Below are 137,531 nucleotides of genomic sequence, written 5' to 3'. Positions count from 1 at the left end.
ACTTTTGAGTATATACTATCGTAGGATACACCGTTAGTCAAAAGTTTCTACACCATCATTTCATAAAAGGTTCCAACTGCAAAGACCACCTCGGAATTGAGTTTGTGCTAATAATTATATATATATATATATATAGCAACAATAAATCTTGTTCTGAACATGCTGAAGGAAAATATAACGCATCTGAGTTGAAGTCCATTCATTGGTGGTTCGGGGATCTCTGGAGAGACCAAAAAGCAGAGCCTCCAAAGCCGGGATGAGTCCATTCTCGGCCTTTAAAGGTTTGTGTTGGAGCTATTTAATTTGACATTTGTATTTAGGTTTAATTGTAAAGTAATATTGATTATTTATTGATTATTTAGGTTATATTTTGATATGTTAGTTGTTTCTCATGATAATTGTAGTTTAGTTTAATACATTTAGTTTTAGGGGGTAACACTGGGCACCTGTGGTTATATGTAGAGGTGGGTAGGCACAGGACCAGCATGCACCAGGGTGGTCAATGTTTTTTTTTTACCACAGCTTAGAGAGGAAGCGTCAACATTTTGTTTGTTCTTTTTTGTTGGTTTAAGAAATAAATGAATCAGAATAATAACAGGCGGAAATGGACATTACTTTTCTTTTGCCTGCGTCAACACCGAAACCCACGGTGCATCAGTGGCGGTTTGATTTATAGTTTTGTTTGAAGTTGAAGGACAAATGGCCACTACAGTTTGTGTATAGTTAGTGCTCTGCGTATGAATTGAAACGGGTACACCAAGCTGGACACTTTGGGTTGTCAAAACTCGTTTTGTAGTAACTAGGTTACAACGCTTTTGTCAGCTTACTCATGCAATGTGGCGCATATGAAAGTCGTGTGTGTGTTCATGCTTTGCCTTATAATTTTCCATCCAGCTCTAAGATGATGCCGTCGCATGTTCACGTTCATATGGTTCTCCATCAGTTTCATCCATTTCCTTATTTGTTAGTGATGCCGACGGGTCAACTAAACGTTTCAGTCAAATGGCGTGCGCGCGCAAATCAATGCAGCAACGCACATGTAGCGTTGTCTGCTTCTGGTTTTAACTTTAAGAGCAATATTTCTATATCACGAATGCAATTATGCAACTAATATTACAAATGTATGTTTGGAATTGGTTGCCCTCATTCCTCAGAATGATTATCAATGGCGGACATTTACTGAGACAGGTGTCACGCTTTTGTGTCCAATAACGGATGACGGCACAACGCTGCCCTGGTGACGTCTCCCTCAGCGTGGAAATTATACATTGCACATCGACGGTGTTTACCACAGCACTGCCGTAACACACACATGCACTCTGGGGATTATCAGGACAATTTTAACAACGCGCTTCAAAGTTGATTGTTGAACTCGTAAACATCGGTTAACAATGCCATCGCCCCAGGGATGGATTAACCAACGGGCCTACCGGGCCCAGTCCCAGGGGCCCATGAGCTCAGGGGGCCCCTAGGCCTGAGCCTCTGCGCGTGACGTCGCTGTTATTAACATTGTATTGATATGAATATGATGATATGACACGATGCGCCGTAGCCGGTATATGCTGGGCTTAAGTCATTCATGTCAGTAACAGGGCCCCAATAGTCCTACTGAGGGATGGATTACCGAACGAGCCTACCGGCACCAGGGGCCCATGAGCTCAGGTGTTCAGCTCCGGTATCGTTGTTCCATACGGACTGTTTTGTTAGCGATGTTTTTAAAAAAAGTGTAATTATTATTATTTTTTATTATTATTTTTTTTACGTCAATGTTTTTTTTTTTTTTTGCGGGGGCCTTGACATGTCCAGGCCCAGGGGCCCGTGGTTTCTTAATCCGTCCATGCATCGCCCCCTCCAGACTGCTCAGGATGTTCTGATCTATGGAGACGCGCTGAACATGAAATAAGCGGGTGGACCTGTAAACAGCTGGTGACGTAAAGCACCCCCCACCACACACACACACACACACACACGCACCGGAAGGGACCTTGTAATCAACAGTTGTCACTCACCATGTGATTCTGTATTCAGCAACAGTGTTCTCGTTCTGCAGGACACACTTCAGGGAGATGCGGTGTGTGTCTCTCTCTCACACACACACTCACACACACACACACACACACAGGGGTGTTTTATGGCCATACCGTGCATGTTTTTTAAAGACACACATGGAGACAGTGGGGCCTCTGTGACATTTCACCTGCTGAACCATACGTGCTGTGTGAGGCCGGCATGACACTCTCACTGCTGGGCCCCAGTTTACTGCACTTCTTACCAACGGTAACGCCCACCGTGATGAATTCTACACTTTTTCTTTCTCCAATGTTTTCAACATTTTACTGATGTGAAAGCAAACGAGGATTAGCAGGGACATGTACTTCAACATAGTGTGGAGAGATAAGTTATTCCTAACACCTCCAGGGAGGTTTTGTTTGGGGTTTTTCTGTCTGAGAGTCGGCAGCATTAATCAATCAGAATCGGCTTTATTGACCATGTATGAGTACGCATGCGAGAAACTTGACTAAGGATTTACCTGGCTCTCAATTTACATAAACACAAATAAAAAATAAATTTAAAAAAACAAGGATAAGAAAGTAGAACTAACATGTAAATATAAATGTATCTACAAAAGCATGTGTATGTATGTACATATATATATATGTAGATACATATGTATATGTATATATCCATATGTATATATATATGTATATATGTAAACGTATACATATATATATGCATATATGAATATGTGTATATATATACATACACATATATATGTGTATGCATATGTGTATATGTATACATATGTATGTATATGTATATATATATGTATATGTGTATATATATGTATGTATATGTGTATATGTATATATACATTCAATTCAATTCAATTCAGTTTATTTGTATAGCCCAATTTCACAAATTACAAATTTGTCTCGGAGTGCTTTACAATCTGTACACATAGACATCCCTGCCCCAAAACCTCACATCGGACCAGGAAAAACTCCCAAATAACCCTTCAGGGGAAAAAGGAAGAAACCTGGAGGAGAGCAACAGAGGAGGATCCTCTCCTAGGATGGACAGATGCAATAGATGTAATGTGTACAGAAGGACAGATTTAGAGTTAAAATACATTCAATGAATATGACAGAGTGTATGAATAGTTCATAGTAGGCATATTCCACGATGGAGACCTCCACGATCCATCAGGCAGATGGCGGTGGGGAGGAGGAGGGCGGAGTCTCAACAGGACAGTGGCGTAGTCATGAGCAGGAATTACGACCCAGACGATCCATCAGGCAGATAGATCTATGCCGTCTCATAGGGTCCGATGACCCCATGAGACGAAAGTCAAAAGGACTTCCGGGAGAAAGCAGAGTTAGTAACGTGTGATTGAGAGATGAAAATTCATCCTTAAGGAGAGAAAAAGAGGAGATAGGTACTCAGTGCATCCTAAAACGTCCCCGGCAGCTATAAGCCTATAGCAGCATATCAAGGGCTGGACCAGGGCAAACCTGATTCAGCCCTAACTATAAGCTCTGTCAAAGAGGAAGGTCTTAAGTCTACTCTTAACGAGGTGACTGTGTCTGCCTCCCGGACTGAAATTGGAAGCTGGTTCCATAAAAGAGGAGCTTGATAACTAAAGGCTCTGGCTCCCATTCTACTTTTTAAGACTCTAGGAACTACAAGTAGTCCCGCATTTAGTGAGCGTAGCTCTAGTGGGGCAATATGGTACGACAAGCTCCTTAAGATATGATGGAGCATCACCAATCAAGGCTTTGTAGGTTAAGAGAAGAATTTTAAAAGTGATTCTTGATTTTACTGGGAGCCAGTGCAGAGCAGCTAGTGCAGGAGTGATGTGATCTCTTTTCTTAGTTTTAGTGAGAACACGAGCTGCAGCATTCTGGATCAACTGAGGGACCTAAGAGATTTATTAGAGCAGCCTGCTAATAAGGAGTTGCAGTAATCCAGTCTCAAGTAACGAACGTGAACCAAATTTTCTGCATCTTTTTGAGACAAGATGTGCCTGATTTTTGAAATATTACAGAGATGAAAGAATGCAGTCCTTGAGATTTGCTTTACGTGGGAGTTAAAGGACAAGTCCCGATCAAAGATAACGCCAAGATTCTTTACAGTGGTGTTGGATGCCAGGGCAATGCCGTCTACAGAATCCACATCACCAGATAATTGATCTCTGAGGTGCTCAGGGCCGATTAAAATTACTTCGGTTTTGTCTGAGTTTAACATCAAGAAGTTGCAGGTCATCCATGTTTTTATGTCTTTAAGACATGCTTGAATTTTACAGAGTTGGTTGCTCTCCTCTGGTTTTATCGATAAATATAGTTGAGTGTCATCTGCATAACAATGAAAGTTTATGGAGTGTTTCCTGATAATATTGCCCAAAGGAAGCATGTATAAGGTAAATAAAATTGGTCCAAGCACAGAACCTTGTGGAACTCCGTGATTAACGTTGGTGGTTATCGAGGCGTCATCGTTTACAAATACAAACTGAGATCGATCTGATAAATAGGATTTAAACCAAATTAGTGCCGTGCCTGAAATGCCAATCGACTGCTCCAGTCTCTGTAACAGGATGTCATGGTCAATGGTGTCGAATGCAGCACTAAGGTCTAACAAGACCAGGACAGAGAGGAGTCCTTTATCTGCTGCCATTAAGAGGTCATTTGTAATTTTCACCAGTGCCGTCTCGGTGCTGTGGTGTTTTCTAAATCCTGATTGAAATTTCTCAAATAAACTATTATGATGTAGAAAGTCGCACAACTGATTTGCGACCACTTTCTCAAGGATCTTGGAGAGGAAGTGAGGTTAGAGATCGGTCTGTAGTTAGCCAATACCTCTGGATCCAGAGTGGGCTTCTTCAGGAGAGGTTTAATAACAGCCACCTTGAAGGAGTGTGGTACGTGGCCTGTTAGCAGAGACACATTGATAATATCTAATAGAGAGCCGCCAATTAAAGGCAAAACGTCTTTAAGCAGCCTCGTCGGGATGGGGTCCAAGAGACAGGTAGACGTGTTCGAAGTAGAAACCGTTGAAAATAATTGGTCACGGTTGATAGGAGAAAATCCCTCCAAATATACACCAGGGCATACAGCGGTTTCCAAGGCCATTCCACTTGACAGATTGGCACTGGTTATGGGCAAGAGATTATTAATCTTGTCCCTAATAGTTAAAATCTTTTCATTAAAGAAGTTCATAAAGTCATTACCACTAAGGTTTATAGGAATGCTCGGCTCCACAGAGCTGTGACTCTCTGTCAGCCTGGCTACAGTGCTGAAGAGAAACCTGGGGTTGTATTTATTCTTTTCTATTATTGATGAGTAATAGGCTGCTCTGGCATTACGGAGGGCCTTCTTATATGTTTTAAGACTATCTCGCCAAACTAAGCGGGATTCTTCGAGATTAGTTGAACGCCATATGTTCAAGCTTTCGTGACGCTTGCTTCAGTTTGCGGGTCTGAGGGTTATACCAGGAGCAAACCTCCTCTTCCTCACTGTCTTCTTCTTCAGAGGGCTATCGAGTCCAGTGTCATTCTCAGAGAGCCTATGGCACTGTCAACAAGATGATCAATCTGGGACGGACTAAAGTTAGACCAGGAGTCCTCTGTTATATTGAGACGTGGTATCGAATCAAATACAGAAGGAATCGCTTTAAATTTAGCTACAGCACTATCAGTTAGACATCTAGTGTAGAAACTTTTGACTAACGGAGTACACTCCGTAGTATAAATTCAAAAGTTATGAGGTTGTGGTCTGACAGAAGAGGATTCTGTGGGAAGACGTTCAAATGCTCAATGTCAACGCCATAAGTAAGAACAAGATCAAGCGTGTGGCCAAAGCTGTGAGTGGGTTTCTGTACTCTGACAGAAGCCAATCGAGTCCAACAAGGAGATGAATGCAGCACTAAGGCAATCATTATCAACATCCACATGGATATTAAAATCTCCAACAATAATAACTTTATCGGTTTTAAGAACCAAACTTGATATAAATTCTGAGAATTCAGATATAAACTCTGAATATGGACCTGGTGGCGTACAGAATCACAAATTGAATTGGCTGTAGTGTTTTCCAGGTTGGATGTGAAAGACTAAGAACAAGGCTTTCAAATGAGGTGTAGTGTAATTTTGGTTGAGGATTAATTAATAGGCTCGATTCAAAGATGGCTGCTACTCCACCTCCTCGACCGGTGCCTCGAGGAATGTGAGTATTAATATGACTTGGAGGAGTCGATTCATTCAGGCAGACATATTCTTCATGGCTCAGCCAGGTTTCAGTTAGGCAACATAAATCAATGTGATTATCTGATATTAAATCATTCAGTAACACAGCTTTAGATGACAGAGATCGAATATTTAGGAGACCACATTTAATAGACCTATTTTGTTGCACTGCTGAAATAATTGTGTTAACTTGTATAAGGTTATTGTGTACGACTCCTCTTCTGCTTACTTTTGATTTATTTAATTGAAGTGGCCGTGGGACAGACACAGTCTCTACTCTAAAGTCAAGGGTGGGTAACTGCTCGAATGGAAGAGCAGAGAAGGGTGTTAAACTACAACTCTGCTCCCGGTTCCTGATCTGAACCCTGGGTTGTCATAGATTAAGTCCGGTGATCAACTTGGTCATATTCGCAGAAATGAGACGCGCTCCGTCCAACGTGGGATGAATGCCGTCTCTCCTCATCAGATCAGGTTTTCCCCAGAAAGTCTTCCAGTTGTATATACATATTCGTACATATATATACATGTGTATATATATATATATTCGTACATCTATATACAGGACTGTCTCAGAAAATTAGAATATTGTGATAAAGTTCTTTCTTTTCTGTAATGCAATTTAAAAAACAAAAATGTCATGCATTCTGGATTCATTACAAATCAACTGAAATATTGCAAGCCTTTTATTCTTTTAATATTGCTGATTATGGCTTACAGCTTAAGAAAACTCTAAAATCCTATCTCATAAAATTTTAATATTTCCTCAGACCAAGTTAAAAAAAAGATTTATAACAGCTGAGTGTTTGTCAAGGCTCAGGAAACCCTTGCAGGTGTTTCGAGTTAATTAGACAATTCAAGTGATTTGTTTAATACCCTACTAGTATACTTTTTCATGATATTCTAATATTTAGAGATAGGATATTTGAGTTTTCTTAAGCTGTAAGCCATAATCAGCAATATTAAAGAATAAAAGGCTTGCAATATTAGTTGATTTGTAATGAATCAGATACATTATGTTTTTGAATTGCATTACAGAAAATAAAGAACTTCATCACAATATTCTAATTTTCTGAGACAGTCCTGTATATATACATGTGTATATATATATATTCATATACAGGACTGTCTCAGAAAATTAGAATATTGTGATAAAGTTCTTTATTTTCTGTAATGCAATTAAAAAAACAAAAATGTCATGCATTCTGGATTCATTACAAATCAACTGAAATATTGCAAGCCTTTATTCTTTAATATTGCTGATTATGGCTTACAGCTTAAGAAAACTCTAAAATCCTATCTCATAAAATTTTAATATTTCCTCAGACCAAGTAAAAAAAAAGATTTATAACAGCTGAGTGTTTGTCAAGGCTCAGGAAACCCTTGCAGGTGTTTCGAGTTAATTAGACAATTCAAGTGATTTGTTTAATACCCTACTAGTATACTTTTTCATGATATTCTATTCATACATTGTGTCACATTCATTGAATGTGTTTATATAACTCTGTAGCGCTTCATTCCGTACACATGACATCTCTTGCTTCTGTCCATCTGGGGAGGGGGATCCTCCTCTGTTGCTCTCCTGAAGGTTTCTTCCCTTTTTTCCCTGTGAAAGGTTTATTTTTTATTTTTTGGGAGTTTTTCATCAACAGATGTGAGGTCAAAGGTCAGGGATGTCGTATGTGTACAGATTGTAAAGCCCTCTGAGGCACATTTGTGATAGTGGGCTCTATAAAATAAACTGATTTGAATTGCAATTGCTTTGTGTTATGACAATAGCTCAACGTATGACCTTACGTTTTGGAATCGTAATTTGAGAGATTTTATCAAGAACAAAGCAACTGAATGGAAATGGAAATGGCAGCGACGACATTGTTCGAGCATGTTCTACAAAACAAATAGGACATTCAGGATAAATGGATGAATGGGTACTCCGGCTCACACTTCACTGTGTGCGCTGCCATGTTGCTGTAACGTCAGCTGCGTTTATCTCGGTAACTTGGAATTCCACCTTGAATGACTATTGCTGTGTTGGAGTTTTTTTTGTTATCCATAACAAGCCTAGTGGCTTGACCGCTCCACCTTTAACACGTAGGGGCTTATGGCGGTGTTGGTGGGGCTCTGGGTTGCTGTAGCTACTGTATGAAGCTTAGTTTATCCCCATTGTAGTCAGGCCACATGGAGAGAGCCACAAAATGACGTTGTCACAGCTTGCCCGTTGTGCGTGAAGGCTCGCGAACCTTTCAATTATTGTAAGAGGTTGCTCGCTGTGCTCTGAGCCGGGCCCTCTTTCTCGACAGCTTCCGGCTAACAGGGCTCTCAAGTTTTGAAGACAGGCAAGAGTGACATATCCATCATCACCCCCAGAACGAAACTTTAAATATCAGTCGCGCGCAATTCCAGGATGCTTTATTTTCATTGGTTGCTGGATTAAATCTTACCCAGATACAACAGATACGGTTTTTTCTGATTGGCTATTGCGTACCCCATTTCTTTTTTTTGATTGGCTGATAAGTGGCTCCTCACAGCAGAACTCCAGGGGAGCGCTTGATTCCTCCACGGTGAGGGCAGCGCGGCCAGCTCATGTTGGCGCGCTGCGGCACATTAAAACATTAAATAGCCGAGAGTTTTTTTTCAGCGTGATAAATACGATGTGTGGCGGGAGTGCGTGACTAAAGACCGAAATGCGTGACTGTCACGCTCAATGCGTGACACTTGAGAGCCCTGGGCTAATGTAAAGCACTTAGCAGTCAACCCCCGTACGTCCTCGCCCAAAACGGCCCCAGCCCTGTTTGACGCATCCATCTGCAGGATAAAAGGGAGAGAGAAGCTAGGTGTGTGGAGACACACCTAGCTTCCCTGTGTGTTGAGTGGAAATGAGTGGTTCCCCACAGAGGGCCTGGTTTTTGTTCACAAGCAGCAGCTTGCACTGCTCCGTCCACTGGAGCAGATCCGAGGCGCCCCTTCGGGTCAGGTCGGTCAAGGGAATAACCTGTTGGTAGTAACCAAAGGGCTCTCAAGTTTTGAAGACAGGCAAGCGTGAGATTTCCATCAGCACCCGATACAGCTGACCGTTGCGCGCCGGCATCGAGCCGAAAAGAGTTGTTGACAGGGGGGGGGGGCTAGTGACTATTTCTACTCCGAGAAAAGTTGTTGACGGGGGGGGGGGTGCTAGTGACTATTTTTTTGCTCCATCCCAATGCGCGCAGACCGGCGTCGGAGCTCTGCAGCGGAACAATCGATCGGCGTATTGAGCACCCCTGCATTCAAGCATTAAATAGTCGAGAGGTTTTTTCAGCGTGAGGAATTCGATGTGTGGCGGGAGTGCGTGAGATAAGACCGAAATGCGTGAGTCTCACGCTCAATGCGTGAGACTTGAGAGCCCTGTAACCAGCTAGCCCCAAGATCCGCCTCGCCTCTTTTTTGATTTTGGGCCTTGAGCAGGCCGTCTTATTCACTTGAGAACGCACCTGCCCACCGCCCGATCCATAGCTTCCATATCTTTCTGAACTCTCTCTCTTCTGTGTTCAGGCAACCGATAAGGCTGTGAAGGGCCACGCCTGGGCGAGTTTCAACACGGTGGTGTATGAGGTGAGTGCATCCTGGCAGTGGCAAAATGCTGATGCAACTGTGGGACAGTGTGAGATGCTCTTCACAAAGGAGTACAGCTGGGTTGGTGGAAATTGGCACCTCTGGCCCCAACTAATCTCTCTCTTTCAAGACGGTCACCAAAGAGACAGTCCGCCTCACTCCATGTTTTTAAGGTTGAGGTGGTAGATTTGTGTTGCCGCTCCCCTATCAGAGCGCACACCTCATAGTCCACTTCGCCCACTTGCTGTGTGACCACAATGGGCCGTGTTATAGGGAGGCGTTTGAAGCTGGAAGTAATACTTTATCACCCGGTGCAAATTGTCTCAGCCATTCCCCTCTGTTGTGCAGGCGTTGTTGATGTTCCTGAACCCCGAGCAAACTCTCCCGTGAACATTGCTCCAGTTTGAGGAGTTTTGAATTTCATTTTTCGACCCTCCTCTCAGTTTACTTCATCAGGTCCTGTGGCCCATGTGGTTTTCTGACAAACAGCAGCTCAAAGGGAGAAGATCCCGTGGAGGCCTGGGGTAACTCCCCAACACAGGGTCAAGCCACTTATCACAATTGCCGACGTTATTGTCTGCGAACTTACGGAACATGGAATTGCAGATCTTCAAGGCTGTCGGTTCGTGGGTGGTTACACACAAGTCCAAATTACCACGGTGCAGTCAGAATCTCTTTCGGGATTCCAACTCGGGAGATGACCTGAAGCGGTGCGTGCGCAACACTCTTCCCGGAGATATTTATGTTTGAAGTGGCACCGCTTTAAATACAGAGCGATGGTGATGAGGCCAATGCGCTTAACCCTCCTGTTACCTTAGGGTCAATTTGACCCCATTCAATGTTTAACCCTCCTGTTACCTTTATATTTACTGACATATTTTACCCTCGGGGTCAATTTGACCCCAGCAATTAAAACCTCCAGAAAATTATTTGAATTAATATTGTTTTCCAAGTTTAAGTGTGAGGTACTTTATGTTTGTTTGTTGACGACCTAAATAGCCCTTTAAATATATAAAAAAGTTGATATTTCCTATATGTTTGACACAGTGAGAAACAGCCTGGGGTCAAATTGACCCCAAAGAACACCGACATTAAACATTGAATGGGGTCAAATTGACCCTAAAGGTAACAGGAGGGTTAAATGGACCTCAATTTGCGGCACTGGGCACAACGGTGCTGTTTCGATGGCCCAGGGTGGCACACCCACGACGCACATCTCCCCGAGATTGGGGCCAATAGAATCGGGCCATTGTGTGTTTTTATGGCCATCTTTAATGCTTAATGTTGTTGTGCTGAACACACAAGCTGTCCTCTTTGTTTACCTTCATTGTCCTTTAACTCCCACGTAAAGCAAATCTCAAGGACTGCATTCTTTCATCTACGTAATATTTCAAAAATCAGGCACATCTTGTCTCAAAAAGATGCAGAAAAATTGGTTCACGCGTTCGTTACTTCGAGACTGGATTACTGCAACTCCTTATTATCAGGCTGCTCTAATAAATCTCTTAGGTCCCTCCAGTTGATCCAGAATGCTGCAGCTCGTATTCTCACTAAAACTAAGAAAAGAGATCACATCACTCCTGCACTAGCTGCTCTGCACTGGCTCCCAGTAAAATCAAGAATCACTTTTAAAATTCTTCTCTTAACGTACAAAGCCTTGATTGGTGATGCACCATCATATCTTAAGGAGCTTGTAGTACCATATTGCCCACTAGAGAGCTACGCTCACTAAATGCGGGACTACTTGTAGTTCCTAGAGTCTTAAAAAGTAGAATGGGAGCCAGAGCCTTTAGTTATCAAGCTCCTCTTCTATGGAACCAGCTTCCAATTTCAGTCCGGGAGGCAGACACAGTCACCTCGTTTAAGAGTCGACTTAAGACCTTCCTCTTTGACAGAGCTTATAGTTAGGGCTGAATCAGGTTCACCTGGTCCAGCCCCTTGATATGCTGCTATAGGCTTATAGCTGCCGGGGGACGTTTTAGGATGCACTGAGCACCTATCTCCTCTTTTTTCTCTCCTTAGGGATGAATTTTCATCTCTCAATCACACGTTACTAACTCTGCTTTCTCCCGGAGTCCTTTTGACTTCACGTCTCATGGGGTCATCGGACCCTATGAGACGGCATAGATCCTATCTGCCTGATGGATCATCGAGGTCTGGGTCGTGGAATTCCTGCTCCTGACTACGCCACTGTCCTGTTGAGACTCCACCCACTGTTGAGACTCCGCCCACTCCTCCTCCCCACCACCATCTGCCTGATGGATCGTGGAGGTCTCCATCGTGGAATATGCCTACTATGAACTATTCATACATACTCTGTCATATTCATTGAATGTATTTTAACTCTAAATCTGTCCTTCTGTACACATTACATCTATTGCATCTGTCCATCCTGGAGAAGGATCCTCCTCTGTTGCTCTCCTGAAGGTTTCTTCCCTTTTTTTCCCCCTGAAGGGTTATTTGGGAGTTTTTCCTGGTCCGATGCGAGGTTTTGGGGCAGGGATGTCTATGTGTACAGATTGTAAAGCACTCCGAGACAAATTAGTAATTTGTGAAATTGGGCTATACAAATAAACTGAATTGAATTGAATTCTTTTACGTCTTCATGCTTCCACTCTTAACTGCGGGTTTGAAGTCACATTGCTATCACTCGAGCAAATTCTGCATCTAATGTGGACTTAAGGAACGGGTCCATGAAGGGCTTCAAAATGTCTGCCACAGAGCCCTCACACAGTTTGCGGGAGCGCGCCTCAACGTCCATATGTCTGAGAGGTGGAGACGGGGACTGGGCCCTTATCTCCACCCACTTTGCCTCCAACAAAGATAATCAGCAACAGGTTCCAGCTGTACCACTCCCACACACCGCTGCCCTGCAGCTGGGCACAGACCACGCCCACTGCCACACATGCATTTCATGCTTGACTTATTTCTGTACTTCCGTACAAGGGCAATGAAGTGTAAATATGAGATATGAGTTCCCAGTTCCTCTTCAGCATGGGAGCTTGTTTTATGGCGTTTGTCCCGTAACACTTGCAGGACGTTTTGTAGAAAACTGCAACGAACAGCTCATTGAGCCTGAACGCCTCGTGCCTGCTCGCAGCTCCCGCGTCAGGTATTCACTTAATCTTTTAATAAAGAGTCAACGTTACCTTGTTTTAGAGTGGTGGCTCATGTCTGTGATACTGTGACATTCATGAACTAGAACGTGCACTCGGTAGAGCGCATACCTTCGCCGCAGCCACATGTTGGCATTAGTTGCATGCCAATTGAATATAAATTGACCGCGCTATGGTAAAAAGAAGATTTTGACCTTTTCATGACCTTGACCTTTGACCCGATCGATCCCACAATCTAATCAAATGGTCCCCGGATAATAACCAATCATCCCACCAAATGTCATGCGATTCGGTTTCATACTTTTTGAGTTATGCGAATAACACACACACACACAAATAAATAAATAAATACACAGCGATCAAAACATTACCTTCCGGAGAATGCGAAGGTAATAACAATCCAATGAACGCACTTCACAGACCACCTGTGGGGATCTGCTGAGGGCTCGACATAAGTCACTTCAAGGCCGGGATTGAAGAGCTGGGAGCTTTGATCAGTGAAAGTCTTCAGCACAGCAGACTGTGAAGGGAACCCAGCAGGAACTCTGTGGCAGCTCCATCTCGGATGAGACTTCTGGGAGCCAGATGAGACATCTGGGGTCTCTAGCAGAGAGGGGCACACCCTCCCATTTAGATCACGGTCAATCAACACTTACGGGTGCATTGACGGACTTCACGGGGCGACTGTGTCCCCCTGCTTTCTGTTTGTGCTTAGCATGTCGTCGATATTGTTCTTCGCATCCGACTCTGCTAAAGGATTTAAAGGATGTTTCTAAAACCATAAAACACTCATGAGGACGACATCTGCTTTTTAATGACTGCTGTGCTCGAACACAACAACCAACGCACAGTCACAACCACCAGCTTGGAGCTGAAGATGCAATGTGAGATGTTGTTTCTTTATTAAAAACAAACATATTGCATTCATCTCAAATGTTTGTGTTTTTTTTATTATTTCTAATAATGGTGGATTTATTTGAAGGGGCAACATTTATGTGATTTGGGGTTTCTGCTATGTTTGGAGCGAGGGTGACATTTGATAGATTGGCCGATAAATGGTCAAATGAAATATTAATGTCCTAACAAACTGTCTGTTCTATATCTAATCATGTGTTTCTGATTGATTGGAGTGGATCCATTAAAGTTGATTTGCTCGTGAGTCGTGTCAAACATGTGGGGCTTTTTTTGTAGAGGGGCCAGTTTAATTCTTGGTGTCTTGTTTTTTACATGAGAATTGAGTGATGATTGAGTCAAGAGGGTAGAGGGAGTATCATTCTGAATATAGGTGATTTATTTTAGGAAGTATTGTCATTTTAACTGCAGCTATTCTGCCCATGAGTGATAGTGATAGTTTCATCCAGCGGAGGAGGAGGAGGTCGTCAGTTATTGTCTTAAGTCGTGAAGTTGAGTGTGAACAGCTCTGACAGCCTGGGGGAAATATGTATTCCCAAATATGCGATGACAGCGGCGCAAAAAGGGAGAGGTGGTGTATGGGCTGCCCCATCCCAACTGTCACTATCTAATGGAAGAATGGATGATTTGTTCCAGTTAATGGAGTAGTTGGAGATATGAGAGAATGATTCAATAACTCTAATAGTTTCCTGACGGGTAGGGGTTTCGGGGAAGAGCAATATGTCATCTGCTTAGAAACTAATCTCGTGATGGGTATTCGTGAACGGTTCAATGAAAAGTGAGGTAGAGAGTGGGCATCCTGGCCTCTTGGCCTGTACAGTGTGAAGTTGTGTGAAGTGTTTCCATTGGTGATGACAGTGGCTGTAGGTGCAGCGTACAGGATGTTTACTCAGTGAATAAATGATTCCCCGAAGCCAAATCTTTTGAATGTGTTTGTGAGAAATTTAGTTTAAATAAAGTTTACTTTGTCAAAGGCTTTTTCTGTATCTAAGAACGTTATGATGGTTCCGGCTTGTTGTCATGATGAGTCATTTATTAAATTAAACAGTCTTAGTGGATGAGTTTTTTACCTTTTGATATAATGGAACAATCCGGACTTTCTAAGCCACAATAAACCTCTAATTCTCCACACATGATCCGCTAAAGGCATCACTCATTTAAACACATCTTCCATAACAATACCCTGGTTGTATTCCCCCATCTGGTTCAGAAGTATGACATTGGGAACAATCACTTTTTGCAATATCTGCCTCGTCCCATTATCTCCTTCACTGAGACATTTCAGCTATATAAACCTGAGCAAAACAAACCGCTGATGCTCCTCGTGGCCTTAACTATCGACAAGAAAAAAAATCCTCATGAACTGGAAATCAAGGAATAACAGTCATATCACACACTGGAGAAACTTAATGATAGAATATATTTCGATGAAAAAACTAACCTCCTCCATCATTTACAATACAACAGAACACCACTCCATCTGGTCATCGTTCACGATGTTTTTACAAACATGTCACCACCCATCCTACTTTCATTTTCTTAACAAGTAAAACACATGTACATGCACACGCACAGACATAGAAATATGCTCTCATCTTTGTAATTTCTCTCTCGTTCTCTCTGTCTCTCGCTCTTTCTCTCTCTCGCTCTCACTCTCTTGACACAAAGCAGTCTGAGAGGGTCTCCAACACTGAAATCGTGATCAAATTTTTTTTTAAAATCACATTTATTTTGTTCTATTTTATATTAGGTGCTGGATGAAAAACCTACTGGAAGATGTTTAAACCATAGAATGTACACACCTGAAAACCCTAACCTGAGCTCAGTGGATTAAAATGTAACTCAAGTGAAAGGTCAGTCAGGAAGACACTCTTTACACGCTGATACATTCATAAGAAGTCTCTTCGTCTTGCAGCAATAACTCCATCAGCTAATTGGGGGCGGGCACGATGAATGAACCGACTAATTAGAGGCGGCGCAGTTCTGTAAGCCAATCACAGCATCGTGGGCACAACTTTAAAGTATTTTCTCCTTTCTGTTGCTGTCAGTTGTCGTTTCAGCTCAAATCGATGCCAGACTCCTCCCTCCCCCCCCCCCCCCCCCCCAGGCTCCTCCAATAGGCGTTACAGAAACTCTTCTTCACCACCACCAGTGTGTCTGGACTCCAGGGAGGATTCTGCCTTCACAGACTTCAGCATCTCTACCCCGATAGCTTATCCTAATTCAGGATGGAGTCCAATCGCCAATAAGACTTTGCACTATTTCAATATGCAATTGTAAATATATTATTGTTAAACTCTAACTACCCAGCAGTGAATCGTTTTCAGCTGTTACATTTACGATGCTGCTTTGTGACTTGGTTGGAATAATCTGAAACTGTAATATGAAGAAAAAAGGAGCCCGAGTTCAAAATGAGCAGATGAAACATGTACCAGTAAACATAAACGTAATGAATATAACTGAGCAGACAAAATTACAAAAAGCTGTTGCATAACTCTGGATGGATCAGCATACATCACATCTCTCAGGACATGATGTAGACAAAACACACATGAAGAACACCTCCGTCATCTCAAGTCACTTCTGTTTATTATTGAGTCCTGAAAACCCAAAGAGGAATATCTCTGCAGGCTCCAGATTTGGAGTGTCTGCATGATGAGATTTTACAACATGACATAGAATATCTTCTGTTCTCCTAACTTTGTCACTGCAGGGAGTCAAGACACACACACACACACACACACACACACACACACACGAGGTGTGGAAGTCATCAGTCTCCTTGAGACATTGCAAGGATGGTGAACAAAAGAGGCATTGTTCTGCTCTGGGGGGGGTTATTTCATAATCAAACCCAACAGCCTCTGATCCTTTTAGTATACTTGTCTGGTTTCAGCAACAGTATCATAAAGGATTTCCTAACACATCTATAGAATTCTTTAATCTAATATCTGACATGAGGATGTTGCAGTATGGTCTACAGTTCTTCCACTCTCACTGGGTGATTGTTACCATACAGCTCCGTCCCACAGAAATACCTGACACGGCACGACCTCGTAACAAGGCATGACGCGATGGGCACGTCGTGCCGAGCTGGTCCCACAGTCCCATTAGAAAGCTCACCTCCAGTGGACCGGTCCAACACGAGAACGATGTAAAGTTATGTTGAGAAGTGACACGTTGGTGACGTTTTTCCTAAACCTAACTACGTGATTTTATTGACGCTTGTTTGACAGCAGTGTCAGCAGCGTCACGGGAAAAGAACAAAGATTTGGCTCCAGTACACTAATCAATAGATCACTTTTTATGACGTCACAACATTGAAGTTCAGCCAACAGTCAAATGGAGCAGTAAAGCTGCGAGTGATTCACAGTGCTGGAAACTCATTTATCTTGTTTTTGGCTTTGTTTAGTTTAGTCTGTGAAGCGTACTGCTACATCGCCGCAGCTTCGTCAAACAACAAGAGCAACAGTGGCATCCTGGATAAAAAGATGATAGTGGCACGGCTAGCATGTGAACGGCGCCTTATTCTTCTTAGCATCACTCCTTAACCGCCAGGGGCCGGTTTTTCAAAAGTAATCTGATCGGATTACAGGCTATCGGATTGGATCAAATCTTGAAAATGGGTTTTTCAAAAGGAAAACAGGATTCAGAAATTGGATTGGATCACGTAATCCAATCTTGTGGTTGATCCGGATCAAACCCTGAGTTTGGGTTTTTCTAAACTTTTTGGTAGGATTGGGATATTTGTATCCAAAAAATCAGGATTAAACTGATCCCAGCAGGAGGGTGGATTCATGGTGGATATCAGTAATAAAACTCGGTAACTAAAATTGGTTAGGTAAATAACACAACATTTTTATCATGCATTTTACAGTATTTATATTTTTTCATCAATTTCACTTGAATTGTTGAACAGGAAGTACATAAAGTAGGTAGGCTATGTAGGCTAGCAACCTTTCAGTACAGCAAATTATACATTATAAATATTTCGGCCCCATCAATTAATCCCCCAAACTGTCTTTGTTCATTAAACATTAATCCCAGTGGCACAATCATTAGTCATTGACTTATCAAAAATAGTGTCTAACAATTGCATCTCTTTGGTCGTCCAGTCGGGCCCTCATTCTGACAGAATGTCAGATATATCCATAATATATTTGTGAGTAAAGTATGTATTTATTTGTTCTATGTCTCAGATGAGCGGACTGCCTGTTTTGAAGAAATGGACAATAGAGGGTGATGTTTATATTGTTTATTTGCTGTTCCGTTCAGTCCTATTTTCTGTTCAAATAAAGCATATTGGAGTGATCCCACACTATTTTACCTGTTGTTCTTTATATAGCTACATTGGGATCCCATTTAGACCACAGGTAATCCAGATTTGGTAATCCTGAACAGTTTGAATCCGGAGAAGAGTAATCCAATCCCATATTGCTTTGAAAAACCAGCATAAAAATAAAATGGATTACGTGATCCTGGATTTCAGAAAAAGAGATTTACAAATCTGGATCAGTTTGAACATTCTTTGAAAAAATGGCCCCAGGAGATTAGTTTGAAAGGTTCACGAGCCACACTCTCATTTTTAAAGTATTGATAGATGAACAGAAAATGAACATGGTCAACGGTGATTAAGTAGGTTGATCCGCACACAGCCGACCTAAAATATCACAGATTAAGTGATGAACCAGGCAAGCGTGAATAAATTCTTGAACTATGAAAAATAAGCAGACGTCCCTTTTTCAGTCAAACATGTCCGTAAACTCAGAATCTTTTCATCTTTTCAATGAGACGGAATGTGATTCCTCAGATGAGTGTCATTTAGTTCATTCTTTTGACAGCAACATCTTTATCCTCACACTTGTGACTCTCTTAATAACCATCTCAAGGTAACAGATATCTGTTCCATGCAAGCTCTAACTGGAGCGATGATGTCACTTTCAAGCTACAATTACGCCTGACAGATTACCGTTTACGTTTGTGCAACCAGCATCAAACTGTTGTGCAACCAGAGAAAGCCCCCAGGGCTTATGTGCACATCAAACGTTGTGGTTTCTTTCATTACTTACAGTTTCTTCAGCAAATCCACAGCGTGTTGGAGGCTGACACACGGAAAACATTTCACACAGTTTAAAAATTGTGAATACAGGGTTAGATGTCTCAAGAAATATTCCACAGAGTATTAGGCATTTCTCAGTTAAAGAAAATTTAGAGTTCAATTCAATTGAATTCAGTTCATTTTGTATAGCCAAAAATAAAAAAATTACAAATTATCCTCGGAGGGCTTTAGAATCTGTACACATACGACATCCCTGTCCCAGGACCTCACATCGGATCAGGAAGAACTCCTCCAAAAGAGAAAAAAACATTTCACAGGGAAAAAAGGGAAGAGACCTTCAGGAGAGCAACAGAGGAGGATTCCTCTCCCCGGATGGACGGAAGCAAGAGATGTAATGTGTACAGAATGAATCATTACAGAGTTACAACACATTCAATGAGTATGAGTGAATGTTTGAATAGTCCGTAGTAGGCATGGACCGTGATCCAGACCTCCACATCAGGGCCATGGCAGGGGGCCGGCCCACCAGGCAGGAGGCATCAGACACAGTCAGGTCCAATGGACCCTATGAGACATGACGTCACAAAGGCTCCGAAGTCCAGTTAGTAACGTGCAATGGAGAGACATAAATTCATCCACAAGGAGAGAGAAGAGGAGAGAGGAGCTCAGTGTATCCTAAAACGTCCCCAGCAGCCTATAAGCCTATAGCAGCATCTCTAGGGGCTGGACCAGGTGAACCTGATTCAGCCCTATACATACATATATATATATATATATATATATATATATATATATATATCTAGACATACAGTATATATACATATACATATATCCTCCTAGAGTGGTTGGAGTGGGTGGTCAGGTCTCTGGGGCAGTTAAGTTATTTCAGGTCAAACCCGGGAGAATCTGTATATATATTGAGTTGAATAGTATTGTTGTCCTTTCCTGTTCATGGCAGTTACACAACACAACATGGAGTGTTCTCCATGACAACAGGGTCAGTCCACATAAACCTGTCCCACCTCAGGCCTCTCAGGTCCCCTAGAAATACTCTATTGTTCCCCGTACACAGGTGCATACGGACCGACAGTCGGGTTCTTACATGACTCTGTTCACTGGAATTGTTGGTTCCAAAGTAAAACCACAAATGTGTCACAGTTATTTAGACTTCACTAAAATAAAATAATATGTCATTTCCTCATTTTCTTGTTGTCTGTCCCTCCAGTGTTGGTTATACTAATATACTTTTACGATATGTACAGTATAGTAGTATTAGCACAACCTTTGTTGTTCAGTTATGATCATACACTAGCCTGTAATATCCGAAGAGGTTGTAACTGTAACCACTTATTAAAGACATGCATCTTGTCGAGAGCAAGACATCTTAACAACGACTGGCTATTTAACTATTCACTGCAGTGCACTAATGAAAGCCATGTGTTACATTGTCCACAATTATGTATGTCTTTGTTTTTTAAATATTCTTTTAATTTTATTAGATTGTTTCCAACAATTATTTCCCCTTTCTACAAAACATCCACACTTACAAACAGCAGATATCCTATCAGTCTGATATAGCTGCAGCAGAATATAACAGCAGCTCGGCGATGAAGGTAAGATGTAACAACACTAAACAGTACACGTGCTACTACTAAGCCACCACTCTCTACACTGCATGGGGAAAAGAAAGTAACAACATTATCTTTTCACTTCCTGTTATTTGGCTTGGGGAATGACAACACATAGGCAGCTGATTAAGATAGGACCTGTCTGGTGATGGTGTCCATGTCCCCACATGCATCATGAGCTTGGTGGGTCTGCAGCATTATCAGCATCCTGGTTCAGTTTCTCAGTGCAAGTTAGTAATTATTAGTAAGATTTGCAATTGTAAAGAGGCTCTTTTTAATCAAAATCTCTAGGTCTATTTTCAATTCCATTAGATCCATTGGGAAGGAGGCAGGGCCCAGGCCAAGGGCAGGATGCAGGAAGCAGGGGCAAGAAGGCAGGACCCAGGAGCAGCTTCGGACACAGCCAGGTCCGATGGACTCGATGAGGCGAGACGGCACAAAGACTCCGGGGAATAAGTAGAGTTAGTAATGTGCAAAGGAGAGACGTAAATTCCTGGGTCCTTGCCCCTGCATCCAGCCTCCTAGACCTGGCCTCCTTCCCAATGGCCCTGCCTCCTTCTCCATGCCTCCTGCCTCAATTGGTCTGGCCGCTTTCGCGATGCCTCAATGGGCAAAACTTAAAATAAATGAGGTGACTGTGGGAGCTGGTTCCTAAAAAGAGGGGCTTGATAACTGAAGGCTCTGGCTCCCATCCTATTGTTTGAGGACTCTAGGAACCACAAGTAGCCCCGCATTTAGTGAGCACAGCTCTCTGGTGGGGCAATATGGTATGACAAGCTCAGGAAGTGTTCTGGGATTAGTAGAATAACTTCCCTTTCGTCTGAGTTTAACATCATGAAGTTGCAGGTCATCCCGTTTTAGCAATAGTAGTAGCAGAAGTAGTAGTAGCAGTAGTAGCAGAAGTTGTATTAGCACTAGTAGTATTAGCAGCAGCAGTATTAGCAGTACTAGTAGGCCTGTTTGCAGAAGGCCTAGCAGTAGCAGCAGTAGCATTAGCAGTAGTAGGCCTAGTATTAGCAGTATGCTAATAGTAGCCTCGTAGCAGTAGCAGCAGTAGTATTAGCACTAGTAGTATTAGCAGCAGCAGTATTAGCAGTAGCCTACTAGGCCTATAAGCAGAAGGCCCAGCAGTAGCATTAGCAATAGTAGGCCTAGTAGCCTACTATTAGCAGTAGTATTAGCAGTATGCTAATAGTAGCCTAGTAGCAGTAGTAGTAGTAGCAGCAGCATAGCCCCATGCCAAAGATGGCTACATTGATATTGCATTTTGTTTGATTGGTTACACTTCGGCCCTTAATAAATAATAAAATACCAAATGAATCAAGTTACACTGAACTCCAGTACAAAACTGACAAACTGCATGAACATGACTTCTGACATAGAAGTCAGGCCAAACAGCAGGAACACCAATGATGAGAAACGTTACATTTAAAGACTTAAAGGCAGCAGCAATGCATCAAGGCAGCTCTTCAAAGAGATAAGCCATCACGGCTTCTCTCTACTGCCCTCTTCTGTCTGGTGTTCGGGGAAACAATTATGAACCATCGATCCATGTATGTAAATCCTGCCTTTGTTACGAATCCAGTCGGCTAGCTAAGAACGGACGCTAGCCTTAGCAGAGCTGGTTCGGGGTGCGGAGCCGAGCGTCAGTGAGACCAGGACTGCTGTGGGTATTCTATCCTGAGCGGAGGTTAAACCAGAGCACCTGAAGACTGTGCATGATTTATTCATATCAGTCCAACAGAGGGCCAAGTGTTTTTAAATAACAAGAGCATCATTCATGATATTTGTAGTGCCACCATGTTGGCTGCTGAGTAAACTCCTGGCGCACCACTCTGTCATCATGTTTACAGGAGGCCAAGGTGGGGCAGGAGGGCTAGGGCCAGGCGAGGTCAGGTATTTCCAAGAGGGGACTTTTCAGGATTAGTTAGGATCTATAATATTACAGCTGATTTTCAGCTCAGAGATCCATATTTCTGATCAGTAGCCGATTGTTTCCATACATACATGAAACCAGTGTAGTTGGCACAGTTTACATGCTACTGATTAGCAAAGGGATAACTAAAGCCAGGCGAACGCACGCATGTCTTTAGCTTGGCCTCGCCTTGGATGAAAAAGTAAGCCGCTCGGCTTCTTTGAATTTAGTGCTGCCTCTCTGAAGGGACACACACATGAATGAGATGACGACAAGCTATGTAGAAGAGGTCATAACAAAGAGATCTGTGTTTATCACCCTGGGCATGGACACCGGTCACGCAACATTATCGATGACAACATCAGTGCTTTGGTCATGTCCGCTTACAGTGACATTTATCAGAATATTCTCAAGGAACTCATGTGGTTGCAGTGATTCACACCTTTTGGACGCTGACTTTAACAAAGCAGACAACAGAGTGTGAGTTCACAGCTAACAGAACAACATGCACACCAGGACTGACAGTTTCTGTTCAAGTGAAACTATAAACAGTCAACTGGAAGGATTACACACAGGCGACAACCTCCAGTTCTGAAGAGGGAAGTCTAGCTTCATGTGTTGAAGCTCAATTATCTCTACTGACCACCAGGGGGCTACTCCTCTGGTTGTATAGAAGTCTATGCTTCATGTGTTAAAGCTATATTCTCTCTATTGACCACCAGGGGCTACTCCTCTGGTTGTATAGAGTCTATGCTTCATGTGTTAAAGCTGCATTATCTCTACTGACCACCAGGGGGCTAATCCTCTGGTTGTATAGAAGTCTATGCTTCATGTGTTAAAGCTATATTCTCTCTATTGACCACCAGGGGCTACTCCTCTGGTTGTATAGAAGTCTATGCTTCACGTGTTAAAGCTGCATTATCTCTACTGACCACCAGAGGGCTACTCCTCTGGTTGTATATACGTCTATGCTTCATGTCTTAAAGCTGTATTATCTCTACTGACTTCTTTGGTTGTTTAGAAGTCTATGATAAAATGACTCTACTTCTCTCTTGATTTATTCCCTCAATAAACTTGTGTTTATGGTCTTAATCTCTAGTTTAAATACAGCATGATGTTAATTTCATGAATGATGAATTAGTCAAACATATCATAAAGCAAGCGTATCCTTCAGGGGACTGACCTGCACTCCACTGAATGCCCTTTTCTGTTGAGTGAGAAGTCTTTTGTAAAGTTTGTATTGTCCATTGTGGAAGGTGACGACAAACACATTTGTTGGTTTAGTTGGCAGGACTTGTATAATCCTGTGCTTTTAAATTGAGTCCGTATATCCCACTCTGGTCTGGTCTGCTTCATTTCTTTAAACTGTCTCTTTAGGTCCCCCAAGTTCAGTGAAACACTGAGCAGGTCTGCCGTAACGTTAACATGACACACCTAGTGAAGCTTTGCTCAAGCTCCGAGCAGGAAGCAGCCTCTTATGTTTCTCATACCAAGCAGGAGCCTTGTTATCAGCTTCCTTCCCTCATCTGTCATCATCACTTCATCACAGGCGGCGTCTCTCCCTCTGCCCAAGTGTGCGACGCAGGACAGATTCACGAGGACTTCAGCTTATGTGTCTCAAAGAGAAGGCAGCCATGAAACAGAGTTATCATAAGAACTTTATGTAGTACCATACTGTACAGAGATTATGTACACAACACCTATTACAATATACCTTCATTATACATTCTGATAATCACACAACCTGTGACGTATACTAGGCTGGTGTACACAGATCTCCACTGGCCACTGTAGAAATGCAAATGTGCCAATTTAAGACGACACATGTATTTGGTTGGAAAGATAACGTGATTAAAACCACATGGTCTCCTCCAGTGGTGCTCAGCCTGACACTGAGGTCGACCGCCTTGCATTGTAACCGGAGCCCTCGTGTTGCGTCTGCTTTAGATCCTGCATGTGTCTGTAATCTGAGCAAGGAGATAAATCATGGACGTGTGATACATTCGGCGCAGCGCTGAGGGCTGATGTCTGGCTACAGAACTAGCATACAACCCTCTCTTGGAGACAGCGTCCGCTCCACTCATGACTTGGGGTCATTCCCTACGACTCATTATTCATAATTTCTGTCATATTCATTGAATGTGTTGTAAGCCTGTAACGCTGTTCCTTCTGCATGACATCTATTGATTCTGTCCATCCGGGAAGAGGGATCCTCCTCTGTTGCTCTCCTGAAGGTTTCTTCCCTTTTTTCCCCTGTGAAAGAGTTTTTTCAGTTTTCTTGGGAGTTATTCCTGATCCGATGTGAGGTCAAAGGTCAGGGATGTCGTATGTGTACAGATTGTAAAGCCCTCGGAGGCAAATTCGGGTTTGTATACCCCAGCTATACCAACAAAAAATAATCTAATTGAATTCTTTTATCAGTGTTTCTGAAAAGCTGAACACTTTTGGTGGTGTTTTTCCGTCAATATGGTAACATGAACTGGTATCAAACTACTAATGTACAGGGATGATGTCATCTTAATCAAGAGAAAACACACTGAAAAAGAGCTGGCTGAATTGGTAACACCTGCTGTTACTGGTGTATTTTATTAATATGAGTCAACAGAACAACCAGAGATCAGTTAGAATGTACTGAACAGTGTTTATAGCTCAACCAAATAACACATGGTTTTAATAAAGAAGACTAAAGAACTACATTAATGATCCACTATTGTCTTCTACATTATATCGAATGAGCACATCCTCGTCTTCTGCATCAAATCCACGACATCATTTCCTGTGATTCCCTCATGCATCCTGAGCCCTGTGAGCAAAAAGCTGACCGAACAAAGATGTGACAAAGATAACTACAACCCAAAGAACACGTCCTCTTCTTCTGAGGTACAGACGCACGGAGCACAAAGGGAACTCTGTGGTCACCGAAACCAGAATAAAGCTTTGCGTAAAAGTCTTTCGATGGCAAACGCTGAAAACCGCTGGTCTGTTGCATAATGACAAACAGAACACAGATGTTCCCTGGTAACAATGGGAGCTTTGGCTGTCATGCAGGTTCATGTGGCACAGATAAAGGGAGGAACACTGTGTTCCGAGTCAGTGTCACTGACATCCACCTATGTGGAACGTCAGCCTTTTCACAACAGCATCGCCCGAACTCCATCGCCAATCCATTGAAAGAGACTCGAGACTTGTACGTCAACGTCCACGAAGTTGCTACTTGCAGACGTTAAATGAAGGGACACTGACATAGACAGCAGACAGAATATACAATCGGCTTGCAGCAGCTGGAGTCAGACAAACATTCCACCACATCTTGAATACCGAATCCTGAATTCCAAGCAGTTTGAATCGGGAAATGCAGGAGCCATTAAAACCTCTGCAGTGTTGTTCTGGCGACCTTGATCTGTCACTCAGCCTCAGGGCTGCTCATGTCCGCTGTGGGATTACAGATCTTTCAGGCTTATTATTGGTACTGAGGTATGTCGTGAGGGGACATAGCCGCTGTGCACAGCTGGAGGCTCGGCCCCCCCTCCCCCCTCCCCCACGTTGCTCTGATGTCAGCGTTCGGCGGCCCCCCCCCGCTCCGAACACTGGCCGTCTGTCGGCGTGTATTCCCCCTCGGCTCGCCCTCCTCCGTACAGAGCTGCGATTCTGCACCTTGCCGACGCAGCACAACGGCTACCTTCTTTTCCTCATGCTGCTCTCCAAGCGGCCGAGCTCCTCGTAAGACCGGTAGAAGACTTCCAGCTCGCGGCTGCCCCAGCCCCTCCAGACACACAGGCACCACTCCGTGTTTTCCTTATGAAAGCCACATACAACTGTGTCCTTTGCCACGAGCGCGGCCTCCTGCAGGATCCTGAGAGGAGGAGAGAAGAGGGAAAAGGAGTGAGGGACTTAGAGAGAGATCGATCTACGAAAAGGAAAGGGAGGGAAGCGATGCGGGGAGGGCGATGAAGTTGGCGGCACATCTCTGCGCACTGTAATTAGCTATTCCGAGGAGCTAGCTGCCAATTCTAGGAAGCAGTTCCCTGGAAAGCCACCGAGGATACTGAAAGCACTGTTAGCACTGAAGTTAATATTTGCCTTAGTGCTGGTAAAGAACTAAATAAATCCTGCACCAAAATGTCTACTCCACTTTCTCCTGGAGAGAAACGCTGTCAAATGGATCCAAGAAGAATGTTCAAACTCAGTCTAATTTATGAAGGCTGTGACACAAAGCCTTCTTGGAGGCTGAATAGCTTCTGGGTGTGTCATGTATCATACAGAACAACCTTGAATTATCTTCTCGCATTGTTGTTTCATCTTCCTGAGGCGTGTCATTATCCTCTGATGTTCGCCCATGTTTTGTGATATACAGCCTGCAGGTGAGGAACAGGTGAGGCTGTGCTCTGTGAAGTCCCCGAGGTACACAATCACAGCTAACTCCGGGTTGATAATGTAACACCCGGTTCTGTTTCTCCTGTGTTTCGTGTCTCCTGTGTCTCCTCTGTGTCTTCTCTGTCTTAATTGTTTAATTCCCTGCACCTGCCCTCAGCCACTCTTGTCTCGTTACTGTCTGATGTCGTACACGTGTGTTTCCTCCCCTATATATTGTGTCAGTCTTTCCCTTGTCTGCTGTCGGATTGTCGTCTCTAGTTCCGTGTCCTTTTCCCGTCGTCCTGTCCGTGTTCCTGGTTCTGCCTGTTTGACCCTGCCTGCCCTGAACCTGGATTCTCTGCCTGCCCCTTTTGGACCTTGTTTTTTTGTAAACTGTTTTGCCTCATTAAAGAGTGCTTTTTTGTGTTATTTATATTGCGTCCAGCCTGTCACTCTGCGCCTGAGCCTCACCCCGTCACAAGAACCTGACAGATAATAGAGAGAAACTATCCAATCAGAGGGCAGGCAGCATGACGTCCCTGATGGAACAACGCACAGCCTCTATGTGACAGAAATGAAGCCCTGCAGGCCTGACCATCCTTCCCTTGACCTGAGCCATGAACCCCCCCCCCCCTCCCCCTCCATGTGTCGCCTATTTTACAGGTGCAACATGTAATAACCGCTTATTAAGGCCCCTGTTTAGGGTGGCCTGTTTATTGCCTGTTGCTAAAAGGCCAGGCCCCTCTGTGGATGCTCACACAGACGTCCTTTCTGCAAAGGACCAGCTGCTGCCTTTTTTCCCAGAAATAATTACAGACTCAGCTGAGCACCCTAAGTACATGATGAAGGATCTTTCTGAGAAGCTTTATTGAAGCTGCATCAGTATATTCATATATATAGCTCCTTGGCCAGCAATGAATGGTTTTAAAAAAATCGTCTCCTTGCAGGTGGAAGGAAAAACTGTTTCGAACCGACAAAGAGTCTTTCATGATAGAAAGACTAAATACAGAAATAAGATGACGCCGATTTAAGAGTAAATCAAAGTTGGTATATCATAAGTAGATTCATTATTTGATTTGAAATGTTATATTATGGCAGATCATTTATATTTATCATAAATAGGAGTAAAATTCATTTATCACCTGTTTAATGTGTTTTTGTTGCAGTGTACACTAATCTTAAAATGATAAACTAGCCATTCAAGGGAAATACATGTTATGAGTCAAACTTAGTTTTATGCATGTGTAATGACACATATACACACTTAGAATTAAAGCAGAGTTACCATGTGGCTGGTGTTCTGGTGGAAAGAGGCTGGCTCAAAGGGTGCAAACTGTTTTTAGATTCTATTTTTACTGACTTTATATTTTAGGGCGGCATTAACTCAAAGTAACCGCTTCTGCAGGAGAGCTGCAGCCAGTTTCTTTTTGATGCGTCTCCGACGTGTCATTAAGAATCTGCAGCAGCCAACTTGAACACGGTGAAACTGTGGCTACGACACCGAGCTGAGCCTACTCACAGTTGTGGTTTTATGTGGCTAGAATATGCTGCAAAAATATAAATAAGCAAACTTTGCACAAAATCCCACATCATGTTTGGCGGAGACTTGATAATACTTGACAGGAAGTGAGCTCACCCCAAAGAGGAACATCCAGGTGGACTGAGAACAGCAGTGACACGCCCCCTGAGTTGATCATTGTGAGACTGCATTTCAATGACGATGAGGTCACCTCCGCGCCTGCCAAACAACCACATACACATACATATAACAGGTTTACAGGGATGAAGTGGTCGGTGGTTTCTGGCCGTGACACCTGATTCAAACGGCGTTAAATAGAGACAGAGCGCAATTAAGTCCCACCCACACCAGAGAGAGAAACAAGTCCTCACTCTCCATCGCCTTTTGTATTTCATAAAGATGCCTCCTGGTCAATTTGTATATGACTTTCCTCTTTAATAGCGCTTATAGTTAGGGCTGAATCATGTTGGTCCTGGTATTTCGTACCTGGGGATCCACAGGGATCCGTTCACTGGCAGCACAGTGAAGGCTTGCAGCTGAGGCGGTGTGGGCTTCACGGTCTCTGCAGTGTCCGGATCAGACTCAGGGTTGGCGGGCGCCTGCTGGTCCTGGTCCCGGCCCGTCTCCTCCGGGTCTGGAGGCGGTGGCACACTGCTCTGGCTGGCTGATGAGGCGAGGCCTGCGGTGCTGGAACAGTCCGACGCCAGCAGCTCCAGGGAGCATTTAGATGAGATGGAGCAGTAGTCGATCTGTGAGTCCCGGTGCTGGAGGATCTGAGTGCCCGCCTCCTCGTTGTAGATCAGTGACACTTCTCCAAGAGCCCATTCCGGCTTCTCTTCTTGGTCTGTGGTCTTTTGTTCCGTGGTTGTCTCCATGGTAACCCCAGCAGGACGCTGCACAGCAAACACATCCCGAAGAGGATTGCTATCCCCGCAGCTGAAACCATGAAACGATTTTAAAACAGCCACTCAAGTCAAAACAGTTTGGTTTCAGCTCGGCCAAGAGCCCAATTCTCTCCTGCAGAGGTCAGGGTTACATGTGTCACGACTTTCAAGTCATTGTGTTACTTTCTGAAACCTGAAGTAAGAAGCCGAAGTGAACATCACAGCGTCTCAATGAGGATTGTTTCTGAACTGAGTTCACTTCCTGAACACTAATGGACACTGGAAGATTCCTCTCCATAGAAAAGTTATTAAGGAGTTGAAGATAGAGGAGAGCATCTGAAGTCATAGGAATTAATAAGCCCAACAACAGGTTTATATTATGCTAATATTGGTAGTATGTATTTATATATATATTTATATACACTACCGTTCAAAAGTTTGGGGTCATCCAGACAATTTTGTGTCTTCCATGAAAACTCACTTTTATTTATCAAATGAATTGAAAATTGAATATAAAATATCGTCAAGACATTGACAAGGTTAGAAATAATGATTCATATTTGAAGTATTAATTTTGTTCTTCAAACTTCAAGCTCAAAGGAAGGCCAGTTGTATAGTGTATATCACCACCATAACTGTTTTCAGCTGTGCTAACATAATTGCACAAGGGTTTTCTAATCAGACATTAGTCTTCTAAGGCGATGATCAAACACAATGTACCATGAGAACACTGGAGTGATAGTTGATGGAAAAGGGCCTCTATACACCTCTGGAGATATTTCATTAGAAACCAGACGTTTCCACCTAGAATAGTCATTTACCACATTAACAATGTATAGAGTGTATTTTTGATTAATGTTATCTTTATTGAAAAAACAGTGCTTTTCTTTGAAAAATAAAGACATTTCTAAGTGAAATTTTGAACGGTAGTGTACATATGTGGCAATGGGATGTGGTTAAGCGCAGCTGCAGAGTGGATTGAGCAGGGGGGGGGGGGGGGGGGGTTCAGGGAACTGTGCCGAGACGAGGTCTGATCGGCACCAGCTGATTGATCGTCAGTTGACGATCAATCAGCCCCGGCTGTAAATAATCTGTTTGTGTGTTTGTGCCTATCTCTTCCCGATAAAGAGCAGTAGGAACCGAGATGCGGGAGAGGGAGCTTTTGCGTGAGGTCTCATCCGACCGCCAGTGATATCGCGCTGTGTGAAATCAAAGGTTTTGTTAAAACATAAGAATCCGTGTTGCTGCCTCCATATTCAGTCCGTTACTCACGGGATAACAGAGAAAGCTGTTACAGTGGAGCCCAACGTGTACAGATTATTTACAGCTGGGGATTTGATACGTCCTATGTTAATAGAATTATGCATCTTATACATCTGTATGTTGATTTTCAGCATTTGTTATATGAAGTCTTGTGGGACTTTAACCCAAAATGTCCTAATTACAGGCTGAGCGCATGAACAAAGTGAGCTGACAGAGGACAGTGAGCTCGCTGCTAACCTGCAACATGCTGCCAAGAGTGCTCTTTTGCTTTTTTTTTTTAATGGTTCGGATTTCACTCTCCATATTTGAAGCTAATGTCTCAGGTCTGTATTTCTAAGTCAGACATCTATCTAACCAGTCAGACAGCGTAGGCACAGCTACGTGAGCACTTTAGGGTTAAGTGTCTTGCCAAGGAAACATGGACATGGACTCGTGGCGCCTGGGTGACCTTGCTCTACCACCGCCGGCCAGTATGTCAAGTCCTACGCCTGATGAGGACACGTTTCTGCGGCAGTCCTTTCCCATTGAAGCTCCACTCACCAGTACTTGGCGCAGAGCTGGTACGAGGCAGCATGGTAGAGCAGCAGCGTGTTGGTGTGGTCGTCCAGAGTCCAGACCGCCTCCTCTCCCCACAGACAGAAGCTGGTTGTCATGGATGCGATAGACGACGGCGGGTTGTAGGGCTCCAGCCTTCGAACTGCCTGAAGACTCAGACAGTCGATGACCAGCATGCCCGGACCATTGGAGAACCATAACTGATAAACACCACAGAGAGGGACAGAGACAAAGACAGTGAGGAGTGGAGTCTTCCCTTGATGTCCATTATGCAAAGTAACGAGGAATCTTCATCGTGACTCGTCAAACATGACATTTACGACTGATTATATGCTCACCTGGGAGCCGCTGCTGACCAGTGCCATGCTGCTGACTGGGTAGGGCTTCTGCCGGGGATCTGAGTCCTTCAGAGCAAACACCGACTTGTTGAGGGTGTGTGAACACAGGTAGGTCTCATCCTCCAGAGGAAGGTCCTCCACTAAGCTGTAGACCGCCACCAGGCCGTCAGACATCCCAGCAAACACTCTGGCCAGGCTCTTAACAGGTGAGGGACATTGACATTTGTATAATCATCTTATACGTTTCTACAATTAAAATATTCTTTATGTCCCATCGTCTCCTTGTTGTCTCAAAGTCACCATCTGTTTCCTGTACTGCTGTGACATGGACATGTCCTCTCGTACATTAAGATGTCCCAACACCTGGATTCTACCCACTACACTTCAAAAGGTACCACGGTGCAGAGCAGTTGTGAGAAGATTGGTAACAGGACAGCAGGTCAGAGGTCAGAGGGTTAGGGTTACCATAAAACAACATTTCCCACAAAGCATTGTTTGGTGACTGACAGTCATGCTGCTGGCAGTGGGTTGTTTGAGGGCAATTATGACAGGTGGCAGGTACGCTGTTATTACTGGCTGAGGACATCCTGCCTGTCAATGTCTCTATGTTTATACTTTAGAGAAGACTGACTTCAGGGAGGTGAGGTTCCATGAACATCAACATGTTCACACTGCTTGGTGATATCCGCCACTGCTGGAGAACGGCGGTGAGTTGGAAAGTAACGGAAGAGTATTTATTGTATTAATGTTCAAATTGAGTGTCCGGTTTAAGCCCTCGTTAATGACGATTGTGAGCATGAGGCCATCCACTCAGTTTGATTGTTTGTTAGAGGATTCTGCTGCCTGCTTTCTTTTCTTTCTTTCTTTGTAACGGTGCACTAAGCGACTAGTTGGAACTGTCACTTGTGGCATGCATGAAAACCTAACATTATATAATATTATAGATATTGATCTGCATGTACCAGTGAACAAGGTGCTCTGTGCTTCAAGAGAGCTTTTCTGATAGGGAAAAACAAACAAACATGAACAAAATGTCCTTGTTTAATGAACCAATTTAAGTTTTTCTGCACAAGAGATGATATTTAAGTGATACATGTATTACAGGTGAACAAAACGTGCCTTTAATCTCTCTGTGTATTGATTCCTGTGCTGCTGTGGTCTTTAAGTATTCAGTTCCCTTCAGCTTTGCAAGAAGCATCAAATACATGTTACAGGTCTGATCTGCTAAAACTGCTGTCACACAACTTGAACAGGATATGAGACCAATATGAAAGATGTACACTACCGTTCAAAAGTTTGGGGTCACTTAGAAATGTCTTTATTTTTCAAAGAAACGCACTGTTTTTTCAATAAAGATAACATTAATCAAAAATACACACTATACATTGTTAATGTGGTAAATGACTATTCTAGGTGGAAACGTCTGGTTTCTAATGAAATATCTCCATAGGTGTATAGAGGCCCATTTCCATCAACTGTCACTCCAGTGTTCTAATGGTACATTGTGTTTGCTAATCGCCTTAGAAGACTAATATCTGATTAGAAAACCCTTGTGCAATTATGTTAGCACAGCTGAAAACAGTTATGCTGGTGATATAAGCTATACAACTGGCCTTCCTTTGAGCTTGGAGTTTGAAGAACAAAATGAATACTTCAAATATTAATCATTATTTCTAACCTTGTCAATGTCTTGACTATATTTTCTATTCAATTTTCAATTCATTTGATAAATAAAAGTGAGTTTTCATGGAAGACACAAAATTGTCTGGATGACCCCAAACTTTTGAACGGTAGTGTATGTTAGCTAACGCTGAAAATACATACGTCTGAATATGTGAACAAATGATGTTTTATTCAGTTGTGCGCATATAATCGTGTCTTGATGCGTGCGTGCGTGCAGATGGGAGCTGACCTGTTCTCTTGCTGGGACAGGAAACAGGCAGGTGATGATGGCTGGACAAGAGAACTGTTTCTGGGGTTGACTGAGAGGACACATGTCCTTCAGACTGTAGATGAAAATCTCCTGCTCCTATTAAACAAATACACGCCGCAAGGTTTTACAATAAATGACAATGAGACTAATTTAATAAGACCTAAAGAGAAAAAAGAGTCCTAAAAAGTAGGATGGGATCCAGAGCCGTCAGTTATCAAGCTTGCTTCTGTCCATCCGGGGAGAAGGTTTATTTTTATTTTTTGTGGGGAGTTTCTCCTGATCCGATGTGAGGTCCTGGGACAGGGATGTCGTATGTGTACAGATTGTAAAGCCCTGAGGCTGATTTGTGATTCGAGCTATACAACACAAACTGAATTTAATTAAACTATGAATGAATGTTAGTGACTCTTGATGGGCAGGTGGCACCTTAACCCCTGTCATCAGTGTATGAATGGGTGAATGATGAAGTGGTCAGAAGACTCGAAAAGAGATATGAACATGATGAATGAGATTTAAAGTGGTGTGTACCTCAGTGGCCATCCAGAGAATGTTACCCATTTTCATCTGACAGCTGATCCTGCTGCCGGGACACAACATCCTCTTCACCTCCATCTGGCCCTTCTCCACATTCACCACACTGTAACTCCTACAAAAGAGGAACAGGAATACACATTCAATAAGAGCAAGTGACACAACATAATAATGGCATAACTGGGTTTATCATCGGCATTGAAATAGTGTCCTTCCACCAGTATATAACTCGGAATATCATGTTTGATGAATGGACAGGCAAATATGAAACATGCACTGTTTTTTTCTATATATAGTATATAAATACTGCATCAGTATAAATATTTTAATTTAATTAAAATACATTTATTTCTGATTGATATAATTGTATATAACACTGCATAACAATGAACATGTATGGAGTGTTTCCTGATAATATTGCCCAAAGGAAGCATATACTGTAAAAGGTAAATAAAATTTGTCCGAGCACAGAACCTTGTGGAACTCCGTGACTAACGTTGGGGGTCATCGAGGCTTCATCGATTACAAATTGAGATCGAGCTGATAAATAGGATTTAAACATTACATTATTACATGTCATTTAGCAGACGCTTTTATCCAAAGCGACTTACAATAAGTGCATTCAAGTAAACCAACTTAGTGCGGTGCCTGAAATGCCAATCGACTGATCCAGTCTCTGTAATAGGACGTCATGGTCAATGGTATCGAATGCAGCACTAAGGTTTAACAAGACCAGTACAGAGATGAGTCCTTTATCTGATGCCACTAGGAGGTCATTTGTAATGTTCAATAGTGCTGTCGCTGTGCTGTGGTGTTTTCTAAATCCTGAGTCTGACTGAAACTCCTCAAATAAACTAGTATGATGTCGAAAGTCACACAACTGATTTCTCAAGGATATTAAAGAGGAAGGAAAGGTATGAGATAGGTGTATAGTTAGCCAACACCTCTAGACCAATAAACACATATATATGTAGGCTTGTGAATGTCTCTCATTTCTTAATTTCATTTTCTGAAGTGGTTCTTTATCTGTTTACCACCTTTAAACGTTTAGACTGTGTCTTGTGCTGCTTTTGATGATAACTAATTATCATCTAATCTAATGCCATCTTAGAAAAAAGTGTGGTCGGAAAAAAAAGTGTGGTCGATCCTCTGATTGCAGAACAGATCTTCTACCACTGAGCCACAGTCGCACAGAAGAGTAAATAAAAGTGAGTGAACAGAAAAGCACACACTCAGGATGTGTGTGCAATGGCCTGACACATAATTGTATCTCTTCTTCTTCTCCTTCTTCACTTTATTGATAGATTGCTAAATGTCAATAGGGAGGTGTCAGGATGTGCTCCATCAGCTTTGTGTGGGTGGAAGGAGTTCATTACTATTGACAATGTGTAAATGACTGGGGGGGCTTGACCACTGCCTCCCACAGACAGTTCCCAGGGCCTGAGGTCTAGTGGAGGGCAGCGGGAGAGTCGGGGGAGGGGAGCTAACGAGGTCTTATCACAGTGAAGGGGTTAACGGCAGGAAGGGTTCGACAGGAGTCAGCAGCAGTCATTAACACCACCTGTATGAAGGGATGAAAGCTGCTTTTATTGGACAGAGATTAACCTGGAATCCTGCTGCCACACACAGAATACAATGGAGCAGTTTGTTACTGTGCTTAGGGGGTGGGAGGGGATAGTTCTGATTATCTTTGTTTTTTGTGGGAGTTAAACAACATATATCCTGTTTATAGATAACTCAAACTGCCTTTTAAAAAGAAAATCTGGCACATCTTGTTTTAAAACGAAGCAGAAAAACTACTGCATGCGTTTGTTACTTCTAGACTAAGTTGCTGCAATTCCTTATCACCAGGCATCTCTAATAAGTCTCTTAAATCTCTCCAATTGATCCAGAATGCTGCAGCCCATGTAGTAACATAAACTATGAAAAAAAAGATATTATTTCTCCTGTGTTAACACTGGCTCCCTGTAAAATCAAGAATATCATTTTAAATCCTTCTTCTCACCTACAAAGCCTTAATCGGTGAGGCACCATCATATCTTAAGAAAGGTTGTAGTACCATACTACCCCACTATAGAGCTCATAGTATCATACTACCCCACATTAGAGCTCATAGTACCATATTTCCCCACTCGAGGGTCCAAAGTACCATACTACCCTCACTTGAGAGTCCATAGTACCATAATACCCCACTACAGAGTCCATAGTACCATATTACTCCACTAGAGAGTCCATAGTACCATATTACCCTCACTTTAGAGTCCATAGTACCATACTACCCTCACTTTAGAGTCCATAGTACCATACTACCCCACTAGAGAGTTCATAGTACCATATTGCCCCACTAGAGAGTTCAAAGTACCATACTACCCTCACTAGAGAGTCCATAGTACCATATTCCTCCACTAGAGAGTTCATAGGACCATATTGCCCCACTAGAGTAGGATGCGAGCCAGAGCCTTCAGTTATCAAGCTCCTTTTTTATGGAACCAGCTTCCACTTTCAGTCCGGGAGGCAGACAGTCACCTCATTTAACAATTCAAAGAAATGTATGAAAAGAGGCAGTTTTTGTCATACATGCTAAAGAGTTAAAACAAACCTGTTGTCCTTGTCTCCGTTCCAGAAAACAGCGCTGTGTCCCTGCAGCGGGGACAGGAAGAGCTGCGAGTGGCTGTCACAGGACAATAGATACCTGAGGCACGGGAAGCTGGGCTGCTGCATCTGCCTCACACACTGCATGGCCACCGGCCTCTGCACACACACACACACACACACACACACACACACACACACACACACACACACACACACACACACACACACACACACACACACACACACACACACACACACACACACACACACACACACACACACACACACACACACACACACAAACAAGGTAACTGATATGTTATTGGACATTGGTTGTTTGACTGTTGCACTGAGACATTATGCATCATGCTTACTTATGGAGTAAGTTGATATGATTACATTTATTTTATACAAAATATGCTTCATTTAAAATTCAGAGCCTTATTGTAGCAACAACATTGAGCGATGTAAAGTACAGTGAACTAGAGTGAGTAATGTCTCCCTGAACAGAGACTGAACTCTCCCTCCGTGTGTGGTGCTGGTGCATGTGATTGCCAGCGTGTGTGCCCTTGTGGCTAGCGAGTCACACGTCGGTTAGTCGGTTACAGGCGATACCGCCGTTCCTTCTATAGGTCGGAGGTGGCTCGGAAGCGTAGCACCCACCCTTGGGTTAACACGGTGAACTCCATCAGCACCGCTCTCGTTGTTTACACTGTTCGTGCTGTTAGCGTCGTTAGCTCCTCGATGACGGATTGTTACGCTCTGAATTTTGTGTTTAGCTCTGCCAATGTATTTCTGTGATTCACTTGTTGTTATCTGCACATGCTATCTCTCTGCTGTTACGATTGTCACTTTTTTTTACCTCCTCCTCTGTTGCTCTCCTGAAGGTTTCTTCCTTTTTTTCCCCCTGAAGGGTTATTTGGGAGTTTTTCCTGGTCCGATGTGAGGTTTTGGGGCAGGGATGTCTATGTGTACAGATTGTAAAGCACTCCGAGACAAATTTGTAATTTGTGAAATTGGGCTATACAAATAAACTGAATTGAATTGAATGTCCAATTTGACACGGGCATGATCCCTCACAGTTCTAAAACTAAGTTTTTGTGATGGTGGCTGACAAGTGTGTCGGTGTGTTTGTGAATGTTTTGTCTTTGAACCACTAAGTCGGCTACCACACTGTGAGCAGCACACTGGGTTGGCCAATTAAAATAGTGTGAAGAAGCAGGTATGCTCACCTTCTCAGGCTTTGTGTCCCAGCATTCAGTCAGCAGGCTGTGGAGGCAGTAGAACTGAACCTCCTCTGGACTGCCCAGCACCGGCCGGATGCCTTTGGAGAGCTTCTTGGCGATCTGAAGCTGGTGGTGACCAAGCGCTGGCCTCCTCCCAGACAGCAGCTCATACAGCACCATACCATAGGAGAACATGTCCACCTTTAGAAGACACAAGGAACATCAGGCCCAGTTTCTGAGTTACATCTGTGGTTATCAAGACCTCCTGCAATGTTATGCAACATCAAACCAGACAGTGCTTTTGGAGCTCATTCGTCGTTTTCTCACCAAATTAGCGCATACATTTGTTTTTGTAAACACTTGAAAACCTACTAAAATAGGTGTTAGACTCATTTGAAGCTGTGAACTTTCACCGGCCTCTGTTATTAATTCCTGTTCAACTTCACAGACGCACCAGCAACATAAGCAGAGTCAATAACTAGAACACGTCTTACACTGGTCACTTCTTATCTGTTACTTAGTCATTCTCCGCCAAAACTCTCAACCCAGAGTCATTTATGACATTTTCACTTGGCATCGCACCGTAAAAGGGGCCAATAGTGAGCGTGTCCAGCCCAGTTTTATGTTTCCATCACTGCTGATCAGAGCTGTACTCATTTGTCCTGGCAATGAACACAGATATTGTAACCTTTCACTGAAGACAGAAGCCAGATGTGAGTGGGTGTCTCTGTCCAGTGGGGAAGGGACTGTATATACTCCGGTTTTTTCCCCTTGTTTACAATTGACCCCAGCAATATTTGTTAAGTGTTATTGAAAAAAGGCGACTACCACTTCTTTCACTTTTATCTAATCCTTGAAACCCATATCTGAGGACCAAAATACCCAAATAGATTCCTGTCTGAGTGGTCACAGATAATGGTTGGGGACTCAGCCCATGTGGGACTTCCCAGAATAATAACTGCAGAGCCAAACAGTTGTTCAACGCCAAAAGCACTGAACTATTTCTGTGGTGACATCATTTAGTAGTGACTCCATATATACTTACGGTCTTGGGTATGCTATGGTGTCACAGGAGCTATGGCAAACATAGCATGGCATATTCATAAAAACAAGTCCTCCTGACCACCATTTAACTAGTCTAGCACCTTCTCGCTCTTTATTATGACCACCGTTTTTATCCGGAGAAAGCTAAGGAGACTTGACCCTGTCATGCTTGTTTAAAAGTGCCTAAACCCATATTACAAAGTAAAAATTTAACTTACTAGATGAGGAACATGCATTTGACTAAATTACCTTTTTACAAACCAAGACTGTTTAGAACTCTTCCGGTCTAATTATCCTCGGATCCCAATTCTTCTGGTTCTGCCTGTTGACCCTGCCTGCCCTGAACCTGGATTCTCTGCCTGCCCCTTTTGGACCTTGTTTTTTTATAAACTGTTTTGCCTCATTAAAGAGTGCTTTTTTGTTATTACCTTCGCATTGAAAATGCCGGAAGGTTATGTTTTGATCGCCGTGTATTTATTTATTTGTATGCGTGTTATTCGCAAAACTTAAAAAGTATTGAACCGAATCGCATGAAATTTGGTGGGATGATTGTTTATTATCCGGGGACCAGTTAATTAGATTTTGGGATCGATCGGGTCAAAGGTCAAGGTCAAAGGTCATGAACAGGTCAAAATCGTTCGCAGAACTCAAAAAGTATTGAACCGAATCGAATTAAATTTGGTGGGATGATTGTTTATTATCCGGGGACCAGTTGATTAGATTTTGGGATCGATCGGGTCAAAGGTCAAGGTCAAAGGTCATGAACAGGTCAAATCTTCTTGAATCACATGGAATTTGGTGGGATGATTGGTTATTATCCGGGGACCATTTGATTAGATTTTGGGATCAATCGGGTCAAAGGTCAAGGTCAAGGTCATGGAAAGGTCATGGAAAGGTCTCACGATGGCGCGGCTGTGTCCAGTCGCCGTCGCGGCAGCTCCGCGGAGATTGTGCACTCTTTTAGTTTTTGTGTTTATTTTTAATATTTTCTTTGCCACAAACACATCGGCACTAACAACATACGACCGCAGCACACTTTTGGACATAAACTTTTGCGCAAAACAAGGGTTTTTGTCCACTTTTTCCATCGATCCAGCGTGGCCGGCAGAGATTGTACGAGCGAACCACAACAACAGTGGAGCCGCTACTACGGGGAGACGACGAAAACATCGAGGGAAACGGAGCGGAATTGAACAGACTGAGAGTTCAAGCCCACCGTCCACCTTTGCCCAGCATCCTTCTTGCTAACGTCCAGTCTCTGGAAAATAAGATGGATGATTTTAGGGCAAGGATCAGATTCCAACGGGACATGCGGGATTGTAACATCTTTTGTCTGACGGAAACTTGGCTGACCCGCTGGTGCGGATCGAGTCATATGCCCAACCGAGTCCTTCTCTGTTTTCCGTGCAGACAGAACGGAAGAGTCTGGTAAATCTAAGGGTGGAGGGGTTTGCTTCATGACAAACAACATGTGGTGTGACCCCAAGAACATTAAGACTCTTTCTCGTTCCTGCTCGCCGAACCTGGAACATCTGACGATCTCATGCCGTCCATTCTACCTTCCCCGGGAGTTCAGCTCGGTCATCACCACAGCCGTCTACATACCACCACAAGCGGACACCGACGTAGCACTATCGGACCTACATGATGTGTTATGTCGGCATCAGAACAAGTATCCCGACGCGGCTGTGGTGGTGGCTGGGACTTTAACAAGGCAAACCTAAAAAAAGTCATGCCGAACTTTCACCAGCACATTACGTGTGCTACCAGAATGGAAAGAACGTTGGACCACTGCTATACGCCATTCAAGAGAGGCTACAAGGCTGTCTCTCTCCCTCCGTTAGGGAAATCAGACCATGCCGCCATTTTTCTGCTTCCGGAGTATAAACAAAGGATCGCGCGGGAAGCGGTAGTGACGAGGAACGTAAAGCGGTGGTCTGACCAATCAGAGGCTGAGCTACAGGACGCTCTACGTATCGTCGACTGGGACATGATCCAATCCAGTTCCAGTGACGTCAGCGAGTTTGCGGAAGTAGCAATGAGCCTCATAGCAACGCTAACGGACACCATCGTCTCCACGGTAAAAGTTAGGGTCTTTCCTAACCAAAAGCCGTGGGTTGATAGATCCATCCGTGAAGCTGTGAACGCCCGTACTGCTGCCTATAACTCCGGTCTTGTATCCGGCAACATGGACGAGTACAAGGCAGCGGTCTATGGACTGAGGAGGGCGGTGAAGGAAGCCAAGAGGAAGTACCGAGACAGAGTGGAATCACAGATGGAGCAGCGCGACACCAGGCGCCTATGGCAGGGGCTACGGACTATCACAAACTACCAGAGCAGACCACGCAATGGTGAGTGCCGACGCATCCCTAGCGGACGACCTGAACTCATTTTATGCACGGTTTGAGGCTAGCAACAACAGCGCTAGCTCGCCGGCTAACAACAACACCGTTAGCGTAGCCGAGGTGAGTTCTACCGCTGGGGATGAACACACTCTCTGTGACCGAGCACAGTGTGAGGAGGGCTCTGTTGAGGGTGAACACCAGGAAAGCTGCAGGTCCAGATGGCATATCTGGGCGAGTACTGAAGACCTGTGCTAACCAGCTAGCTCCAGTGTTCACCACAATATTCAACCTCTCCTGGCTGAGTCCGTGGTCCCCGCCTGCTTCAAGAGATCCACTATTGTCCCTGTGCCCAAGAATGCTTCTCCAGCATGTATGAATGACTACCGACCGGTGGCCCTCACCTCGGTGGTCATGAAATGCTTTGAGAGGCTGATAAAGGACTACATCTGCGCCTTCCTCCCTTCCTCCATGGACCCGCTGCAGTTTGCTTATCGCCCAAACAGATCCACGGATGATGCTGTCTCCCAGGTACTGCACACCACACTCTCTCATCTGGACAGCCAGAGGGGGGGCTATGTCAGACTGCTGTTCATTGATTATAGTTCAGCTTTCAACACCATAGTCCCTCCAGACTGGCGGCAAGCTGATTGAGCTGGGACTGAACACCCCCTGTGTGCTTGGATCCTGGACTTCCTGACCGCCAGGCCACAGGTGGTCAGGGTGGGCAGACACACCTCAAATCCCTCACCCTGAACACAGGATCCCCCAGGGTTGCGTCCTCAGCCCCTACTGTACTCCCTGTACACACATGACTGTGTGGCCAGGTTCAGCTCAACACCATCATCATGTTTGTGGGTGACACAGTGGTGGTGGGCCTGTTCTCCGACAACGGCGAGAAGGCCTACCTGGAGGAAGTTGCTGATCTGTCACTCTGGTGCCAGGACAACAGCCTCATCATGAATGTCACCAAAACTAAGGAGCTGATTGTGGACTTTAGGAGGGTACAACAACAGAGGACGTACTCACCACTGGGGATTAACGGGACTACTGTGGAGAGGGTGAGCGGGTATAAATACCTGGGAGTCCACATCACCGAGGATCTGACATGGTCAACAAACACAGACACTCTGGTGAGAAAGGCAAGGCAGCGCCTCTACCACCTCAGGCAGCTGAGGAAATTTAAAGTTTCCCAGAGGATCCTTCAGTCCTTCTACTCTGGAGCTGTAGAGAGCGTCCTGACAGGAAGCATCACAGCCTGGTTTGGCAACTGCTCCGCTCAGGACAGGAAGGCTCTGCAGAGAGTAGTGCGTTCGGCTGAACGCACTATTGGAACTACACTCCCACCCTGCAGGACTTGTACACCAGGAGGTGCAGAACCAGAGCCGGCAGGATCATGAAGGATCCTCACCACCCCAACAACAGACTGTTTCAGCTGCTGCGGTCAGGCAGGCGCCTCCGTAGTCACGCTGCAAGAACAGAGAGACTGAGACGGAGTTTCTTTCCTCAGGCCATCAGGATTGTGAACTCCGACCTCACCAGGACCCCCACATAGACCCACACAACTGCCCCTCTTAGGCACACACACACACACACACACACTTACTGTAAATATTGTGTTGTTTTTTATTTGTAAATAGTGTGTACTTGTTGCCCTTGCACATTCCTGCTGAGCATTGCCACTTTCATTTCACTGCACACCCTGTGTGTGTATGTGACAAATAAAACATCTTGAATCTTGAATCTTGAATCTTTTTTTTAACCATAGCACGATACATTTTTGTCCAATTGGCATGCAACTAATGCCAAAATGTTCATAATTCAATGCCCAATCTTGTGATATGCGAAGGTATGCGCTCTACCGAGTGCCCGTTCTAGTTTATATTGCGTCCAGCCTGTCTTTCTGCGCCTGAGCCTCACCCCGTCACAAAGAACCTGACAAAATAACATCAAAACCTCACAACTGTTCCGCCATACCGGCTGTTCCTTTTCACACAGACTTCAACTCGGCTCTGTGATCACATCCGCACAACCAGATCATCACAACTCTGTCCTCTATTTCATTGAGGCGGAACGCGCTACAGTCTGTGTGAAAGGGGCTAGGAATTCTGCAGCACTGTTTCTTGATCTGAAAACTTTAAACTCACAGGAAGACTAGAAAGGTTTACACTTGGTGGTGTGTTTCGATCATTAATGTATTCATTTAACGAACAGTGTGCCATCTGTGGAGGCTCATGCTGCAGTGCCTCAGGCGAGTAGAACAGACCGTGCTGATCTATTGTCTCTGGTGTTCACAGACCTGTTCAACGCATCACTGGAGACAAGCCACGTTTCAGCCTGCTTCAAGGCCTCCACCATCATGCCCGTACCAAAAAAACAAGGAACAGAGGACTTGACAACTACTGTTGCCCTGACTTCTGTGTTGAAAGCGCCTTGTCCTGCTCCACCTCACTGACCGACCACTGTAGTTTGCCGACTGCGTTGATTTCCACTCCACCTTTAATACCATCATCCATCAATACCATGAGACCTCCTTTATGACAGGAAGCAGCGTGTGAAGGTTGCAAAACAAGTCTCAGGCTCCTGGACATAAGCATTGGTCTTCTCTAACATTTACATTCATCTTTACTATTTATGCACATATTCTTTGCACTGTTTATGATCCATTTCTGCAAAAAACTGTACAGCTCTTCCATTAAGAAATATATATATAAATATATATTTACACATTACTTTTCCAGAAAACACATTTTTATTCTAAGCAATAAAATAAATGAAAGTAGGTTTGAAGAATCGGACCCTGGTGAACATTGTAATTTATTTATTATTTTATCGATTAGAGAAAATAAGTTGTCAAACACTTTGTTTACATATTTCTAGAATAGAGCACGGTCTTCTTTTAGTATACTCCACGTTTTAGTCTTTCAGTGGTAGTGGTATTAGCCAACAAATGGCGTAGAACACTTTTCTAGTCGTGTTACTATAGATTGTCCAGATGCTCAACTGACAAACACTAACACATGTTCATTTTTCTGCCAAGACAACCACAGCTGGTAAACACGATAACAGCCATGAAGCTGCTTTTCATTTATTGTCCTATTACATGCTTTATTCCTTTCCCACTCGCTCCACCATTTGTTTACTATCCAGCCTAGTCTGCATTTTATTAGACGAGTTAAACCTCATTAAAAAGTGAAATTAATAGCCAGTTTGATTGGCTGAAGTCAGCAAATTCTATGTGAGAGGATCTGATTGGCTTATTCTCTTCACGCTGAGAGCTTATTCTACAAAGTCAGGGCCAGTAAAACAGTACGCTCTCGTAAAGCTAGCCCCCCTCGGGTGAGGAGGGGCCGAGGCCAGCAATATCAGGCCAATACGCTACTGTGTACTTAATGGAAGTCAGCAGAGAAAACACGTCCTGGCTGAATTCAAACAACTCAGGTTATCAGTCAAGTCGGCCCAGAGCAAGATCAATATCAATTGTGTATGTGCACAATAATCTGACTTTGTCCCAGGCTACTGAACAAGGACTGAGACCCTCATTAACACTATACACCAGAACATATTCTGTGAATATCTATGGCCATGGTGTATATTTTATTACATTGTTTTATATATATATATATTGTATATATATATTGTATGTATATACATATATATATATATATTGTCTCAAAAAAGTGTATATTTTATTACATTGTTTTATATACATATATTGTTAATACTTTCTTCTTTTTTTGTGTGGATATTGTATAGTTTATTCTCATTCTTATTCTTTTTTTAGTCTGCTACTGCTGTCGGGTGTTTTGCACATAAGAATTTCACAAACCGATTATACTTGTATAAAAGGGGATGTGACAATAAGAACTTGAAACTTGAAACTTGAAACTTGATTAAACTACCTAAACAATACACTACCCACACGGTTTTATCTATACAAAATACACTGAATTAAATGTATGTATATATGCATATATATATGCATGTTTGTATGTATATATATATATATATGTATGTGTATATGTATTTGTTTGTATATATGTATGTATATATATATATATGTATATATTTATGTACATATGTATGTATATATGTATGTATATATGTATGTCTGTATATACTGTATGTATGTATATATGTATGTATGTGTATGTATGTATGTATGTATATATGTATGTCTGTATATACTATATGTATGTATATATGTATATATGTATGTATGTATATATATATGTATGTATGTATGTATGTATATATGTATATATGTATGTATGTATATATGTATGTATGTATGTATGTATGTTTGTAGTATCCCTAATGTGGGTTAATTAGAGGCGGTCAGTACCTTCTCATCATACACGATGCCTGGTCGGATCTCAGGGGCTTGGTAACCTGGTGTGCCCTCCACCCCCAACGCCCCCTCGTGAAAGGTTTGTCGAGAAATGCCGTAGTCAGACAGTTTAATGTTAACTGGATCCTGCACCTGGAAAACAATACAAAAATGAATAAACAGGTAAGATAATTCAAGTCTCTGAAAACAGCAGCAACAACACAGGAAATAAGTTCAGGACTTTATTGACTTTATTGTGAAAAAGTCTGTTATGTTGATGTTCTTTCATAAATACACAAGATAAATACAGAATAGTGTCAATAATCCATAAATGTATGGCTGTATAATGGTAATCTATACACAGACCTCCAGAGACCACACCAGGATATTATCAGATTTGAGGTCGCAGAAGATGATGCTCTTCCTGTGAAGGTACGCCAGTCCTGCTGCAATCTGATAGGCTACTTTGAAAGTTAGCATGTGACCAAGTGGCATGTATCCGGAGCCTACGGCGAGAAAAACATAGAAACAGGCTTTAGGACCAACTTCAAGTGAGCAGTGACACCATGCAGAAATCTCGACGTGCCTTTGCGCTTCTCCGCCAACACAGTGTTGAGGCTGCCCAGGGGGGCCAGCTGCAGGGCGAAGCAGAGCGGATGGATGCTGATGCCCACCAGAGAGACGATGCAGGGATGCTGCAGGGAGTGCAACATGCTGGCCTCCTGGCGAAACTCAGAGAAGCTCCGACAGGCATCTGCAGACTGCAGGTGTTTCACCATGGTGTCTGAGGCCAGAAAGAAGGGAACGAGAGGGAGCACCAAAGGAATGACTTTTCAAATGTGAGACGCAGAGAATAGATCTGAGCCAGAATGGCTGCTCCAGGAGCTCATACGGCATCATGTTCACAATAAGCCTCCATGTTTTACTCCATCTGTGTCCTCCTTTTACTCTTTGGAAATGTGCAAAACGTACTTAGGTTAACTCACATTTACATTAGCTGATGAAGAACATGGGATGCACCAATGGATACCACAGTAAACACTCCAGTGTGTGAATATGAATCATTATTTGGCTGCACCTTTGAGTGGCTGAGGTCACACGATGAACAAAGGAATGCAAAGCTAATTATCAGCAGAGTACAGATTTTTTGCAAAAGAGTGATACATCTTCTCACAAGAGGCTCACAGCACGTCGTTTGTATGGGCCACATTTCCTTCGTATCATATCAATATTCCGAGCCAGGAAACTGTCTTTTCAATTTATGTAGTGTTAAAAGTGACAGTGGCCGTGTACTATTGGTTTTTATTACACAGTTAATCTAAATGCTGTTTCAGGAGCTCCCCCCCCCCCCCCCCCCCCACGAGTACCTGTCTCGCTGCTGACGGACTGCTGTCGACACTTCCTGAAGTGGAAGCGTTTGATGGCCACCGGCTGGTTCCGATATCGGGCTCTGTAGATGACGGTCCCGCTGCCTCCCTGACCAAGGATGTTATTCTCCTCCTCGGAGTACTCCAGCTGTTCCCCGTCTAAAAACAGCCTGACACACGAACACACACGCGGTCAGTGTTCCTCGTGCTCACCCCCACAGACCGACGGATCAACACACATACACGGCGACGATTAGACACGTCGGAAAGATTAATTAAGCCATAATTAATATGAAGAGAAAACGCAACGGAGAGTAAAGTTGTTTATGTAAGTATTCATCACACGTCATAGTCCCACTTCCTGCCTCAACTCTGTACGACTGCTGCCCTTCCTGCAGTGTTCTTGATCGATGGAGGGAATGTTAGCAACGTCCCAAGGGTGCTGACTTTCAGTTTGATCTCCAAAAAAAGTGGTTTAGTTCATCTGGATAAACTAGCAGTTTATCCCATATAAACTGTCAGCTTCCGCTCATTCAAATGATGCTTCTTCATCCATCAAACAAGTCCTCAGGTCCCTGAACTGAGATTAAAGTACTAGTGCCGTGCCCTCAATGGTTTGGGGCTATCCCCACTATATATGGAGAAGTAGCGTTTAACTTCTCTGTACCAGAGAACTGGAACAAACGTCCGGAAGATAGAAGACTTGTCCCGACTTTGACCGCCTCTAATCTCAGATGAAAAGCTTTTGTGTTCTCCACGGCCCATGATTTAATGTGTCATACGGCATCTAGTGTTTATTTTGAATGCATCATGTTAAGCACTTGAGCCGTCCTTGTTGTGTCTGACACATTTATTTCCTGAATTCGGTTGGAAGTACCTCAGTTAACATCCTCCAAGTTGATGCAAAACAACGTAGACAAATCTATCCGGGGAAACAGTGACTTCTTGGAATTGGGAGAGGGCCGGACTGAAATGTGTTGATAATTGCCGGAAAAACAGATGTACTTCAAAAACGTCGGTATTGTAAAGTAAAGCCAATTGGCCAAGGCTAAAATAGACTCATCTCACACTCAAGTGTGCTTATACTAGTATACAGCTGTAAAAGTGGATGATGTTAGGTGGTGGCACACGTGTTTATATCAACATCCGTCTTCCATGCTTCAAGCGCTCCAGTACAACTACACTAATATTTGGAGTGACTGTTTAACTGTTTCCATGGGTCTGTGCTACTTTAAAGAGACAGGTATTTATCATTGCGCACCACAAACACACACACACACTAAAAGTCCAGTGCGTGGCTGTGACAATCCTCCACAGACTCCTAATAAGAACACAATAACTATATATTCTCATTTTGTATTGATCAGTGTGTAAAAGAGACTGATATCTTCAGCCACAGTTCTGCTTCGCACTCAGATGAGCTTTGCCAGCACTCAATGTAGTTACATTTTACAGAAGTGGGAGTCGAGAAGCCCTGAAGCCTAAAAAGTCACAGTTAAATGTAAAAACAATGAGCTGTTACTCGCCTGTATAGACAGCTGTGTTGACATAGAAAAGGGTGAGACGTGTGTGGTGAAGCGTGTCTGACACTTGTCCATTGTAATGACTAGATCAGGTTGTTCAATGATATGATCCAGTAAGCGGTTAGAGGGTTACCGTGCAGGGAAGTCAGTCATGAACAGCTCTGGGACCAGTTCCTGGAGGGTGACGGGCTGGTCAGGGTGCTGAGGACACACGATGTGCTCCTTCTCCACCGCCGCCAGCACACAGTCCTCCATGTTAAAGTAATGCACCCCATCTCCTCCACCAGCTGTTTTCTCTTCGACTTGGCCGACCGGGCTGGCTTCGACCTCGGCCCGCTTCTGCTGGCCCAGCGAGGCACAGAGGGGACAGGGGGCGAACTGCTCGATGAGGAGACTCCCGTCACTCTCGCTGGCTGTCAACGCTACAAGGGAAGGTCACATAGACACAAGACATGTACGTCATCCGCTGTTTATTGGAGAGCTGAAGACGTTCATATATATATATATATATTTCAGAGTCGAGGCTTAAATCAAAGGGTGACCGTGCTTTTGCCGTTAGAGCCCCTCGACTTTGGAACGACCTACCGGAGGGGACAAGGCTTGCAGAATCAATAACTGCTTTTAAATCACTTCTTAAAACCCATTTTTATAGAACAGCTTTTAAGTGATCTCGTCTTTTTATGCAGAACTTTGGTTCCCCTAATTTAGTTTTTTTGGGGGGGATTTCTGTTTTTAATTTATTTGGTTTTTAATTAATTTTTTTATTTTTCATTTTATTTTAATATATACTTTTAAATGTAATATTGGTTTCTTGCTATTCCACTTGTTTTGCTTTGACTCTCTGTGAGCACTTTGTAAACATTGTTTTTAAAGGTGCTATATAAATAAAGTTATTATTATTATTATTATTATGGTACTTAAGAGTTGGGCCAGTCACAGTTTTATTTAAGATGATTAAAAATTACCTTTTGAGGTTATAATAACAGCTACATTAGTTTCATGTCCTTTATGCTTGTATTGCATTACAGAAGGCTGACACTGCAGCACGAACTGGACCTGCAGCAGTGGAGTTTATGTTTGCATCGGAGAAGCTCACTCTCTGAACATCCAGGAGAAATATGGTTAAGGTGTATGATGTATAGATGCTGATGAGGTCATGAAGGACCTCGTTGCTGCTCATCTGAAGGTTGAACTGATAATTCAATTCAATTCAGTTTATTTTTATTCACAAATTACAAATTAACTATCAGACAGTGAATAATCTGGATATGTTCAGAGCGGTCTGAGCTGTGGAAGAAGTTCTGAGCCCTGGACATGAACAAAGTCCTTTCTTAAACGTTTATCAGTAACTTCTCCAAATGAAGCACTCTTAATATTGACATAAATTAGGTCATCTACAGACCATGTATTTGAAAAGGAAAAAGGCCACGTTGAAAGTGGTTTTATCTGTGAAAGAAGAAACAGTGGTGAGCAAATACCAGTAAATGCACATAAAACAAAAATGAAAAACTAATCATGACTGCGCTGTTAACTGCATGTCAAAATAATAAGAGCAGACAATGCACAGTTGTCTCCGAAGTAAAGTTGCCATATGATCGGTTTCTGGCAAGCAATGTAGCATTTAAACTAGGGCTGTGAAACGATTACAATTTTTAATCGGGTTAATCACAGGTTTTTGTGGATTAATCATGATTAATCACATATTACCGATATTCTCGGTATATTTTGTGAGAACATAGAGATTTATGACAAAAGACGGATATATACATTTATACATTCTTCTATACAATGGTGCTGCAACTCAGCAGTTATTTAGCAGTTTTCTTCCATATGGAACATTAATACATCTTCATCCTAAACAGAATGTTTAACCCTCCTGTTGCCTTTCGGGTCAATTTGACCCCATTCAATGTTTAATGTCGGTGTTCTTTGGGGTCAATTTGACCCCAGGCTGTTTTTCACTGTGTCAAACATATAAGAAATATCAACTTTTTTATTTATTTAAAGGGCTATTTAGGTAGTCAACAAACAAACATAAAGTACCTCACACTTAAACTTGGGAAGCAATATTAATTCTAATAATTTTCTGGAGGTTTTAATTGCTGGGGTCAAATTGACCCCGAGGGTAAAATATGTTAGTAAATGTAAAGGTAACAGGAGGGTTAAACAGAAAATGTTTCTCTTGTTTGTCAACCATTAACTCCTCCATGATACAATCTAAAGGCCTCTAGTCTTCCTCTAGCAGCTGCTAAGGCAAACTGACTGTGTGGGTTTTCTTCATGAACTGGGCCGTGATGAAAGGGACGGCGGGGACACCGCTGCAAAACTGAAACCTCACCGGCCCGGACAGGTGGACAGATTGACAAGTGACTTTTTTTTTGCTCGGTCCCGATGCGCGCGCACGGAGCTCTGTGGCGCGCCAGACGGAGATCGATAAGTGTTAACGCAACGCGAAGAGACAGAAATGACATGCTGCTGTGGAGATACGATCAACAACAGACGTTTAGTTTAATAAAAGAACAAAGACGTGCTAGAACATGTCAGGGGGCGGGCCAATCTTTTTAATGTTATGCGATCTACCAACACTACGCCGCGATCGACTGGCAGGTCGCGATCGACGTGTTGAGACCCTGATCTCCAGGAAGTAAAAGTCGTAACAAGGTTTCTGTAGGTGAACCTGCGGAAGGATCATTACCGATGAACAGACCGTCTGCATGAGAGCGGACATAGTTCAGATTGAAGTGGTGTATTGGAAGCTCATTTTGCAAGTGACTTTTTTTTCGTCCCGACGACCAACAACAGACGGATTGGAAGCTCATTCTGCGCATGCGTTAAATGCGTTAAAAAAAAAAACTAGTTAAACCTGTAATTGAATTAACTGAGTTAACGCGTTATTTTTCACAACACTAATTTAAACTTGATTTCTTTTAAACACAATCTGACAAAGTGCTCACTCCAAATAAAATGCTCATTACTTGTCGCAAACTTCATACAACTACGAGGGAAAAACGGCATGTATAATATAATCAAAAAAGATATGGTCACTGTGTGCACTGACCAGGGAACCACTGCTCAATTAGAAGGTTGACGTTGTCTGTGATGAAGGCCATGGCAGAGAAATCTCTCATCTCTGACTGGCAGATGATCTTTATGCCTCCAGTCTTCTTCCTCTTCCAGCTGACATCGGATGACTCCACGCTGCAGACGCACAAACACACGGCACCGCTTCGTTTCACTGGAAGTTTGACCTGTTGTCCAACTTTTTACACAAGATGACTTATGTGAAGGCAGAAAGAGCAGCAGGAACATTACTACCAACTCTACTTCCTCCCTGGAGTCTTTGTGTCTCATAGGGGCCATTAGACCTGGCTGTGTCTGAAGCTGATCCTGCCTCCTGGGTCCTTTCCCCTGCTTCCTGCATCCAGCCTCTGGCCTAGACCTGGCTTCCTTCTCCTCACCTCATGGTTTAAAGCCCCCCCCCCCCCCCCCATCCTCTCTACCTCCTTCTGTTTTATGGATTGTGGAGGTCTGGATCGTGGTCCATGCCTACTACTCATTATTCATAAATTTTTGTCATATCCATTGAATGTGTTGTAACTCTGTAACGCTATGCACATGACATCTATTGCTTCTGTCCATCCGGGGAGAGGGATCCTCCTCTGTTGCTCTCCTGTAGGTTTCTTCCCTTTTTTACCCCTGAAAGAGTTTTTTCAGTTTTTTGGGGAGTTTTTCCTGATCCGATGTGAGGTCCCGGGACAGGGATGGCGTATGTGTACAGATTATAAAGCCCTCTGAAGCAAATTTTTTATTTGTGATTTTGGGCAATGCAAAATAAACTGAATTGAAAATGTCATTGAATATTTGAAAAAAATATATTGTAATGTAAATGATGTAATTCTTAGCATTGGAATTATTTTGACTGCGGCATAAAATTGTAGGTATGTAGGATATTATTATTCATCTCTCTGGCACGGTTCAGAATATGCACCAAACATGATCCTTAGATTGCTTGATCTTAGTATTCAAGACCTTCTTAAAATCACTGTATATGTCAGAAAACCTGTATTGTCCAGGTTGAATTATGGTAGCTACTCACTTTCTGTGTCCCAGTGGGGCCTTGACCTCGACTGAATACTCGCTCTGACCTGCTATCAACTCCTTTTTGACTCAAGCCTACTTATCCTTTTTCAAAACTGTGTCTCTGACCTGAGGTAACCTCCATCAAAAGTGACCAGCAGCCCCTCCTTCCAGTATATGGTCTGGCTCCGTCGGACTCTGAAGGTGCTGCAGCGGTTCCTCTGCTGCGTTCCAGCAAAGCTGTAGATCACCGAGTTCCTGCTGGGTTGGCTCCGGATGTTTCTTTTGGGCTCAAATGACTGCACAAGCACAACATTGCAGGCCATGAATGTAAAAAGGTGAATGTGTTCAGGTGCAATAGGCGAATGATGACAACCTGCTGGCGGTAGTACCTGCAGGTCCATCTGTGTGAGGCTGATGAGCATCCTGGCAATTAAGCGCTCCCAAAATCCGGCAGGAACAAAGCTCATCTGAACGAGGCGCTGCAGGGTGTTGTTGGTCTGTTGCATGAAGCCATGGATGTCCATGGCTGGCTTGGGGGGAAGGAGGTGGGGCAGCAGATAGCTATACCAAGAGGAAAGAAAAAGTAAGCATAAGATGTATAAAATTAACTCTAAAAAGGTCAAGATTTAAAGAAACTGTGTGTATGCCATGCTACTTGGCACCAGCAGCAGGATTGCTTTGTTGTTGTCTGGTTGCTTTTCCATTAAATACTACTAATTTTCAGTGGTCGCTTATGTGTTGTTACCTGTTGTTATGTATTGTATGTTGCATATGGATGCTATGTAGTTGCTGTGTGTGAAGGGGTTCTTATGTGGTAGTGAGTTGGTTGCTAAGTCTGTCTTTAACCCTCCTGTTACCTTAGGGTCAATTTGACCCCATTCAATGTTTAATGTCGGTGTTCTTTGGGGTCAATTTGACCCCAGGCTGTTTTTCACTGTGTCAAACATATAAGAAATATCAACTTTTTTATATATTTAAAGGGCTATTTAGGCAGTCAACAAACAAACATAAAGTACCTCACACTTAAACTTGGAAAACAATATTAATTCTAATAATTTTCTGGAGGTTTTAATTGCTGGGGTCAAATTGACCCCAAGGGTAAAATATGTCAGTAAATATAAAGGTAACAGGAGGGTTAAACATTGAATGGGGTCAAATTGACCCTAAGGTAACAGGAGGGTTAAGGTAGCTGCCTGGGTGTTTTTCGGTTGTTACTGTGGTGTGTGTGATGCTTAGTAGTAGTTTTACTCATTTGCTCAATGGTTTAAATGACTTTTTAGGCAGTTGTTGGGGTTTTCACTGCTGTTTGCTGGGGCATGATGAGGGGGTTACCAGGCAGTTGTTAGGGTGTAGTTGCCTGAGTGTTGCAAGGTCGTTACTAAGGTAAATGGATTGGTTGCTCTGGTGATTCTAGCTGTTAGCTGCTTGTTGGATGTCAGGAAGTTCTGCAATGGTTACCAGTGCACGCTTGATTGTGTGGTGCAAAAATAGTGGGACAAGCTTTGAGGCAAAGAAAAGAAATCCTAGGATGGGTCCTATGCTGTAATTGGCTTTCTACTACGACAGTCATGTGGGTGTACTTTGTGGAGCACAAATTACAAAATACACAGACAATTGCCATTTGTATCAACTGAGAATCAATTAGTAAAAAGAGAATATTTGACCTGTTCCTGGCCACAGGAAGAGCGATCTCAAACTTGGCTAGGAACTGGAAATACTGTTCCTCTGTCTGCGGGGTGAACCCTGTTCCTACCAGTAGCATCTGCACAACAGACAGTATCATTGATATCACAAAATGAAATCAGTATCATTGTTCACACACAAAACAACTCCATAATTCCCGTTCCAGAGTCTCACCCTAAGGTCTTCCGTGCGGATCACTCCATTCCTGGCTATAGAGCGAGAGGACTTGAGGTGCATGATCCTCTCCAGACATTCTGACAGCCACACAGGACACAGGAAGTAGAGGGTACAAAGGCCATGGCTGGTGTCGGGGAAGTGCAGCAGGGTCCCCGTCTCAATCAAGAAGCTGATGGCTGGAGGGAGTGCAAAAAAAAGAGCCATTAGCATGGGGTTCCCTCGTGAATGGTGTAGCCAAGGGCGCGAAGTCTTCCTTCTATTTGTATCTAAATGTGCCAACAAGGCACACAAACAACAGACAATTTTGTGTCTTCCATGAAAACTCACTTTTATTTATCAAATGAATTGAAAATTGAATAGAAAATATAGTCAAGACATTGACAAGGTTAGAAATAATGATTAATATTTGAAGTATTAATGTTGTTCTTCAAACTTCAAACTCAAAGGAAGGCCAGTTGTAGAGCTTATATCACCAGCATAACTGTTTTCAGCTGTGCTAACATAATTGCACAAGGGTTTTCGAATCAGACATTAGTCTTCTAAGGCGATTAGCAAACACAATGTACCATTAGAACACTGGAGTGATCGTTGATGGAAATGGGCCTCTATACACCTATGGAGATATTTCATTAGAAACCAGACGTTTCCACCTAGAATAGTCATTTACCACATTAACAATGTATACTGTGTATTTTTGATTAATGTTATCTTTATTGAAAAAACAGTGCTTTTCTTTGAAAAATAAAGACATTTCTAAGTGACCCCAAACTTTTGAACGGTAGTGTATGTGTACACATTTGGGATGTAAAGGTTTGTGTATCCGTACTTGGGTTTCGCTCTTGTGCACCCAGCTGCAAGCAGAATGCATAATATGATAAATAGACCGTACTTGTATTTCTCTTTTCTAGTCTTCCTACCACTCAAAGCTCTTTAACACTAAGTGTATGTCATCATTCTCCCATTCACACCCATTCAGACACTGATGACAGGGCCTACCATGCCAGGTGCCACCTGCGCATCAGGAGTCACTAACATTCAGACACGTTCACACACCAGAGGAACAGCCTACAGGGGCAATTTGGGGTTAAGTGTCTTGCCCAAGGACACATTGACATGGGCTCGCAGAGCCTGGATGTTCAAAGGATCGGTGGTTTAATGTAGATAAGAACTCAACACTAACTTTTAAAAGTGTCTGTCAGGCTGGTAACTAAGCATCAGCTTGTGGTTGCTGAAAACTGAAAATACAGTTGCCATTTTTAGTCACCACTTTGAGTAAACACACCTACACGCTACACCCATGTAGCTCTGTCAGGTTGTGACTTTAAAGAGTTTGTTTGCAGTGTGGTTATATGAGTTACTTATCCATCGTCAGTGTATTAGCTACAGTAGATGGCTGTCGGCACAGCAGCACAGGAGCAACGTTATGGGACGTTCACATTAATCAACTAGAATGGGCACTCGGTAGAGCGCATACCTTCGCATATCACAAGATTGGGCATTGAATTATGAACATTTTGGCATTAGTTGCATGCCAATTGGATAAAAATTGACCGCACTATGGTAAAAAGAAGATGTTGACCTTTTCTTGACCTTGACCTTTGACCCGATCGATCCCAAAATCTAATCAAATGGTCCCCGGATAATAACCAATCATACCACCAAATTTCATGCGATTCAAGAAGATTTTGACCTTTTCATGACCTTGACCTTTGACCCGATCGGTCCCAAAAACGAATCAAATGGTCCCCGGAGAATAACCAATTATCCCACCAAATTTCATGCGATTCGGTTTAACACTTTTTGAGTTATGCGAGGAACACGCATACAAATAAATAAATAAATACACGGCGATCAAAACATAACCTTCCGCATTTTCAATGCGACGGTAATAACCACCAAACTATGTTGACAGGAACAGTATAGTTTACGTTTTCACTTTCAGTTTTGTTCGTTGTTGGAAAATATTCAAAATAATATATGGTACACTTAAACTTAGACTGTGGCTCAGTGGTAGAGCAGGGTCCTCTTATCAAGAGGACCTGCGGTTGGATCCCCGGCTCCGATAGTTCACGTCGACGTGTCCTTGGGCGAGACACTTAACCCCAAATTGACTTTTAAATCTCAAAGTGCTGAACAAGCCACAGGACCAAATTGCTCCCGCAGTGGTGAATCCCCGTGAATGTGTATGAAGGATTAGTTAGAGTTCTAATGGGCAAGTGGCACCTTGCATGGTGGCTCCTCCCATCAGTGTGTGAATGGGTGAATGATGAAAGACTAGAAAAGAGAAATACAAGTACAGTACATTTACTATTTAAACTGACTTGATATTCTTTTAAAATACATTCTGCTGCTTCACCTATCCAGAGCAGTGAATGGCTTTGCTCCTGTGATGGTTCTGTTCAAATTGTGTATTTATTTTTGCTACATTTGTCTCTTTGCTAGAATTGGTTTGTCTATTTCACAAAAGAAATGATAGCCCACGGCAACCTGGAAGCTATAACTGTCGAGCCCTGAGTTTGGCCCAGAAACCTTCAGCTGTGGCGTGTACGAGAGTTGCGGATAAGAAGTGGACGGTGTGTTGGCGTCGCTTGGCCGTTGTCGGGTTTGTGAATGGAAGCACAGCCAACATCACGCACCGGTCTACGGGCGTTTCTGTTGGGCTAACCAAAGTAAATACTGGACATACACTTTTGGAAAAGGAAATCATTCAAGGTTACAAAGAAAACAACCAAAACAATCAAACCAATAACTTTAAAATCCAGGTTGCTGAACAAGCCACAGTACCAGTCTGCAGGTCTTCATAATCTCTGATGTCACTTCCTGGGTTCTGTTCAATGATGCGGTCCAGCTGGTCATCAGTGAGGTATTGGACCTCCCCCTCAGCATCCCGTCTCTGCTTCTCGGTGATCACAGCTTCCTGGAGTGTCAGGTAGCTCCTGGGGATCTGGTGGTAAAACACCTCTGTGCTTTAGACCATAACAACGTTTTGAGTCTTTTTGACCAAATCGGTCCAGGAACTAACAATATAGGAAGTACTGTAAAGCTCCTCCACTACATTGGTGTTTAACATCTCACAGCCGCCACAATAAGCCATTGTATGGTGTTTGTGTCATGTTTGATACATGTGGCTCACTGTGGTGTGTTTACTGTTGCCTGACGATAATGTGTGAACTGATTTTGTTCATCCAATCAGCAACATGTAGGAAACTCTACCCAGTGCTACTAGTCTCTGAGGTAGAGACAGTGCGAGGCGAGAGCACCCCTCTCTGCTGCATGGAGAATGGTCGTGTACATTATTAAGGGTAATGTAAGGTCTGAAATGTGTGGTCTGAAGGTTTTTTTAATCTATTTTCTTAAACTGTTATTTAATTTACAAATATATAAATATACACTACCGTTCAAAAGTTTGGGGTCACTAAGAAATGTCTTTATTTTTCAAAGAAAAGCACTGTTTTTTCAATAAAGATAACATTAATCAAAAATACACACTATACATTGTTAATGTGGTAAATGACTATTCTAGGTGGAAACGTCTGGTTTCTAATGAAATATCTCCATAGGTGTATAGAGGCCCATTTCCATCAACTATCACTCCAGTGTTCTCATGGTACATTGTGTTTGCTAATCGCCTTAGAAGACTAATGTCTGATTAGAAAACCCGTGCAATTATGTTAGCACAGCTGAAAACAGTTATGCTGGTGATATAAGCTATACAACTGGCCTTCCTTTGAGCTTGAAGTTTGAAGAACAAAATTAATACTTCAAATATTAATCATTATTTCTAACCTTGTCAATGTCTTGACTATATTTTCTATTAAATTTTCAATTCATTTGATAAATAAAAGTGAGTTTTCATGGAAGACACGGAATTGTCTGGATGACCCCAAACTTTTGAACGGTAGTGTATATATTTCAAATTTTTTTTAACATTAGGACATGGAAAAACTTTCCAGTAGAAACCCAATGTACAAGTTTGAATCTGAATATGTGCATGATATGTCTCCTCTAAACTTTAATAAACATATTGGATCATTTCAAGCATGCTTTGACTTCCAGCTCTGCTCCTGAAAACTGTCAGTGATTTAATGACTGTTTGCCCTTAGGAACCAAACCGTGGAGCAACAGACAAAGTGTGGAGCATCCCAGTCACACTTACCAGTCTGCCCAGCAGTTTACTGCCACCGCCTGAGCTGCTGCTGTCTTTCATGGAGAGAGCCACCTGGTAGATCAGCTTTTTCAGCCCATCCAAGCCCTCCATGGTCTTACATGACACTTCACTGAGTGTACACACACACACACACACACACACACACACACACACACACACACACACACACACACACACACACACACACACACACACACACACACACACACACACACACACACACACACACACACACACACACACACACACACACAGACAGAGAGATGAAGAGATGATAACTGGCATGAAGCTTAAACAAACAAGGAAAGGTCAAATGTATGCTTACTGCAGGTGTTTCCAGGTAATGTCAGGGTAGCCGGTGGCTCGAGCTCCTGACGGAGATCGGCACAGAGCCAGGATATAAGCTCTCAGCGTGGCCAGTCTTTCAGTTCGGAACTTGGTGTCAATGAGATCCAAATGTGTTCCCACAACCACCACGGCAGAGTTGGGCGCTCGCGCCTACGGGCCACAACACACAGGAGCCAACATGTTTATTGAAAATGTCATAAAGAAACAAAGGATGAGCATGAACACGGAAAGCTCAACGTCCAACCGTTGGCTCTTTCCAGTTCTTTTAACCTCTTGTCATGTTCTTCCTCAACAAATGGAGTTTGGTTGAGTTGTCATCATATGGCCCCGAGAATAGAACTTTGTCCACATGTCAAAAGAAGAAATTATTGTGTCAAGAAAACCCACGTACTGTTTTAGCCAGCATATGCATTTGGTTAGAGGTGTCTATTAAGTTTTTATCATTAGTCTCGCCAGAGGAAATTATACGAGCGGCTGACATGTGAATGAAATGAGTGTCACACATAAACAGGAGGCTGAGGTCATATTTAAACTTCTAACAGGGACATTTCTGTCAGTAAAAGTCTTTGTATGGTTAAAAGTACGAGTTAAAAGGAGAGGTTCAATTTCACTATGTTGTCTTGTCGACAATGTATTCTTGTAGGATGACCTATAAAATTCATTTTCACGGCAATTTTCGTTTTTTTTACCCATTTACTGTAGCTATTAATTTGTGTAATGAAATGTACTGTTTATTAGATTCAGGGTGACTTTGTGGGAAGACTGCCTCCATCCCCCTTTTTCTCTTGACAGAGCAGGAAAGGAAGAGGCGGGGCTACGGGGTCCTTGTTGTTTGATAGCCTTTTGTCTGATTACGTCCTCACAGTGTTACTTTTGTTGAAACGTGTTCAGTAAGACATTATGCATATTCCTTTGACTTAGTTTACAATCTCGTTCCATGCATGTTATCGTGTCTACAATTGTCAATGTGGCTTTTTTCTAACAGGCTTTTTCAGAATTATATGATAGTCTTCACTTTTAGTGAAACACTTTTTAATTCCTATGTTGACTTCTCTCTCATTTGATGCACACCATCATTAACATTATTATTATTTTTGGCAGGATGGAAGACCAAATGAGACTGGCAGTAACAAAACTCATAGGACAAAGTTACAACAGAGGGAAATTCCTCTCCATCCTAAAAAAGAAAAGTAGCTATTAATAATGTAAACTAAAAACAAATTGATTCGGCCTCAATGAACAACTTAAGTGAAATGATGCAAGCAGTTTCAACATCTTCCACGTCTTCATGCTTCCAATAATTTCCATCTATTGGAGTGTGTTTGATTTATGTGGTCAGGTAATCAAATGATTGTCTTTGAATTTAGATGACTCCTCCCTCCCACTGGAAACACAAACATCATCAGTCACGCCCTTCACTTTCTGACCCACTCACACTGCAGTACAGCTGGAACCAGGTGGTCAGTAGGTCTGCGGAAGTGTTTATGTTTGTGTGAGAGAGCTAAATGTCACCTCTATGTTTAGTAGCCATGTCTGCAGGTTGGCCACAGCCTCCTCTCCCAGAGCCAGGTTCCAGATCACCACGTACAGGGCCCTATCAGTGAAGAAGCACTGGTTCACCGTGGACATGTTCGCTTGACCACCGATGTCCCACACGTTGAACGCCACCGAGCCCTTCTGTGTGGAACAAGACCATAACAGTAATTATTAAAGATCCACTCCCTTATGTTGTAGAACGTTTCCAATGGACAGTACCAGTCACCTCATTTAAGAGTAGACTCTTAAATCACTTATAGTCAGGGCTGAATCAGGTTCACCTGGTCCAGCCCCTTGATATGCTGCTATAGGCTTATAGGCTGCTGGGGGATGTGTGAGGATCCACTGAGCTCCTCTCTCCTCTTCTCTCTCTCCTTATGGATGAATTTACATCTCTTCATTGCACCTTACTAACTCTACTTCTTCTCCCGGAGTCTTTGTGCCTTCTCGACTCATAGGGTCCATTGGACCTGGCTGTGTCTGGAGCCGGTCCTTGCTCCTGGGCCTTGCTCCCTGACTCCTTGCCCCTGCTTCCTGCATCCAGCCCCTGGCCTGGCCTCCTTCCTCATTGGCCCTGCCTCCTTCTTTGTGCCTCCTGCCTCATTGGTCCAGCCTGCTTTACAATGCCCCCTGCATAATGGAGTGGCCTCCTGCCTCCTGCCATGGCCCTTCTGATGCCCCTCCCCCCCTCTCTTACTCCTTCTGTTTTATGGATTTGAATCCCCAGCTCCTGCTAGTCCATGTTAATGTGACCATGGGCAAGACAGTTGTAGTCCTGATAGGTAGGTGGCACCTTGCATCTTGCCTTAGCTCCTCCCATCAGTGGATGAATGAGTGTGAATGATGACAAGTAGTGAAGAAAAAAAAAGAAGCAGTATACACAAGTACTGTCCATTTACCCTTATAAAATGTACGAACTCTTTCGACTTTCATTCAAAGTTTTTAACAAGGGTGTCATGTGAAACACACACAAAATATGGTTTTATTCGGATATGGTGTTTACGCCACCAGGACATCATTCTTACACGACAGTTAGTGGTGTTTCTCCTTTACAGCCATGTGAATGCAGCCGGTATCTGTTCTACCTGCATTCTCTAACTGTCAAACATCACACTTCTACACAGCAGATCTGCAACCAGCACCAGACTATTAAAAAATAACCACAGTTCTATATGCTTTCCTTTACTCTGGCCTTCTATGTATAAAGAGATACAGCGTGAAATGTATCCAGTATTCTTATGCGAGTTGCTCAGTGGTGCTTGAAGCGAATACAAAGTTTTGCTTCTGTGTATAAAATTAGTGTAAAGATCTTTTGCATCCTTGGGATCCATAGTACTGTTGCCGTTATGGATCCTCTATTTCCAACTAGGAAACCAAGGCCTCAAGTCATTTGTTATGGATATCAGATTTTGTGAGACATAATCTTTTGTTTTGTTTACGCCAGATGCCTCTCCTGATGCAACCCACATATTCTGATATTAGTTCTGCTGGTGATAAAACCGGAGGACCCAGAGGAAACCCACACAAACACAGAGAGAATATGCAAACTGAACACAGCCCAGCGCCGACCGGGGATTGTCTGATATCTACGCCATGCACTGTGTGTGTATTGAATGTACACGATACGAATGTATCGGTATCTGTCTGTTTTCCTCACGCTGTTTTTGCCTCCGTTGGGTTTGTCCAGCTCCCAAGTGGAGGTGGAGATGCTGCAGTCTGTGGGGGTAAAGGGTGACGGCCTGCCGGTCTGTAGAGCCTCCAGAAGGGCCGTCTTTCCCTGTCTCGGTGGACCAATCGCAAGCATTTTAAGCAGCGTAAAAGGCTCGGCCTTTCGAAGATGCGCTCGGAGGAAAGACAGGACAGATGCAGGACCTGAAAAACCAGAGGTCAACATTATTTTTTCGTGGAGTTGGAAACGACCAGTTCCCAAAAACTCTAGACAGGTGCTGCAACACAAGGCATTGGCCATTTTTTCAACACATGTATGCAAGTTACATTTTTGTATTACTTGTACGCCACTTGAATGTGACCGTTCTATGCTACTCTTTCCTATGTTTAGTGAACATTATAGGGAATCACGTTTCTTCTTCACTCCTTTATATTAATCTGATGGCCGTAATCGTAAATAAATATTGGTGTTAAGAAGTAGTATTTCATTCAAAGGAAAGGATTACAGTCCTTCAAGTGAAACTTAAAACTAAAGTCAGGTGCCCACATGCAAATTAAAACCGGATTTGTTGTAATCATTGCTCCTCTTCATACTGGCCAAGTGTAACACCCGGTTCTGTTTCTCCTGTGTTCCGTGTCTCCTATGTCTCCTCTGTGTCTTCTCTGTCTTAATTGTTTAATTCCCTGCACCTGCCCTCAGCCACTCTTGTCTCGTTACTGTCTGATGTCGTACACCTGTTTCCCCCCCTATATATTGTGTCAGTCTTTCCCTTGTCTGTGGTCGGATTGTTGTCAGGTCTTTGTGACGGGGTGAGGCTCAGGCGCAGAGAGACAAGGGAAAGACTGACACAATATATAGGGGGGGAAACGGGTGTACGACATCAGACAGTAACGAGACAAGAGTGGCTGAGGGCAGGTGCAGGGAATTAAACAATTAAGACAGAGGACACAGAGGAGACATAGGAGACACAGGAGACACGGAACACAGGAGAAACAGAACCGGGTGTTACACCATGAGGTCCTTGCCTAATGGGCTTGCAATGTAAGTGACAACATCCACGGTCCTCATTCTTTGCAAAATGAAGCTACAGCTACAGCCGACTCCAAAGCATTCAAAAAAGTCTGCATGTTGGTTTCCTTTTGAACATTTAGTTGAGGGTGTCTTTAAAAACAGTTAGTCGAGACAGTACCTTCACTTCTTACTTCCTGTGGGACATTAGTAATGTGGAGGTCTTCAGTGTCCAGCTGCCACAGGTTGGAGAGTTGACTGAGCTCCGCTGGAAGCTCCCGGATTCCAGGATTACTATCCCCAGAGCAGGTGAGAGAACATAGGTCAATGATTCCCATGAAAGACACTTTAAACTTAACCTACCATCCAAATGACATTGTAAATCTTTAATAAATAAACATGTTTTATTATTCCCAATTTTATTGAAATGGAACTTTTTAGATGTCGTGAACCTGCACAAAGGTTTTCTAAAACAGATGGATACGTTGCCGAAGTCAGTTTCGGATCCACAACTTGCCAAACAATTCAATCATTGGCTCCGTGAGAGCAGAGCAGTTTGCTGCGTATATTGAACAGCTGCAGACAGCTGGAGCAGAAGGACTGACCTCACACAAAGCCGTGGTTCCCAGGGACAGAACCCAAAAACATTTGTCTTTTTTGCCATTATTATTTCACTTTTTGCCAAAATATTATTTGAAATTTTTCTTTCAGTGTAAAAACCCCCCATTATTAAGCCAATGCAATGTGTGTTTGACTATCTTCTGAGGCTCACAACTGACCGTCCTGAAAACGGACATGACATGTTTTAAATTGAGGGATTTCAGCTTGATCCGTCTATTTCAATACTGAAAGTGGGAATCCAGATAATTGTAATAAAAGTGCAGAAAATTAAGGAGCACATTGATATAGATGATTATTCTGTTTATTTCAAGATGTCATTCACCCTCCTGTTACCTTAGGGTCAATTTGACCCCATTCAATGTCCTGTTACCTTTATATTTACTGACATATTTTACCCTTGGGGTCAATTTGACCCCAGCAATTAAAACCTCCAGAAACTTATTAGAATTAATATTGTTTTCCAAGTATAAGTGTGAGGTACTTTATGTTTGTTTGTTGACTACCTAAATAGCCCTTTAAATATCTAAAAAAGTTGATATTTCTTATGTTTGACACAGTGAAAAACAGCCTGGGGTCAAATTGACCCGAAAGAACACCGACGTTAAACATTGAATGGGGTCAAATTGACCCTAAGGTAACAGGAGGGTTAAAAGGTTAAAAATATCCAATTGAATCCCAGGCCCTCAAAAAAGACGTGATATTGGAAACTTAGTGAGACGATAAGACATCCTACGATGTGATACCCTGTCATCTATGTGTAATGGTCAGTCCACGCCAATCACCAAGCACATCCTCTGCGCGGTGGAATTACTCAACGCAAAGACGTGAATGGCGCAAATACGTGGAATTAAGAGTTGATTGCATGAATTCAGACTTCACAAATCTGTATCAATTAAGACTTTAGCTTTTAGGCTACTTGCACATCTGCAAGATGTTGGTGAACATAGCTGTGACATTAGCTGTCTGCTAAAGGAAAGTGCACAAACACATTATACAGCACCCAGAAATTGGTGTGTTTAACTTTCTTGTTAACTTGATCACTGAAAGAGGCACGAGTTCCCCTTACGGCACCATCTGGTTCTCGGAAATCAGTCGTCAATGAAAGAGACGGGAAACACGGCGATCTGGACACACTTGCCACAATCATGAAGGGACAGGGTGCAGGTGAGCATGGGAGGGACTCACTTGGAGAGGTAGAGCTCACTGAGGCTGTGCAGACCACACACAGATTGGGGAACACACTCCAGCTGGTTGTCATTCAAGAAAAGCACTTCCAAGGAATCCCGCAGAATCATGGGAAACTCGATGGGACTCACTGCCAACACAGAGCCACACAGCTCAAACCAGTGAGTAGAAAGTCACTGATGCTTAAACGAGGTTTGGACTTGCCAAACATTTACAGAGAAAATGAAAAGTGAGCAGTGTCTTATGAAGAATTGGATTTTTGGCATTAAGCAGTTCCTTTGAAACAGCATGTAAACATTATATAACACTAATACAAATGTATGTAATCAAACGGCAAGCCTGTGAGTCAAGTCTTCCTCCCAACAAGCTCCACATATCAGACGGTTAGTTGGAAGAACACCGTCTAGTCCACACTATTAGTAAGTTCACATTATTCAACTAAACTATTTCCATGTAAGTAAAGCAGATGCACCTGGGTCTGGGTCTGGGTCCCTCTTGCTCCACGTCGTCAAGAAGGACAGCTTCCAGGATTTAGGCCCCTCCTCTGTTCTTAAGACACAATTTGTAATAAAGCAAGAATGAATGCAACACTCCTCATCTGCACCTTTAATACGCAGGCTTTAGCTTAATATGGTCGAGACAAATTTGTACATTTGCAAACTGTACTGACAAAAAAAGGATTAGAAGTGGTAATCGAGAGTAACAAGAACTCTACTTTAAGCCCAGCATGATACAGTAAATAATATTCAGTATAAACTCGTAAAGGCTGTGACCCAACAAGCTGCACCATTTAGTCTGCATGCACAACAGCAATTGTTATTTTTGCCATCCAACAACACTGCCGGATCTAAACTGAATCTTTGAGTTTTAGCCAAGTACACCTTGAGCTAAACAGAGGTCCAAAGCCTACCATACTTAGCTTTGATAAGGTTTTAGAAATGGTTGAATTTTATACTCGACTCAGACTTGATCAAATGCTTTCAAAGCCCTGGATTTACCTTAATATCACAAACTCTCTTGAAAGCTGTCTGACTGAGAGACATGCATTGAAACTGCATGATGGTTCTTCACACATGACATTTATTGAACTCTGCAGAAAGGCTGAGTTATTCAGTCACAGCTGCCAGTGTGGACTTACTTGCCCAGCTGGTTCCTGGAAAGATCGAGGGTCCTGAGCTGAGAGCACTTCCACTTACTGGGGGCTGGGAGTGTCGCAATGTGATTCCCACAGAATCTCAACAAGACCACAGCCTGATGGGAGGATGAGTGGGAGGAGGGTGAGATATTGTAAACCACACATTCACATTTTCCTTACTCGGAATACACAGACAGCTGGCTGGCTGGATCACTGGCCCGCTCAGCTATGTAGTTAGAGTGGTTTGCTGCTTCAAATCATTCATACACCGTCATTCAGCCATATTCAGACATTATCTGAAGTTAAATAGAAATCAAGAGCAGCCAAGTCTGTCAGAAAATACATTGAAATTATGACAAAGGTTGTTTGTGTTTTTAAAGCAGCCAGTTTCCCAAAAACAGATATGTTGTTACATCACAGATTTAAAAAACAAATACAATTCATTTAAAATGGAGGGACACAATAAATACTTTTCTCAAAATACCTGTTTCACATTGGGTTGTAGAATACAGTGGTCAAGATTACCAAGAAATCCAACTATTATTGGGATGAAGACCTGTGAGTCTTTCATTGGAGTCAAGACTCGAAGGATAAAGACCTGTGAGTCTTTCATTGGAGTCAAGACTCGAAGGATAAAGACCTAGGAGTCTTTCATTGGACTCAAGACTCGAAGGATAAAGACCTAGGAGTCTTTCATTGGAGTCAAGACTCGAAGGATAAAGACCTGTGAGTCTTTCATTGGAGTCAAGACTCGAAGGATAAAGACCTAGGAGTCTTTCATTGGACTCAAGACTCGAAGGATAAAGACCTAGGAGTCTTTCATTGGAGTCAAGACTCGAAGGATAAAGACCTGTGAGTCTTTCATTGGAGTCAAGACTCGAAGGATAAAGACCTTGGAGTCTTTCATTGAAATCAAGACTCGAAGGATAAAGACCTAGGAGTCTTTCATTGGAGTCAAGACTCGAAGGATAAAGACCTTGGAGTCTTTCATTAGAGTCAAGACTCGAAGGATAAAGACCTTGGAGTCTTTCATTGGAGTCAAGACTCGAAGGATAAAGACCGTGGAGTCTTTCATTGGAGTCAAGACTCGAAGGATAAAGACCTGAGTCTTTCATTGGAGTCAAGACTCGAAGGATAAAGACCTGAGTCTTTCATTGGAGTCAAGACTCGAAGGATAAAGACCGTGGAGTCTTTCATTGGAATCAAGACTCGAAGGATAAAGACCTGTGAGTCTTTCATTGGAGTCAAGACTCGAAGGATAAAGACCTGTGAGTCTTTCATTGGAGTCAAGACTCGAAGGATAAAGACCTAGGAGTCTTTCATTGGAGTCAAGACTCGAAGGATAAAGACCTAGGAGTCTTTCATTGGAGTCAAGACTCGAAGGATAAAGACCTAGGAGTCTTTCATTGTAGTCAAGACTCGAAGGATAAAGACGGTGGAGTCTTTCATTGGAGTCAAGACTCGAAGGATAAATACCGTGGAGTCTTTCATTGGAGTCAAGACTCGAAGGATAAAGACCTGTGGGTCTTTCATTGGAGTCAAGACTCGAAGGATAAAGACCTGTGAGTATTTCATTGGAGTCAAGACTCGAAGGATAAAGACCGTGGAGTCTTTCATTGGAATCAAGACTCGAAGGATAAAGACCTTGGAGTCTTTCATTGGAGTCAAGACTCGAAGGATAAAGACCGTGGAGTCTTTCATTGGAGTCAAGACTCGAAGGATAAAGACCTGTGAGTCTTTCATTGGAGTCAAGACTCGAAGGATAAATACCTAGGAGTCTTTCATTGGAGTCAAGACTCGGAGGATAAAGACCTAGGAGTCTTTCATTGGAGTCAAGACTCGAAGGATAAAGACCTAGGAGTCTTTCATTGGAGTCTTCAGGGGTGGCTGAGTATAAAACTGCTCCCTGAGTATAATATGTTCATTTGCCATACCTGTGCGTTTATCAACTCGTAGATACTAGAGGCCTCAGACTCGTTCACACATATACCGAAATCCCTCCTCTGTTATCTTTCTCACCCGTTCTACGCACACCCAACACCTCGTCACTAGGGGCCTCTGGAACTGTCAGTCAGCTAACCGCAAGGCACTTTATTTCTGGCTTTGCTATCGGCAATCGCTTTACTTCCTGGCTCTCACTAAGACGAAGACCCCTGCTACCCGGCATCCACCTCCACTATATTTTCACCAGAAACTGCTCTACATATAACCTCACTGTAACTCCACTTCATGTCTCTGACCACTTCTTCGTGTCTTACCATCTTTTACTCTTTGGAACTGACAACCCGCCCACATCAACAGTCTTTGCATCGCAACATTTGCACCGTCTCTCCCTCTTCTCTGGCCTCCTCTGTTCTATCTGCCCTCCCTTCAACTGACTCCTTCTCACTCATGCCTTCCATGCTGTCTCTGGGCAACTTCACACTGCTAAAACAGCCTCTCTCTCATCTGTCCTTATCCTTCTATATCTTTCTGTGGCATTTGACACAGTGAACCACCAGATCCTTATCTCCTCCCTTCAGGACCTGGGTATCTCAGGCACTGCGCTCTCCTTTTTATCATCCGATCTCTACGACCGCAGTTACCGGGTAACTTAGAGAGGATCTGTGTCTGAACCTTGCCCTTTCACTACTGGGATCCCTCAAGGCTCCATCCTGGGTTCCCTCCTCTTCTCTCTGTACAACAATTCTCTCGGCTCTGTCATTCCTTCGCGTGGCTTTTCCTACCATAGCTATGCTGACGACACCCAACTGATCATCCCGTTTTCAAAATCTGAAACATAGGTAGCAGCGCGAATCTCTGCCTGTCCGACTGACATCGCTCAGTGGATGTCTGCACACCACCTGAAAATCAACCCTGACAAAACGGAACTGCTTTTCCTTCCAAGGAAAGGCTCTCCCACCCACAACTTGACTACCACTTTCAACAACCCTGTGGACGCCACGACCGTGACTGCCATGAACTTAGGTGTGACACTTGAGTCAACTCTCCCTGACGGCCGACATTACTGCGACAACACGTTCCTGTAGGTACGTGCTGCACAACATCAGGAGAATATGTCCTCTTCTTACTCAGAAGGCAGCACAGGTTCTGGTCCAAGCTCTAATCATTTCCCGCCAAAACTACTTTAACTCCCTCCTAGAAGGACTACCTGCTAAGACCATCCGACCTCTGCAGCTCATCCAGAATGCAGCAGCTCGACCGGTCTTCAAAATCCCTAAATTCACCCACACTACTCTGCTCCTCCGCTCCCTTCACTGGTTACCAGTGGCTGCCCGCATCCACTTCAAAACATTGGTTCTTGCGTACCGTGCTGTGAACAGATCGGGTCCCGTCTACATCCATGGGAATATAGTCGAGCCTTACACCCGAGCACGTTCACTCCGCTCAGGATCTACCAATCGACTTGTGACTCCATCACTGTGAGCTAATTTAATAAAAGAGGTAGGGTGCAGTTCATTTATTTGCACGAAAGAAATACATACAACGAAACTATGTGTGTGTGTGTAACGTTAGTATGTTATACTTTAAGTTATGTCTGTGTGTGTAACTCCATAATAGTTATTATATTTAGTAGTTATTAGCAGTTATATAGTTATTGTAACACAGTCGGAAAAAACTGCGGTTCCACGCTGCTCCATCCGCAAATACCAAAATCTGGAATATTTGCTGTCCATTGGTGTAACGAGCTCCCCACTGACATCAGGACAACAGAAAGTCTCTACATCTTCTGCCGGAAACTACAAACACATCTTTTCCGACTATACCTTGAATAAACACAGAATAGCACTTACTTATGGTATTACTTATGGTATTTTTTTAGTTTGGCTATCTTGAAGAAACGTTACTTTCTTGATTCTTGTTGTTCTGAGTTTGTACTCATGGTGGAATGCACTTATTGTAAGTCGCTTTGGATAAAAGTGTCAGCTAAATGACATGTAATGTAATGTAATGAAAAGGAAAAAGGCTTCCCTTGAAACATAATTGAGAATGCAGTAAGGTTGTATGGGAATTAAAGACATGCTTGGAATCTCACAATACAGAGCCTAAGTCTGTTGGAGACAAGCAGATGAATGTGTGCGCTGCTACTTGGAAAAGGGTTTCATATGAAGTTAGTCATGGATTTCTTCGCTTAGGCAAGATAATTTTCTCACATGGGAGGCAGTCAAGGAGATGTGACGAAATGTGATAAGAATATTTTCAACTTTTATCAGTCAGAATTTAAAACTATTTAACTGAATATTAATTAAACTGGCAGTAAATATGCATTTTTATTACGTTTGCTTTAATGTATGTTATCATTTGGTGTTAATAAAATATTTAAACTCCAGTTCATTTAGATTAACGCAGTATTTAAAAAAAAATCAAACTAAGGTTTTTCCACTGAGAAGGTCAGACTGTCTGTCGTATAACACATGTACACCAGATCTGAACCACTCATACATTTCATTAATATACAGGAAAGCATTTTGAATGTGAAAGATTCTCTGAAATCATCCATATGAGCTACTTCAGCACAAATCTGTTTCTTGTTTCAGGCCCATCGTTGTACTATTCAAGTTGGTCCAAGTGCTATATGAATGAACACAATAATAATAATGTTTATTAAAATGATCATTATATTACTATCCGGATTCTTCTCAGCTGCAGAACTAGAATCAACGACTCAAACATGAAGCCAACCACAGAGCAGCAGTGCCACCTGGAGGCTGCTTGACAGATGACCCACAGAAGTCTGGCTACTTTCTAGATTTTTTAGATGAATGCATCTGTTTGTATTTCACTCAAATAATTGTCACTATTAACTCTCCAGCTCTGTGCAGAGTAACAGATCCAGATGATGGTTCCTACCTCCAGCTCAAAGATGTAAGAAGGCAGCTCCTTCAGGCTGTTGTCCGAGAAGTCCACCTCCTGCAGCTGAGTTCTCCAGAAGATGGAGACGGTGTTTGGAAGTTTCTCGATCACGTTGGAGGAAGCTTTGCATTGCTTCTGTGGAGGACGAGAAAGAAGAATATCCATGCATGTGTTATTATGTCAAAACATAACAATTTCAGTTCACTGACGGATTTCTTTAACTTGGTAACAGTACCATGTGATTTTAAATATTTCAGGAAATATCTTTATAAAGAGTCAATAAAAAGATAATGCAGCCCTAACTTTATCGTACTCTCTCTGTTATTATTATCTCCATGAGGAGAATAGTGTGATTGGTCGTGTGAGTGTGCACCTCTGTGTCTGTCCACAGCTAATCTAGCATAGTGCATTCATTGCCACTTGTTTTTGAGCTTGAATACAATATATTTTGTACTGCCCAAAATCCCAAATTAGAGAAGTAGGCATGATAAAAAGGATATGACTTATAATAGTAACAGTAACAGTGGATATAGTAGAATGATAAAGATAAAAAAGCAGTAATGGTATAGGCAATAGAAGGGTCTTATCAACATGTTTCATAAAATAAGCTCAAGACTTTCATACCTAAAACATCAGGGATTGGAATATTCTATTTTGATTGAAAGAAAACTAAAAAAAATCAGCAGATACATCAAACAGGAAGTGGGTCATTATTAGCAGTGTAGTTTCTGACCAGTGGACAAGCCCAGGGGTCAGGGAAGCTGCTCAGTGTGTTCCTGCACACGTTGAGGAAGCTCAAGGATTTCAAACAGTGCATGACCGACGTGGGCAGATCGGTCAGACAGTTATCGGACACATCGAGCTCCTCCAGCTTACGAAGACCGATCCAGTTAGTAGCTGAAGGAAAAGAAGAACACAACCAAAGTCTAAATCAGACCTGCAGTAATGACCAATCAACAACGAGAAGGGCCTTCCAGCTGTTGTACTTCATTATTAGTAAAATGCTCAACATAATGGTTAATAAATGGCAACCTCTATTTATCTGACATTAGGTATAATAACTACCAACATGAGACAAAAGACATTTGTGGGACATTTTCATATTTAATTAAATTAAAACATAATGCCTTTGACCACGCCTGTCTCTGGCAGGGATTTAAATAAATACTACACAGCACCAAACACGTTAGTTTTACTGTGTGGTTTACTTTTAATCTCCTACAAAAAAGTGTTTGTCTTCAATAAGATAATATGTGCTCTCTAACAGCAGGACACAGAAGTGTGAGGACATGACAGGGTATTTGTATTGGTAAACAAACAAATATTGAGCAGCTTCAGACCTGCAGGATGATTTAAAACCTTCCAGTTGGGTTTCAGGATGAGTTTAAGTCAAGCGCACCTGAGCATCACGTCGGAAACAGCTCTGGTGCTGAAGTCTAGAGGTTGCCATACTCATTGTCATTCATGTATTTGTATGCATATTTTACAAAAGCACAAGAAAAGCTGTTTGGAAACGGCAACAAACCTCCTCCACTGAGAAACAAAAAAAAGTTTACACTTGCTTGAGGGTGGTTTTTGCATAAGTAGAAGAGTTGATGCGCTAAATATGGAAACAAAATATGGGCCAACTGTGAACCAAACTGCACTGTAGCATAGTTTATTTGCTCCAAACCAGTTGAAGGAAACACGGCTATTAAAAAAAGAAAATAATTAGTATTTCAAAGTTTGCTTTTCTTGACAATCAAATGGAAACTTCTCAAAATCCTCTTGACATGCAATAGACAGCAATTAAGTTAATACAATATATTCTTAAATCTATATGAAAATGTTCTTCCTACATTTAAACAAGTTATATATACACTACCGTTCAAAAGTTTGGGGTCATCCAGACAATTTTGTGTCTTCCATGAAAACTCACTTTTATTTATCAAATGAATTGAAAATTGAATAGAAAATATAGTCAAGACATTGACAAGGTTAGAAATAATGATTAATATTTGAAGTATTAATTTTGTTCTTCAAACTTCAAGCTCAAAGGAAGGCCAGTTGTATAGCTTATATCACCAGCATAACTGTTTTCAGCTGTGCTAACATAATTGCACAAGGGTTTTCTAATCAGACATTAGTCTTCTAAGGCGATTAGCAAACACAATGTACCATTAGAACACTGGAGTGATAGTTGATGGAAATGGGCCTCTATACACCTATGGAGATATTTCATTAGAAACCAGACATTTCCACCTAGAATTGTCATTTACCACATTAACAATATATAGTGTGTATTTTTGATTAATGTTATCTTAATTGAAAAAACAGTGCTTTTCTTTGAAAAATAAAGACATTTCTAAGTGACCCCAAACTTTTGAACGGTAGTGTATATATATATATATATAGGAGTTTCATAGGAACATACTGGATGGGATGTCAAACAGGACAGTGAGCTGGTTCTTTGCAGCAGAAAGTCTCTGGATGTTGGTCAGATGGAGGAGTCCGGGTGGCAAACTGGTCAGCTGGTTCCGAGAGAGATTTATCTGCTGTAAACTGAAGCAAAGGAGAGAGAGGGAGGCTGAGAGGGAGACAGCTGAGCATTTCCTCTGCATGACACAAGCAGCTACATTCAGGACCGAGTCATTTCATCCGCGTCCTTTACTCACTTAAAGGCTTCGCGAGGGAAGAAGAAAGAAAAATAAATGTAGACTTTATTTGATTTATTTTAAATTCTTCTCTGCATTTGACCCATCTTACTTATTAAGGAGCAGTGGGCTGCAGTGAAGGTCCCATGGAGCAACTCGGAGTTCAGTGTCTTGCTCAAGGACACTTCAACATGCAGCTGCATGTAGCAGGTTCGATCCCCGGGGATCGAACCGGCTACCTCGTGGTTTACGGGACGACTGCTCATCCCCATGAGCTACAGCCGACACTCAATATTTTAACCACCATGATTTAAAAAAAGAATAAGCGTGTCTGTAATTTGAGCCAAAGAGAGGAGATCAATACTACTTTAATGTCTGTGTCCTGTAACAGAATTAACCTGTTCAGCCTCGATTCGCTCAAAGACTGGAAGCAGGAGGAAGCGATGTATTTACAATAGATGACAGTATCTGTATTGAGCACATGTAAAAACAGACAACGAGACATCGTGGTTTCAGGAGGACTGCATTGGAGTCCTTTATTGACCAAACACGATAAGTCATGTCCTCTTTAGGATGGATTGGTAAATCCCTTGCTTGCTAACAAGACACACCATCATTGATGTAAAGATGGTTAGACACTTGGGAGTATTCAGATCCTTTACTCATGGTAAAAGCACAGATAAAACAATAAAAAGAGTAAGAGTATGTAAGTAAAAGTCCTGCATTCAGAACATGAACTTTAAGAATATTTATTCAAAATGTGTACTTGAGTGATACAAAGTTAAATGAGCAGCAATCAATGGAGCCGAGGTGGAGCAAACAGTTTTGGGTTCCTGGGAATCAGCATCACAGAGCACCTGACATGATCATCACACATCTCCATCCTGGAGAAAAGAGCTCAGAAACAAAAGGAAACTTATAAAGTTGCGACCTGTCGAGCCTTTACCCAATGTCGAGGCTATTTTATCACGGCTAATTATTTAAAAAATGGCTTCCATCATAATTAAGATGAAATACACTGACTAGCCGCGACCCTGATGATGTGTGACAATATATTTTGTCACAGCTGCATTTAGTGCCAGACAACCTTATGCTATATGTGTAACAGTTTAGCTCCACGCCATCCTTTTTGTAATAGTTGTTTTCATCCTGTCACACCATCTCGTCAATCCAACTCCCCTCACCTGCCTCTGATCACTCCCTCGTTAGTCCCTCATTCCCTTCACCTGGTCCTCACGCCCTTCTCACCTGCAGCCCATCCCCTCATTAGTCCCTCACTATTTAGCTCCCTCACTTCCACTTGTCCTCTGCCAGATTGTCTTGTGTTTTCGTGCCAAGTTCTCCAGCGTTATTAGAGTATATTCCTGACCTGCCTGTTCTGACCCTACCTGCCTGCCCTGACCTCTGATTCTCTGCCCTGCCCCTTTTTGGACTCGTTTGCTTCTTCGACTGATCTCCCGGTTTTGACCCAGCCTGTTTCCAACCAAAGACAGTAATCTTTGTTACTCCTCTCTGAGTCGTGCGATTGGGTCCACTCTAATAGCGTCGTGACAATATGTACCTTGAGCAGATGACCTCCTGGGAGTTTTGAGCATCTGGAAGCTCTTTCAGCAGATTGTTGGAAAGATCTAGAGTCTGCAGGTGGATGAGACCCCAGGGCACCACAGAGGGCAGTGCAGTCAGGCAGTTGGACGACAGATCCAGGTGGGTGATCCGTGAGGAGACATCCATGAACCAGTCCAGCTCCAGCCAGGGCAGTTGCAGACCTCTCCAGCACACAGTGACAGTCTGGACACACAGACGACATGGAAGCATGAGGCGGGGCTGAGAAGCACAGCTGTAGGACTAATTCAAACCCTTTGATTAAGGATATTATGAACTTAACTATATTACATTGTGATAAATAATTGAAGTGAATGTGTAAACATTTGCCAGTGACAGCAGGGAGTATGTGTGCTGTTTGAGATGAATTGACTAATTATTGATAACCTCGAAGGTAACTTCAATCATATGTAAATCCTGCACTTTGTTTCATATACATTTTGGAAATTTTCAATTCCTTATACTTTTTTTAATTTCCATTGGATATGTATGTGCTGCGGAAAACTGACCTTTATCACGTATAACTTAAATATGAACATTTTCAGTCACTAGAAGTTGTAAAATGGCCTTCAGAGGTAAATTTTAATTTTTTCCATGATGAGTTGTTTTGAAGTAAACACAAAGACACACACACACACTTGTTGTTACTCCTCTGGTTGTATAGAAGTCTATGCTTCATGCGTTTAAGCTGCATTCTTTCTACTGACCACCAGGGGGCTACTCCTCTGGTTGTATAGAAGTCTAATGACTCTACTTCTCTTTTGATTTATTCCCTGAGTAAACATTGTAAACAATTCAATTCAGTTTATTTTGTATAGCCCGATATTACACATTTGGGCTTTACACTCTGTACACATACGAAACATGAGTTTATGGTCTCGATCTCAAGTTTCAAGTCTTCTTCTATACAGCATAATGTCAATTTAGTAAATAATGCTCCATTTAGAGTCAAATAGACTACAAAGCAGAGTATGCTTTAGGGCGGGGCTACAAGGTGATTGACAGGTCTCCACCCCGTTGTCTGGTCTTGCAACTGTCTGTTTTTTCATCTGACAACTTTTGGCCTTTCACAGTGCGTTGACACTTCAGGAAAGTTATTTGTAACATTTTGGTAGCTTAAAAATTGCTTCAATGATCCATAAACAGTGTTCGATTGTACTTGGCTCCACTCTCTTGAGTAACTTCTGGTTGTAAAAAAACCAAGATGTGACGGCCAAAATGCCGAAATCGAGGCTTCAGAACTTCTAAAAACTATTGGGAGACATCACTTCTTATATGGTCCATGATCTCAACTTCCCATAGGCGGTCTGTCCTGTGCATTAATTTCTCCTCTGAGAATCACTTCAACTATTACAAAAGTAATATATGTATTTTATGGCCTATATTGACAGATGTGTTGCATAGTGTGTTGTTTATTTTGCAACAACACACACACACAGAACACAGTGGTGCCATTCTGCTCCCTAGGGTTTGACTCAATCCTGCAGAGCTCTGAGAGATCTTCTATTGTTAATTATAAATCCTGATTAACGATGGCGCTCTGCTGCGACAGCCTCACATGCATCGGTTCAGAAACACGGTATCATTAACCCCTTTGTTTCCAGACCACAGACCTCCTCTCCTTCTGCGTTGGAGGCTTCCTGTAGTTTGAGTCTGAGGAGGTGTTTGCTGAAAGCCGGGTGGTCCATGAGGGTGTATGAGGAGAATCCTGCTCCATTCTGCAGCAGGAAGTGAGCTATCTCCTCATTACCTGCAAAACAAAACAACACATTCGCACACACACTTCATGCGCTCTGCAAATACAATGACATGCTTCTAACGCATGCTGTCATCTTGCAGTGTGGGGGGGCCGTGTGCACATGGCCACTGCAGACTGTGTGGGAGCTTACTGTGTGAAACAGAAATCTACAGTATCTACAGAAGGTTCAGAAAAATCATTCAGAAAAATAACATCGCATAAATATAAATTAATGCTAAGACCTTTTGATCGGATTTGTTTGTTGGTCAGACACGACATCTTTATTCATCTAGTACAGTGGTCCCCAAACTACGGCCCGCGGGCCGGATCCGGCCCGCCTCCCCATTTGGACCGGCCCCCTGAACAATACCAGAGACGCGTTCCGATTTATTATTTTGTTCACCTGGCCCGCTGCCGTTGAGATTGCAGTGAGACGCGGAGAAAATGTGAAGTGGTGCTCTTCGCAATAGAACATCTTTGATGGGACGTGTCGCGTCTCGGCCAATCAGCGTTCAGATGTCCACAGCGTTTGGGAAGTTAGGTTAGCTTGAATGTTAGTCCGCTACATCTGCTGCTGTCACGCTGCACGGTGTAGCGATACTAACAAAGTACCCGTACGTTAAAAACGATGTGATTTAGCATATTTTTAGTATCGATACTTCATTAAAAGAGCGATCAGAGCGCACGCGCTGCTTCGCTCCGTTAAATGCTGTCTGCACGCGCAGCGCTCACAGAGCGAGTGGCGCGCGCATCGCTCAGCTGTGATGCGCGCACACAGGTGAGCACAATTGTTTCTGTGGTTGAAGCACAGAGGAGATGCGTCCCCCTACCTGCTCGTGCAGCAGCGTACAGCGGCAGCCCAGTGATCACAGCAAACTCATCGCTGTGGATGGCACAGTCCTTGGCATCGGCGTCGTAGTCGTGGACCAGCAGCTGGACCACGTCCAGGTGACCCTGCTGGCAAGAAGTGGCCAGCATCCAGTTCAGCAAATCTTTCCTTAGACATGGACCTGAGAGGGAGGTTGGAGACCCAATACCAGTAAGGGGAGATGAGCTGAGGAAATACTATACTTCATTATTAAACACACGCAGTTTTCTGTCTGAAAGAATATTTCAACAATGATAGTTGTTATTCCAATCACCCTGATAGCATCCCTATGACATTGTCGGGGGTTATTTTCTCATACTTGAGAGCTTTTCCAGAGACACAGGGCACATTATACAATGGAAAAGTATGACACATTTAACAGACTTTTACATTAAAAAAGCTGGAGTTCCCAGTCTGTACTTATTGTACGGTGTTAAATCAGAAACGGTAACACTACAAATATCTCAATACATTAACTGCAGGACATAAACTAGCGTCGAAATGAAACTAAAGACTCGTCCTGATCCATAAACTGAGAATGTTGAGAGGTTTATTTCCCTCTTACCAGGTATAGAATCCAGCAACTCTTTGACCAGCCCGGCGTGGCCGTAGTACGCTGCCAGGATGGCTGGGTTGCTGTTGGATGGCTCCTGGGGTACAGTGATACGGGCTTCTTTCAGGAGGTAACACACACTCTGGAGATCATCATGCTGAATGGCCAAACACAGGAGACGCACCTGTGACAATACACACGAGACAAACATATAAATAAGATGATATATATACATACCTGCAAACTCATGAGGGGTGAAAAAGGTGACAATGGGGTGGGGGTTCTCTGCTCTGACTGTCAGTGCCCACAAACCCTTCTAATAAGAATATAATATATATATATATATATATATATTAATAGAATAGTTACAACACCTTGAAAGATGATGGTGAACCCGGTAAGATGGCCGCCACACCTTGAAATATTCAGTAATATATATTTTGCATGGGCCCAGGTGTGAATAGGAGCGAGGCCCATTCAGAGAGATCTCTACGGCCCACTTGAGCGACAATCACACAGGTTAACAAGTCCCACGTTACACTATTTTACAAATCAAGTAACTTCCTGAATTTTGTGCACCTGAACACTTTTTTAATTCCTAAATTATTTTAGAAAATTAATTCCATTCGTTCCTCTTTGATCCAATAACCTATAATATATAATAAACCTTCCCACCCACCCTGTCTGTGATTTCCCATCAGAGGCCCCCACCCCGGGAAGTGGCTGAATGGAGAAGGGGTGGGGGGGTTTCTGTGAGATTCACACACTGAATTCCTGCTGGAAATCACTCTATATATAGACTCTGGTTCGGTGCTCCGTGACGTCACTAGCGACGTCACAGCACAGAACCAGAGTGCATACATGTCATGTGACAATGTTTCCATGGTGACGGACAAGGTCACGGAGATCGAAGGCACTGACAAGAAGTGACTTCCACCAGGAAACCTGTTTAAACTTTATATGCACGTTGTGTTTATATGTACTTATATGTATGCATACTACTGTTTATATCTGTCACGGGACACAACATTTAACTATCTAATCTTTCATGGAACAATGTAATTCTCAGGCCAGCAGATCATTGTACAATTGTGCTAAAACGCTAGCGCGCGATTAGCACCCGCTAGCTAAACGGCGCTAGCTTTAATTCACTGTCTTCACTTTAACTTCTACACAGTTAATAACTGTCAAAATATAAGCGAGCGAAAATAACATTAATATATATATATATGGTGCGTATGTACGTTTCTCACCTGTAAACACCAAGAGACTCGCATCAACAGCTGCGTCACTGTCTGTGTTATGCTGGTCAAACTTGTTTGTTTAAGACAAGAATTACGGCACCAGTCATGGCAAAACCCGCTACTGCCCCCTAGTGGCGAACACAAGTATAACAATATTTAAAAATCATTCAAATTAGGAAAATGGAAAAGCAGCACATCTTCAAATTTAAGAAGCTGGAACCATAAAATGTTTTTTTAAATTATTTAAAGTGAAATTATTATCAACAATTGTTTTCTTTTTTTTCTTCTCTTAAGCAACTAATTGATTAATCTAATAATAATTTTAGCTGAACTTTGGTAGTTTTACAACAAAATGTATGAAGTAGAAATATTATTAATAATATAATGATAGAAATGACAAATATGCGTTGTCATTATATATCATATGGTTAAAGTCATTCATAAACCAACTTCCCTTTCTTTGGCCTGAACAACAAAGACTCGTGAACTCTGCTGAGCCATGACTCTGTTCCTTGAGTCTGTTCTGCCTCTACCTGGCTGTCACTAACATTATAACTTCTATACGATACCTGCCATAAATATCATGATACCAGAATTCGATACAATACCATAAAAACAATTATGATACCATAAATACGATACTGGTATATTTATCTATAATAGCAATAAATAAAACATCTGTATGGTTCACTTTTTACCAACTTTTTCAACACTTAACAAATGGCAGTATTATTAGTATTAATACAGCCAGATATGAATGAAACTACATGGTTCCATCAAAGCATTGATTATACACTATGAGGCCTTTAGTCAGTATTTGACCAGATGATACAGAGTTCACCAGGATGAGCAGCTGTAGAGTTACATAACTTTACAGACTGTCTGCCTTGGAGACAAAGAACTGAAACATTTCACTTCTGGAATCATCTTTTACTTCTTTTTTTTTTTTAAGCTGAATACTTTAAGTCTCAAAAGCTCCGCCACTTGACGCCACTCGCTGTGAGCGCTGCGCAGGGCAATGCGTGCAGACAGCTTGACATGGAGCAGCGCGTGCGCTCTGATCGCGCGCTCTTTTAATGAAGTATTGAAACAACAAAATATGCTAAATAATATCGTGTTTAACGTACGGGTACTTTGTTAGTATCGATACATCGTGCAGCGTGACAGCAGCAGATGTAGCGGGCTAACATTCAAGCTAACCTAAACCCCGTCGACATCTGAACGCTGATTGGCCAAGACGCGACACGTCCCATCAAAGAAGTTTTATTGCGAAGAGCACCACTTCACATTTTCTCCGTGTCTCACTCCAATCTCATAAATGCCGGCCGGCCAGTTGACCCCCCCCCCCCGCCCCCCACCCCAAAACAAAAACTCTTCGGATCTACACGATTCACGTGGATTACCTATTTTGATTTCAAAACGGTGAATTTCACCGAAAGGTGACAAGTTTGCAGGTATGTATATATATATATACATATATATATATACACATACATACATATATACACATATATACAGTATATACATATGTACATACCAGTGGCGGTGCGTCCATAGAGGGCGCTAGGGCGCCGCCCCTCTTAAAATTTTGAGATGAAAAAAAAGAAGAAAAAAACAAAAATACATCCTGTCAAAAAACATCATATGCCAAATCATTTAAATAGTAAATATACCGTGTTGACGCGCTAAATGTGTGTGGGAGACCGTCAGCCTGTCAACAACCACTTAAGTTAATGTGAAAAAATATAATATATCGCCACTCATCCTCATGGAGAGAAGTCCCTCCCCATTTTCGGGGCACCGGCCCAACGTGTGTGCGCGGCAGCGAGCAAACATTTCACAGTCGTTTCGGCAAGGACGGCTTCTCATTGGCGGATGAAACGTGAATCTTGGGGCACAAAAATGTGCGCTCTGGCCAATGACATCGTTAGATATCTATCTATCTATTATTTCACGTGATTGGACTATTCGGCAGATCAGAAACCGGTATCGTTCCCTCAGCCAGAGAGCTCCACGGAGCTACGGGAGCAGGTTGCTAACGGAGCTGGTCAGCTGGAGCTCAGTGAGTAATGCGCTGTTTAGTTTCCCCTGTCTGTTGTTCCAAAGTCCTGGGACTGAAACTCTCTGGACTACAACGGGGTGAGGGATCTAAAGAGCTTCAGACAAGTGTAAAGCACGAATCTTGCCACAGTTATCTAGCTAAGAGCGTGAAGCTAACTCGCTAACAGCCTGAAGCTAACCCTGTTTGCAGAGCAGAGCAGCAGAAGGAGACCGAACTGGCATCGAAAACACAACGAAGAAGTTCTGAAGAACAGACACATTCCCTCAAGAATAATGGAAACAGGCTGGTTACAGACATGATTGACTTTAACCAGAGTTATTGAGAAGTTTGCCAACTTTAAAGAGAGGAGGCTACTTTTCTTTACAGTAGTGGGGTCTACTCTGTCAAACACCCAATGTAACATGTGCTGCATCTCTTTCTGACTCTATTCTGCTCTGAACCTCTTTCATGTGAGGGTGAAACTCTTTTATTTTGCAAACCTCTGAAACCCAGCCCAATGTTCCTTAAAGCTGCTCTGAACCTTTCATGCCCAAAGTTACAGTGTGTTGATAGTTGTTATTGGACAGTGTTGAGCACGCTGTGTTCTTTAAATAAAGCTTTGTTTTTTACAATATTCTACTCAAAACCTCTTTTCTTCTCATTGTTGAGTGCTATTTAAACTGCGCCCCCCCCAAAACAAATTTCACCAGCCGCCACTGGTACATACATATATATATATATACATACATATTAAAATATTGATACAAATGATCGTATCATGTTTTTAGTGGATTTAATGGTGTTAAACTCCTAAAACTAATAGACAGGGGTGCACATAACTGGTACGCAGGTACGCATGCGCGAAGATAATCAACAATGCGTAATGCCACTTGTGTTACTTCGCGCCTTTGAGTACTTGACCGATCTGATATTTATCGTCTCCACACAGCAGCATGTCATTCTGTCTCTACGTGTCGCGTTAACTCTTCTCGGCTCTCCGTCTCGCGCGCTGCAGAGCTCCGATGCCGGCGTGTGCGCACATCGGGACGGAGCAAAAAAAAAGTCCCCCCCCCCCCGTAGGTGGACATCAAAAAAACTTACGCTACATATGGAGTGAGTACCAAACACCATCTCCCGGTACTCACCTGAGTAACTCACTGAAAAAGTTATATGCACCCCTGCTAAAAGACACAGTTATCATCACTAACAGAGTAGATATTGGTTTTGTAGCCTGTTATACAAACTGCATTGAGTATTTTTACACAGTGATTAACTGATGAACAATGCCCACAGGAAGTCTTTCAAGAACATTTTATGAGATCAAGTAGCTAATTGTAATGGACAATAAGGGAATTTTGTTTCACGATTTATTTTAGAGTTTAGTTCCTGGTACTATTTGTTTTCCTGTGAACATTGGCATATTGGCTTGGATGTTCAGATATCCTCCCATCTTTTACAGAAAAAAAATAATCTTTCGAGATTTTAGTTTCCCAATTAGAGAGTTTTTACACAAAAAAATTAAAAACACGGCTCATAACCTCAATCAGGATGGACTTTTAGAGTAAATGAAGATATTACCTTGGCTAATAGTGAGGTCCTTGATATGATAAATAGCCACTAACTTACACAATGTGTGGGGAAAACAAGAATTATGTGAATTTCAGAATGCAAAGCTTCCTTTAAATCTAGATCTCCATTTCTCCAAAGCAGGACCACACTGGCCTTTCAAGGAATACAATCATATAATTGGCTGTAGATGAAAAGGGAGGCACTTCGGCCACTCTATTTTCTTATGGACGTGTCTGTTTGTTCTAATAGGTTTGCACTTTACACTGTGGGTTAGCACCACCCTGATCACCACACCACCAAAAGAACATGTTGATGTTTCCTTTTCACCACACACAAATCCCCTCACCACCATCAAACCTTTTATTTTGGGATCTAGGTTGAACCCCCTGAAAGAGTCCCAGACGTAACATTTATAAATGGTTCTAACACAAACAATAATGATTCGGGTATTCTACAATGTCTGTAGGACATGGGGACAGGTATTGTGAACAAGTCGAAGAACCGTATATGTTTTTAGTATAGCACTTTTATGTCTAATGAAGTAACATTAAAGATGATTGGCAAGTTATTTTTTAAGGCTTTCTTTCCTGGTGAATATCTGGAGAACCCTTAGATGTCTATTGCAATCGACCCTTATCCCGATCCCCAGTTTAATAACTTTTGCTTTAGATCTCCACTGACGCCAAGTTTTATTAAATACATTTTAAATGCTTTAAGTTTTGGATAACAGACTATAGATCCCTGAATTGATTACATGTTTACGTTACAACCTGAGTGCAACTTCTAATCTTGTGTGTTGGTTTACATTTGCATCGTGGTTGTTTGCAATGTTGACTGTCTTAAAATGTTTACATTTTAATTACCACATACACTTACTGACTGTAAATACAGTCATACTAGAGGCACACGATATTCCTCATTCTAGTCTTACAGAGGGGGTATGGCTGACAAAATATATAACTAAAGTAAAAATATTGTTTCCACACCATCATATCACTGTTACCCAGTTTCCACTCCACGTAACCCATAATGTCCCAGCATCATGTATAATGCTCATGGATGTGCTCACCCCGTTGATGTGAGGCATCCCTGCGCTGCACTCCACACAGCAGGCTTGTTGGATCAGCTCCCTGGCAGCCTCCCCCTCTCCATCCGCATACGCTGCCTGGATATTCTCCAGAGTCGGAGAGGGAACCAGTGGGGAGCCGTGGCCCGGATCCCCCATCAGCGATGCCTTGGCCCCCATTTCGGCCCCAGGGCCTGGTGGAGCAGAGGACATTAGAGTTAAGAGAGTATTAGTGAGGAGGAGAGGGAAGACATGGAGGTTTGTGGCAGTAGGCCAACCATGAAGGATGAACACGTTGTATGACTGCACTCCTGTTAGCAGCGTGTGTCCACAACTAGGTCATCTTATTAAAGAACGCTCTCATGGCATGAAGAGGACGGCTGCATGAATACGTGCACACTATATATTGTCCACGTCTTTCCCTTGTCCCCTACCGGATTGATGTCTTTATTAGTGTCATTGTTACCCGGAGTCGCTTCCTGTCTTTTTACCGGTCGTCCACCAGAGTTTTTATGTTGAACCTTTTGTCAGTAAAATAGTTTTTTGTTCCCTTTACCTGGAATTCTGCCTGGTTATTCTGCACCTGAGCTCTTGCCCCACCACGCCCTGTGACAATAGTGGGAGCTAAAAATAAGCACACTAAACTCACATTACACTATTTGGTATTCAAAAGCAACACTAATGCGAATCCTCTTGTGCTCCTCATATTAATATCACATATTTAGCTTGAATCTTCTAGAAGAGCTAATGGTGGAATATGGTTGAAGCACTGAGGCTTTCCAGCCAAATGTGTGGAGAATGTTTTAATTTCTAGACTCGTGTGAAAATTGAATTGGTGATTATTGTGTACATTGGGCAAATGAGGCACGGTTTCAATTTGCGCAAAATGAGTTGATGGGATGTGAATGAAACAAAAAGAAAAGTAAAACATGGTGAGGTGTTCTGCTCATACACAACACACACTAGATAGGGGTCTAACATATTAAACGCTGGTGAATCTGCGCCTCACTGTCCATTACTTTGGTTATTTGTTTCCCCCACGAACATTTCTGTTTCCTCTTTCAGCTCCGTTTCAGCGACATGGGCCTGCAGGCTTTCCTTTGAATAATTAAGACAGAGTATGACCGGCCTTCTGAGAGGCAAGGACAAATCCTGAGGGAGTGAAACCATTAGACACATGTGCACCTCCCATCCGCCATCGATACTCCCCTATCACGCCATTACATGGGCTGGGAAAGCTACAAAAAAATAAAAAAAGAGGAAGAGAGACGGATGAGGCTGCCAACATCTCTGAATTTCCTCCTTTATTTGTCAATCTGGTTGAGCGTGGTTTTAATTTGGAGATCAAAGGGAGCATAAACTCCTAACTTCTGCTACAGGAACGAACAACATCAGTGTGGAGCTGTGGATGTGATGAGAGAGGAGGAGACTTGAGCATCATCAGTTCACGTGGCAGAAATGAAACTCGAGACCATGATACAGACATAAAAACAATACACCAGCTCGAGATATCTGCTGACACACAGTCTCTGATACCACTGTTCTTTTCCCAACAAATTTCCCAGAACCAACAACATGTCACTTGCAACTCGATCCATACATCCTGGAACTTGACATGCAAAAAGTAACACACCTATAGGGTTAAACTCTTTCCTGCACCCACTCATACGAGATACTACTACATTGTTCATTTATTAAACCGTGTATTCAAGTCTCGAAAAGTATTGAGGTTCATCTCATTTGCAATGATGATGAAACATTTAAAGAGTAAAATAAATCCAAACAGAACAGGCTTAAAAATTCCATCTGCAGAAAAACTAAAAGAAGATTTAAGACCTTTTAGGAGAGCGAGTCCTGTGGTTCAGTCCAGCATAGATGATATATATATAGGGTGGTGAATGTCCAATAAGGCATTTATGGATGAAAAGATACCGGAGTCCATCACACCTCTGTGCCAGAAAGGATGAACTAACTTTGTGAGACATAATACAATGGTGAGTGTCATCGGGATCTCAGGTGATGAATCTGAGTGTTTGAGATTGGAAGCAGCAGCATTTAGAATATGAAGCTATAGCTTCATATTCTAAAATTTAAATAGACTGCTGCTGAGGAGATTTTCAGAATGATGTTGAAAATATGTATACTCTGGGACTTTCTCCATATTGCCACCAGTCAGCATAGATAGTCGTAGATATAAAAAAAAAATTTTAAATGCACCAGACAAAAAAACTCTGGAAACAAAACGGCAGTCCGGTGTTTCAATGCTAACTTTTGGCGCTCTACAATTCTCTACATGCTGATGGAGAAGCATTTCTATTAAAACAAATAAACAGACTTCAGGGAGTAATAACTATTTTACTAAACGACCATCACATATCAGCGGGTGTACACAAATTCTGCTGATCAGCATCAGAGTGAAGCTTTCAGGGGAATTTCCACATCGTCATACCAAACATTAATCAACGGTTTCACTTTCCCTCATTCAGGGCTGGACCAGGAAAAAAGGAACCAGCCTCACATCCACATAATCCTTCAACGGAAAAACCCACAAACACTGGTGACAACATCATTTACAGTACACGCCCAGCTAAATCAATCACACTCAACTTTATACACCAACAATATACAATGATCAAGATTAAAGCTGTTAGCAGCATTGATCGGGCCCTCCGACTTTCACGCACGCCGGACGCCTGTTGACGCCACCTGGAACTTGCTTAATGCATTAGACGCATTAGACGCCACTGCTTACACGATATTTCATGCGTGGAGCAGCGGCTTCGTCATGTCATTTTGCAGGGTTTTAAACTTTAATGATTTTGAGTGAATCTTTGACTACTATTGCAGATGAAAGCCAGAAAAGTTGTTTAAAAATAAGCGGAACATGTGAGAATGTGCTATTGTGTTTGTAACACAACAGACTGTCAAATTAAAAGGTAATATTGTAACAGTTTAGTTCCACACCTTCCTTTTATTAGTTATTTTCATCCTGTCTGTCTGTTTCACTAAATATCATGTCTTTCCAGATCCTGCTTCCCATCTCGTTAGTCCAACTCCCTTCACCTGTTCTCTCACTTGCCTCTAATCACTTCCTCGTCAGTCCCTCATTCCCTTCACCTGGTCCTCATGCCCGTCTCACCTTTGCCCATTCCCTCATTAGTCCCTGTCTACTTAGGTCCCCTCACTTGCACTTGTCCTCTGCCAGATTGTCTTGTGTTTTCCAGCCCAAGCCCTTGTGCGTTACATATTGTGTCTTACTGTTCTGTTCCTGAGTAAACGATCATTATTTGCAGTTCTTTGTCCTGAGTCGTGCTATTGGGTGCACTCTAATGCTCCCGTGACAAATATATCAATATAGTCAGGGTAGGAAATTTACATATTTTTTAGGGGGAAATTTTGGCCCCCACTGCCTGAAATTTGGGGGCACTTTTTGAAACTTGTGAAATAACCTTTAACCTTTGTTCAAAAATAATAAATATACTTATTTTGGCTTACAGTATCTGAGCAATTGTCATACAAATTGCAATTAGATTTACCTAATAGTTTTATTATTGCCATATTTATAACAATTGCTCATTTACTGTAAGCCTAAATAAGTATATTTATTATTTTGTTGTCTAGAAATTCAACTTTTTTTTAACAGAAAACATAAATCAGACAATCATATTTCAATTTTATTCTTTATTTGTGGTTATTTGTTATTACATTTTTTAAACAACTATTTTATATTTATTTTTCTATTAATTCTAACTTTTTTTCCTTTTTTTTATCATTCAAAATTATATTTATTGATTTTTTTGGTCTACCTACCTAGTACAGGCAGTACATATAGGAAACACAAAACAAAGAACAAAAACCAAATACTTTTAATTCATCAAATTATGGGGGCATTTTTTGCCCCTCTCCTCCTGATATCAGGGGCAAAATTATATTTCTTTGGGGCAGTTTTGCCCTTTGCCCTCGTGTATTTCTGACACTGAATATAGTAATACATATTGGCAATAGAGACCAGTGAGGAGTAAAAGAGAAAAGGCTCTGCGGTAAATACAGATGTCGAGAAAAGTCAATTTGCTGTTAGTCGAACACTTAAATTTAACACTGTGAGCTTTCATTTGCAGATGTTTTGTGAACAGCTGTATCCACTTCTGCATTTTCAGAATGTAGTTCAGATAATTCATTGCAACATCGAACCTGAATCTCACCATAGTGATGCTTATTTCCATGGCTTTACAACTATTATTAGCCAATTCTAGCTCTCCAAACATATATATATATATATATATATTTAAAGATGGGAAACCACATATATGGGCTGCAGAAGTTCTCACCCTGCACGTAGTGCGCTCAGTGTTTGGACCTCTGTATTTCTTAAACCCTGCATATGATCATGGTTTCTCTACGGGTCAGTTACAGTCAGTGCTCATTGGAATGACTGAGCCAGTACTGAATTCAATCAGTGGTGCCTCTCTAGTGGTGATGAAACTTAGAAAAGGCCATTTATATCTAGGTAGGGAGCAGTTCCTCTTTCAGGAAGTCCACCATGTTGCACCACCATGTTTCTGCAGCAGCCCAGAATGTACACACCAACACTGGATCTAAAAAGTGCCCTTTTAAGTTATTAAAAGGTAGTGATGCAGTGGTGAAAACCAGGACAGAAGACAGGAGGACACAATGATAGAAGACTAGGACAGAAGAGGGGAGGACAGAATAGGACAGAAGAATAGTAGACTAGGAAAGAAGATAGAGGACATGAGGATAGGATGAAAGAAGACAGGTCTTAGAAAGGCTGGGACTCAAGGGGGCAGGACTCGAGACGAGGTCGTCAGGTTAAAAAACAAACTCTTTACTTTGGGCAGGGTTCGGTACACGGGTAATTAGAGAGGCAGGCAGAGGTATTGGGAGGCAAAGAGTCACAGGTGGACAGAAACAGGTCAAAGCACGGGACGGCCGCCCGGGGGTAAATCGCTGGTAAGCCCATAGACGTTAAAAGACAAACTGGCACAGAACAAGGAGTGGACTAAATACACAGGGGAACGAGACACAGGTGGAAACAATAAGGGCGGGGCTTGCAATCACACAGGAGGGCGACACACAGGGATGGAGGAGTCTGAAACGAGATACAAAGTGAGGGACAGAAAACACAACAGAAACAGACAGTGACAACAAAAACTACCCAGAATATCTGGGTGTTACAACAGGAGGACAGAAGAGAGGAGGAATGAAGACAGGAGAACAGAAGACTAGGACAGAAGAGTGGAGGACTGAAGACAGGAGGACAGAAGAGTGGAGGAAAGAAGACAGGAGGACAGAAGACTAGGACAGAAGAGTGGAGGACTGAAGACAGGAGGACAGAAGAGTGGAGGAAAGAAGACAGGAGGACAGAAGAGTGGAGGACTGAAGACAGGAGGACAGAAGAGTGGAGGAAAGAAGACAGGAGGACAGAAGATGTTTATTAAAGAATTTCTTCTTTCAGCCTTTTTAAAAAAGAAATGTACACAGGTGTATTTCACAGTGTATACATACATATCACTGACAAATATGTGGAATTATTAGGTTATTTAAAAACCACGATCACAAAAATATACTGTAAGCAATTTTACTTTTTTATCATGTGGGAGGGGAACAAGGAGAGTGGGAGGTGTGTGTGGGATGCATATTTTCATTTCCATCATGTATAATATATCATCTCAATCTTATTTTTGTAGATTATCGATGTCCTGTGTTTTACATTCTAAAACGTTGCCGGCAGCGCTTCCACTGTGAACCGGGCATTCAAATGTAGCTTCAAACTTCTTTTTCTGCAGTGCAATGCAGTTTAGCTTTTTACATTTTGAATGCGATTTCTTAAACATTTCTGCATTTTAAGCAACACATTTTCGGCAGGAAATGTATTTTCTAGTTCTTGAGAGCGTTAAAAAGCATCTGGAGCAACACGTCCAGCTACGGTCCTCCATTTAAACCCAGTGCAATACACCCGGGCATACTTAAGTGAAATGTATTGACAAGGACATCAGAATCAGGTAAATGTATTCATAAACAGCCACTGCTGTACCGATGAGCTCCACTGGATCATACTGGCTGAGCCAGATCTGATGTCAGTGAACTGTGTATGGGAGCCTTAAGGCACAGCGAGTCCGACATGTGCAGCATATAAACAAGGTCTGCTCCTCTCTCCACTAACCTGCTCATAGCGAAGCAGCGAATCCTCCTCTTCCTCCTGCCTCTGTCACATTTAAAGCGGAGCGCTTTCTATTCATGGCTTCCCTTCGGCTGCTGTGGGGGCTTCGACCGAGCTGTGCTCCCCCGGATGATCTGCCTCTTTTCTAACCCTGTGACTGGCTGCCGAGGATGCGAGGATGGAGCAGGCGGGGAGGGAGAGGATCGGAACAGGAGGAGGGGGTAGCAGGGAGAGGGAGCGGGGAATGATGCTCCTTTGTTTAAGAACCACGCCAGCCTCTGAGCTTCCTGTGTCTCTCTCGCTCACACTGGCTCTGCTCTGATCTACTGCAATTGTACTCCTAATAGCATTGGCTCCTACATCTCTATAAAAACTCACAGATGCAATTCAATTCAGTTCATTTTGTATAGCCTAATATTACAAATTACAAATTTGCCTCAGAGGGCTTGACAATCTGCACACATAGGACATCCCTGTCCCAGGACCTCACATCGGATCAGGAAAAACTCCCAAATATATGGGATTTTTTGAATTTATTTAGAAAATGTGACTAACATAGTTAAATTGTGCTTTAGTCTGGAATTAGTGAATATTTGGGTGTGTTTTTGTACAGAGAGGAATAGGATACGGTAGGCTTTGATACACACAATACTGGTTAGATTCATTGTTGTTTGTAAAAAAGAAAAATCAGCAAACCTATCCTCTAACGTCCATATCTCAGTTCAGTTTCTGGCCAACAGGAGACTTGAGAAAGCCTCAGACTGCAGTGGCGTTCTTTATGGGGTATTATTTACATGCTGCACCGTGTTGATTTGCAGGATAGTCACAAGCTCAAACTGGCAACCCCACTCAGGACCGGACTTCACTAGTGCAGTCACTGCAACCTGCTGGTCAGGGTCAAGGAACCAATGCTATCTGCTCATATGCACAGTATACATGTATGGAATACACAGCTTCATAAAACAGCTATAGAAGGTGTATCCACAAGAAATGATTACATTTTATGATAACATCTTTAGAAAGTTGTGACCATTTCCTGGCTTTTCATTAGCAGGGCTGATGACTCTACATGTTCCACAATTTGCTAGATATCAGAATCAGAATCAGAATCAGAATTGTATTTATTGCCAAGTAGGTTTACACCTACCTGGAATTTGTTCTGGTGTATAGGTGCATACAGTGAACATAAAATGAACATAAAACATAAAACATACAAACACAATAAGTACTATACAAACACAATAAGTACTACAATACAAAAAGCAGGGCAGGAGTGCAAAAGTGCATGTGCAATGTTCAGTGTGCAAAGTAGTGTGTGCATAACACAGGCTTGAGGTGTGGGGGAGGAATAAGTAGGGATAAGTTTAAAATATTAATATAAAATATTAAGCAATTAATAAAGAAAGAGCAATTCCTAACACTGCACCGTCACGTCTGCTTCATGACCTTTGATGACCTTGTTACATGCTTGTTGGTGACTCTCTGTAGATTCGCTCATCAATTGTTCTTTTATGTTAAGGCTCAATATTTCTGTCACCCTTCTTCCACAGCTCAGGTGAGAAATATGAAAGTATTATTGTAGATGCAGAACAAAATATTTTGACATTGAATGAAGCATAATACCTATTTCTCAAACTAGTGACCATTTATTTAAGGTCCTATTGAGAGAAAAGAAAATTAAAATAAATATAGACTTATTGATCCCCGTGGGTAAATTCTTCTCTGCATTTAACCTTAGATATTATTAAGGAACAGTGGGCTGCAGTGAAGCGCCGGGGAGCAACTGGGGGTGTGGTGTCTTGCTCAATAAATTGCTCTTATTAATAAGAGGTTGATAACCGATATTTGGAAAAAAATATATAAAAATGTCATTATTATTATTTAACATTTCAAAACTAAATGCATTTAAGCAAATGTTTAATTTAATGCTGGAATAGAGCATTGTTCAACATTATCTTTCTTTAAAAAATAAAAGAGCAGGAGAAAGGAGAGAGTATGTTTGGATTGACTGAAGTTTTGCCGCGATACAAAAACTGTCTTTGATCTCGAAGCAGACGGGATTCTCCTCTAACTGACCAACAGAGAGACGGCTGACTCATACGACAGCATGTTGAATGTGCGTCAGCAGGTCTGCGTAATGTCTGTATCGAAGTAAAAATATTTCTAAAGGTGCCATAGACCTAACCCAAGTAATCCAGATATACAAAGAAAACCAAACAAATACATTCAGAAATGAAGTTATGTGTTATAAAATGTAATGACACAGGGAAAAAGTATTGTAGACACTTACTGAAATGAATGTAATACTTGGTACAAAAGCCTTTGTTGGTTCAAGACGCCTCCTGTATGGATAAACAAGTCTCGTGCATTGTCCATTCTTCTGTGGGCCTCCTCTATGAACTTTGATCTTTAGTTCTTTCCATAGATTTTCTATTGGATTCCGGTCAACTGATTGGCTGGGCCATTCTAGCAGCTTTCATTTCTTTCTCTGAAACACCGATGAGAGTTTCCTTGTGTTTGGGATCATTGTCTTGCTGAGATGTCTACCCTTGTTTCATCTTCATCCTTCTGGTAGATGGCAGCAGATTGTTATCAAGAATGTCTTGGTAGATTTGTCCATACATCCTTTCTTCAATAATATGAAGTTTGTCAGAGCCGTATGCTGAACAACAGCTCCACCCCCCATGATGTTCCCACCTACAAACTCCATTGCTGGTCTGGTGTGCCATTTGACCTGGACATGGAGTGACTTATGGCATCCAAAGAGTTCCATTGTGGTCTCATCTGACCAGACTATATTCTCCCACGACCCCAGAGGCTTGTCTAAAACGAGCTTCAACATGCTTTTTTTCCTCCAGCAATTGAATCTGGGTGGTGAGCGTGCATACAGGCTACGGCGGTTGAGTGCATTATTTATTGTTTTCTTGGAGAAAAACTGTACCTGCCAATTCCAGGTCTTTTTCTGAAGCTCTCCAAAAGTGGTTGGCTCTTAGACAACTTTCTGATAATTATTTTTCACATCTTGCAAAGGAGCAGGTGGTCGTGGCCGAATCATGGTAAAATGATGTTTTTTCCACTTCCGGATTATAGAATAAGGCTAGAATGGCCCAGCCAATCACCAATTGAAAAGCTATTGAAAGAACTAAAGATCAGAGTTCATAGAGGAGACCCATGGGAGCTTCAAGACTGTTGAATGTCTGGAGAATGGGAACAAAATCCCACCAGAGCAATGCATGCGACGAGTGTCTCATACAGGAAGGCACTTGAAGCTGTCGTTACAAAGGAAAGGCTTTTGAAAGAAGTATTACGTACATTTCATTAAGCATGTTCAATATTTTTTCCCTGTGTCATTCCATTTTATGACACATAACTTAATCTCTGAATGCATTTGTTTTGTTTTGTTTCTAGGAATGTGTTACTTGGGTTGTTTCCAATGTCATATTAATAGTAGGGCTGCAACTAACGATTATTTTGATAATCGATTAATCGGTTGATTATTTTATCGATTAATCGATTAATCGGATAAAAAAACAAAAAAACTCAACCCTTTATTCAAAACAGGGTCCGTACGGTCATGGAAAACCTGGAAAAGTCATGGAATTTTTAAATGGCTATTAGCAGGCCTAGAAAAGTAATTGAAAAAAATAAAATCCCAAAATATTTGGAAAAATAATGAAAATTTGTTTTATTCACATTTTAATTTACACGGTATATATACGGTATGCTTTGGAAATGTCATTGTTAGTTTAAATACTACATCTTCTCACTTTGTCACGTATAGACAGAGTTTTCACAAAATGTTTAATCATGGAAATTTGGTTTAAAGTCATGGAAAGGTCCTGGAGACCCACTGGTCAGCATGTGGATGAACCCGTCACAGACAGACTGACAGCTTTACTCTCCTGAGCAGTGGTCCCCATGTGGCCCCCTGAACAATATCAGAGACGCGTTACGATTTATTATTTTTTCACCTGGCCCGCTGCCGTTGAGATTGCAGTGAGATGCGGAAAAAATGTGAAGTGGTGCTCTTCGCAATAAAACATCTTTGATGGGACGTGTCGCGTCTCGGCCAATCAGCGTTCAGATGTCCACAGCGTTTGGGAAGTTAGGTTAGCTTGAATGTTAGTCCGCTACATTTGCTGCTGTCACGCTGCACGGTGTAGCGACAGTGGCGTCCCTAGGCTAAAAAACCCGGGGCTAAAGCCCCGAATGTTTTTTCATTAGCCCCGAATGTTTTCAACCAAAAAAAAAAAAAGATTTGGTACACAAGTGGTTAACACCTCCAGGTCGCACGTGACGTCATTCACCCAAAACAGCGGAGTCAGACTGGCAGCAGGCGCACGTAACAGCAAGCTGCTGTCAGAGTGTTTCTATGTCTACAAATTTCGCTGCTTCACTCTTCTGGGCTAAGCCCAGCGCCGCCGCTCCCATAACGCGCATTGCTCTGCCGTGATACGCGCCGACACATCCGCGCACACAGGTGAGCACACTCACTCGAAAAACTCACTAGCATCCCCCCCGTCGACAACTCTCGCACTGGCTAAGCCCCGGATATATCCAAATCCTAGAGACGCGCCTGTGTAGCGATACTAACAAAGTACCCGTACGTTAAACACGATGTGATTTAGCATATTTTTAGCATCGATACTTCATTAAAAGAGCGCCCGATCAGAGCTCACGCGCTGCTCCGCTCCGTTAAATGATGTCTGCACGCGCAACGCAGCGCACAGAGCGAGTGGCGCCGTGGCTTATCTCCGTTGCCTTTCTCCGTGGAAAAATATGTTCCGCTATCCGCCACGGAATAAATAACCACGTTTTCTACGTTATACTCTTGTGGAAATGCCACACACGTCGTGACATGTAGCGCCCTGGTGTCTGGGTTCATAACGTCACCCGTAGGCGCACTCAGCTCCGTGAATGTCTCCGACTACGTGAATGACTTCCGCATCCAGCGCCACGTGAGCAGCAGCAGCCAATTAGATTCATCAACAGAGGAGCAGCTCAGCGCTGATTGGCTCTCACAACGCAGCGTTCCGTCTCTCCTCTTCCTCCACTCCGCTCTTGTTTCTCCTGCGCGGCTCTGCGCTCAAATCAACTTTGTTTATACTCCGTGATTTATTGAGCGCCGTAATAATCGCGCGACACAACGAATCGATAATGAAATTCGTTGCCAACTATTTTAATAATCGATTTTTATCGATTTTATCGATTCGTTGTTGCAGCCCTAAATAGCACCTTAGAAAAAAATATATTTACTGACGAAAATGGTGATAGAAAACAAAACAGCAGGGGTGAACTGTTGTAGAATGATCTCAAGCGAAATGTTGGTGAGGAGCTGTATCTCTCCTTGGCAGAGGAGGCGTGATCTCTGTCAGAAAGTGAGGGAGTGTCCTGAGAGGTGTGGTGGAGGGTTATCTCCTGTTGAGGGAGGGGGAACTGTGGAGGTCATGGACCTCTGTTCCAGAGTACCACCTGGTCCTCCTAACCACCCACCCTTCTGAGCTGGGAAGTGGGCAAACGTGTGGCTTCCCAACCTGTGGTGCCATTTGGTGAGGCGGCTGGGACCGGATCTGGTGCCCACTCCAGCACAACATGCTGAGCCACATGCTGCACACCGTGCAGAGGAAAAGCTTTCTCAGGAAAAGAAGTCGACTCTGTCTCTTCTTGGTAGCTTTGAGCGAAGCGCGCTTTCAGTCCAGTCGGCTGTAGGCTTGTTCGTCCACAGAGGGACTTCCACTCCCACGCGTCCTGCCTTGTAGGGACACTCAGCTGAGGGCGCTGACCCCACCCTCCTGTCCACTCTCTCTGTCGTCTCCCGCCCATTCCACGCTCAGCAGGGTCTTCTCGGCCCACTTTACAAGCTCTCCACCACCATCTCTCATCCCCCACTCCTCCTATCTCCCCCTGTGTGCCCTCCTACGCACCTTCGTCTCATCACCACTGTTCTGTCAATCACTCAGTACTGTTGTGTACTGAGGGAGAGGTGGACCAAGGGTGAAGAGGAAGGACAGATCACCTGTGGACAGAACACATCCTGACCCATTTCAGACAGGAAGGAGACAGATCTGTTCAAACTGTATCCTGTGGTGGGCTGGTGAAACAGAGAGAGTGCACCATGACCCGGGAATCCAGCGGCTGGATGGTGCAGCAGCAAACTTCACTGACCAGAGTGTGAAAGTCACTGAGCCAGAGAGCATCAGTTCACAAGTGATCCAGGGTCGATCCAGGAGATCGCAGCTCAGCGACATGACATGAGGCTGCACTCCCAAATACCAGTGGGTGCAAAGTGAGAGCACTGCAGAGGGTCATCCCACCCATGGCCAGAGCAGGGCAACCAGCATCCCATGGCGGAGATCACATGACGGAGGGGAGGGCGGGTGGGGGTAGATGAGCTGAGGCCTGATGGTGCGACCGGGCGAGGGACCAGGGGCGGGCGCACCTCCCAGGCTGGGACTGTTGACGCCTCAGGCTGAGGTTGAAGAGGAGCTGCAGGGTGAGACCTCCTGGGTGGGACAGGGGCTTTGAAACTGCTGCAGCTGGACACCACAGCTGGCAGTGGCGCTGGTCACTGGAACCCTGGTCCTGAGAGAGGGAGGACCTTCTCCTCTGGGGGAGGGATCATCTGGGACTGGGAGCTGTGCAGGTCAGCAGTGGAGGGGAGGCAGAGGGGAGGTGGTGAGGGAGAGGGGGGAGGGAGGAGGGAGGTGGAGGGAGGGGGGGAGTCAGAGGAAGCAGGCATTGGAGGGGGAGGGGGGGGGCCCTGAAGGGATGTCCCTCCACCTTGAGATCTGGCTCCTGCCTGACACCACCTCCCCTGCCCTTGTGTTGTTTTGTTTGTGTTGTTCCCTCCTCCAGCTCCTGTTTTCCCCTCCTGGCCAGAGCTTCCCTTCCAGGTTGCAGCTGCCTTGGCTTCAGCTTCCTCCTCCTGCTGCAGCTCCCTCAGCTCCTGCTCCTCATGTTAGATCTTCCAGCTTTGTTCTGATGTCAGGGGCTTGTTGTTCAGGGGGATGGTCAGTCGTTGTGGGGGTGTGGTGTGTTCAATGATGTTGATGTATTCCGTGATGGTGTTCTTGACTGTGTTGGATTCGTCGGCAGCAGTCCACAGCACACATCCCAGTCCCGTTGACTGTCCAGTCTCCACAGTCACCTCGTTCACTCCAGAGACCACCTCCCCTGCGTCCCACCCTCACAGTCCTGGTGGTCACCAGAGCCTCTTCACCTGGGTGTCTCGACCAGGTCAGGGGACCAGGTCTGGATCCAGGGAACCGCTTGGGGCAGCATGAGCGGGGCTGCATTATTGCGCCTCCAGCACGACAAGTCAAATTTTGTGTAATTGTCTGATCATGTTAGCTTTGTGGTTTGTGTGGTGTAAGTCATGGAAGTTAGTGGTGAATTTTCCAGGCTGAGTGATAGATAAGTCACAGTGAGCAGCATGATGAACACACAGATGTGATTCAGTGAGTGGAACCACACACGCTGAGATGGTGACAATGGCGCGTGCAACTCCACCACAATGGACACGCAAACTGCACCAGCGGCATCCAGTTCCGGGCAATCCAACAGGCGCAGCTAATGCGCACATGGTCCACATGGCACGTTGCACCACCATTCATTCACATAAACCGCCCCCCGCCCCCCTTTCATCTTACCGCTGTGTAGCGCCCTGCGCGTCTCTGCTCGGGCAGTCCTGAAGGCCAGCATCCGGATAGTCGCCGTCCGCCCGCAGCCACAGCTCAGTGAAGCACGAGAGATCTCTCACAGACTCCCTCGGTCGACACCAGCGTCGATCCTTCATCCGTCTTTGCCGCCATTCCTCTTATTCCCCCCCATTGACGCGTTATGATGGGTTTGTATCTCCTGGTTTAGCCCTCCTTTTCCCCTCGGATAGCCTCCACCGGAAGCCTCCTCCGTCCTCCTCCGGGTCTTTTCTCAGGGTCCAGAAAAGGCTGCTGCACTGCGCAGTGCGATCCAGCTGAACGACGAGACAACGCGGTGGTGTGTTTTTTGCTTTGTTGTGTTGCTCACTCATACTCACGAAAACAAAAACAGTAAGTAAGAAGTAAAAAAAAAAAAGTATGGTTCAGGTCGTAACTAAGACACAAAAAAAAAAGAAAAAGAAAAGAAAAAGAAAAAAAAAAAAGACAATAAAATAAAAGCAAAACGCCACTACTGAAACAAGCAGCCGTTGGCACAGCGCTTCACACAAGAAGGCGAAATGGTGATGTGTTCAATGCATAGATATACCACAACATCAGTCAGGTAATCGTGACGGAGGAATTGGGACGATGGTAGAAACCCTGTGTCCTTTAACTCCCACGTGGCGCAAATCTCAAGGACTGCATTTTTTCATCTACGGAATATTTTAAAAATCAGACACATCTCGTCTCAAAGGGATGCAGAAAAACTGGTTCACGCGTTTGTTACTTCTGGACTGGATTACTGCAACTCCTTGTTGTCAGGCTGCTCTAATAAATCTCTTAGGTCCCTCCAGTTGATCCAGAATGCTGCAGCTCGTGTTCTCACTAAAACTAAAAAAAGAGATCACATTTCTCTTGCATTAGCTGTTCTGCACTGGCTCCCAGTAAAATCAAGAATCACATTTCAAATTATTCTCCTTACCTACAAAGCCTTGATTAGTGATGCTCCATCATATCTTAAGGAGCTGGTAGTACCATGTTGTAGTACCTGATGCCATGGCCCTGCTGATGTGCCCCGCCCACTCCTCCTCTCTACCTCCATCTGCTAGATGGATCGTGGAGGTCTGGATCGTGGTCCATGCCGCCTACCAACTATTCATACACTGTCATACTCATTGAATGTGTTGTAACTCTGTCATGATTCCTTCTGTACACATGACATCTATTCTTCTGTCCATCCTGGAGAGGGATCCACCTCTGTTGCTCTCCTGAAGGTTTCTTCCCCCTTTTTCCTGTGAAATATATTTTTTTCTGTTTTGGGGGAGTTTTTCCTGATCCGATGTGAGGTCCTGGGACAGGGATTTCGTATGTGTACAGATTGTAAAGCCCTCTGAGGCAAATTTGGAATTTGTGATATCGGGCTGTACAAAATAAACTGAATTGAATTTAATTGAAATAAACAACCGGGTTTTGTCTTTAGATCCATGACCTCATATTTCCTTTCTGCTTCTGTCTGATGGGAATTACCTTCATGACTTTGCTCCTGACAACACTGTCTGTGAATCTGAAGGAGGCAGAAAGAGACAAGCTCTTGCAAAGATAGGCCTAATACAAGATGGTATGACGTCAATGAATTAGGTTTTAACTGGCCAAGTCAGTTTATGGCGAGAGACTCAATATATCTGGTTGAGATGCTTTCACATCATGTCATTTTATATACGAGGACAGCCAGCATTTACCTTGGGTTGGTGTGAATTTTATTTCGGGGCGGTTTGGTGAAAAGAGTTCAGTTAAAGCCCTGAAATTAACTACACAGGATTTTTCAGTTTTTGAATGCAATTTGTAAACCGCTGTGCTTTAGTTCCGACAGAACGTTGCCATTTCGTCATCACATGAATGAACATTTATTAGTAAATAAAAATAATTCCTGGTAACCTGAGATTTTGTCATTGTAACATTCTACCTACACCGAGTCATCTCTGACCTGATAGCTCACACTACCCTCTGGTTTACGTAGCCGACATGGCAGTAGCACAGCCTGGGCGGCCCCAGGCCCACAGGGCCTCCACTGACCTGTATGACGACCTTCCTCCTCCTCCTTACTTGTTAGCTCGTTTGTCTCCCTGTTTGTTGCAATCTCTGAGCCGGGTTGTGACACCTGACACCAAGAGTATAATCTATAACGACATGACCAGCTGATTCTGCACCATGCAGGAGCCGTCTCATGTTGAACCGCGAAACTGGTCAAATATATGTTAACGTTAGGCACAAGGTACGAAATGCCCTCACCTCGACTTAGACAGGAAGTTTAAAAAGACAAATATAACCGCACATCAGTTTCCTTGTTGATGGGAAGAATATGGATAGTCAACCTATAACTTGATCTACCATACTCCTGCATCTACTGCTGCTACTCTCCATCGTCTATCATTAACTTGTTGTCTTTACCACACTGACGTACTAAAATCTATTGTAGTTGTAATCTGTTAGGAGACTACAACTTTCACTGTGTTCGGCACAGTCTTGTGCATCCAGTTAGACAACAACAAATCAAACAATCACACTTTCAGTTCTCCTTTTTTATGTTTGCAAACGTGAACCTGCCTGATGCAGCTGTGGCAGAAAACAAGAAACGTGCTGATTGATGACTCACCGCTTTGTTGCTCCATGCTGCCGGGAGTGTTTCCAGAGTCCTGGGGAAGGCCAACGGACCAGTACGACATTCCTACTGGAATTACTGGTTACCACGATCAGAGCAGAGTTACGCCTGAGAGGACGCCGAGGTTCCGCTGTCACTCTGAACAAAGACAAAGCAGCCATGATGAAGAAAACAACACAATCATATTGTAGCTTTTAATTATGCCCAATTAAGCTGTAAAGGCTAAACACAAGCAGATGCATGTTATAATGATTGACTATTGATATTCTTTCAAATGTTGTGAATGATTGAGGATATCTGATAAATGAAAATACAGATTCCATTGTACTGCACGGAGCAGAAATGCTTGTTTATTCAAAGCTTATTGATAATAAAAATGTTGCTTTTTTCCCCCAGTAATTCAGTAAAACAAAAGTGAGTATTTTTTCTTTTCAATGCAAAATCAACATAATAGTTTATACTTTATTCCAATTATATAGAAAAAAAGTGAATACATAGTTCCATGTTTACATGCATGCACACACATACAGATTAATGACATTAAGATAAAAGTTAGCTGTAACTACACTGGGGAATTCCACCTGGGAAGAATGCTCATCAATTCTGATTTCCTGAGAAACTTTATTTAGTTAGCTTGTTATGATCAATTTAGAACCCCGTAATTATTGATAATGATATCTCCATGAATGCTTTCATCACGATATGATTATATTTAAAGACAATAGATTATCATATTGAGTTGTTGTCCTGGTGTGAAGTAGAACAGATGAACAGTTGTTAGATATGTGAAGGACAATCCGACAGACTGACAACCTGACAGCCTTCAATGCGCTACGAGATTTGCGCGCCTGGGTGGGCGCGTTGATTTAAAATAATACCTCGTTCTGGATTATAATACCACCGTAATAATACTTCATAAGAGTATGGACATCTCTAATAATGAATTTCAAAGTGCAAGTTATTCAGGATAAACAAGCGTGTCAGCTTGTTTTTCCTCTCATGGGAACGCTGCGTGGACCAGAGCCAAAGACGCAGGACGGGAGTTGGTCAGTTATTATTATTTTCCGACTCACCACATGGCTCCGAGGTCCAGTGAGCATCGCGAGAGGCTAAATCAGAGTCCGGGTCCGGGTTCGGGTCCAGGTCCAGATCCAGATCGGCAGCAGACACAGAGGAGTTTGTTGTGCGTGACTTCCTGATTCCACGACGCAAATTTTCCAATCTCCACAGGCACGCAGTGTTCTGTCAGACTACAATCCAGAGGCATTTCCGGTAAAGATTTTCAAAATAACGCTCGACACGCCACTCATCTCAATAACGTTTCAAAATAAAGCCTTCATTAAGCTAACATAATAAACTTTGGGAGAATAGAAAGCCTTCTGGTGTCTTATGAAATATAATTGCCTTCTATAAAGTGTCTCTGGCGTTTTAATTCTAACACTATTTGTTATTAAAAAACACCAGTATCTCTCTAAAAATATAACCATTAGATCAAAATGAATTAAATGTCCTTAGATGTCTCTGTTGTTTCACTTTCCCCTCGCTTATTTGATTTGTGTGCAGACATTGAATGTATCTTGTAATAAATAAACATTCCTAATAGGTGCAAATAATGTGCATTTGATTGTCTTTATTCAGAATTTATATATTTTTTAAATGGAGAGACATACTTATTTCCCTTGTGGGATAATAAACAGCACTCAAACATATATGTTGGTTAAAGTTGTCACTCTCCATTCAAAGATAACATTGTAAATTTGACCTTATCATAGGTAAAGGTTTCTGACAGGAAACAGAGTTCCTTCCAACATTTGAAAGGAAAGGCACAAATCCTTCAGCAGAGAGAACATTCATATTCAATCACACATTCATGAATCAAAAATATATTTTCATACAACAGCTACTCAACAATCATAAATGTAAGCAGTATTTCTTTCTCTAATCTTCCCACGTTATTCCATGCAGGGAGATTTGATGAGATTAAATGGAATTCATATGCAAAACCCTATGATTGATGATTAATCACTATGTGCTGTGCATTTATGTATCGTATGAGATTAATCTGCTTTAAGAGCTGGACGAGACAGCCAAACCAATGTATCATTATAACTACTTTGAGCACTCTTCTGCGAAGGGACGTCTTGGACAGTCGACATAAAAACATGGATGACCTGCAACTTCTTGAGTGAACACATCCTCTCATCTCCGTCAGACTCATTGGGTTCTGATTTGGGGCCCATGAAGAATGTGACACTCGTACGTTCCTGCAGAATGAATTGTCAAAGGTGAGGCGTGGGAGCATTAGAGAACCATAGCAGTTGAACTTGAAAGTATATTATTGATAGTAGAAATAACTAATCCACAGACTGAACTCTCTCAGAGCATTAAGCCACATCTCACTTGCTTCATTAACAGATGACGTTTCTTCAGTTTTCATGGAGATGCGTCTTCTATTATGAAATACCAGATACTCAATAATAGGATGTACATGGAAAGAGGTCACCCCCGTCTTTGTTCAAAGATTTAGTATCTGAGTCACTTAACCCTTGTGTTGCCTTCGGGTCAATTTGACCCGATTCAATGTTTAACCCTCCTGTTACCTTTATATTTACTAACATATTTTACCCTTGAGGTCAATATGACCCCAGCTATTAAAATCTCCAGAAAATTATTAGAATTAATATTGTTTTCCAAGTTTAAGTGTGAGGTACTTTATGTTTGTTTGTTGACTCCCGAAAGAACACCGACATTAAACATTGAATCGGGTCAAATTGACCCGAAGGCGACAGGAGGGTTAAATATTGAATCGGGTCAAAATGACCCGAAGGCAACACAAGGGTTAAAGGTTTCATTCAGGTCATTAACAAACATTCAACAAAATATATATACACAACCGTTCAAAAGTTTGGGGTCACCTAGACAATTTTGTGTCTTCCATGAAAACTCACACTTTTATTTATCAAATGAATTGAACATTTCATAGAACATATAGTCAAGACATTGACAAGGTTAGAAATAATGATTAATATTTGAAGTATTAATTTTGTTCTACAAACTTCAAGCTCAAAGGAAGGCCAGTTATAGCTTATATCACCAGCATAACTGTTTTCAGCTGTGCTAGCATAATTGCACAGGTTTTCTAATCAGACATTAGTCTTCTAAGGTGATTAGAAAACACAATGTACCATTAGAACACTGGAGTGATCGTTGCTGTAAATGGGCCTCTATACACCTATGGAGATATTTCATTAGAAACCAGACACTTCCACCTAGAATAGTCATTTACCATATTAACAATGTATAGAGTGTATTTCTGATTGATTTAATGTTATCTTTATCGAAAAAACAGTGCTTTTCTTTGAAAAATAAAGACATTTCTAAGTGACCCCAAACTTTTGAACGGTAGTGTATATATATATTTTTTTTCTTTAGAAGCTGATGTGCAGAAGCTACGATGTGTGGAACATAACATGTGTGTCCATAAGTGTCCATACGGCAGTTAAATCTGATAAGGCCGTCCCGGTCAATGCTGAAGTGTCATGTCCACCCTCCGCTCAGCAGTTTCTCAGCTGCTGGCCACCGTCTGAGAGCCATGTGGAGGCAATAGATATGCTCTAAATGTTGAATTAAGCACCTTTAATAGAGAGTCAGGAAATGTAGCTCAGTAAGCAGGAAGTCCACTCTGGGAAATCAGATTTAACCCTTGTGTTGCCTTAGGGTCATTTTGACCCGACTCAATATTACACCCTCCCCCCGCCTTTGGGTCATTTTGACCCGATTCAATGTTTAACCCTCCTGTTACCTTTATATTTACTAACATATTTTACCCTTTGGGTTCAATTTGACGCCAGCAATTAAAACCTCCAGAAAATTATTAGAATTAATATTGTTTTCCAAGTTTAAGTGTGAGGCACTTTATGTTTGTTTGTTGACTACCGAAAGAACACCGACATTAAACATTGAATGGGGTCAAATTAATCCTAAGGCGGGGGGAGGGTGTAATATTGATTCGGGTCAAAATGACCCTAAGGCAACACAAGGGTTAAGAAATGGATCTTAGCACTTGAGTAAAATGACAAAACTAAAAGGGAGAAAAGGACCATGGACAAGAGACTGAATTAACAGGAAGAGACATCGGATGTCAACACTAGATCAAAGTCGCTCTCAGCCTCCACTGAGAAAAGGTCAAAGGTCATCGAGCAGGAGTCAGTTGACGACCGGAGAAAGTCAAGGTTGACATTCACCAACTTTGATCAGAGACAGCGCTGACCATTTCCCCAAACATACAAAAATTAGGTCATGTGATGACAACCAAGACATCTTCATGACAAGTGAGTGAACTCCATCCACTGATAAAGGCCACCAGATGTAGCTGCTAACTTTAAAAATGTCCTAATAAGTGGATTCCTCTTTCTTTTTCAAGAAACTGTATTTTCGATATTTTTCTAGAAAGTACTTTATTGTTTGTTACTAAGTATATGATAAATTGGGATTCCATTGAAATAATTTCCCTATTTAAATAAGTACATAAATCTGTATTTATTATTGGCTTGATGTTATATGTTGACTGTTTTTGGTATTGTTCCAACTGACCACAGACTCTATTTCCCCATAATTACTGTGGTTCCAAACCACATACTTATGTCAGGAGAACTGCTGAGTAAATTATTATGGAAATACAAACAAAATATGGTATCCCAACAAATTATATAGACACTGATGTTTTTCACATATCACATACAAATGATATGTGTATGTATGTATCACACATTGATTAATCTCAGACTGTGAGTACTTTAAAATAAGGGGGAGGTGCCAGAGTAGGGGTGGATATCAAATGGAAATGAGATGTTCTGCGACGACCAGTGCAGCAAGATGGAAGTGGCTGTGGGTTGGTTGTAATCATGGTGATATTAATCACAAAGCTTTTCCCAAATTCGGATTGATTAATTCATTATTTTGGTTTGAAGTTGTTGTAACAGCATATACAATCGCTCCCATGTAGGCTACATCACACACTGGGGCATTGTTTAGATGGCAAATAAAGTCAGGGAGGACTTTCCAAAAATGCCAAACATGGAATTTGGCACAACAACAAAAATATGGCACATCAGCGCAAACAATTCGCTGAGTGAGAATTTGTCCTGTCATGTTTTGATAGATCTAAAAAATGTATTCTTATCTTAATGTTTGCCTCGAAATACAACAGTGCAATGTGCTCTGCCAAAAGACACCTGGTCCAGGACCTGCTTTCACTGAGTAGGTAAGTCATTATTTTACTCATGTCATTGTTTGTTTGTTTGTGTATTGTGTACATATAATTTGAAAGGCATTAGAGTACATTAAACGAGAGCTGGGGAATGACGCTCTCTGTCTAACCAGTTCACCCTTTGGCTACACCCCATTTCAGACCTCTGACTGAGTGACAGTGTTTATTATTTTAAGATTTTTGACATAAGGTGATGTTGATCTGATGAGTGATCAAATGAAATGATGGTAAAATAAGGCTTTTTTTTATGGTAACATTATCTTTCTCAAAAAAAGGTGGCTAAGACCTCCAATACAGTTTGTGACTGTGTTTCAACACAACACCGTATTACATAATGTTATAGCAATGTAAAACTCATATTGGCCCTTTTGACCTGTCTGTACCATTCAATGTAGGATTTAAGTGTGACAAATATATCAACAAGTCATGGTATACTGCCATCTAGTGGTATAAAGGTGAACTCTTTATTCTGAGTCTCCTCAAACAGGCTCTGCTGTGTTCACTCAAACAGCACAATGAGGTGGAAATATAAATATGATAACAGCAACAACTCTACACACACACACACACACACACACACACACACACATGACTTTGATTATACTATATTAGGAACTATGTTGCATTAATTTGTGTCATAGAATACTGTACATAATATCTATCACTGGCATGTATTTTGACATTCGTTTTAAGCACTTCCGTTTTGTCGTTTTTGGATTAAGAAACTAAAAAAAACGGAAAACAGAAGTTTATGTTTTCAAATAGAAAAAGAAGTAACCGTATTTTCGATAGAACCATGAAACAAACTAACACAACTCCACGGACACTTAATTTGTTGTGCACCTATATCCTGATGTTCACGGTTAACGCATTCGATCGGGAGCGCGCGAGGGTTTTGATAAAGTTTATGCTCCAATTAAAACATTTTTCCTGTAGGCCTACCAAGGAAGAGTTTATAGAAATGAAAGTCAGACTTTTGTATGTTAAAAAAGCACATTTCTTATTATTTGAAGTCCTGAAAATATATTTCCCCAAGAATTACAGGAAATGACTGATGCAGATGTGTTCAAGACATATTTGAATTCCCCTATCCTGGCAATCAAACAATTTGAATGTATACCAATTAGGACATTTTTTTCAAAGTAAAAGTCCTTAAAGAAATCGGTCATTTCTTATATTTATATTAGAGCTGTCAATCGATTTTTTAAAAATAACTAATTAAATCGCACATTTTGAAATTGCGATTAATTAACTAACCCTAACAAAAAAAAGAAGTATATTGAGACCCCATTGGTCCTGTCATCTTTAACATTGAACACAGCAGAACCAGTGGCCTTGATAACTGACTGACATTCAAATATGTCACGTTAACCCTCTGGAGGCTGGGCTCATTTTATACATTTTACAACAACAAAAAATTCACCGTTTAACCCTTGTGTTGCCTTCGGGTCATTTTGACCCGAATCAATATTACACCCTCCTGCCGCCTTCGGGTTAATTTGACCCCATTCAATGTTTAATGTCGGTGTTCTTTCGGTAGTCAACAAACAAACATAAAGTGCCTCACACTTAAACTTGGAAAACAATATTAATTCTAATAATTTTCTGGAGGTTTTAATTGCTGGCGTCAAATTGAACCCAAAGGGTAAAATATGTTAGTAAATATAAAGGTAACAGGAGGGTGAAACATTGAATCGGGTCAAAATGACCCAAAGGCGGGGGGAGGGTTAAATATTTAATCGGCTCAAAATGACCCGAAGGCAACACAAGGGTTAAAAGTGTTTCCCTTCTTTTTAAAGACAAAACTTCACACAGAGCTGTGTTTTCAAAGAGGCTCCTACATATACAGTGCCAGCGAGGTATTTAATATCGTGGATGATAAATTGTTTCTTCAGTGAAACATCAGATTAGTAAAAAAAATGAGGTATATTGAGACCCCATTGGTCCTGTCATCTTTAACATTGAACAGCAGCAGAACCAGTGGCCTTGGTAACTGACTGACATTCACATATGTCACGTTAACCCTCTGGAGGCTGGGGGCATTTTATACATTTTACAAAATAAATTAAATTCACCGTTTAAAGTCTTTTACACACCCCCACGTGTCTTTTACACACCCCCACGTGTTATACATCAAACATTCCAGAACAATCTCAGCTCTGAAATGAGCCTCATTGTCCTCGCGCCGTGTCCTCTGGTTCTCTGACTGACAGGCTGCTAAATGAGCCTAACCTGTGAGGTGGGAGGTCCTTTGTGATTTACTGAGTGTTCATTGGGTTCTTTTCCCCCGAAATGTTGACAGACAAACGGATTGACCAATCACGTTGAAGGTTTCGTGTGTCGCGTTCTTTCCGCGCCGCGTCACCCGACACGTCGCCCCTTCGTTCCTCTGTGTATCAGAGGGGGAGACGGGAGGAAGGAGGAGCAGGAGGAAACCCGACTGATTCATCCACGAGTTAAACTAATTTCTGCTCGTTATTTTCGCGGAGAAATGATTGTTTTAAAAACGGAAACAGTGTCAAACCGTACTGCCGCGGTTAAATTTTTTTTTTTTTTGCGTTAATTGCGTTAAAATATTTTAGTGCGTTAACGCGGCCAAATTAATCGCATAGATTAACGCGTTAACGCTGACAGCCCTAATTTATATATATATACATACTTATATGTGTGTATATATGTATGTATATGTACTTATGAAGACATATATGGAGTTTGAATTAATTATGATTCTCAGACCTTATGTAATTTACTTTAGTGGTTTTACTCGAGTAGCTTTCAACACACGTGATAGGAAACCCAAACGGTGAGGTGAGACGAGCATATACCTGCAGGTGGTTGGAGGGTCTGAGCAGCGCATCGGGATCGAGGTATTCCGGTAAACGCGTGTAAGAAGTGACGTATTCCCGTAATGCCAAGTACATGAGCGTGCCTGGGGAATAAACCTTGAGCCCGAGATGTGCCAGTTGTAAAATGAGACAAAAGGAGAACACTTTTGACAACTATATCATATTTCTGATGTTCAGTTGTGTCTTCTTTTCCCAAAAGTCTCATGTGGAAGAATAGGTTGGCCCTACTCAATATAAAAAGAACAAATATACAACATATTTGTATTTATTTAAACCTCTATTTAACCAGGTGAATCGCTTTGAGATTACACATCTCATTTTTGAGGGTGACCTGGCCAAGACAGGCAGAAACATAAGAAACTCAGTTACAAACAAAAAAACACAAAACAAGACAAGTTAAAAGAAACAGTGAAAAAACCCAGTTAATTTAATGAAGAATCATTGACATTTTAACCTGCCTCTATTTCTTTCATTTTATATTTTAAAGCAGTAAGTGGTATCAATTCTTTGAGTTTTAATGTATTCTCCAATATATAATCCAGGATGAGTGCAGAGTACACAAAAAGCCCTATTTCCCATTTCCGTTCTGTCATTTGGGACAATGAGCATCAGGGAGTCCCGAGAACACAAAGAGTAGACTTTACTCTGGTAAAAATAATGGCCAGTAATAATCATTTTACCTCTATAATAGTTTCAAGAAATTGAGAGGGGAAATGTCTCTTAATCTGCAAAGTAGTTTATACATACACCGTCATTTATTTCTCATACATCTGCGAATCATCAAGAAGAAGTAGATGTGCAACAAAGTAAAGCACATAATAACAATCCATATGCTGCGTGATTAATTACAACAAGATTATCATTATAATACATGATCTATTAAGTTAGTAGTGCAGCAGACTCCACTCCACATCAGAGAATAATTTACTGTTCTTTTCCATTTTGTGGGATATCACAAAGCTGGTCTTGGCTGCTCCATCCTTGGATGTGTGAAGCTTGGTAAAAAAAAAGGCATGTTGCTTTTTCTGCGTAGCTCCAAAGCCTCAGGCATCCGTGCTGCTCTGTATCAGTCAAGTTGTTATATTTCTCTGCGCGTTTCTTCTCGTAATGGCGATTCAAATTGTAATCCTCAAAAATTGCGACCTGTTTTTGACCATTTTGAAAAACATTACACTTTGTACCAATATTTCTTCTTTTTTATTTGAATTTTTTACAATAGGCCAACATTTTTGAGAGCCCATGTCTGCCTTTGGCATTACATTTAATTTGTTTTAATTTTTTACATTACATTTCATTTAGCTGACGCTTTTATCCAAAGCGATTTACAACACATTCACACACCGTAGACACAGCTACGGCGAAGCAATTTGGCATTTAGCGTCTTGTTCAACGACACATCGGCATGGGCTAGCGGAGCCGCGAAACCAAGTGACACCAGATGACAACAACTATGACAGTGTCGGTGCCACCAACTAAGTCGTCTAGCTCATTAGTAATGTAACAAAGCTCTCTAGTTGGGATGTTAGCAAAATGGAGAGGAGGACCGTGGCAGCACAACACCACCAAGGTGTTGTTTGCAAGCTCAAACTCCTGAAGACCTGAAAGTACTGCAGGGGGAACAAAACCAGACTGCATGATAATACAACTCTAGCTGATATACCAATTTTGGAGCGATACATCTGCCTACAGGGAGTGCGGGATTAGGGATGCATCTTTTAAACGATAGATTATAGTGTGTAGGATTTAGGTGAATAAATTGCACAGCTGCTAAATATACAGATTGTTATCCTCATCACGATGTCAACTTTTGCCCTCTTTGCCCTTTTCTCGACATGGTACTCATGAGTAAAAAGAGATTTGATTCAGAAAACAGAAAAAAAACACCAACCCATATAGTCTAAAGGTTAGGAAACAGTTGAAGTAAAAAATTAGACAAGGATGCTACTGGGTTGAAGTTCATGGTGGCCAAAAGCGTCAAATTGCTGGATAGCTCCCTCGCTGTGTCCAGCAGCAGGATCAGCACCTTGGAGAGCGTTGCAGCGCACAGACCGACTGACAGAGACTATCGTGCACTTTTGGTTAGGCCCAATACTTCAGGACGTACTGCTTTGACTTAAAGCGTTAAAGAGGAGTGCAGACAGATTCTGTCATAAATGACAGCGTTGGCCATGTGGCGTCATGACATTACTGACGCTGCCTCTCCTCGTCTACAAATAAAAAAGGTGAACAAACACTGACTCTTTCTGGGCTCTGATTAACTGTTTTAGACTAACTCATATCTTGGCCTAACCCTAATGTCTACATCATGAGCATGACTGAAGACAAAGGACTGGGGTGGGTTGGAGAGAAGTGTGATTTGATGGACATCTCAGCCAGTTCTTCTCACAGGGTTTCACTCAGCTTGATGGTCACTGCTTTGACCTCCGAGTACTCGGCCAGAGCATACTCTCCCCTGAGAGGACAGAGATAACACGTGGGACAGGTTACAGGTTACAGGCTAAAGGTTACAGATTACATGTTACAGGTTATAACACAGTGAACGATATGAAGAAAAAGTGATGGCTCTTACAGCTCTCGTCCGTTGCCTGACATCTTATATCCTCCAAAGGGAGTCTGTGCATGAAGGGCATTGTAGCAGTTTATCCTGAAGAGAGAGAGAGAGAAGGGACAATTGTCTGATTTTATTTATGATATGAATATAAAATAAATAATAAAATACATAATGTTAGCCCTTTCATTTGTTAAAGCATGATATGTTACCGTAAAGATCTACAAACTAGCAACAATTAGTAAAAAACAGACATCTTTTGGAAAGGTGAAAAGGTACAGACAGAGCTTTTTGTTTTGTTTTCACAAGAAAAATAACGCTGCATTTAAAAGACAATATCAGGAGTCCTACTTATAATAAAATGCGTTTATCGCTACAGGTGATTCTCACGAGCCCGCTCTGCATAATATGTGGCGATAATTCGGCCTAATGGTGAGTTCTACTTTTTTTTAATATACCTTCTCATTTTTGTAATCCAATGAGTTCTTAAATATTAAACAGGCCACTTGACAGCATATTAGGAAACTTGGGATACAAAAAGAATAAACTGAGAACCAAGATAGAGATCCAGGTCTTAAATTTGACTAAAGTGGAAGATTATTTTGAGGAGAGGGAGAAAAATCTCTCCGAGTTTATGTTTTCCATTTGGTATGAACAATAGCTATCAGTAAATCTCAGTCGATGTATAGTGGGAATTAGTTATAATAATGATATTTGATACATGATTCAGATTGAAATGCAGCATTTGATGTCATGCATATTGAGCCTCCCTTTTCCTTATCTATGCTTGTGTGATTTATATGGACAGCAGAAATTGTATGTTTATTTATATAATTTCATTTTATATTTACTGCTTGTATTATTTAATTTTACTCAATTTAACTATTCAATCCTTTCCTCCTCATTGAACCCGCCTCGTATGTGTAAAAGTATATATGTGGGAAGGGGCGGGTGGGAATGCTATGTGGGTGGATATGCGGATATTGTAACGCCCTGTTCCGTTTCTCCTGTGGTCTGTGTCTCCTTTGTTTCTCCTCCGTCTTGATTGGTTAATTCCCTTCACCTGCCCTCAGCCACTCCTGTCTCCCTGATTGCATCATGCCGTACATCTGTGTTTTCCCCCTATATATTGGGCCAGTCTTTCCCTTGTCTCCTGTCGGTTTGTTGTCTTTATCTCAGTCTCGTAGTGTCTCTGTTTCGATGGCTCACTCTCAGTCTTTGTTCCCATGGTGATTCCTAGTGTATTTTGTAGTTGTTTTCAAGCCAGAGTTTTTATGTTTTACCTTTTTCTGAAGTTAAATAGTTTTTTTGTTTTACTCAAACCTGAAGTCCAGCCTGCCTCTGCACCTGAGCCTCACCCCGTGACAAATATGGATGGTTGAGTGTGGGCATTTGTTGATGTAGATGTTCATGTATGTGAAGATTGCCATTTGTACTCACTATGGATACTGATACTACTGTTTTGATTCTTTGCTGTTTGTTTTGTTGTGTTCAATTATCTATGTCAAGCATTGCACTATTTTGTTAAAAGCAAAATAAAAAGTTATGCAGCAGGGGCAGTAGTCCCACACATGACTTTTTAGGTTCATGCATGAATCTTTAAACGTTGTGGAAACTAAATGTTTTTAATGAATGATAAGCAGGAAAATCAAATGCCTCTCAACAGATGTCCCTCTGGTGTAGAGGCTGTGAACAGAGACTTACCAAACGGTGCCAGTCTCCAGGGCTGCAGACACAGTCAGAGCTCTGTCCATGCTGGTTGTAAAGACTGCTGACACCAGGCCATATTTTGAGTTGTTTGCTCTCTCTATGGCTTCCTGCTGCCTTTTAAAGCTGAATATACACTGGACAGGACCAAAGATCTGAGAGGGGAAAAGATATCAATAAAAAACAGTCGCATGAACAAAGAAGAGATGTCAAGAAAACAAATGTCAGTCTGAATATTGTGAACATTTGTGGAGCTGCCTCGGATTGAAGGACGACCCGCTGTGGCCCCACCACCATTTTCAGAATGGAATCATGTAAAGACACATTGGGCTGAAAAAAATATGTCTTTCATCTATTCATGGTAGCTATTTTAGAGATGATATTCAAAAAGGGCCACTGATGCACAAACCGGCATTTTACGTACAAGCATGACAAGATGGCAGTAGTTACACCGTATAGTATGGTAACCTACTGTCATGATCCGGTGTTTTTGTGTCTTATTTTGAAGTTGCTGTCTCTTGTGTCATCTGTTTTCCTGCATATCCTGTTAGTGTCTGCCCTGTCCCTGATTGTTTCCTTCTGTGTGATTGCTAGCCCCGCCCTCATTGTGTCCACCTGTGTCTCGTTCAACGAGTGTCCAATCACCTGCACCTTCCCTGTGTAATTAAACCCTGTTCGTCTCGTTCCCCAGTGTGGGTTAAGTTCATGTTTGTCCTTGACCTGTTTTGAGAAAAAGATTCAATCTTCCTGTGGAAAAGTTGTCGGCTTTTGGGTCCTTTCTCTCTCTGACTACGACATCCTGACACCTACATTATCAAGTTGCTGTTCCTTAAGTTTCTTCCACATGTTCTCTTTTGAAACTGAACAACAGCAGACTGAATCTGAGATGAAAGACATGTGATGTACATTGAATCTCCACTAGGAGACATACACAACCTGAGAGTTATTCTCCAGTCCGAGGCCCAGCATCACTGCTCCTATTATGACTGATATTTACTGGTGAGTGAAATGTAATGAGATTAAATCATCTCACTTCAGAATCAAATATACTAAAGTCTCTTTAAAGAAATTGATGTATTAGTGTGAACATACTGTATATGGTGAAATAAAAGATCTGGAAGTGGCATGTCAAAATATGTTAGTTAAGTTACAATCACATTATGACTCTGGTTATAGGTTTATAATCTTCTTTTTCATGAATCATAAAGAGGTCATGTGGTCAACATACTGTTAAAATTAAGCCTTCTGCAGGACTATCGAAGCCCATTTCGGTCTCCGAAATGTCGTATCATTTGGGGACTCGTGTTGTTAACTTGTACTGAAACCACCATAGAAGTAAAACTTTGTTTTGATCTCCTCCTAACAGACTTCTCCTGCGTATCCAGCTCCTCGCAGTTGTATGTCTACGGTGTAATTAAATAACTTGTCCACAGGGTGTCAGGCTTTACTTCCACACACCTCCATGCCTGTGTCAGATCCATCTGTGGTGAATTGAAACAGGTTGTATACCTCTTCCTTGGCGATGCGCATGTGGTCTTTGACCCCAGAGAAGATTGTGGGTTGAATGTAGAGTGTCTTCTCGCCCACAGCTGATCCTCCATATTCCAGCCTGGCTCCCTCCTCCTTCCCACTCTCTATCAGATCCATAATCTTGTCAAACTGTTGTCGGCTGATCTGGAGCCAGCACCAGACGGTAGACAAGGGAAAGAGAGTGTTGGCTGTGGTTAAACACAGTCAAATGATACATTGGGATTAAAATAAAATGAATTCATGTTTGCCAGCGCGGAGATTGCACCAGGGTGATAAACCCAATTTAACTCAAATGTGTTCAAGTTGAAGATGGAGCCTGTTAATCAGTGAGTTTTAGACTCTTTCATTGATAACTCCAAATCTGTTCTATACACACATACATGAGATTAATATCCATCCTCTTGCCTCTCTTTCTGAGAATGAAAGAGAAGTTAACTTCCCAAAAAAGTTGACCAATCCAAAGTATTCAGAGAGTTGGCCTACATCACTTCACAGGTTGAGGTAGGAGTGCTATTCACTTCCTGCCCTACCTCCAGCCACAGTTCAGACCACAAAGCAATGGTGTTTAAATGACATCACTTGTGGACCAGCGCATAATGTTATACTTTAGCTTTTAAAAGTGTTCGTTTAATTTTTTACATGAAAAAGAAAAATAGAACAATGAGACATTCTTTCGAACGGCTCTGGGAAAAGAACCAAGCTATAAGCTCTCTTCAAATAGCCGTTACTCCCATCACTCGTAGATAGATATTTAAATATTGAGACTCAAAGCAGCTGAACATTCTTATATGTATGACATGAGAATGTCGTAGTTTTGACCCATATCCCCTTTGCAAAGCTTTATAGCAAGTTTCAGAGCAGGTAAACAGATCCTTTGTATAAAAGGCAAGAGTTATGATTACACGGACATATTAGATATTAGGCCCACCTTCGGCCCCAGGGCCGCACAACCAATAGCCCGAGTAGGAGAAGGGTCAGGTGGGCCAGCAATGGAGAAGCTGTCCCAACAACATTACCAACACTAGCTTTGAACTATTTTTATTTGTAATGTCAAATTTGTGTTATATTTGTATGCTTCTACTTGCCAGCCCATGGACTATGGGTTGAAAGCATCACAGGTTTAGTAACTGCTTTGTCTGGAAGTGCTCCATGTTGAGTGTGTTCATACCTGTGGCCCGTGTGATGTCTGAGGGTCCAGGGGGTCTCCTATGACAATCTTCTTGGCGGTTTCTATACTGCGACGCACAAACTCCTCATAAATACTTTCTTCCACAAAGATGCGGGATGCAGCCGTGCAGCACTGACCCTGGTTATAAACAGCTCCTTTCTGGGTCTCCTCCACAGCCAGCTGCACTGTACACACGAAGGGGAAGGGGGATAGGTTACTTCATATCATTTTAATGTCCTGTCTTATCTTATTGTGTTTACATTTTTCTGTTTTAGCCAACATTAATCAATGCAATCAAACAAGCTATTCAAACAAAATGATGATACATTTTTTTCTGTTTCAAGGTATTCAGCTCAACAAGCACATGAATGAAGGCCATCAATCAAACCACACGGTATCCTCACATTAGTGGGAGAATAGTGGCTATATTGAACCGCACGGTTTCCTCTGCTGCTGCTCTGTAATGCCAGCACTCGGGTGGGTATTGTTAAAATAAATTTGATACCAGAGTACATCATTCGATACTCATCATGTGAATGGAAGCATTCAGTTGTAGCTCCTGTGGACCGATCGCACATCGACTTAAACTAAAGAATGCTTGTGAGAATTGGCTGCGAGCAAAACCAAACAAATAGTCATTTATACGCTATCTTGGCACAACAAGGATGGATTACAGATATCTTTTGACGGGAGAAGTTTTGGTACGACTTGGTACTGGTATATTATTACATTAAAGGTATTGGGTATGTCGTGAAACACCTGGAGCTCGATGGTGTGGAGTGACCGTATAACAGGTCACATTCCGTCATATTCATTAAATGTGTTGTAACTCTGTAACGCTTCATTTTGTACACATGACATCTATTGCTTCTGTCCATCCGGGGAGAGGGATCCTCCTCTGTTGCTCTCCCGAAGGTTTCTTTCCTTTTTTCCCCCCGTAAAAGTTTTTTTTCTATTCCTTGGGAGTTCTTCCTGATCCGATGTGAGGTCACAGGTCAGGAATGTCATATGTGTACAGATTGTAAAGCCCTCTGAGGAAAATTCTTAATTTGTGATATTGGGCTATATAAAATAAACTGAATTGAATTGTGAATCTCGTGACTGCGTGATGTTGCACTTCAATGTGAGTCAGAGCATGTTTACTTACAGTCACAGTCAGCGAACACAATGCAGGGGTTCTTCCCTCCCAGCTCCAGAGTCACCCTCTTCAGATTACTTTTGGCCGATGCTTCTTTGATCAGCTGGCCGATCTGCACACATGACAGTATACTGTGTCATACCTTAATGCATAATAGCTAATACTGAAGAGAAAAAAAACTATTTTACATATATGCAGAATGAAAGAGACTAGAAATGTGAGTGTTAAGACCTTTTAACTCAAACTATTCATTAAATACAATCATTAATCATCATCTTTGCATTGTAAACAGATTTCTCAAGATTTTTTTTTTTTAGAAAAAAGGAATCGGTATCTTAAAGCTACACTTAGTTTCATATTAAGGCGTTTCATCTTGATTTAGGAGTGACACTATACAGCTGAATAAATGAGTCTTTTCCATCATCTAACGTGGAGGGAATATGTTGCAGCATGTGGTTTCGATTGTAGTTTGCATGCATCGGGGCTTTTTCCACTGTTGAGACTTTGCCAGGGGACCAAGAACCTTTTGAAAAAACTCGGAAGCTTTACTGGTGTTTCAGGGACTTAAATCAGTTCACGTACAATCCTTCCGAGGGCAGGACTTCCTGATATATCAGTTTCAAGGCACGCTGCCCATTGCTAATTGAGAATCATTTAAGCACTGGCCAAATATCATTATCGTCGTAGACTCACACACCTCTGTTGAGCCAGTGAAGGCCACTTTGTCGATGTCCATGTGGCTGGCGATGGATGCTCCTGCTGTGGGACCAAATCCAGGAACAATGTTCACGACTCCAGGAGGGAAGCCCGCCTGAAATGTTAACCCAGAGGGCATGTTAGTGCTGGGGGTCAACAGCAAGAGACCCCTCATATGAGGTCAAAGCCATTTAAACATTTGCCTTCAGGGTGGGTTCAGTATTACATGACATTCTTGACAGTTTGAATATTATAAAATATGGGTATTTTATATTTCAGTATTTCTCTTAAATAATAATGACCACGCTTGTAGGTCCATTGAAATACCAAAGCTATGTCCTCTGTCCTTCTTTAAATAATAAGGGTTTCTGAGATTTATGGGTGGAATTAAATATTCTACAACAAAAACATATACATAGTTTCACATATCTTCTACAACCTCCAAAAAAGAAATCTTATCAACAAAAATTAAGCAAACTTTAAGTCAATCCAAGACTCCATCAAACGGTATAGTATGATGAATCAGGCCCTGACTAAAAGAGTTTCTCAATTTGTTTCACATCATTTAATCTGGTTTCCACACAGCATTTAAATAAAGCCTCGGTAATGTGAACTGAGGAACATTCCTTCAGAGAGTTGTTCGATAAACTCAAAACACAAAGGTATTCAATTCAATAAAGTAACTCATTAACTTCACTAATACTCCTGTAGTTTCCTAAACTGTGATTATGTCTAGTGGACCTGTGGGAGCCCCAACCAGACATAGTTGAGGCGTTCAGGTCCCGATTGTCTCCCCTGCTAGTAAACAGTCCCCGTCTGTACATAATAGAAGTAGAGCAGTCTAATCCCCGGGCCAGACTCTCTCCGCCCAACAACAGACCTCTTTGATGAGCGCTCCAATGTGGAGGGCCGTGAGCGGGGTCTGCTCCGCTGGTTTGATGACCACAGTGTTTCCACAGCTCAGGGCCGGGGCCATCTTCCACATGAACATCAGCAGAGGAAAGTTCCACTACCGCAGACAGAAGAACACATGTTAGATGATGTCCATATGTACCAGCACAAGTTAGATTAAAGCAAACTGTCATAAAGAACAGCGCAGTTAGATCACAATTCATTTGCATTGAAACACCTGTATTGGAAAAGTTTATATGGGCACTTAAAAACGTTGCATGAAAAAAACAATGCAGCAATTGGCCAGAGACGATGCAAGCTTCCCTTTTTTTTTTTCATTCTTCACATAAATACTTGTTATATTTCATATGTAGGTCCAAGTGCTCCATTATTTCAACAATGACGTATCCTACTTCTTTCTTTGACTGTGTGCTATAAACAATTGTTTTGTACTTTAACTGTGTTTATGTAAAGTAGTTTCATAAACAGTTCCAGTAGTAGACATCCAGGCTGCCTTGCTAAGCAACACAACTGCATTGGGAATTACGTTTCGAGGGAAAAAAGGATTTTGTTGCAGCTTCGTTTGTAATGAAAGTCGGCGTAGGGAGGAGGTGATCAGGGCGGTGCCGGATGGGTCAAACAAACAGGACTTTGACACGGGAGAACGCCATTTGTGTCCCTTGTAAAACCAAGTCAATGATGATTTTTTCCCCTTCTAATTAGCATCTGTAGCTTAAATAACGTAACCATTTTTTTCTTTTTTACTCAACCAAATCAATTAATTACAGTGGGTACGGAAAGTATTCAGACCCCCATTGCAGCCATTTGCTAAAATCAAAAAAGTTTATTTTATTTCTCATTAATTAACACTCAGCACCCCATCTTGACAGAAAAAACAGAAATGTAAAAATGTGTGCAAATATATAAAAATTAAAAAAACTGAAATATTACATGGTCATAAGTATTCAGACCCTTTGCTGTGACGCTCATATTTAACTCGCATGCTGTCCATTTCATCCGATCCTCCTGGAGATGGGTCTACTCCTGCATTGGAGTCCAGCTGTGTTTCAATAAACTGATTGGACTTGATTAGGAAAGGCCACATTTTGGGGTTTTTCTGTCAAGATGGGGTGCCGAGTGTATGTACATAAATGAGAAAGAAAATGAACTCTTTTGATTTTAGCAAATGGCAGCAATGAAATAACGAGTGAAAAATGTAAAGGGGTCTGAATACTTTCCGCACCCAGTGTATTATTTACAATGTTATGCTATGTGTTTAAAACTGTTGAAAACAACTATATAGGAACGTAATGTTTTTAGGAAACAGGGTAGGCCGCCGCTACCGAGGCATGAATGAGCAGTGGAAAGTCTCTTGAGGCCTGATGTGTCCGCCGTGGTTTTATTAAATACCTAAACAATAAGCCGGTGTCATTTTCTGCTGCCATTTCAGTGTGAGAGTAAACAGTCAAATCATACTGACTATTTTGTGTCCAGAGAGGATGGAAATTACCTGATTTATTCAATAGTTTTTGATGTAAACGGTGGCTAATGTATGTCACTGCAGCCAAAATACAAGTATATGAGAGGCACAAACCGGGCCTATAATCCAAGCAACACACACATCAGTATTTAGTTTTTCCCAGAAAAATCCCCGTCATCACTGATATGTGAGACTGGAGAGAATATACAAGTTAATAAAGGGAGCTTTGGATCTTTAGGATCACTTCAAGTAAATACATTCAGAAAAGAGGTCATCTTTTTTCCAGTCGCTCATTTCTAGGTTGGAAACCAATGAAGAAATCATCGAGCACTCAAACCCAAATTAGACAGCAACACATGAGAGGGCTGCCTGTTTATTGTTTAGGCATTGTTAATTTTCACAACACTTTGGAAACACTCAGCGCCATTCAGGGCTCTTGGGATCACAAGTGAGTAAAAGGTTCCCTGTTTTCCTCTGACAATGACTCATGCTGTGTGTGTGCCAGAACTACTTTCAGTAATTACACAACGTCCTTCAGTATGAATTTCACTTTTATGATATAATCTCTCATGTCAAACAACAGCCGTTTTGTTCTGTTGTTGCCAAAGCAACATTAGAGGTTATGGGGCAGGCCTACGCTTAAATGGCTTTATTCTGTCATGATGTTGAAATTATAAACATGTGTCTGTCTGGATCCAACACAAAGTGCAACACAATACGGTATAACAAAAAACATAGATTCCAATGTGTGAATTTAGGTAGAAGCAGCACAGGACTGAGCTGTGAGAATAGCCCAAAAGGGATTATCAGAGAGGAGCTCTTGTTTAGGGACAGCAAAGATTAGATAATACGAAGTTCCTGGATTTCATTTCATCCTCACATCCAGACAGTGCTTTTAAATTAATAGGAGTTATCGTACTTAAACTGCACATTTATGATCAATGCTTTTCCTGAAAGTGAAGCTCAGACTTTAGTGGTTCCAATTAAGCCTGAGTCTAGTTCCAAGAAAAAGCCAGACGTATGAGCAGCATAAATGATGTTTAAAAGGCCTGCTGCATTATAGGAACTCTGTGACATTTTGGGAAATACCACGTATGCCTGTATAAATCGTATGAGCAGATTTATATAAATGTTTTCTCAGCGTGCCCAGTATGTAAATAAATTGTGACTTTGCCTAGAACTGCAAAAAATTAGGATGAAGAGTTTCCCATGGTAAGAAAAGCAGATTCTATAGATGTGACCATGGGAAGATAGTCATAAGCATATGCACAGAGGTGGAATAAAGAGGAAGAGATAAGCATTTATTTGGCAGTGGGTGAAACTATATAGATCAGTACTAGATCTACTTCTGATAAATCTATGGTCCAGTATAAAGTTAAATCTGGGATTAGGTTAGCCTAGTTGAGCTCAAAGACTGGAACAAGGGGAAACTCAAATGACTATAAGAACATTCTGATGTCATTGACTTCCCGTTTGCTCTCTGACGTACAGAGAGCCAGCACCTTACACCACAGAACACATGTGTGTCTCAAGCCGGAGTCACAACATCTTGTTGGATTCTAGTGCAATGCTCTGATTTGCTAAATGCTAATTAAGAACAGATTGTCTTACAGCATAACTGGACATACGCTAACGGTTTATAAACAACAATGTGTTGTCTTGTGGTATTTACAGTGTGTATGGGTGTGTGCATTTTTCACACCAAGACAGTCTAATGTGCACAATAATACATATTATTATTACAAGTTATAGGTCATAAATTCAAACCAGATCTCCTCTGCACTTACCGGAATGATGGCTCCACATACGCCAACAGGCTCGTGTTTGGTGAAACACATGAAGCTTTCATCTGTAAACAAAACAGACAGAGTACAATCAGTTTAGATGGCTGTACTCTAGGTGGAGGTTAACATTTTGTTTTACAGGCCACTCTTCCCCAGCTCAACGAAAGTTATGGTGATTTATTCTTGTTTCGGGTGTATTTTTACAATCTGTCACCTCGGTGCTACGTTTCTATAGAGGTTGAGACGCGGGCTGAACACAACAAAAGATACAGGTAATGTGTTGATTCTGGGGGTCCGGAGTGATGGAGAGGGACTCATATTTTTCAATAAGACTATACGTCGTTTTTTATGAGACCTACTCGTGTCTTAAAATTCCAGTATGACGGAAGTTAGTGTCACGAGTCGCACACCGAGTAGCGAGGGGCAAGAGCTCATGTTTAGAGGAACGAACAGGACTCGGTGTGGATAACAAAAGACACTCTTTACTGAGGAAAAAAGGTTCCCAAAAAAACAAGGTCCAAAAAGGGGCAGGCAGAAAATCGGAGGTCAGGGCTGGCAGGGTCAGAACATGACGGTCAGGAATGCAAACTACTCACGCTAGAGAGCACCACAAGGCACAGGGAGAACAGGGGAGACAGATTAAAGCTGAACATTTAGCAAGAGCCAAGGGAAAGACTGGCACAATATATAAGGGGGGGAAACAGGTGTACGACATGACAGTAACGAGACGAGAGTGGCTGAGGGCAGGTGCAGGGAATGAAACAATCAAGGAGACAGAGGAGACACAGAGGAGACACAGAACAGAGTCTTACAGTGAGAGTGTCTTTCTCTTCTGTTCTGTGATGTATTCCTAACGCAACGTAATATTTGAATAGTGTACAGTTACAAGATGGATTTCGCATTGATTGGATCACCAACAATTAATTGGGCGGGCTTAAAATGTAGTGTGATATGGATTTGGTTGAAATTAGTCATAACTAGCTAACGTAAGAACACGTAATATTTAGTTTAACAAGGAGAAAAGAATATTTCATTATAAAATAAAATAATATATTTTTTATTTTTTATAATACAATTATTTTTTAAATTTTATATAGGCGCACAATATGATTGGGGAAGTGATCTTAAAGGGTTAAAGGTCATTATCTGTTTCATCGTGACTTTTAGCCACCGTTAAAAAGTCAAAGTAAATGGAGGTCCAGTTCCTAAGAACAAGAAGCACAAGAAGGCTGTTCAGTCAGTTTCCAGATAAAACGACCATCGGCTGCCACATAACTGAAGATCCATTCTGACACGAGACTGAGGGACTACAGAAAAATATCCGACTTCAACACAGCTGACTGCTGTTCTCTTCCTGTTTAGGAACTGTGACCATGTTCGTCTTGTTAAGCTGTCTTTACATGAATGTCCCACCCAACACTCATTGACGTTAAATTATACTGCACGTAAAATGTGTCAGAGGCTCAGCAGATAACTGGTCAAACCTGGTTTCCCAGTCTGCACCCTGACCTTCTCCAGTTTCCCAGTTTGACTGATCACAGAGCGGGAGACTCCCCTACAGCAGGACTTATCTCCAGCAGCCTTTATTATCTTTGAGTCACCGGGTGAGTCCATGTTCAACCACAGCTTACTGACGGTTAGTCAGTTGGGAACATCGTCGTACACAAGGTGCTGTCAGCGTGTAACACAAGATTCAGACGGGCAGCCTCAGGCCTACAGTAGCTCCACATTCCAAACTGACACTTCCATTCTCCTACCAGATCAGAGGCAGGAGCATCTCTGTAAGGATGGACTGATCTCACAACCTCTTCAATGAGATCCATAGATACATTTTCGTGAGTAGAGGTCAGTGGTCATTTAACTAGTTGACCTAACCTCATGTGGATTCCCACATAGGAGGGCCTTTGACCCTCTACCACTTTCGTTATGCCGTATATATTTATATATGAATATCTTGGCTTTATATAAGAATGAGAACCCCATGAAGGTCTTTAAGCATTGAGTTGTTATTTCTGAAAAAATATTTTTACTTAAATCAAAATTGTGGATAAGGAACTATAACTCAACAACTATATCTCAGTGTTGTGTATAATACCTCTAACAACAGAGACCATGACTATTTAAAAAACCTAAAGACCCAAGTAGAATAGATTACCATTGATGTAATAATCAATAACCATCTCAAGATTTTTGATTTATGGTGATATACTTCTTGCTGTTATTGATGATAATGTTGGTATATGTTGTATTAATGTATTGTCTATTTGATGTCACCTGGATTCCTGTATCTCTGCTCTGTCTTGGACTTTTTTGTTGTCGTGTAATTTAATCTCCCACTTTCCATAAAGTCAAATAAAGTAAAGTAGATTCTGGCGCACTTCTTTCCGATGATGACATGTCTGATGTTCGAGGGCGAGCTGGCTCGCTAAGCTCAGTGAGCGAGCCGACGCCATGTTAGTGGGCATAACCTGCGTTATGTGAATATTTCTTCTTCTGTTGAAAAATGAAAGCAGCCGAGCAACAACTTAATGTTTCTGCAGAAGTACAACAAGTCATCTTCAATTGAGAATGAATTAAATGAAAAGTGAAAGTATTTATTTCCTCTCTCTATTGGCATCTAGATATATCTGACTCTGAATCTAACTGGGTTATCATTAATAATGTTGCTGACTGGAAATGCTGCATTCTGTATCTTATCCTTATTACTACTGTTTTCATATCAAAAATTCAACTCCGCGTCTCATCTTGATGCTAGAGCAACTGCTCCAGTGTGAAGGTGGGGATTACTGGCTGAGAGACGAGGCTTTGAGCCAATGCTGATTGTTAATCCTCCCAGACTGTTGCACCTCACTGATTACTATCTCAGCCTCTTCCTCTTCCCTTTGTCCTGCCGTGCCTTACATCTCTCACCACTCTATTGGGATGTAATCAAGAGGAAAAGTCTGCGTGTTTTGTCTATCCGCTGGCCTGCAGAGTCAGAGGAGACGGCAAAGTGGGACGAGGGGGAAGTATTAAGAGTCTGGAGGAGATACCACCCACTACTGAGGACTAGCCTGAGCCGTGCCACATATTCACTTGTTTCCCAGTGGTACACTGGTTATGGAGCCCTTCTAATTGCCATGTGTTTAACTAACTTCATTTATTTATCCGTGGATACTCATTTCTCTCTATTTATTCATGGAGCTCATAAGAAAAGAGAAGAAAAAAATATTTATGCACACAAACTTATTAATTTTATTAAATCTATAATTCAGTAAATAATTGACTAAATGAAATTTAGTAATTATAAGCACTGCGACTCTAAAACGCTCCAATTTTTAAACATTGTTTTTTTTCTTCTTTTCGATAAAGTGCTTTATAAGTAAAGGTTTATCATAGTAACTAATATTGATTTGAGAGCATAAATCACAAATGCATGCTCTCGAATTGAACTGAACAGGTTGAACCAGGTTCTACTTGCCACATATGGGCTCATAAGGCCCGGCTCAAGGCCCAAAGTCGGTTTTTCTACAATTATCAGTGATTGTGAATGGAATTCTGAGTGCTGACAAAATGCAGGTGACCTCCACACAACAGTAGTTTGCCTGAACGCATCCCATAGCCACACACACATACACATATATCCAATGTAGTATTGAGGCTTGCTTGTGTTTCTGCTCTGCCTGTTGTTTTTAACAATGGCTGCATGTAAATTATTATTTTTTGTTTGTTATTGATACAATCTCTGGATCTATGGCCATGTCGGGTTCTTTTGGTGAATTCCTGACAATAAGTCTCTCCGATGACACCCACTCACCCACAGGTAGACTCTTGCCGTGGATCTTGTCGGCCCAGCCCGCATAGTACCGAAGGGTTTTGATGCTGCCGTCCAGGTCAATGAAGAAGGACTGCAGGAAGGGCTTCCCCGTGTCCAGAGTCTCCAGGGTCTAAAGAAGCAGGAGAACTTGCATCACTGTTCAATCATGTTGCACATTTATATGAAATATTTGCAGTCATAACTGCTGGAAAGGACGCAAGACTGGCTGATTATATAGCTTTGACTTGTTAACCCCCTGGTTAGTCAAAACGGCACTGTCTATTCCATCACTCTACCTTCATACACGTTGACCTCCTGTACTTACTGTAGTTTTCCTGTGCAATGAGAGATGATTAAGAGCATTTCATGCAATTTCAGTTTAAAGTCCAAATGAAGGGATTTACAAAGGTAATCTGGATACACCATGTTTCAAATCGGAAATCTTTGAGATATTTTCTTATTCAAATAACATGTCTTCTTTCAGATTTAATACACATTTTGTACTTCTTTGTCTTGCGTAAATTCCCCACAAGTCATCATTAGATAATGTCTAATTTTGCATATTTAAACCTAACATTTCAAAAAACTTGATAAATACATTGATAATGTAAAATTAAGTTAAGAATTGATAATGTTAACACATAAAAGTGAATCATAATGTTTGAATGAGTCAGATATGATTTACACATGCATTGTGTGCCAACTGCTACCTACTGATGTGTCATTGTCAAATGACAAATAAGAAGTCAGGCTCCGCATCCCCAGCAGATACCGACACCACTGCTCTACTTTAAATGGTCTGGATCTGGTCCTCATTTCCACAAACATTGCTGGGAATTTAGCGTAACTAGCTATACCCTGCACACTACCACTGCAGAACATGTTTGCAATTAGCAGTCACATGCAATCTGATATTATTACTTCACCCACATCTGCAAGGGCTCATGTATAGATCTAAGTCTCAATGCAAGATGGCAGCTAAACAGAGTGATTAGGCACAGCAATATCTGAAAGAGAGGGATAGAAACATCCAGCAATCATTACAGTTAGAGAAAGGAGGCCGGGGTGGGGTGATGATGTCATGCAATAATATAAGGCCAATCCCTGATATAAATAAGTCGACATCATACGAGCGCATGGACATTTCTCAGCAGCCGGATATCCCGTAAATTTGCTGCTCATGAAATTGCACTCGCACCTCTTGACCTCCATAGTTATGAATAATATCAGAAACACAAGCAGCACACGAAATAGAAACCTGGTGTCATTTGGCATGAGTTAGTTGTGTAATGCAGGATGCATGAGCATTAGGGGATATGTGTTTTTACTTTTTACAGATCTGACACTGAGTTGTAAACATCAGAAGATATTCAGCAAAGAGGAATTCTGCTTGTAAGAAGAAATGAATCAGAAGTGGTGGAAAGCCAGTTTGCACATTTTTACGAAGGTACTACTGAGGTATGATACTTGTACTTACTTTATTTTATGCTATTCTATATTTCAGTACATTTCAGAAGGAAACATAGCACTATTTGGCAGATAACAATTTATTGTGTTGTTACACAGTAAAATAAACTACCAAACAGTAAGCAATAAAATACCAACCACCTCCACCGGAAACACATACATTGATAGATAGATAGATAAATATATACTTTATTAATCCCCAAGGGGAAATTTGTCGAAAATTGCAATTACCGGTAGTACACGTTAATGAATCAGTAATATCATTATCATAAAATAATTTATGGCAATTATGTTGCAAAACAAGAATATATATATTTGTTATACTGGGAATATGTTGTACTTGTACTCCTCCTGTACTTTTACTGTCGGGAAATTTAGATGTGAGACGATGCACCTTTACTTGTTTATTTTAGTTTTTAGTTTTCACCTCAGTTTAATTGTATTTGTATAGTATAAAATCTAAAGTTATAAATGTGACTCAGAAAGCTTTACAATCTGTACAATAATACGTCATTATTCGCATTTGTAGTTCTACTCGTGGATGTGATATCTTCGGCTGTCACGATGACATGGACCAATGTTTATGTATCACGTAAGTTGTTTTAACGTTTTGTAAATACTTCATATTTAGTTTTTTTGTGGGGGATTTATTTTTGTGGGATGTCGGCTACTGTATGTGGAGTCTGCGTGAGGACCAATAAGTCAGCGAAGTAACGCAGCTTCCGACAGCCCGGAGAACAGCGCGTGTGGGGATGAAGCCCACCGCCAGCAGGCGCCGGTCCCTCTCCATCAGGTCGGCCAGTTGGTGCAGCAGTCTCCCGCGGCTGGACGCGTCCATCCTCCGCCACGGAGAGCCTCTCTGCTCGGCCGCCCTGGCTGCCTGCACCGCTTTATCCACATCTTCCTACATAGAAAAAAAGGAGCACACGGTAACAACGCTGCGCGAGCTGCGCGTTATACACAGGCTATACGGACTTTTCTATGAGTTCCACTTCGTAATAATAATAGAAAATTAGTAGTAGCTTCGAAATCTTTCGGTTGCCAACTTCCCACGTAAACGTCATTGATTGAGAGTTGCCCCGTTATATTGTCAAAGCTATTTCGTAGATTAAAAAAAAAAAAAAAAAAAAGATACATCACATACCGAATTTAAAAGGTTCTTATTTGGTCGTTATTTTAATATACTTAGATTTACTTTTATTACATATATCCTTTGACATTTTTCTAAATAAAATGAATATAAAACATGAATATATGTATATTTATACATTTACATGCTTAACAGTTGTTAAAATGAAGTTTGGTTTACAGTTGTTTTCTTTTCATATAGAGCCTAATCAGATACACTTTTATCAGAGGTCTTCATTATTGTGTGGTATATGTATATAGGCCTACACTAAGTTTAAATTCATCATGACAATAAAATAAATTAATGCCCTCTTACCTTGTCTGCTTCTTCTACATCACAGATTTTGGCACCCGTCGCTGGGTTGAAAGTAGGAAATGTCCTTCCACTGATGGATGTGTGCCATTCATTGTTGATAAAAATCTGGTGAAAGTATGGAGTGTTTGTAATTGACACCTCATGTAACCCACCATCAAAGTTCAAAACACAACAGAGTAAATGCTTCCAACCCTACCTTCAGCAGTTGAACCTGGTTTATATGTCGAGCCCCCTTACCTTGGTGTGTCTGACCTCGTGGACTTTGACTGGCTGAGGAAGAAGCAAAGCTGGGATTCCTTCGGCCATTCCGTTCTCTGCTGTTCCGTTCTGTGCCATTCTGGGTCAACGCTACAGTCCAGGGCCAGTCTGTCTGCTCCGTCTACTCAACACTGATAGCCCATCCACTGGCTTTTTATAAGAATGTGGAGTTCCTCCCTCCTCACACAGCAGTTGAGGAGAGCCCAACTCCGCCCCTCAGCTCTGATGAAGGGCTTTTATCTGTGGGGATACGCGTTTTGGCAGAACATTGAATCCTGCAACAAGTATCCTTTTTATTACTAGTAGTGTGTGAAAAGTGTGGAAGATGGTGGTCATGTGATACGGTTTACCTGCTTTTACCGTCACACTTGTATATAAGCAAGGCACTGAGGCAGCAACTTCTATTTCCAGTTATGACAACGGTGAATAAACGCAGTGCATTTCATTTTCAATTTAACTGGTGGGATGGTATTCAAGAGCTTTGTGTGAGAGGCTGCTAAATTACAAATCAAGTGCTGCTTTTTTTAGGCCCATCCAGGAAGTTAGCATCACACTGGTTCCCTCGTCGAAAAAGTGAGAGTCTTATGTCTAATGTTATGTGAACATTTTGCTCAGCAAGATCATTGTCGATGCAATCGGGAGAAGAAAAACGTTAAGCTATAAATAAACTACATTATGCTAGTCACTTGTTAGCAACTGCTTTTTTTTTCGGGACACATAAAAGCTTACACATTCACCAGAGGGTTATTAACTGATGTCATTTCTGACTTTTGACACAATGACTGAGATGATGGAACCAAGAAATGCAAAAATGCTGACTCATTACCAACTGCTTGCCCTGCATCACAATGTTTCTTTCCCCCTGGTCCACAATGTGTGAAAGGCCCTTAGGACTCATTCCTGCAGCACTGTATTCAGAGCTTATTAATTGCCTCACTGCTCTCAATGTTCAAGCCAACAACTAGAAGCTAAAGGTGTTGAAACAAAAGCAAACGGTGCTGACAGAGCTAACAGTGTTTACCTACACTTCAACAACGGCGCTGTAAGAGAGAGCAGTGCGGGGCGGCCCGCGCGCTAACCAGTGTAGGACGCTCACGTGCACTAACGTGCATGTGCGGCCATGTCAAGAAAGCACAGAGAAACTCGGATTACACACACAGGAGTGACACTTAGCTTAACATTACTCATTACATAATACGTCTTTCCAGAGAAAGTAGAGGCTCAATCAATGCTCTGAATATCGATAGATCATCTTTATTCGCAACGGGAGAGTCGAGAGCACTCTTTCACGTCAGACTCGTTTTGCCGTGTCTTTCAGTCCAGGCAATGAAACCATATTTACATCGCAACACGGCAGCTTCGATCGGCTTCTGTTGACCTAATTGGACAGACTTGTTCATCAACCGTTCAAAGGTGTTATGAGTCGTGATGTCCTTTTTAAAATGTGGTTTTCGCACCTGGGCTTGGTGAAGTTGAATGGAGTTGAACGCATGCAAACAAATGCTTTTGTTCATGAGGACAAAGGTGCTTGCTTGCTTGCTTGCTCCGGGCTTGCACTCAAACACAGTCTGCTATTGTTTCCCCTCCATCGCTTCTTGTCACTCTTTATGTCAAAGTTTAATCAGGACAACAGGCTTTCGCAGGCTCATTTCTCACTTCAGCAACTTTCTAACACTTCATAATGAGAGAGGGAGAGAGACTCAAAGGGATTTCGTGAAGGGGGAAGGGGGGACTTGGCAGGATGGTTAAGTCGGGGAAACAATATGAAATGCAAAGCATGGGCCCAGACTCATGCAAATAAGCAGGAACCTGCACTGGATTCATTGCTCAAACAGGTTGAGGGATTAACAGAAGTGAGAGATCAACACGGCCACCATAGATGAGGGTAGAAGACAAGTGGAACAAAGCCACTGTCGTTTGTTGTCAAGTGGTACTCAAACAGGAGGAAATGGGGAGTTGTTCAGGGATTATTTTTAGCAGTGGATTAATTAACGTTTGGTGCCCTAGACCGTGGTTCTCAATCTTTTTATTAACTGATGTCCCCCCTGTGGAAATATTTTTTCAGCCATGTACCTCTTAACCAGCGAAAAAGCCAATTGGTTTGAATAAAAGATGTAACACTAAGCGCTGTGCCATCAGTGTCTAATTTAAAATAGAATGTATTAAATTCAGTTTATGAACTTACACTTATATTTCATTGAACCTACCCCCTGGAGGGCCTTCCCGTACCACCAGGGGTACACATACCCTCCATTTGATAACCACTGCCCTAGAGAGTGTTTCTGTCACCCAGCCCAACCGTGGATCGTTGACATCTGAACAACAATTGAGAAAGAAGACATTTTCTCTTTGAAATACACAACACGTGTTCCAGACATTGTTCGTTTAGCTCTGTACGTGGGATTGGTACACAAATATGAGAAGACCTAACGTTAAAAAACAAGATCTAGTCTAAGACTGTCACCCTATTTCTCACCCCTGTTTGGGGAAAATAAACTATTTCCATTGGTTTGCTAATTTTCAGAAGAGACAACGTTTTTCAAAATGGGTTTGAAAGCATTTCTTCATATTTTTGCCAATATCTTAATGGATCATAACACAGCGAGTAATCACTTCAGCTCTAATGCATGCCTTAAAATGTTGTATTATCGGTCTTTCTGTTTTGTTGCTGTATAAGTGTTGTTCAAAAACATTGCAGGATAACTATAGGATTTACAAATAATAGCACCTTCAATAGTAGTTCAATCAAGAGAGACTAGTCAGATAAAGAAAAGATAATTGTTTATTATGAACAGATGATATCTGATGATGAATTCTTAAAAGAGTCCTTTTTCGCTTGGACTCTCCAGGGAGATTTGGAGTTGAGAGCCGTCCGCTCTGATCAGCAACACGATAAATCCCCCCGTGGGGTCCAGATCTGGTGCTGCTGCTGATGATGGTGGTGATGATGGTGGTGGTGGTGTTGGTGCTGATGAGGCTGATAGAATGATGAGCTGATGAAGCTGATGGATCTGATGAAGACTGGGCGTAGATGGGGAGGTGGAGGGGTGCGTAACAGCAGCATGAACATACTGAAGGGAGAGAGACGGTCCTATTTAAAAGAGACAGCAGTAAGATAATTGGCTAACCATGTCATTGTTTTGATGTGCTTATTGGATAGAGGAGACCAGCTGATATAAACAGCTGGTGTCATGATTGACGGCCCCAAATAATGACAGCAAGTAAATAATGAGTGAGCATGCATGAGAATTGATTGGCAGATGTATGAGAATTAAATTATGGGGTTAGGCATGTTTAGAGTATGTTCTTCTAACTGAACTTTATTTGGCTCTTTATGGCAGTTTGCCAAAACAGCAGGGGATGTTTTTCATTAAGAGAAAATGACTTTCTCACTCTGGATTTTAATGCACATGTAGCACCGGCGACAGGTAGCCAGCCAGAGGCAGACGGGTTTCCGAGAGGGAAAGTATGATGAGAGTAAAGTAAAAAAGTTATGTTATCATGTATGAATAAACCCAAAATGAGCACTGTAAGTGGACAACTTGATTACTATGATTACATTATTTAACCCTTGTGTTGCCTTCGGGTCAATTTGACCCGATTCAATGTTTCACCCTCCTATCGCCTTCGGGTCAATATGACCCGATTAAATGTTTAACCCTCCTGTTACCTTTATATTTACTAACATATTTTACCCTTGAGGTCAATATAACCCCAGCTATTAAAATCTCCAGAAAATTATTAGAATTAATATTGTTTTCCAAGTTTAAGTGTGAGGTACTTTATGTTTGTTTGTTGACTCCCGAAAGAACACCGACATTAAACATTGAATCGGGTCAAATTGACCCGAAGGCGACAGGAGGGTTAAATATTGAATCGGGTCAAAATGACCCGAAGGCAACACAAGGGTTAAACAACATTTAAAGAGGAATGATTTCCCAAGCTGGTAAACCCTTAAAAGTGGTTAATCAATATAAACCCTTTACACTCTAAAAGATTAAGTAAAAAGCTTTTTTATTATATTTATTTTAAAGATGTGAAAAGTGGAAATGTGATATTTTGAATGATAAATTAGCGGAACTATAATCTAACTTTTACAGACGCAGATCTTTATAAAGTCTGCTCCTGTGACACGGGCCGCGTAACAAGGTGTGATAATGAAGTTCTAGATCAGATAAGACAAGAGAATATTTAATCGAGCCTCCTGTCGCTAAAAACATATGATGATGCAATAAGATATATGATATATTAAAATGGTGTATGAATAGGAAAGGAAGTGTACATTCACCATGCAGGAGATGAATATGAAAAACGCAAGTGGTTCTACTTTTTGCTCATTCATACGTCACACATGATGACAACAATATAATATTTGTATAGCAATACAAAAATGCACAGGTATCAGCACCAAGATAAAGAACAGCCTTAAAATGGAAATTAATTTAAAAAATAAGTATCAGCTAAAGTCGCTAAGACCAGAGTGTATCTCAGTCTAATACAAAATAAAAATAAAAATAAAAAGAAGACATTATGCTCAAATTATGCTCAACAAACTGCATAGATCGCTGGAGATCTTGGCACACTCAGCACTTTATCCTGGAGTCACTTTGGTCACTGCCTTATGTATTTCGTTTCTCTGTATATTTAGTATTTTAGTATTTAGTATTTGTATTGTTATTCTGTTTATTTTTTAATTTAATTTAATTTAATTTTTTTATTAATGCTCTAATATGCAGCCGCTGTGATCCTGCAAATTCCCCCACTGTGGGACTAATAAAGGAATATCTAATCTAATCTAATTTAGTCGACATTGAGATGTGTATTATGCTGTTTCATTAATTTAAGCAACACATTATTTATTATAAGGAAAAAAAACGTATTAAGTGAATAAATAAATAAATATTATAATGTGGCACAAGATGTAACACAGAAATATTGTCATTGTAGGGTCCCAAATTGCACATTTAATTGAAAACACAGTATTTTAAGTCAAAAAGCGTTGTGAGGGATAGACAATAAGCAAAAGTAACATTCTTAAATACTCCCAAATGCCCACTTTGAGAATATCATAGATATGATATTGACTATAAATATCATTCTTACCTTATGATGCTTTCTCTTCAACCTCAAACCACTCTCCCGTGTCGGTCTATTATTGGTCTGGACTTTCAGTCGCACCGCTGCTGATGGACACAAACCGACAGAAAGTTGCAGAGAGAGAGGGGGAAGGTAGAGAAAGAGAGAACAATTTGGAAACTATGGGCAGATAGAGAAAATAGGGAGAGAAAGGGAAGGAGAGAGGGAAGGAGGGAGAGTCTGAAGCACTGGGATACCTCTGTCCAGGTGTTCAGAGCCAAACAAAGGCTCTTTTCAGGCCCGGATGAGGACGCACCGCTCCTCCGCTTGTTGCTAAAATATACAGGTAGAAAAAAGTCCACGGAACAGGTAGAAGCTTCCACTCTGTTACTCCACCACCAGAGGAGACCCGACCAATAACATGAGCCTCATTGTTGCCAGTAAACAGGAGTAAAGAGCTGAGGTCAGAACTGTGAACACTGACAATAAGGGAATTGTGTGACATTGCAGTTGCAGCAAGTATCATGTGTTTGAGGGTTTGAGGGATCAAAGTTTATGGGATAATAAGAGGAGAGAGGGTAACTACGGCTACAGGACAGTACACCTAGTAGTTTCAATAATATACACAAGCAGCACATCGGTCAGGAAGGAAATATAATACTGACTGGATTATGTTTTCTATGTTGTTATGTAACATATCTGGCAAGTCATTAAATGTTGATACAGAATATATACGAGTTAAATAAAAATCGCAGACTACTCAGTCAAACAAACACTGTAAACATTGTAATATTCTAGATAGATAGATAGATAGATATATACTTTATTAATCCCCAAGGGGAAATTTGTCGAGTCATTGTTCTACATTGTTCAATTGAATGCTGCACATCAAGTTATACCTCAAACCTGACCTGAATTTCTCCGAACATTAATGAAGCATTAATAATGCAAGAGTCACCTGGATACACTTTATACATTGCACAACATGACTTATATACTCTGAAAACGATCTAGAGCCCCACTCCTTTCATTTTGAAGGCCGGAGGTATTAAGTTCACTGAACACTCCTCCGTTACATTGTATTCATCTCTAAGCATCAATCTTTTTCTTCAGTTGATCTGTCCATCCAACAACTAGGACAGACATAAAATAGTCTACGCTACTAATAACACATTGCGAAGATACTTCAAAACAATGCAATCGAAACCTTACAAAAGTTACTGTGAGGAACTGTGGCTGGTTCTTAAACGGGCTCTGTTTAATCACGGCCCTCGATATATCACTATCTCAGTAAATGAGACCATCAGAGAGATGATGGTCTGTTTCTATAGAGTTATTCTTAATACTCGTCATCGGAGCCACCAGGTCGGATTCTGGTGAAACCAGATGACATCATGCAGGTTCACCAGAAACTCCTTCATCTCAGACTCCAGCGGGGCGGGGCTCCAGCAGAGACCAGTCCACCGTGGACAGACCCAGGTCCGGCATCGCTGCAGACCTTGACCTGCAGTCAGAGCTCTGGACGGAGGAGGAGAGCTCAGCAGCGGCAGTGCCGTCTCCTCATGCTCCTCCTCCTCCTCCTCCTCCTCCTCCTCCTCCGCACTACTGTATTTGTCCACAGGGGCTGGCAGCTTTAGGGCAAACATGTAACTTTTATCAGCAAAAAGTACTGAAAGTAAAAGTATTCATAGTGCAGTAAAATGTTCCTTGTCAAAGTTTTACTATTATTACCTTCGCATTGAAAATGCGGAAGGTTATGTTTTGATCGCCGTGTATTTATTTATTTATTTGTATGCGTGTTACTCGCATAACTAAAAAAGTATTAAACCGAATCGCATGAAATTTGGTGGGATGATTGGTTATTATCCGGGGACTATTTGATTAGATTTTGGGATCGATCGGGTTAAAGGTCACGGTCATGAAAAGGTCAAAATCGTCTTTTTACCATAGCGCGGTCAATTTGTATCCAATTGGCATGCAACTAATGCCAAAATGTTCATAATTCAATGCCCAATCTTGTGATATGCGAAGGTATGCGCTCTACCGAGTGCCCGTTCTAGTATATGATGTTTTTAGATTAATATTCCTGCTGCATGAATCTGTATGTTGCATTGTAATTCCTGTATATCCGTGTACTCTATTTTAATCTCCCTCATTGCATCATATTCTTTAAGAACATCGCTGCACCTTTAAATAGAATAAACAATCTGTCTCCAGTTGTGTGACGATGCTGATCCAAGAGGCTTTTTAAGGAGTTTATTTAGCTGAAGAGTATTTTCTCAACATATCAAGGAACACTTCATCCTCAAATTCAGTGATCACAAACATTCAACATCAAGTATAAGTATCATATAATAGAAATAATCTCGTATAGTAAAGTCAGACAGGTTCCCATCCCAGAATATGAGACATGCCCCTGAAATATGAGGCCCCCACTCAGAAACAGATGTCGCTGCAGGTGAACAGTGATGCACCGAAAAATGAAACCATGCAAGCACCAATTGTGTGTCACATAATGAAAACACCGATATTGAAACAGTTTTAGAGATGGATTTTGATTCACGTCATAATCGAACAAAATGGACGACCGTGGTCATTGTCTCGGCTTTCTTTTTCCGCAATATACTTCCCCGGGGTTTCATCTCAGGCCTCGCTTTGACATCGACATCCATTGAAAGCGAGCGCTCTGTGGGCTCGGCTTGCAGAGGGATATGTGACTGCCCGGCGGCCTTCTGTCATCTCTCCTTAAGCTGACAGAAGGGAGACGGCTGTCTTTTGATGTCAGGAAGAGATTTTCGACTCATGGCTGTTTCTCACCACTGCATATCAGTCCAGCCTCTGACCCGGTCTGTCATGAGGAGTGAGAGAGTGCTTTGTGTTTTCAGATCAGAGCAATTTGCAAATTCATTCGAGAACAGTGTGAAACAAAAGGAGCTTAGATATAGAATCTCTCATCACTGTTTCTCATGGGCGGCGGATCAGCTTTCCTACCTGATGGCATCTCACTTATCTCACTGCACAGTTGGGGAAGAAAGTAAAACGTGCTTTTCTCGGAAACTGGTGGTATTTCACTGTAATGGTCTACTCATAAGCTTCAGAGTAATCCTCACACTGGAAACACTTTGCAACAGGAAATCATATCTCAATCATAGCTGCTGGGCAGTGCTGCGTGCTCGGTCGGCCATGTCGTGGAAGTAGACTGATACTTTCTCACATGACAGTAAGCTCAGAAAGATAGGGACTTGTGCCCAATATTTTGGTAATTACATTTTTTTTTAGAATTTGTGTAATTCATCTAGAAACAACACTGAGAAGCCTGAAATTCATTTCTACAGACATCGATTGCTCCATGACTGATGTCGAAAGATGCTCTATTTCCATTGACTGCAATGGTTTACGTGAGGATGAAGTTCAACCCACATGTCAAAGTGGACTTGAGGGAGACACTGAAGTTGCTCTATGGGCACTTTATTGCAAAGGTCAAACACGATGTATGTGATTATTCCAAGTCTAAGTCTGGGTTGCACCATTAAATGATGGTTTAACCATGAAATAAGTTGCAGCAAACTTTAAAACTAGTTTAAAAATAAAATATTTAAATGTCAGTTTAGTTTTGACTAAATTTAGATAACATTTAAATGAGTTGTACATTTTAAAATGGCCACCTTTTTTAGATCCTCCTCACCCCAAAATTAAACAGCCTCTAAAGGTAGATAGTTACCTCCCACTAAATAAAACCTGGCTGACTAACTTCAGTTTATACTAACAATGTTTTACAACTGCTGAGTCATGTTCTCTTTTCATCAGCTGGTATGATTTATTGTTACCATCTGTGTGTTAACAACAAAGTGTTCCACAATGAAATGTAGTTGTAGCCCCTTCACTCGACACACTTAGAATATTTTGATCTTTTGAACATTGA

The 137,531-nt window shown here is 42.0% G+C and overlaps 2 protein-coding genes across 4 annotated transcripts; both read right to left on the bottom strand.

The window, feature by feature from the left end:
* Positions 1–24,096: 24,096 nt before the first annotated feature.
* Positions 24,097–101,724, bottom strand: lrrk1 (leucine-rich repeat kinase 1). The gene is made up of 38 exons (XM_056412011.1): positions 101,585–101,724; positions 100,506–100,649; positions 84,041–84,231; positions 78,130–78,301; positions 77,527–77,706; positions 76,572–76,708; positions 74,918–75,144; positions 73,137–73,264; positions 71,457–71,620; positions 70,721–70,858; positions 65,873–65,985; positions 65,207–65,283; positions 64,735–64,864; positions 63,110–63,222; positions 61,909–62,123; positions 60,228–60,392; positions 58,693–58,865; positions 58,356–58,476; positions 56,984–57,143; positions 54,197–54,375; positions 54,004–54,101; positions 52,729–52,900; positions 52,466–52,635; positions 51,318–51,457; positions 48,393–48,681; positions 46,737–46,906; positions 45,956–46,153; positions 45,736–45,875; positions 45,385–45,522; positions 37,660–37,854; positions 36,432–36,583; positions 33,830–33,947; positions 33,281–33,397; positions 31,369–31,566; positions 31,016–31,230; positions 28,815–29,264; positions 28,446–28,547; positions 24,097–26,309 (listed from the first exon to the last, which is right to left on the bottom strand). Exons 2-38 carry the CDS (start codon positions 100,573–100,575, stop codon positions 26,132–26,134), a joined length of 6,093 nt encoding a protein of 2,030 aa, XP_056267986.1. The 5' UTR covers positions 100,576–100,649; positions 101,585–101,724; the 3' UTR covers positions 24,097–26,131.
* A 7,151-nt stretch (positions 101,725–108,875) lies between these two features.
* aldh1a3 (aldehyde dehydrogenase 1 family, member A3) lies at positions 108,876–128,611 on the bottom strand. Of its 3 annotated transcripts, XM_056412017.1 has the most exons (14): positions 128,513–128,586; positions 128,276–128,380; positions 127,595–127,735; positions 125,365–125,494; positions 121,572–121,633; positions 118,294–118,422; positions 117,415–117,528; positions 116,727–116,829; positions 115,717–115,764; positions 115,580–115,641; positions 114,340–114,555; positions 112,879–113,036; positions 111,196–111,270; positions 108,876–111,078 (listed from the first exon to the last, which is right to left on the bottom strand). In XM_056412017.1, exons 1-14 carry the CDS (start codon positions 128,579–128,581, stop codon positions 111,009–111,011), a joined length of 1,482 nt encoding a protein of 493 aa, XP_056267992.1. In that variant the 5' UTR covers positions 128,582–128,586; the 3' UTR covers positions 108,876–111,008. The 3 variants fall into 3 exon arrangements, with proteins under 3 accessions (XP_056267992.1, XP_056267991.1, XP_056267990.1); XM_056412016.1 differs by having other exon boundaries at positions 114,391–114,555; positions 115,580–115,764; positions 128,513–128,611; XM_056412015.1 differs by having other exon boundaries at positions 115,580–115,764.
* Between the last annotated feature and the right edge of the window lie 8,920 nt (positions 128,612–137,531).

The sequence above is a fragment of the Pseudoliparis swirei genome, chromosome 4, assembly GCF_029220125.1.
Source record: "Pseudoliparis swirei isolate HS2019 ecotype Mariana Trench chromosome 4, NWPU_hadal_v1, whole genome shotgun sequence".
Lineage (NCBI taxonomy): Eukaryota > Metazoa > Chordata > Actinopteri > Perciformes > Liparidae > Pseudoliparis > Pseudoliparis swirei.
The sequence above is the reverse complement of the archived record's forward strand: the minus strand, read 5'-3'. Positions and strand labels throughout refer to the sequence as shown.

What these genes read in the sequence shown, in the direction of transcription:
- lrrk1 (XM_056412011.1), bottom strand. Translation starts at nt 100,575, where the DNA reads ATGTCGTACTGGTCCGTTGGCCTTCCCCAGGACTCTGGAAACACTCCC. An exon ending in TCCAGGAACCAGCTGGGCAA is followed by an intron (nt 65,284 to 65,872) that starts GTAAGTCCACAC and finishes TTGTGTCTTAAG; the next exon opens with AACAGAGGAGGGGCCTAAAT. An exon ending in GCATCGTGTATGATGAGAAG is followed by an intron (nt 37,855 to 45,384) that starts GTACTGACCGCC and finishes TGTCTTCTAAAG; the next exon opens with GTGGACATGTTCTCCTATGG.
- aldh1a3 (XM_056412015.1), bottom strand. Translation starts at nt 128,581, where the DNA reads ATGGCCGAAGGAATCCCAGCTTTGCTTCTTCCTCAGCCAGTCAAAGTC. An exon ending in TGTGTTCGCTGACTGTGACT is followed by an intron (nt 115,765 to 116,726) that starts GTAAGTAAACAT and finishes TCGTGTGTACAG; the next exon opens with TGCAGCTGGCTGTGGAGGAG. An exon ending in GATCTGACACAGGCATGGAG is followed by an intron (nt 113,037 to 114,339) that starts GTGTGTGGAAGT and finishes TTCCCCTCTCAG; the next exon opens with ATCTTTGGTCCTGTCCAGTG.